Raw genomic sequence first — 144,179 nt, 5'->3', positions numbered from 1 at the left:
CTTGTAAGTGATCTGTTTCTTGTCTCTAATAGCTTTTAATATTCTGCTCTTATATTGGATTTCTGGAATTTTGATTATTATATGACTGGGTGTAGTTCTGTTTGGGTTGTAGGTGGCTAGAGTCCTGTATGCCTCATACATCTGAGTATCTTTACCTTTTCCCATATTAGGGAAATTCTCCTTGATTATTTCTGTGAATAGCCTTTGCAGTTCATTTGTTTATATTCCTGCTTCTTCTTTTACATTCTTAATTCTTAAGTTATAGATCCTCTTATCATCTTCTAGCCTTTGTATTGTTACTGCTTGTTTCCTTGTTATTTTTGAGAAGTTTTTCTTTTCATGCTCCCACATTACAAATCTGTCCTCCAGTTCAGATAATCTATCCTTAGTTTCTTTCAAGCTGTTATGCCAGCTTTCAATACAGTTTTTAGTTTCCTGGTAATCTCTTTGAACCTCTTCATGTATTCTACGTTTTCTCTAATTTCTCCATCAAACAATTCTCCCCTTTTTTTCTGTTTTTCCATTCCACCATCTGTTTTTTCTTGGGCAGTGCTTAGCATTTCTTTAACTATTCTACTTATATCTTGCTTTACTTGGTTAAATACTTCACTTTTGAACTCATATATGAGATCCCAGAGATAGCGCTTTATGTCTATTGGTGCCATGCCTGATATTGCATGCTTTCTGTCCTCATTCGTCTTTGAATTTACCTTTCCTGGATCAGTGTTCTCAGGATTGGGGACTGAGACCGCTTTCTTGTTGCTCCCTCTTCCCATACTTTTTGTTCCTTCCATATAAGTGTATATACTGGGTCTTAGTCCACAGTATCACCCAAGTCAAGCACTCCCCACCAATCCTGCTTGAGAGAGGAATATGTGACTGAAGTCACTGCAGTGTGCTGTCCAGCTAGTCTGCCCGTCCCAGAATGTCCTCTGTTGGAGCCTCCTAGTCTATGGAAGGGTCCCCGTTCCTCTCACTCACCACCAGCTCTGCTCTCAATTCGGTTCACCGATTCCCACTCTCAGAGCTTTTACATCTCTATCCCTGCTGTGCTGATTCAGATGCAGCAGCAGTGGCAGGAAATTCAAGCCGTGGTTTCCAGAGGCTTGGGTTCCAGCTTCGGCACTGAGACTTTAGCTGTTCCAATCGTAGTGCCTGGATTGCATATCCGATTGTTTTATCTCAGCTTAGTTCGTTCCTGGGTCAGCAGGGTATATCTCCCCCTGCTTAGGACGTCCCACACCACACTATTCCTAAAATCTAAGCTGGCTATCTCAGAGAGCCTCTGTAGCTGCTGTTATCTATCCACCATGTTCTCCTGGAAGTCCCACACATTATATTTCTTAATCACACCTAGCATTTCAGAGTTAGGATTCAAATTCAAGAATCCTCCCTTTCCATAAGGAAATACCTCATACGGCCTTTTCTACTTTATCTCTTTTTCTTCTTTAGTGAAGAAAATTCACACCATCCATCAACTGATCTTGCTTTATGGCAATTTTTTTTGTAAGGTTGTTTGGGATAAAGTCCCCAGAGGGGATAGAGGCAGGCCATGGAAGAATAATCATAGAGAAAAATAAGTGAATGATGTATAAGTATTTTGCTTCATTCAGGTCCTAAGGATTAACTTTTGACTAGTTAGGAGAGATGAAAGGAGAATATATAATATCTCAAGTCAACAAATAACTATTAATATCATGATGAACAAAAATGTCACCTGATTTTTCATACCCTGTCCTCAAAAAGGCCTATTGAATTTGATTTTCCACTCTACCATGGAGAAAAACAAAGTTGTTGAGCCACTGTGAGGAAAGGAACTTGTACAGGAATTCCTTTCCCAGATCTGTTGCCACTACAGAATCCAGGATTCTTTACTACTCAAAATCAAACTCAGACCTTGTGCTTGCCAGGCAGGCGCTTTTGCCACTGAGTTATATTCCTGGCATTGGTTCTTTACTTTTGTTGTATCAGCTTATATCCGAATGTAGGGTATGTTGTAATGATGAATTATAAGATTGTTAATGGATGTGTTGGGAACATCTAGCAATGTCTGGTTGGTTGTGCTTTCTCATGAGCAGGGCCTTACTGTAGGAAGTTGTAGTATTTCTACAAAGAAAAGGATGGCATTATTTCTTCATTCTTTCTGAAAGAAGTGTGGGGAAGGCTTGTTTCTTGCAGACAGCCATTGAGGACATGGAGATGCAGCCAGATCCTCCACCACTGCGTATCTGCTGCCACCATTGGAATACTTGCTTCCTGTGGACAGCCACCAAGGGGAGGGAGATGCAGCCAGATATGCCCCATGTACCCACAGGCCACCATTGGAGACTCTTGCTTCCTTTGGGCAGCCATCATCTACTAGAAGAATGAGACAAATACACCCCTATATGCCTGTGTCATCAGGGGAGTCCTGGTGTAGACATGCAGACTGAGAGAAGCAGCAGCTCTGCCACCATGCACTCCTGGCCGCTGGGGAAGCCTCAGTATAGCTGCATGGGTCTGGAGAAGCTCCTCCCATGCCTTGCTACCTCTCTGGGAACTTGAATTCTGAGAAACCCAGGTGTCTGTCCAACTTACCTACAAAACACAAGAGCAGCCAATGTGGAAATGCCTGGGACCCCACACCGGCTTGTTGGGAAGAACACAGGAGAAAGTCAAGACAAAGGAGCAAAAAGCAATCTCAGACTTCCAGTCCACACAGAACAAGTCTGGGAAACATAGTCATGGAAGAAAATGAAGGTCATACACCTGAATTTTCCAAAAGGAGAGCAATTGAAATGAACAAACAGCTTCATGAGACTATAAAAGTAATCAGATCAGAAATAACGTCTCAGGTAAAAGAAGAAATCACAAACATATTGAAAAAATTGCTGACCATATCGAAAGAAGACATAGATTTTAAAAAGAAAAAGAACATAAGAAAATGATGGAAACCTTGAATGAATAATATAGGGAGGGATGACAATGCATGAAACAGATTCAAAGCAATATCCAGGAAATTAAACAGTCAATTGAAAGCTGGCAAAACCACTCAAAAGAGACTGAAAATAGACTTTCAGACCTTGAAGACAGGATTGAAGTGAGCACTTGTGAAAGGAAACATCTCTTAAAAATAACAAGGAACCAGGAAATAACAATTCAATGGCTGCAAGATGATGAAAAGAAAAATACTTTAAGAGTGATAGGTATCAGTGAAGAAATGGGAGTCAACACAAATGAAATAAAAAGACTATTTACAGAATTAATAGCAGAAAATTTCCCAAATATGGGAAAAGGATCTGGCATACACATACACAAAGCCTATAGAGTTCCAACTAACCATAACCTAAGTAAATCTATACCCAGACATATAATAGTCAAGATCTCAAAAATTCAGCACAGAAACAAAATATTAAAAGCTGTTAAGGAAAAGAAACAGATCACCTATAAAGGAAAACCAATCAGAATCACAGCAGACTTCTCAACACAAACCATCAAGTTAAGAAGAGGTTGGAGTGAAGTGTTTGAAATTCTGAAATAAAACAGCTTCCAACCCAGATTGATGTACCCTGCAAAACTATATTTCAAAATTGATGGAAAAATAAGATACTTCCATGATAAAGAACAACTGAAGGAATTCATTACTACCAAACCAACTCTATAGAGAGTGCTGAAGGATATTCTAGAGAGAGATAAAGATGACCATGATTTCAGGAACAGCAGCAAAAGAGGATCACCAAATAGGACAGGCAACTGAATGAAGGGGAAGAGTGGGGGGCCAACAGCAGGAGGATAGCAGGGCAGAGATAAAACAATGCATGCCAGTTGTAACCATAAATGTAGATGGTCTCAATTCACTAATTTAAAAAAAAAACAGGGAAAGTGGATCAAGAAACAAGATCCATCTATACACTATATACAAGAAACACATTTAACTCAAAAGGAAGTTCATAGACTGAAAATCAAAGGAGAGAAAACAATTGTTCCACATGACAGGAAACCAGAAAAAAGCAAGGGTAACTTGCCCATCAAGCACAGAATGGATAAGAAATATATAGTGTTTTCATGCAATGGAAAGCTACACAGCTATAAAGTGGATAATCTTGAAGCTCCTGGAAAAAAATGAATGCAACTGGAGATCATGCTTACGGATAAAATTGGACTTATACAGGTAAACACCAAGTTATCTCCCTAGCATAAAGATCTGAAGGAGTTAGTAGGATTCAAAAAGCACAATAGAGGGGTTGAGGATTTAGCTCAGTGGCATAAGTGCCTGCCTGGCAAGCACAAGATCATGAGTTTGATCCCTACCAAAACACACACACACACACACACACACACACTAGATATCATGAAAGTGATAGGGGAAAAAAACCATCTAAAAAGGGAATGTGGTAACCACTGTTAATTTCCTACTATATTGTTTTAAATTCCTCTATAATTTTCATAATTTTGTTAGGTTTGGTTTTATTCTGTCTTGTTTTGTTAAATTTTACTGTGTCTGATGGTATGGGCAGCTATTTTGAAGAAAACAAAAGACATTATGGTAGCCATTGTTGATTTCCTCTCATCTTGTTTTGAAGTTCTGTAATGCTTTCATTCCTTTGTTTTGATTGGTAGCAGTTTGTTTTATACTGTTTGACTTTATTATGTGTGAAGGTATGAATAGCTATTTTGAAGGAAACAAGAGACATTATAGTAGTCATTGTTGATTTCCTGTTATCTTGTTTTGAAGTCCTGTAATTCTTTCATTCCTTTGTTTTGATTAGTTTTGTACTGTTTTGTTTTCTTTTGTTTGATTTTATTGTGCATGATTGCATGGACAGCTATTTTGAAGAAAATGAGAGACATGATGGTAGTCATTGTTGATTTCCTGTTGTTTTGTTTTGAAGTCCTATATTACTTGCAATGTTCTATTCTGATTTGCTTTATTCTATTTTGTTTTGTTTTATTCTCTTTAAAATAAAAAAAATTTTAAAAATGAAAGAGGTATGGGGAAAGTTAGGGTCATTATAATGAAGGAGACTAGGACAAGTATAGTAAAAAATTAAGCCACCAGCAAAATCTTATTGATACTTGGTATACAGATAAAATTTAAAAGCCAAAATTATATACTCTATTTTGCTTTATTTGTAATTCTAAAATATTTTAAAGATTATTATATAGAAGATTTGACTACATATACAGTTTTTGTAACTATGCCATGATAAATAAAGAACAATTCCATTACCTTTCAAAAATGTCATCATGTTACATTTTTATAATTGCCAAATGCAAGTTCCTAAACTACTTGTCATTCCTTCCTTGCTATAGTTTTGCCTTTGAGAATGTCACATAAACGTGACCCTCAAACATAGTCTTTGGAGGCTGGCTACTTTTGGAGGGGGCTGGTTTGAGACAGGATCTTGCTATGCAGTCCAGCTAGGTTGGCCTTGAACTTATAGCAACCCTATGCCTCAGCCTCCTGAGTGCTGGGATTATAGGCATATACTACTATGGCAGGGCTGAGGCTAGCTACTTTTAATTAGCATAGTGCTTTTGTGATTTATCTAAATTGTTTTGGATACCACTACTTCTTCCGTTCCTTTTTTTTTTTTCTTTCTCTTTGTGCTAGGGATCTAACCCAAGCATCACCCATACTAAGCACATACTTTGTCACAGCACTTCACCATCATCCCAACACTTCCTTTCCTTTCCTTGCCACTTGTATATGCTATGGATATAGTATAATTCTTAATTTATAAAAAAACTAATTAATTTTTTAGAATAGAGGTATAATCAACATAAGCTATGATTTAAATATGGCATTTCTCCTCTGAAATTCATGTTGAAATCTAATCCCATTAGCAAACATTAAGAGATAAGGCCTTTAAGAGAGGATTAGAGCTCTTGTAGGTAGACAGATATTAATGCAATTAATGGATTAAGGGATTAATGGAAGAGCGGGTTTCTGGTTGGATCACTCATATACTCCCTATATCTGGCCACATGATGGGCTGCACTTCCTTGGAATTTACAGCCCCTCTACTTTGGACCAGAACTGTGTTTCAAAATAAATTCATTTTCTTTATAATATACTCAGTCTTTAGTACTGTGTTAAATCAGAAGAGAGACCAAAAAGGAAAAACAAAAACCATAGGGTTAGCCACTTTACCTACATGTTATTAAAAGAAGAAATGGGATATGAAATAATCATTCGATAAAAAGATAATCTTTAAACTGGAAGCAGATTTTTGAACATGCCATGTTTGTCTGATTTTCTTCAGCTTCCTGTCTCATTGTTCTTCTGCCTCTGGCAGGGGGTGGGTAATATTTCTATATTTGAAGAACTGTTCAGTACAAGTTCTTTCTCCATCTGCTTGCCCTCATGTTATTAACAAATGTTCATTTCTTACTGATTTTCGTGTTGGCTCTCCAACATTCTCAACTGCCCTGCTTCTGTAGTTTTTGTGATGGGTAGCACTGGTATTTGCACAAAACAAAAACAACGCAAAATGGTATGGCAAGGTGAGTCAGTCTCCTTCACTCAAACCTGGTCTCTCAGCAACTCAGTTCCCTCTCTGAAGCCAATTATTTTCTCAGCATTCTTAGGCATCAATACAGAGCCTTTCTACATACTGCAAATACATTACACACATCAGTGTATAAAATATATTTAAATAAACATATATAGAGATACAAAATATATGTGTATATCAATATACAAAATATGAATAGGTGCACGTAAATGCATATACATATACACGGTGTGATAAAATACTGTGAAAGCATAATTTTTAAAATATTTATTACAGTAAAAGACATATTGACGTGATTCTCCCTCAAAATATTCCTTCTCACATCAACCACTCTTGCACCATCGTTCTCACCACTTCTGAAGTGGTTCTCAAAGCCCTCTTTTGTGTTTTACCTTGTAGTTGGGGTTACCTTGATATCTTGAATTGACTGAAAATATTTACTTTTCATGGTCCTTTTGACTTTGGGGAAAAGGTAGAAATCACACAGCACCAGATCAAGTAAATAAGGTGGAGAAGGACACAGAGTAATATTTTCACAAATCTGTCTGTCCTTAGATGGCACCTGGCAGCAGCATTCACTGTTATTCTGATCATACTTAAGAACAATCATGACAGAGATTTTCCAGATCAGCTTCAGAAGGTGGCAAGAACATGGGACAGTTATGTTCAAAGTGAGGGGGAGTATGTTGAGGGGGATTAATGGCAATGTTTGTTGCTGTAATAATTTTAAACATTTTTTATATATTTTGATCATAGCTCATATGTTTCCCCTACACACACATCAGGATATATTCTACCAATGTTCTGCTCCTCTCTTTTCTCTTTTAATTTTCCTTCACTTGGAATTGTTTCTATAAAAGTATATTTTTAGTACTCTATTGTGTCCATTTTACTCTCTTGTATGTGTGTAATATAATTTACTTCAGAAAAATTCCACTCCTTTGATCATGTATATTGTTTCCAAACTGCCCTTCTGAAGTGAATACAGTAGTTTCTAGAGAATAATTACTTAGAAGTGAAAATTGTGATAAATTTTTAATTTAATTTCTGCTTTTGATATATATGATTGAATTATCCTCCAGGGATGTCAATTTAGACTATCAACAATGAATCACAGTATTTCTATATTTTTAGCATATATTTAGTAACTAACTTATTTAACATAATTTCAGGCTTCATAATGAATATTCAATGATCAGTATAAGGAAATTAGCATAGTAACTTTTCAATCTTTATTTTCATAACAAGAACATTTTTTTAGGAGTCTGGGCCAGCTGCACACGGTAGCATGAATCTGTAAATCCAGGACCCTAGAATGCTGATAGGAGGATTGAGAGTCCAAGCTCAAAGTGGCAACTTAATGAAACCTTACTTCAAAATGAAAAATAAAGAGGACTGGGATATAGCTCATATGAAAGCCCTGGGTTTAATTTCCAATACTGAAAAAAAAAAGGCTAAATAGTTCTTAAGAGTATCCCTCAACTTGGGCCTATATTTCCTTTAAAACAACTGACCACAAAAACAAAACAAAAACGTAGAAAAATTACATAAAAAGAAGCAAGGTAAGTTTAAATGTGTAGTCAGTAAAAATATTCATATTTTTTTGAACCCCTGCTACATGCCAGTATTGAGTTAAACACTTTGCCCAACAATAATAGCTAATATTTACTTGGATAGAAAATTTGTGTCAGGCAAAGTGCTAAATGCCTTATATGTATTATTTTATTTAATCTTCATAGTAATCCTTCAAAATTCTCTACATTATTAATCAGTAAATTGGGGCACACTCATTTCTCCATATCTGTGGGTTCTGAATCCTTGGATTCAACCAACTGTGGTTGAAAAACAAAAATATGTAGACTGGGGATGGAGATTTGGCTCAGTGGCACGAGTGCCTGTCTGGCATTACAAGGTTGTGAGTTCAATCCCCAGTACAAAAAAAAGTGGAGTCTATACTGAACATATATACAGATTTCTTTGTTTTGTCTTCATTCCCTAACAATACAGTCTAACAACAACTTTTATAGCGTTTACATTGTAATAAGTATTATAAGCAATCTAGAGATTATTTAAAATATATGAAGCAATGTACTTTAGGTAACAATGTGTCATTTACATGAGTTTTGAGCACCTGCTGGGATCCTGGAACCAATGTCCAGCAGATACCAAGGGTCGAGTGCATAGAGAAGGTGAATTGTGTAGCTCAAACCAAAGAACTGATCTTCTCCCTCTTCCCTTCCCTACTCTGCTTTTCAAGTTATACAAATTATACATGCTTATCATAACAAATTAAATTCAGAGGAGAATAGTGTAAAAGGGGAGTTCTCTAATCTCTCTCCAGTGTCCTATACCAGACATAATCTCTACTAACAACTACGTGTGTTTATTTCCAGACTGTTTTCTCTTGGGATCAAAATTTGAACCCAATTTTTTCTGAATCTAAAGCCCTTTTCTGTAATTAATGCTCAATGTTGTTTTCCATATGCAAACAGCAAAGTTACTTAACTATATAGATTCCATAAAGTAAAATGGCTCCTAAGACTCTTACCAACCAGTATTAACTGAAAAGCGGAAAAAAAAAAGAGAAAGTACCATCTCTCCATTACAGATTATTTCCTTTATAGTATAAAGAACCTAAAATTAATTAATTAATTAAAAGCAGATGCTGGACACTAATACTTGCAAGAACTCTTTGTGAACCTCCCATTTAGTCAATTATTAGCAACAGAAGTTGAAATAAGATTGCCGTAGTCAAAGAGGAGGAACAAAGATGCTGAAACCAAAAGCAGTCTTATTGCACACCAGCTGATCTAGTTCAAGGTTTGCTACCCTCGGTTGGAGTCAAGAGCTCCAGTAAAATTCTTATGGTTCAGGATCTCTTGGATCGAGCTTGTAAATCTACTGCGTAAGATCTTCTTTTAGGAAGTTAAAGTTAAAGTCTACCTGCTCAGTAGACTATAAGTGCCAGGAAATACAAGGTGGGAACCAAGCCTGCAAACACTTCAGTTCCTAATCGATATTCTAGTATACAAACTAATATCTTTTCCCCAATTTTCATTATTATAAATAGTTTAGTGTAAAATATGCTCTAATTAAATCAATTTAGCAAATATTTATATCATTCTTCATTATGAAGAATACACAGAGGCATAGAGTAACAATAACAACAAAAATAATCAGCATGCATTGGGCATCTGCCAGGTACACCATCAAGTGTCTTCCATGCATTGTCTCATTTATTATTTATCGGACTTCTTTATGTGAGCTATACACAGGGACATCTTATCCACAAGGCTCCTAGCAATGATACATTTGGCTATATCTTTAGAGACTCATTAAAATGTTTTAGTCTCCCTTAGGATGAAAAGAGAGCTAAAAGGAATATAATTCTCTCTGAAATATATTACACTTTATGCCAACAGTCACAAAATGTGGTTTATAATTTTTTTATGGAGAAAGCAGCTCATGAAGACAAAGTTGCCTTGGGTCTTGTGAAGCCATAATGTGGCCTTCATGGTTATCATTCTTATTTAACAGGTTAAGGGATTGAGATTCAAAGAAGTTAAAAATTAAAAGTTGAACATAGGTCTTTGGAACTTTACTGTTAACCTTTGACCACCAGTTTGTCATACATTAAAAAATTAAGAAAAAAATTTTTAGTAATATAATTAAATGCCTACATGGAAGGGCAGATTGTTTATGAGAGGCCTGAACGTTTCCAATTTGGAGACCTCCTTTAAGAAAAAGTACAGCTGGGCCTGGTGGTGTACACTAGAACTCGAGAGGCAGAGGCAGGAGGATCACTGCTCGACCAGACTGGCCGACATAGTGAGTTCAAGGCCAGCCTGAAATGCATACTAAGACTCTTGTCTCAACAAACAACAAAGACAAAGAAAAGAAGTACAAATTTGTAAATAAAACATAGGTAAAGCATTTGGGAGCAGACTGTCAAAGAGGGGACACTTGGAGATAACCTCATTAATTTCAAAATAAATGCGTCTCACTTCAACACGCTTGAACCCAGAGGAAACCGGGGGTGGGGGACATCAGTGTAAGTGGGGCACAGTAGCCACAAACTGAAGGGAAGAGGAGATTTGGAAGTATGATTCTGAATTGAGCACCCTGACTGCAAAGCCACAGAAATTTTATACACTGAGGTCTTAGGTCATTACATTCAAAACAAAGCACCAGGGTAAAGATCTGGTGGTCACGATCAAGATTCAAGAAGGGCAAGATGAGGCAAGAAGATTTAATTAAAGGACTAATCTGGGTGTTTTACCGAGTACTTGGTTCTTTATAGTTGATTGGGAGGAAGGAGGAGTTAAACCAGGGGTAAGGGAAAAAGCATCAAAGTAGAAGGAATGAAGTAGATAAGAAGAACAGAGAGGAACAACAGTCAATAATAACTTAATTTTTGCTACAAATTTAAAGGTTAAGGTTGGGTATAACGCAGTTAAACCTAACAAAATAACCACAGCAGGGCGGCCCCCTGAACAGACTAGAGTAGAGTCTTCGGCATTAACTTTGGCTATGTTTTCCACATACCAATGCCCCTTCTGATACGAATGTTATTTCTTAAGAACACTGCAGTCAGGCCTCTCTGTTCCTGCTGACTAGGAAACATTTTGTGACTTACGTGGGTTGTGTTAAACACCATCCTGGGTAAGTTATAATTTAATTCTCAGAATTCTAATCCCCCTGCTGCTTCTCCAGGTGAGTGGCTCAGAGGACTAGTACATGATAAATAGAAGGGAAAGAACAAATGGAGGGGGGAGTGCAGCACAGAGCTTTAAAAATAGGGAGAGGCATAGAATTAGAGGGAGTTTTACTTACACTAATTAAAAAAGATTTATTGTACTGCATACCAATTATGTGTCAAGCTCTGCTTCAAACAAAAAAAAAAAAAAAAAAAAAAGGAAAAGGAAGATGAATCACTGTCCTGAGGAAATCTGAACTTTCAAGGATGGATATTTCAGAAAGTGATGGCTTCAAGCATAACATTAGGAACAACAGATACTAGAAAATGGGAAGGGGATGATGAATTCAGTTTTAACCAAGTTAAATCTTGTGTTCTGAAAATGTAAGTGAGGATGCCCAGTCCACAGTTGTAAACTTGAGAATTGTGGTCCAGAGAGAAGTCAGGACAAGAGAGATATATTCTAAAGTATACCTACCAGCCTACAGTTACCGGGTTTGGAAGATGAAAATACTGTTTTCACTGAGCATGATGGCACATGCCTGTGATCCCAGGACTGTGAGGCTGAGGCAGGAGGATCACCATCAGTTCAAGGCCAGCCTAGACTACATAGTGAATCAAGGTCAACCTGGACAACATAGTGAGAGCTTATCTCAAAATATATATATATATATATATATATATATATATATATATATATATATTGTTTTCAAGGGTTATAAGGTACTCCAAGCGAATACGCATAAGAAGCTACAGATGCATAAATATACCAAAGAAAAGTACAGAATTTGTGAAAAAAGGAAAAAATTTAAACCTATGAACATAGCATAAACAAGTTAGTCTAACTAGGAGGAGGGTCAGAATTTAGGATTTTAAATTTCTCTCTAAAGAATACTGACCTCCAAAAACATTGATATGTAGTTTGTATTTCTGCTTATCTCTAAATATTGATTGCTGAAATGTTAGACATAATTTCTATACTTTGTCTTCAAGGGGCTAGAGATCTGACCCAGGGCTGGGCACATGCGCTAGGTAAGTGCTGTGCCACTGAACCACACTCTAAATGTATGAGGTTATATCAGATGTGATGTATTTGTGTAAGTTCAACTGGAGGGGAATTTAATACAGAGAATTCATTCTGTGGGTAATGGAGAAACTAAGAAGCCTTCTGGGGACACAGGAAATCCAGAGATCAGCAAAGGCAGGAAGTAATTAGCACTTCTTGGGCTGGTGAGACAATGGTCTCGCCTGAGATTGGAGCTTCTAGCTGAGGTACCGCCACTGTGTGGAATGAGTTAGAGCTGATGTGAGGACTGTTAACGGAAGCTGAGAGCCTAGAGCTTTAATTCACAGGAGGCAGGAAACATTCTGACTTTCTTCCGGAACTTTGTCCAGCGAGCCTGGGATTCAGTTTCCCTTTATCTAGGAGCAGGGAGGAAGTGAAAAACAGAGCAGAGAGGTTTACTATCTTTCTGTTACTGAATTGTAATTTTATTATATTCTGATCAGGGGATGTGGTCAGTATGATAATGACTATTTGGTGTTTGCTGAGGTTCACTTTATGGCACAGAACATAGTCAAATTTTTTTTTTATAGGTACCGGGGATCGAACTCACGACCATGTGCTTGCAAGGCAGGCGCTTATGCCGCTGAGCTGAATCCCCAGCCCAAACATAGTCAATTTTTATAAACATCCCAAAAACTGTATGTTCTCTATTTTCCACCTTACGTCCACCACATTCTGTTAGTTGTGTTTTCCACACAATAGAGATAAATCCTTTTCAACCATATAATTATTTTGTCTGCGTGATGTTAGTTTTTGAAATTGACTATTAAAAACTCTCCTGATGCTATAGATTTTCCAAATTCAGATGTTAGCTACTTGGAAAATATTCTAAAACTGGGCATTCACAGGCTGAAATAGTGGTTCCAGTGAAAAGTGGTGGTACTCTGGTCTGAGATGGTAAAAAAGTGTGGTGACAAAGAGAAAGAGAGAAATACATGTAAATCTGTAGGTTTCTGGGTTGGGCACCCAGAAACTACAATACACTAGTTAGTGTATTGTACTAACACTAACTAGAATTTGTTCTTGATAAAATTGCATAAATCCTTTGAACTTTTCTTATTTATAAACATGGGTATAAGACAATAATATTAAGCAAAATAAATCAGACATATGAGCTTAAATATTGCATGGTTTCTCTTATATGAGAAATCAAAGATGTAAACAGAAAGCAAAATAAAGGGTAGATAATAGGAAGTAGTAAGATTTTTTTAAATGGGAAAGAAATCAAGAGATAAAGTGTGAAGAAGGAAGAGAAAGGGGATGAAAAGAGAAATGAGATGTTTTATGTACACATATCAACTCCTGATGAGGAATATAGTCATGTACTACAAACATGAACTAATAAAAATAAATAAAAAGTGAAAAAGAATAGATTGCACTTCATAGGGTTATTGCAATGATGAAAAGGACTTAATATGTGTAAAGAAATCGGCACAATGTCTAAATTATCTTTAATATATGCTTTCATGATTGCCAATTAGGATATGGGTAAAGGAGAGAAGGTCTGGGTAGGAAGTGAAAAATCTAGCTCTCTATTGCAACTGTATTATATGTCAACTGTGTTATAAATTATCTTTCAGTAAAGGGGGTGGACTTGTTTATTTATTTATTTTAGCTTTTAAAAACAAATTGTGCAGAGGACCAAACCAAGGGCCTCCTGCTTGCTAGATAAGTGTTCTACCACTGAGCTAAATCGCTAGCCCCAGACTGACTAACTTTAACAAAGCTACCAAGAGATGAGAAGATGAAGGCTGATAAGACTACTTTCAGCAACTTTCTAAAGATGATAGAATCAAGAGAAGATTTTCTTTTCTTTTTTTATCAAGATAATTTTATTGTGCACATATAAGGCATAATGTCACAGGGTACATACAGCTAGTAGAAAGGTTAGTATTAATGAAACAAGCAAACATATATATCATTCTTCACAGTGACCCTTTTTGTGTGTCTTTGTGGTAAAATCAGCTAAATCTACTCATTTAGCCTGGATTCCATATACAGTGCAATTTTATTCCTCATGTCTTACTTTGGAGCAGTAGCATCATTCATACGTACCTGTTACTTGTATCCTCTGACCCACCTCTCCCCATCTTTGTTTTATTAGGGCAGGGAGACTAGACCATGGCTTCAGGCAGAGGATAAGATGCTGCGGAAGGAGATGGAAGAGCTGACTCCATGTACTTTCCTGTGTGGTTTTGCTTTGCAGTGTTGCAGTATGTTGATGTTTGGGTCAGTTCTAGTCACAGAAGCCAGCCATCGCCAAAAGGCTACAGGAGAGTGGAATTCTGGAAAACATGGCTGCAATTCCAAAGCAACATTACTTATGGGACAACGGTATTTTCCTGGGGTTTAATGTATCACATGATTAGTAAACCTTTTACTCTCCAGACAGGTTGTTTAGAAGCCTGTATTAAATTTTTGGTGCAACAGGGGAAAGTGATTAACTTGACAAAGATTTACAAGTACATCTGTTTCCATATGTGGAATTCCACATGGGTTCCTGTGTGCAATGACAAGTGAAATTGGAATTCCATTCTACTCATTTCCTGCGCTGATTTTAGTGTGAGATTATAACTACAACCTTCCCACAAGTTTACACAAGTTTAGGAATTCTCGTATTAAGGTTATCATGCAATCTGTATTTTATCAAGGGCATAGAAGTGCTTGGAAAGAATATTTATACCCATGTTAATCTTGATTTATAATTATGTATCCCTTTTCACTGGATTATCCTTAATCCCTTTCTCTCTTCTTTTTTGTGATTTTAAATTGGAAGGCATTATTTTAAGCTTGTTGGAACTGAAACAATCTGTCATTGATCAGTTTATATCTATTTCATATAAATTTAGATTCAGCTATGAAGCTATTAACACATCTCACATAAACAGAAAATAAAAATCAAGCTCTTTGTAAACAGGAGATTTAACACGAATTTTTATGTTCATGTCATCTGGAAACATCACAAACACTATGACTAAAATAATATTTTAAAGGCCTCTCAGCAGCATAAGCACCTGCCTGGCAAGCTTGAGCATGAGTTTGATCCCTGGTACAATAATAATAATAATAATTTAAGGCTTACATTTAATAAATAGAGTTATTTAGAAGAAGTACTTGTAGTGGTTAGAAAATTGATGATCACATAGTGATAGACTAAGTGGCACTGATAAAACTGATTCTAATCAGGCAGTAAAGTAAAATTAATCTAATTTACAGGATATTCAAAGACTTGAAAATTGATGGTAGCAGGTCTTTGCAGAAGTGGGAAAAGGAATATGAACTAAATCAGGAGGATTGTTAGGAGTCTGCTTTAGGAGAAATTGAATCTCTAGCCTCCTCTCCACATCTTCATGATATCTCGGAGACTGACCTTTCTCAGTTAACAACAGGAGAGCTTATTTTCATGCTGGGGCAAAGTAGATGGCTCCACATGGAAAAATGACAGTGCAATTGGAGAGTGAGTGAACTGTACAAAAAATAGCAAAGTAAATGAATTTACACATATTAGTTTTTGAGGTCATGCCACTTTCATCTGTCCTTGCTCTGGGCCCAGGGCACTGAAATTAGATCCTCACCCTCTCTGCAAGACACTGGAAGTCTCTTCTTTGGGAAATATGGCTCATCTGTGATTAAAACCTGATGTTGGAAGGATACCAGTGACTATAGTTGCTACCTAAAATGTCCTCCCAAAACTCAATTTATTGAAGCTTTGATAGCCAGAAGATGGGTTTTTGAAGAGAATAGGTATGGCAGTGCATGCCTGTAATCTCAGCACTTGGGAGGCTGAGGCAGGAGAATCGCTTGCAAGTTTGAGACCGGCCTGGGCTACTAAGTGAGCTCAAGCCTAGCCTGAACTTCAGAATGAGAGCCTGTTTCAAAAAGACAAGAGAGAGAGAGAGAGAGAGAGAGAGAAAGAGAGAGAGAGAGAGAGAGAGAGAGAGAGAGAGAGAGAGAGATTGGCTCATGAAGCGTCTAACTTCATCAGTGAATTCCTGAACTGCAGAGTGAGAGCCTGTTTCAAAAAGACAAAAGAGAGAGGAGAGAGGAGAGAGAGACAGACAGACAGACAGAGAGAGAGAGAGAGAGAGAGAGAGAGAGAGAGATTGGATCATGAAGTGTCTAACTTCATCAGTGAATTCATCCACTGATGAGATCATAATTTGATGGCTTCGCTGGAAGTTAATGGAAACAGGAGGCAAGGCTTAGTTAAAGGATGTTGATCATGAGGATGTGACTATATCTAGTCCCTGCTCCTTTCTTTTTTCTTATTTATTTATTTGGTACCAGGGACCAAACTCATGACCTTGTGCTTGCTAGGCAGGCACTTGTGCCACTGAGCTAGACCCCTAGCCCTTCCTTTCCTTTTTCTTTCTCTTTGCCTCTTTGTCTATTTCCTGACTGCCATGAGACAAACAGCTTTTCTCCACCATGACCTTCCATCACGATGCTGTACTTTATTTCAGGCCCAAGGTGATATAACCAGTCAACCATATACTGAAACCTTTGAAACTGTGAGTCAAAATAAACCTTTCCTCTCTTAAATGGTTTATGTCAGGTATTTCATCACAAATACAAAAAACTAATACACTGCCATTAGAAATGTTCTCATTAAACAGCTCATCCTTATGCTTCCACAGTAAACAAAGCTCATAGTGGACCACCCCTGCTCACATATCTGCACAGCATCCAGCCTGTGTTTTAGTAAACAATCTTCAATAGAGTGATAACTCAGCTGTCAAAGGACTCTCAGCTAGAACTTTCCAAAATTCTACAGCAAAGTTCAAAAAAAAAAAAAATCTGCTTGGTGTTCATAACTTTGCTTGATAATTGAACCAAAATTCTAACTTGAAAAACCCTGTCCCAGATGTCCAGCTGACAGTGACACATGTTGTGTCTCACTGCAATCACAAAGGGGTGACGCTTTAGTCTAAACTTTGCTCTCGCTCAGACAACCTATAGTGCTTGTGCTAGTATGTTAAAACATTTGTCATTCCATTTTGTGTGTGCTTTTTTTGGTACTTTATTTGCACGAAATGACTATCTGTTATCTTTTCAAAGTCTTGCCCTGGGAAATAAAAGGTAAAGTAAAAGAAAAAAAGCAAAATAAAAATAAATAAATAAAAGCAATGTTACAGAAATTAAAATAAATGTCAAAAAGCTCACAAAGGGCTGGGGATTTAGCTCAGCGGCCTAAGCACCTGCCTGGCAAGCTCAAGGTCATGAGTTTGATCTCAGATCAGGGAGTGTAGGGACTGGGAGCCCTATAGGTAGACAAAAGATAGGGTGAAGGCCTTGGAGAGTTGGGCAGTTGGAGGTGGTTTTCCCAGAGTTGGCCTTTACAGATTAGGCCCAAGCAATTAGAAAGACAAAGAAACTAAACTCACAAAGGTCCCAGGTAGTGTGACTAACTAAGAATTAATTAATTTGCAATCCTTAAACCTACTTATCCACAAACTCTTCAAACCGTAATATTTGTTTTTCAAGGAAAATGATTTTATTGTTACATTTTAGGTATACATATTGAATTCATTTATTATAGAGAATTTGAACCTGTACATGATATAATGATTCTTCTTTTTTCATTCCCCTCCCTCTTCAGCCTCTCTTTCCCTCATTTATGAAAGCTTTATATCCATTTCTTCCTTATTTTCTCATTTGTTTTTTACTTTTCCCTTCCTTCCTGTCCCACTCTCTCCTCCCTTGTTTCCCTTCCCATATGAACAATTTCTTTCTATTTCACAATATCTGTTATACGTTTTACACTTATTTACACTTTTAGTTTCTCACACTAGAGAAACTATGCAGTATTTATACATGTCCAATTTATTTCACTTAAGGTTATGGTCTCAAGGTGCATCCATTTACCTAGAAATGTCTTGAGTTTATGTTTCTTTATGGAAGAGTAGTGCTCCATTGTATATAAAAATCACATCTTCTTTATCCATTCACCAGTTGATGGGCAATTTGTTTCAAAGATTTGGCTATTACAAACTGTACCTCTATAAGCATGGGTGCGTACTATATCACTACGGTATGAGCTTTTAATTCTTTTGGGAAGATACCAAGAAGAGAAATAGCTGAGTCAAATGGACCTCTAGTCTTCTGAGGAATCTCCATACTGATTTCCACAGTGCTTGCAACAGTCTACACTTCTACCAACAGTGAAAGGTTCCTTTCCCCCCTCACCCCACCAGCATTTACTGGTTGATTTTTTGATAATAGTCATTTTTTCTAGGGTGAGATAGAATTCTCAGGTAAAGAAATAGAAATGGCGTATAAACATATAAAAAATGTTCAGCATCATTGCTCATTCCCCATCCATAACCTTATTCTCCAACAACAGACAAGGAAAGGTCATATGATGGGAAGGAATCCAAGGGAGGTTCAAAGACAGTCAGGGAGAAATCAAATTCCAGGAGCTTGCAGGACACAAGGATCTCACTAAAAAACAAGAGTCCACTAGTTACTTATTTATGAATACTCTCTACTTGTCCAGAGTAGCTGTCCACCATGTCTTCTCTCTCTCTTTCCCCTTTCCCCATCTTCAAATAAGCCATCTTCTTTTATTAAAAAAAAAAAAAAAAGAACTAAGTGGGGTTACTACAGTTCCTGCTACCTAATTATACATTTCCTGAATAACTAGATGAGACGAGAGACGCAAAAGTCTCCCAGTATACGAAGGTAGAAATGTTAATTATCCTGATTTGATCAGTACACATTGTATGTATGTACTGAAATGTCAAACTTCACCAAATAAATTTGTACAGCTATTATGTATTAAATGTTTTTTAAAGTTTGATGAGATAAAACAAAACACATGTAATTGCTGATCGATTGTGAGACATACGAGGTCTCAAGCAATTTACTTCTCATTCACCCTTTCTAGGGAAGTCACTAGAGGGATGTAAGCAAGAAAAAGATGTGGCTTACTAGAAATAGGAGAATCAATATAGTAAAAAAAACAAAAAAAAAAAAAACAAAAAAAAAAACAAATCACAGGAGAATCCTAGGATGATGCTGAATAGACATTCTATGATGGTAGCAGAGTATAAAACAGCCCATATCGGAGCTTATGTCTGTTACATAGTGCCCTATAACAAACTAACCCAAAATGCAGTGGTTTAAAACAACTATCTGGCTGCACTTGGGAGACTGAAGCAGAAGGATCACCGCAAGCTCAAGGTCAGCCACGGCTGTGTGGTGAGTTGAAGGCTAACTTGGACTACATAGTGAGAAGAAAGAAAGAAAGAAAGAAAGAAAGAAAGAAAGAAAGAAAGAAAGAAAGAAAGAAAGAAAGAAGAAAGAAAGAAAATCTTTTATAGGTGGTTAGACATTGCCCTCATGAATGGGACTGACGCCTTATAAAAAACAGCTTGTGAACCTATTTGCTCCTTTCACCACACAAGGACACACTGAAGTCACCCTCTGTTCCACGATGAGGAACAGCCCTACCAGACACCAAAACTGCTGCTCCGTTAATATTGAACTCCCCAGCTTCCAAAACTGGAAGCAGTGACTTTTTGTTGTTTATAAACCACTTTAGCATTAAGGTAAATATTGTGTATTTTTTCTCTAGGAGGAAGTTGGAAAAAAAAGACTTGAACATAGAGGATGGATCACCCTAGTAGGGTAAGAGAAAAGAGGGAGGGAAAAGAGAGGGGAAGGCAAGAGGGGAGTAAGGAGGGCACCCGTGATCAAAGCATGATACAGGCATGGATGAGAATGTCACAGTGAAAACATTAATTTGCACAGTTAGTGATGTAATAATTATAAGTTTAAGGAGATAACTAGCGTGGTGGTGCACATGTGTAATCCAGGTATTCCAGGAGGTGGGGTCAGGAGGATGGCAAGTTTAAGCCACAATTTGACAATGTGGTGATTTAGCAAGACCTGTCTTACAATAAAAAATAAAAAGGGCCAGGATATATCTTGGTGCAAGGCCCTGGGTCTTATCTCACAAAAATAAATAACTATAAACTACTTGGTCAGTAGCATTTTGTTATAAAAGCTCCATGATAATAGCTATGATAATCTTATAATAGCTATGATAATTAAATTTACCAAAATTACAATACATAAGTCAGAAAAGAGATGGCATGCAAAAAGTTGGTAAAAATGGTAGGGCAGGAAGCATTAAGAGCTGAGTCTTGCTGTTCTAGAGTACAAAAAATCAAAGATTATATCTAAAACTAGAAAACCAAGAAATAACAATACAAAAATTTTATCTAGGAAAATGGTGACAAATGCCAGTTAGGTAAAGGACGTGGACTGGAGCCCACTGGGAGAAAGAAAACTATGATCATTACGGCTGGGCTGAGGGTGGAGATCAGAACCTAACTGCTGATTTTCACCTTGAGTTTTAGAAAACCATTCACTTTTAAAACTATGTGTTAAACTTATTTTTAAAAAGGAGAAAAAGCAATAAAAGAGACAGATTAATGTCACTGATCTAGATTGACAGGCTCTGTCTAATATTTAGTGAAAAAAAGCAACGTAAAAATTATTTAAGTAAATGGAGGGAGACTGGCAATCATAAATACATGCTTGTATATGTACAGGGTAAGCTCTCAACAAGCTCTGTTGAGTCTATCTCCAAATAAACCCTGACTATAGTTGCCTTTTACTCATCCACTCCTCTCAAACCAGGATTTCCATCCCCTCTGAGGACAGCAGGGAAATAGCCTTACTGCTTCCCAGGTCTCTCTGCCTCTACCCATGAAATCCAATAAGACAAATAAATTACATTGTCCCTTCCAATCAAAACCCTTAGATTTTGTGTTTTCAACCCATCTATAAAAGCAGATTCTTCAGAAGGACCATCACAACCTCTAGCAATCTGGTTCTTTCCTCTCCCTGATCTTGTTGGAGCACATTCTTCCTCCAGGGATTTTACGACTCAAGGCCCCTCTGCCTACAGGGCTTCCCTGAGGCATCAGTGGGTGCATGCCACCACTTGCTCTTTAGGTATATAATTGATATGTAGATGAATACTGGTTCTCTCCCTCCACACAACCTGGAGTTCCACAGGGCAGCCATATTTGTCCACTTCATTGTTTGTATTTCAGCCCCAAGTCCCTGAAACACAGCCTGACACATGGTAGCTATAATTAATAAAAGTCTTTTGGATAAATAAATTAACAATGAAAAATATATGCTATTTTGGAACTGATATCTCTTCAAGGGGAGAAATGGTCAATGGCAGAGACATGCTCTTCTATTTTTTACAGAAAAGAAAAATCCTACTTTTGGAGGCTGCTCTGGGGAAAGGAACCAGGAAGTTCAATGACTGGGGGAGAGAGCAAGAGACTTTCACTTCTCTATGTCCCCAGCCTCTGACTCCCGGGCCAAGTTGTGGTCTCCACACTTGCTGTACACCCATGGGGACCACAGCATTCAAGTAAAGAATAAGGACATCCATTTGTATTTACTTTTCTCCTACAAGAAAGAAGGTATTATATTAATTCATAGAATTTGAATACATATATGTAATGTATAAATTATGTTCTGAATTGAACATTTAGAATGCATTCAATTATAAGGGTATATAACCTAAGAAATTTGATCTGTAAGTCTAGTCATAAACTGATAGTCTGTAGATCTTATAAATGGTGGCCATGTTTAATTTGTCACAATTTTAAAATTATTTGAATCAATATCAAAATATAGAGACTATAGACAAAATTCCAGAGTTCTGGCTTCTTTAGATGTAGAGGAGTTTGCACTGCTAGCCTTACGACTTGCTGGAGCATACAAGTGTTTAAAAGAAAGGCTGAGCATGTGCGTGTGTGTGTGTGTGTGTGTGTGTGTGTGTGTGTGTGGTTTTCTGCACATCAATATCTTCTTAGCAGCATCCTGTGGGTTCTCACATCTGACTCATCTCTAGCATTTATCTGCCTGGTCTTGTGGGCCTTTTACCTTATGATCTTCAGTTTATCTCATTTTTCTGACCCTGTTTTTCAACCTTAGCCAAAGCATACTGACCTGATAACAAAGGAAGGCTTGAAATTTGCTAATAATCTACTATTTTTTTAAAAAAGGATTGAGCTGGGCATGGTGGCAGCCCTTGGGAGGACTGTTGCAAGTTCAAGACCCGCCTGGGCTACAAAGTGAGCCCAAGCCCAGCCTGAATTGCATAGCAAGACCCTGTCTCAAAAAATAAATTAAGTAAATAAATATTTTTTTTAAAAAAAGACTGAATTCAGATCTATGATTTTACAGGTATTCATATTTTAACACACTTATCCTCTTCTAATTCTACTGAACAAAAGTAATACAGAATGGGGTATTTGTTGACAATCCAGAAATTGAGTTTAACCTGGAGGCAGGCACTATGAATCAGTATCTTTGAGTGTGTCCTGGCTGAGAACAAATGATCTTTAATCTACAGTTTTGCACCCTATATTCTAACCCTCTGTGGTTTACACAGTTAAATATACAGAGTTGGTGGAAGCTACATACTTATACACATGCACACATACCCATACACACACAGATGTATATATCTTATATATCTACCACAGGTATATGGACACATAGTGAAAGCAAGAAAGAGGTCTTATTTTTTATTCTGGACTATTCTTAACATCATTTTCTTGCTTAATCCTTATAATAGGCATGTGGGTAATTTTTCTTTTTTTGTCTTAACTTTCTAGATGAGCAGGTGAGGCTTAGAAAAGTGAAATGTCATATAACTACTCAACGACATATTTAGGATGCAAATTCAGGACTAATTCCAAAGCCAATGGTAACCATGCCTTCAAAACAAACAAGGAAATAAGTAAAATATTTTGATAAAGATACTGAAATTATCTCCAATAAGATATTCAAAAGTAAAGATTGCATTGTCATCAAAATAAACTATAAAGTCAGTGTAATCTGTAACAGCAAGATGACTTGAGTCAGGTTAATAGAAGAAAAAAAACAAAAAGCATTCTAAAATAGCATTCAGTAAAGGCATTATTGTCAAAAGAATATAAAACCTTAACATTTTAAAACTCAAATAGCAAACAATTAGAAATTATTGTTACAAAAATGGGAAGTTGCTTCTTGGCCACAACTTCTACTTATTGTAGGCAATAAGTGGAGGACAAATTATTTTTTAAAAAATATAAGGTCAGACTCCAGCTTTATTCATTCAAAGGAGCATTTTCAATGTGACCAAGAGACACTGTTGAGAGACAGTCATCTACAGGGTAAAGACAGAGACTTCACTCTCACAGAGCTCATCTAGAGAAGCCGAGGACTATGTTTGCCACAAGACAGCATTAGGTTAAGTGAGCCCCAATCCTGGAAAGTCCCGCCAGCCAAGCAAGAACTTCTGACTGATGATGGTCAAAAGCAGCTTTGAGGCAGCAGAATCAAGAGGTCACTCTGAGACCAGGCTGCATACTACAGCACACTCTGTGTGTACACCACTGAGCAAAATAGATGTGGTACCAAAGCCTTTCACCATGAGATAAGATAAAAGACTTAAATAAATTAATCAGAGTTCTTCTGAACAAATTAAAATAAGGGGTTAGGATAATAGAGGGTGAGGCCACTGCTAACTGATTATGTAATTTCTCCAGCAGAAATGAGAAATGGGTTATGCAATTCAGGACTACTTGCTCAGTGGAAAAAAATAATATATTAATTAGCTAGAAAGTTGAGTGTTTGTTATAAACACATGTATGTGTTGGGGGAAGGCAGAATTTTAAGTATATAGGCAAAGATAAACCCCTAAGTTAATGCAAGAGAATTTGTGGGGTGACATAAGGGAAACTTTTTGGCTTACTCTTGAAGTTTTATTTTTCCTAATTGAACAATAAAAACATGAATATATTTTCCTTGCAAAACTGCACAAATTATATTTAAAATAAAGTCTTCTTTGGCCACCTCTCAACTGTTTCCTACTTAAATTCTCCCTCTCCCGGGTTACCATTTTCTGGAATTTGAAGCATAAGTACATATAGTATTTCAGCATGATGCAAACAGAAAAAGAAAAAGCTTGCAAGAACAATAGCACTAATTACTTTTTATTAAACAGATGCTATGCCCAATGGTTTCCATAAAAGGTATTGACTGATTTCCAAAGATATTATAAACTCCTACGTGCCAAGGACTGGAAATACAACAATGGCTTCAAGTTCATTACCATCTCCAAGCTTGGCATCATTTTCCTGTTATGCACTGATAAAGAAAATGAGACCTAGGAAAAATTGCACAAGGCACCTAAGGTTACTCTGAGTAAGTAGTAGTGCTGGGATTCTAATCCTGACCTACGTGTCTTTAAAGCCTAACTGTCCTTCTAACCTAAAGATTGTCAAACTATTTGAGCTTAAAGTAGAACTCTTTACCTTTTAAAAGTGAAAATGAAGTTAAAGTCATATTGAAGGCTAATGCAAAACACAAAAATGGAAGTGCTGTGATTCATTCAGTAGTTATCAGCAAAGATGAATTTGTTTTTATAGAGGACTTGATGGAATTTCTTATGTGGAAATACTCAAAGGCCTATATGGCCTACTGTTAAGCAGCTTTAGAGACAAACACCAAACAGTACATTGGTAAAAACCATCGAGTAGAGATCATCAGGGCACTGGTTTTACAATCAGACCCGTTTATGCCAGCTCTAACACTTAGAGCTTTTCTGATCATGCCTCTGTTTTTTGCATCTGTAGGATGGCAGGATTCTCAGAAGGCCTTAGGATTTCTGCTCCCTATGCATGTTCATGTAACTGTCGCACCTCACCTTGTGCAAAAGTGGAGCGGCACCAGTGACTGTAAGAGAGCATCATTCTTGTAATTAGGTTATTGAACAGTTGAGTGGAAGTTAACCAAAAGAGATAATCATAGGTTCAATTTTCAGGCAAGAAGCTGAAGGTATTTCTTGAAAGTGGACCTCGTTGAGAATAAGCAAGAAAGCAGGGACCTTGGCCACTGTCATAGTCCAAGTGGGCTGCTCTAACAAATTATTTTAGGTTGGGTAACACATAAACAACAGACATTATCGCTTATAGTTCTGGCAGGGTGGGGAAAATAGGATCAAGAGCCAGCTGATTAAGTATCTGATGAGGGCCTGTTCCTCATACATGCTGTCTTTTATGTGTTTTTCCCGAACCACAGACTCTGACAGGCAAGCATCCAGGACAAGAGACTTCTGCACAAACTCATTGATGGGGCAGAGTTTCTCTCTCAGATTGTCGCAAGGTATTTTTTCCTGCTCCACCAACGAAAGCCTAAATGCAACCTGGGAGTGAGCAGAGCCGCTTACTCACTTTGGCAGTCAGATGGCCACCTTTATGTGCTTTCTGACCGCAGTCTTATTTAAAAACTTCTTCCAGGACTGACCCCATCTAAGCTTTCTCAGTAATCCTGGTAATCTGAGTAGACCTTTTAGGGTCCATCTCAAACATGTTCCACCTGTGCCTTAGTTTACCTCACTGGGCTCTTGTTACCTTGCTAAATAGGGACATTTCTTTAAAAGAAAACATTTGTAGCAATTGTCTGAAAAAAAATTGAATGGTGGCAAGTTTTCAGATGGAGAATCTGAAGTTTTCTAGGAGAATCTAAAGTGGAAGAAAACTGAATAAACTGTCACACTTATACATTGAGAATGCCCAATGCACAAAATGCTCCTACCAAGTATTATGGAAATTCAGGAGGCATAGTTCATTTTCACCTTACTTGGGACATAAAATAGAACATAAGAGATCAACAAAACAAATCATTCCTAATAATGTAATATAGCAAAATTACAGATCTTCCAATGTATTCGAGTACATGGCTGATTATCAATGAGAGAAATAATAACTTCACTTGTGAAGCTTTTTTTAAAATGTAGGCAGATTATGAACTGAACTGTATGTCCCAAAATACACATACTGAAGTTCTGATAGTGAAGGCCTAGATGTGATTGAATTTAGATTTATAGTCCTTAAGCAGTAACTAAAGTTAAAAGGAGGTCAATAGTATGAACCCTAATTGAATGTAACTAGTGTTCTCATATGCAGCACAAATTGGGGACCCTTATGGATGATCATGTAAGGATATAGGAAGAAGGTGTTCATTTAAAAGCTAGAAGCCTCAGGGGGGGGGGGAAACCCTGTTGGTTGACCCATTGATTGTAGACTTCCAGCCTCCAGAATTATGAAAAATAAATTTCTGTAGTTTAAGCCATCCAGACCATAGTACTGTACTTTCTTATAGCTGCCTAGCAAACTCATTAGTGTAGTATCTGATACCATTTGCCCTTTTAATGCAGGGGAATTAATTCTATGTGAGAAAGAGAAGAATATAAAGCGAGTAATCAAAGAGATTGGAAAAAGATAAGAAGATGAATTTTCAAATTGATGGAGATGAAAAATAAATTAATAAGAGAGAACAAGGTGATTACCAAGGTGAAACTTTTTTTTTGATCTTTTTGAGACAAGGTCTTGCTATGCAGTTCAGGCTGGACTTGTGCTCACTTTGTAGCCCAAGCTGGTGTCAAACTCACTACAATCCTCCTGCCTCAGCCTCCCAAGTGCCAGGATTACAGGTGTGCGCCACCACACCTGGCTAAAATGGAACTTTTTTGAAGATAAAAAAAGATTACTTCCACCAAAAGAGATAGCTTCGTCTTGAGGCAGTGGAGGACAAAAACTTCATGAAACCATTAACACTGAGGTAAGGAAGAAGTGGGAGGAGAGACCTCCTGGCAAATGAATGAGGAGGAATTGCCATAGAGGTACCTACGTAAGGAAAGCGGAACAGAGCAAGGGGAAACAACATGGATCTTCAGGTTAAAGGAGAAAAACATCGTGAAGCTGGGAGTTTCAAGAAATTCAAAAGCAGCCGAAAGGAGCAAAAGCAAACTTACCCACATGAGCCAAAGGTTGTGTAAAGCAGAGACAGATCACTCAAGGTTAGAGTCATGGTTTATCAGGATCACAAAGAAAAGAAATACGGTGCAATTTTGAAATAAGAAAAAAGTTACAGGTGAAGAAAGACCGTATTTGGGCATTCACTGTAATTTTAATCCTTTCCTGGATCCTCTGACCCACTACATTTCCCCTTTTTATGTTAATTCATGTCAGCCTTCTTCCCTGTAAAACCAAACAAACAAATAAAATAACTCTGATGAATGGAGAGAGGAAAACAGAGACATTCCTTACTGGCTCTGTTGAATAAAATGGATACAGTTTGTCTAAGGTATGGTTGTAGACAAGCCAATCACTGCAGAGTCCCTTTCAGGACTCTGTGATGCCCATGGCCCTTTTAAGACAGCTGTGCTTTACACCCTCTGTGGCCTCTTCCACCCTTTGCTGTTCTCTCAATACTCAGTTCTTCCACCTCCAATGACCTCAACACCTCTACGTGACCCGGATGTGACTAATTTTTAGGTGTATTTATGGACTCTCAGATAGTTTAGCACAGAACCTCTGTTCACGTAGGGATATTATAGAAACAGACATTATCTCCTAGAAACTTGATGTGGAACTAATTGTGAATTATTTGAAGTTTGGCATTATCAGAAAGGAAAAGTAGGTAATTGTGAACAAGCAGAAAATGCTGGAAAGATAAAATCTAAGGTATTCATACAAGAGGGTGGAAGCACAAACAGAGGAACTCTAAGTCACCCACTTATGAAATTCCTGCACTTACCAAGCAGCAAGAATGTGACTCAGACCACCACTAAAATTTCTGGAATCACTTCTACCTCTTCGGCTAGATGAAACACTAGCCATCTGCTGCTTCGACAAGGCTTTCCCTGTTTCCCAGTCATGGCCATTCACAGTACGATGTTTCTGAATGACAATCTTACCCACAGAATCATGGTCATCAAAGGGTACAAAAGCAAAGCCCCTCTTCTTTCCACTGCCTCAGTCAGTCATGATTTCAATCACTTCAGTTTTTCCACACTGGTCGTGGAGGTGGTTTTGGTGGTAATGACAGTCTTGGTCACTGAGGAAACTTTAGTGGTCGAGGTGGCTTTGGTGGCGGCCATGGCGGAGGTGGATATGGTGGCTATGGAGATGACTGCAATGGAGTTGGTAGTGATTGAAGCAATTATGGAGGTGGTGGAAGCTACAATCAATTTGGCAGTTACAACAACCAATCTTTCAATTTTGGACCCATGAAGGGAGGAAACTTTAGAAGCAGAAGCTCTGAGCTCTGAGCTCTATGGTGGTGGAGGTCAATATACTTTACCGTGCCACAAAATCAAAGTGGCTGTGGTGGTTCCAGCAGTAGCAGTAGCTATGGCAGTAGGTTTTAAATATTTTCAGGAAACAAAGCTTAGCAAGAGAGGAGAGCCAGAGAAGTGACAGGAAAGCTGCAGGTTACAATAGATTTGTGAACTCTGCCAACTACAGTGATGGCAGGGCCTATCTGCCACAAAGAAGACATGTTTTAGACAATACTCATGTGTATGGGCAAAAAATTGAGGACTGTACTTGTGACTAATTGTATAACAGGTTATTTTAGTTTCTGCTCTACGGAAAGTGTGAAGCATTCCAATAAATGGTTTTAGTATAGACTTTTTTTTGTACCCATGCTGTTGATTGCTAACTGTAATAATGTGATCATGAGGCTGAATAAATGACTTTAAAAAAAAAAAGAATGTGACTCAGACTAGTGACTCTTCTCCAGATGCTACTTGTTCCTAAGTGGCGTCCACTGTCCAAGAGGCTGACTAAACAGCTTTTCCAGATTTCTCAAGGCATTCCTAACATCTTTATTTCAATATCCCTATTCCTATCACCTGAATGAACTACAGGTGATTTAATGAATATGTCAATAACATTAACTAGCAGTTATTTTACACATACTATTGCCAAGAACAGGGCTATTAATATTACATGTTTTAACTCATTTAATTTTTTTCAGCATTCCCATGAAGTAGGTTTTTCAAACCTTTTTGTTTCCTCAGTCTCATGTGTTGAATGTTTAGCCCTGATTGCAATGATGGGACAGGGCATGGCCTAACAGAAGGTGACTATGTATGAATAGATAAATATTGCTATCAAAGGGCTCATTTTGGAAGGGGAGACCATGCCCTTGTAGACACTAAACTTGCCTGTACCTTGATATTGGCCTCCTGGCATCCAGAACTTTGAGGAACATTTCTGTTTGTAAATTATCCAACTTAGAGTATTCTAAAAATTCATGAGATAGACCAAGACACAGGTACTATTAGTCTCATCAGCTTGTGGATAAAGAAACCTAACTTAAAAGAAGTTATATTGCTTGCCCAAGATCATACCTTCTTTTGTTGAGGTAGAGCTGAAGCAGATCTGTACAACATGATAGCCCAAATGTGAAATTATATCTAATTCCTATCAAATTACTGCTTCTTTGGGATTATTTTGAAAGTAGATAGGGGAATCCAGCCACTCAAAATCGTAAAATCAGTACAAGTGGTCAGAATGAATAGGGGGAAAGAGTCATTGTGAATATTATGTGTTATAAAATAATATCATCATGCTTCTTACTGAGACTTCATAAAAGAGAAGTTCTTGATAGTTCCCCCCCAAACAGAAATGGTAAATGGACATTAATCACCATTTTGCAAGAACAATACACACCAGATACACTGCTTTACTTTAATAAAGGACAGTATATTTATATATTTAAGGAAAATACATTTTTTTCTAGTTTAATGATGACCTTGATTTCTCTGAACAAAAATTCCTTATAAAATCTCTAATTCCTTTGTAATGAATATTCTTAAAAAGGGGTTTTTGGAAGTCAAATTTAGACAAAATAAAGAGATTACTTTGCATAAAAGAAAGAAGTGAAACTAGTTTTTTTAAAAGTGTGTACAAGAAGCTGCAAAATATGAAGTTCAAGATTCAAATTGTACTTATGCTAAAGAGATTGCTAAAATTTACTCCTCAAAAATTAGGAAATACAGTAAAGGCATATACGTGATATATTTATCTACCTGAAAATGAGTAATAATGTTGAAAATGCCTTAGTTCCATGTGGGCATATACCTTTGTATTTTCTTCATGGCAGGATCCTTAAAAGCTACAATAAGTAAATAGGTGCTCAATAAAAACTTGTTACATAAAATGAATAAATAACTAAACTTTTTTCCTTTTTATCGGTACCGGGGATCAAACTCACGACTGCCTGCTTTCAAGGCAGGTGCTTATGCCCCTGAGCTAAATCCCCATTCCCATAAATAACTAAACTTAAGATACTGAGATTGTTCTCTGAAAACTAGATCTAAATGACTTCAAGTACTGGAGCAAGTTGCTTAGTATTTGGAGGTATAAATTTTATTAATGAGTGGTATTTTTCAATTATTTATTTAAAAGTCCTTACAAGAAGACAAGGCTTTTATGTCCTATCAGACATAAAAACTAATAGCATGGTACTGGATTAGGAGTAGGCCGTAAATTCAAAGAACAGACTAGAAAATGTGTAAGTGTATGTATGTGTGCGTGCACTTGTGTAAGTGTATATATTTAATATTCCACAAAAGTAGAATATTAAGTAATTATATGAAATAAATGTTTATGACAACTAATTGATTATAAAAATAATGTTTCTTCTATCTCATACCATAAAACAAGCTAAATTCTAGACCAGTCAAAGACTTAAACTTTTTTAAAAATGAAAATGCAAATCCCAGGGCTTGGGGTTGGGCTCAGTAGTAGAGTATGTGCTCAGCATGGGCAAGACCTTGGGTTAAACAAACAAAGGAAAATTATAAAACTACTGGGAACAAAAGCTGTAGAAATATTAGAAATGTTATCATAATGTTGGCATGGTGAAACCTTTTCTAAGAGTAGCACAAAACCTAAATAAGAAAACATTAAAACATGGACAATTTTGTACCCTAACATGCATGAGAAAATAACAAAGTGTTATGAAATTAACTGGGAAAATTAGACACATGAATATGGAATTGCACATTGAAGTTACTGATTTTACTTTAAAGTATTACTTAAATTATGAAATCTCACATTATCAAAAACTTTAGAAAAAGATAAAAATCTCCCATAAGTATAACACAATGATTATTATTTCAATTTTTTTCCTTCTAATATTTTAGAAATTTTATTAAAATATTTCATGGAATGCAAAATTAATTTCTTTAAAGAACACAATTTAGTAAGCTTTAGTATATTTACAAGATGTACAACCAAGGATGAGGATTTGGTTCCTGCCTTGTAAGCGTGTGGTCGTGAGCTCAATCCCCGGTACCAAAAAAGAAAGATGTTCAAGATGTACAACCATCTCCACTCACTAATTTTACACATACATATAATTTTATACATGCATATATATTTTTTGGTACTGGGATCGATCTCACGACCATGCGCTTGCAAGGCAGGCGCTTATGCCACTGAGCTAAATCCCCTGCTTCACTTGCTGATTCTAAATCATTTTCATCATCCCCTCTTACCCCAAATGGTAACCCATTAGCAGTTTCTTTCCATTCCTCCTAATTCTTCTTTGTGTCTCCATTCACCATTTTTGTCATAGGTATACTTTAAACCTAGTTGATTATAGAAGTCTTCTTTGTTAAATTTGTTTGGGGGGGATCTGTTTTTATGTTGTTGGACTTTTCTTTTCCTGAAACAGGGTCTCGCTATGCAGTTCAGGTTGGCCTGGAACTCACTATGAAGCCTAGGTTGCCATTGAATTCATGGCAATCGTCCTGCCTCCCCAGTTCTGGGGTTAGAGGCATGCAACATCACACCTGGCAGTTTAATAAATAACCTCTCAGAAACAAATTTTCCATAAATGAATAAATCATTTTCTAATTCAAATATAGAGAAATCATTTCAAAAATGTTTACAAAGAACAAAAATAACACAAACAAATGAAAGTAAATCAACCAGGCATGTTTATACACTCCTGTAATTCCAGCACTGGGGAGACTCTACATGGGAGGATCTCTGCAAGTTAGAGACCAGGCTTGGTTACAAAGTGAGCCCAAGGATAGACAGCCTGAACTGCATAATGAGACCTTGTCTCAAAAAGACAGTCAATCAATCAATCAATCAATCAATCAATAAAGCAAATAAAGGATAATTTCAGATATAAATTAAAAGATGAAGATGTAAATAATTTGTTAGCCAGCATGCAACGTAAGTCAAGAAATGGACTGTTGAGAAGACTTGTTCTTGGGTTTGATAGTTTTAATATTGCATGTATTGTATCCAGAAGTAATTTTTCTCCAGAGCTAGATATACTCAGTGCAGGGCTTCACATATAGCAAGTGTTCTACCACTGAGCTTTAGCCTTTCAGGAGAAAAAAGTCAATGATGTTGAAGGTATTGTGAGAATTATGAGTGTTTGGCTGCTACATTTTGCCTCCATCTGATCCCTTTGCCTTCTTGCCATAAACCCTAGACCAAATCTAACTCTTTTAACAGCTATGTTTTTTTTAATTGTTCTGCATGTTACTTCCCTATCTCTAAATAGTACAGTCATATTGCCACTTCTTCATTTATCAAAGAGACTTTATCTCAGCTGAAGACTTCCTTCCTATTCTGATAGATGACAGCTTAGATCACGTACACAGGCCTCTCACCCAGCGTGGATGTATCATTGTTTTTAGTTCCTCTATTATAATTTTAGGTAACTCACTTACTTTAGCTCTTTTTTTTTTTAGTTGGTATTGGGATTAAACACAGGACACATGCAACAGAAATGCTTTATCACTGAATTATTTCCCAGTTCTTTTAATTTTAGTTTCACAGGATCTCACTAATCCCCTAGCTCACACCAGATGTGCTTCATTTTACTGAGTGGCTGAGATTACAGGCATGTACTTACGCAACCATATTTAATTTTGAAGGGCAGTGTCCTTGTCCAAAGAACATGAGCAGTACTGTTCTCATTCTAATTCTGTTATACACGTGACTGTGCTTTCTGTTTTGGTAATGACAATCTGCTTCGCTCAGAACCCCCACTTGGTAGAGGTTCTCTCTCTATTTCCATACTTCTCTCACTGCTGTTTTCTGTATGATCTCAATAGGGTGCATAAAAAAGTTAAATCAGCACAATGGAATAAGAAGTCTCAATAGCATTTTAAAAAATTGTGAAATAGTCCACGCACACAGGCAAGAATCAAAATTAATAAAGGAACACAAATCCAGTCATCACTTGGCTGTATCAAATCCTAACATATTTGTTCCCTCGCTTAAGGGAAAAAAAAAAAAAAAAACCTTCTCAGTCCAGTGCAGTGACAGCCTGTGTGTTACACTGTTTCTCTTTTATTTGAAGGTTTACCCTGATATCAAAGCCTTTCTCATTACCTCATCATTTATTATTCTACCACAAGATTTTATATTTTGACATACAATTTTGCCTACAAAAGGATATTTTTATAAGTACAATGGAAACTAAATGTTCCCAGAGCATGAGTCACAAGGCACAAAGTATACCATAAAAGGGTGAAGAGAATAGCTTCCAAGTATAAGAGGGATTACGGGTGTACCAAAGAAAAGAATTAGGAAGACTGCTTTTAATAATTCTGCATCAAGACAGATCTTGGATTGGACTATGCATGCAGAGAAATAAAGGGCTGATGGTGAGGAGGACGTCCTCTAGCAGCCTCTTCACTCCACTCATGGGGTGGCTAGAAGGGGACCCGGGAAACGTGGCACAAGGTTCCCTAAACCTACAGTGCTTAACAGTACAAAGCACACTGCAAAGAAATAAGATACAAAGAAATGACAAGGATTTGCATACTGACCCCACTTTCAGTCTATGCAAAATTTTATGCTGGAACAAATAACAGAAACAAGTTTTAAACATTTAAACCCTTGAGCACATACTACAGAAGCAGGGGCAAGAGGACAAAAAAGAATCTGATAAAGGTACAGCCATTAGAGGCAAAAGAATACATTCATATCAACAGCATGAGGATATGAATCAAGAAAGCATTCATTTTCTTTGTTAGTAAATAGATTTTATTTTATTTTTCTTTAGTTTTTGTTAGCAGTGCTGAGGACAGCACCCAGACTCTTGTGTATGCTAGCCAAGTGTTCTACCACTAAGCTATGTCACCAATCTGACTATATATTTACAAGAGAATTTCTATAAAATCACCCACAATTCCTAGTTATTACTCAATTACTGTACAATAACTTTTTGTTTCTTCATAATCCTTTCTAATTTAATTTACTTGTCTATAGATACATACAAATGTATAGTATATATAAAATGTTATCATTTTAATTATAACGATCACAATTTGGTACACTACATTTAAAATTTAATGTTTCCAATAATACAATTTCATTCATTAGACTTACTATTATAAATTATGTAATGAATATTACTGTATTGGGTACTAACACAAGTCGGGGAATGATCCTCAGGAAAATTAGAGTGTGACCATTTTTTTTAAAGTAAATATGGGGGTTTGGAAATTATCTTGATTGTTTGGTCTTTTTTTTTGCTTCTATGAAATCACATAGGTAGCCTTTAAAGACAAGAAAGGAACAAGCCCAAAGTTAGTCACATAAATGGTGGTAAAGTAAAAGTGGATGCATATGATCTATAAAGAAAGACTTACTCTTTAATGTATTGCTGTTTCTAACATAATTGCAATAATATCCTATGTTTATATGATGCTGTGCAGTTTGGAAAGTGCTTTTGTGGCTTTTGTAATAGAAAGGATGTGAGATGAGTTTCCGCCAGGACTGGTCCACCACCCAAGAGTAGGTATAGCATGATGAATAGGTAACTTTCTCTTGTTTATATCCAGCAATTTGGGAGGATGCTTACTAGAGTGGTACAGAAAATAGGTTTTTGGTTCAGTCAAGGAATCTTTCTCAGGTACTATGTCAAGCTTGCTTCCTATGAAAGAGGTGAGTACAGTAAGTTCCTTTTTCTTGGATCACTGTGACTCTGATCCACTGAAGAAAGGACAACACTTAGGCTGAAACAGAGAGCTCCAGCAAATATGGTATAGTTTTAAGAGGCAATTCTCCTTTGGGCTAACAAAAGAGCAACACTGAGCAGAGAGCATATGTTCAGGGTAGAAATCACATCACCTTACAAAGTGCAAACCTATTTGCAAATCACTGAATCACTTGGAGCTTTGGAAGTAGGCTACATATAAGACCACCACAAAGGGCCTCTCCAGCACTCTCTCTCCTAGGGATCCTGGTACACATTACTGGGTCTCAGGCTGGATGATGCTGGCCAATTTGTAAGTCAAGCATGATGAAAAAACACAAAGTGGAAAATAAAAATGAGAGTCTTATAAAAGCAGGTAGTACTGAATTTAATAAAAAGATAAAAAGTCATATATATATATAGATAGATAGATATACGCATATATGAAATGAAGATAAGCAGAACCTGGTTTACTCATATATATGACTATGTATGTCACTTAACCATGGTGATACATTGTCATTAGGCAATTTTGTCACTGGGCAAGCATCATAATAGTATGTCCATATGCCACTGACATACAGTTCAACATTGACTGAAATGTTGTTATATAATACCTAATTGTATAATGCTTACTGATTCAAGTTTCAGCTTATGCTAAAGAAATCATCATTTATGATATAATATATAAGAAAAACTTTAAGTATTTAAGCACTTGAACTCATGCTAGGGAATCAGGAGCAAGAGTCACAAAAGAAAACACGGGATTTCTTATATATGTTTGTATATATTTATACATGTATACATGCATACACATGTACAAGTTTTCACACACATATATATATACATGTGCATATCTGTATATACATACTTTTGCCATATACATAGGGCAAACTGAAAATGTCAATAAACTCTATAATTTTTTCATCTTCACATAATTGCTGGTGAGAATCAATATGAAGATGATGATTAGTACCGGTATTTCCCATGAGAAGGCTTCTCTTACTCCTTAGCTACAGTTGACCACCTCCATTTTATGATTGCAAGTACTTTTCATCTGTGTGGTTATTTTTTTAGCATCAACCACTAACACAGTGTCTGTCTCGTTCATCTTTTCCCACTGGGCTTATTGTAGTCTGTTATTCATTTTTCTCCAGCATGCAATGCAGCATTTGGCCAAGCTGTATACTCAGTGCAGCTGTGTAGAAACTGGACTACACCAACCACAAGGAGATCAGTACCTTCTTTCTTCTCAAGCAGTTCTAGCTGCTTTGTTCTCTCCCTTATGCAAAGCATTAATGGCTATCATGACACATGCACAGGGCTCTCTTTTATTATCTCCCACAGGGGAATAATTTTCACGGGTTTTCTGTTGAAGCTAAGATACCAATTCTTCCCATGTTCTGTTAAAAAAAAAAGGTAAACACTATTAAGAGATCTAAGATTGAGATAATATAGAAACCATTGTTCATTTTCTGTTAGCTGGTTCTAAATATCCTGTAATACTTTCATTCTCTTGAATGGTTTTTACACTGTCTGGATATGTTTGATGCTACAGTATATGAAGTTATACTCAAATATTTCAAGGAAAGAAACACTATGGTAACTAGTGTTATGTCGGGTTATCTTGTAGTGAAGCACTATGTTGTTTAAATTGTTCTGTTCTGACCTGTGTTGTTATGTTGCTATGTCCTCTTTTATCTTAATCTCCTTCTTTTTTTATTTAAAAAAAAGAGATCTAAGATTGAGACTGAGTATAAAACCTTTTACTGCCAAGTGGGGAACCTAGATCAGAGAAAGGCATATTCTATAAGACTTTCTGGGTGGGATTTAAGAGAAAAAGGGTCTATGGCCATAGCACCCTGAACGCAACTGATCTTGTCTGATCTCAGAAGCTAAGTAGGGTTGGGCCTGGTTAGTACTTGGATGGGAGAAAGGGGGTATGAGTCCCAGTAACAGAGAGAGGAGAAGAGAGAGGAGAGGGGAAAAGGGAGAGGGAAGAGAGGAGAGAAATCAAGCCTAACTTGGACTCAGTAGGCCACAGTGATGCTCTCAGTACTAAGCAGCTGACAAGGCAGCTGGTTATGACATAGAGGGCCAGATATTTATCCTGACTCAGACTGTTTCTAAATCTTAGGGTGTCACTCTGCTAAGTAATTCTGGCAGAGTTAAGAGAACTGACAAGCTGTAAAATACTCTGGCTAGGACGAAAGGAGAAGAAAAAGTGAAGAGAAAACAGTTAAAGGTTGAAAGTATTGAAGTTTTAAAAACTTAAACTAAACAAGTTAACTAACCAACTTTTTATTTGGTTTTGATAGTAGGAAAAAAAGATACATCATTGCATGTGGTGGTGCATGCCTGTGATGCCAGCACTCAAGAGTCAGATACAGGATTGCCACAAGTTCAAGGCCAGCCTGGACTACATAGTGAGACCCTATATCGAAAAAGCAAAACAAAACAAAAATGTACATTAAAACATATGATCTAGAAATTCCTTTTATGCTGGAATTCACTAAAATTCAAATGAGGCAATACATCTGAAAGTATTTTAAAAGTATAGAGCAGTATACAGATAGGAAGGATTATTTGTATAAGAAAGCTTTTACCAAAAAAACCTGAAACAGAACTTTTGCCTCCTCTTTAAGAACTGGGATAGTTTTGAGAGCTGTTTCTTGTTGAAAACCATATCATGTTTATTTCCTCACTTTGGCAGGATCAGGTAGATAACAGAATTAGCCTTCAGGAAAACAAATTCTCTGGGATAATATGAGATTGCAGAACCCTTCCCTGAACTGTGTCCATGAAGGTTGGATTGCACTTTTTATAGTATTTTGAGAATGTAATATTAATTAAACATTAATAGCACACCTAGAGATTGTGGTAGTAAAAATTTTTGGCCTAGAAGTTGATTTTCTCTCTCACAAGTATTCAGTCTGCTTCTATCTCAGTTCTTTCTGTCCTTACAAGACCCTGTCTGCATTTTCTCATTCTTTCTGTCCCACTTATCTCTCTCATAGCATTACCAGGAGACATGCCATTTTACTGTTTCTTTCTCCTAAAATGGTCCATTTGATTATCTTAAAGTATCTGAGTATACATTGTGTCTTCTTCCTTACTTCTTTTCGCCCTGTTCCCTTATTCCTACCCTTTCCACCTTAGAACTTCCAGTTCTAACTATAATTTCAAATATAGAATATTTTGCTGGTCCTCCAACGTGAGAGCTTAAAATGCCCCTAATTACACTGTCTCCCCCACTGCTTTCTCTCTGCTGTTTAAAAGCAGCATGACAGCCGAGTTTGCTTGACTCTCTTTTGATCTGCCATGCCATTTTTTCTCTCTTTCTTCTTTTTCTTTCTTTTTTTTTTAATAAGGTATTTCTATGTTATTCAGGCTGGTCTTGAACTCATGGCTCGAGTGATCATTTTGTCTCAGCTTCCCAAGAAGCTGGGACTTAGGAATATATCACAACGCCCATTTGTCATGCTACTTTAAAGAATCTTTGGCTTAGAAGACTCTTGGTTAAGTAATGGCCCAGCACCACGTCTGTCTAAAAGAATTGCATCACAGGCCAAGCAAAAAGGCTTTGTCACAATGGGCTTTAGTATCCCAACAGGACAGGCTGCTATTTAATGTTTGGTAGAAAACTAAATTCCAGTTTTATATGTCTAAACATTTCCTTCTATTTTGTAAGATTTTAGGTTCTGACTTTAATTTGGGCTTGTTCACAAGTGCACATTAACATAACTCTATAGATTATCCTGTTTCCCTTGGTCCAGAATAGGGTTATTGAAGTAAAATCAGTTGGTGCTTGTCTTAGTTACTTGTATTCATTGCTGTGACAAAATACCTGACAGCCAAATTTAAAGAAAGAAACGTTTATGTCACTCATAGTAGCAGTTTCAGTCTGTAACCACTGGCTCCAAGGCAGAATGGCCTGGCAAAGGGGCATCCCAGAGAGGTAGTTTGTGGCAGGCAAAAGGTAGCAAAGCATGCAAGTGAAGCCCCAGTGATGAGCCTCTTTCTGCCCCTTCTATCTTACCCAGACCACCCACACGTAGAGCGGGTAGCACTCACACCCTTAACCCTAATGCCTTTAATCCTAGCATTGTACCGTGAATCAGTCCCAGTGTCACACACCCCAGATCCTGCCACCTCTGAAAAGCTCCATCTATGACTTCATGGGGCTTTGGGTGATATCTGGACATAAGCCATAAAAGTGCTTTAAGCAATGCTCCTGAGCAATTTCTTGGGTACCCTCAAATTTGACACATAGCTAAGAAGATGTGTTGAAAAAGAAGATAGGTAGATGTGGCAGGACAGTCATTTGAACATTACCCACTTTTTTGCTCTCCTCCCATTTGGTCTTACCTGTTACTCTGATTCCTCCTCTCATTCTCAGTATTTAGGTGACTTGTTATCTTGTCTTTATTGCCTCAAGAAAGAAACAAAGGAAAGCAGACTTAATAATTCCTGGTTTTTTTCTTGCACATCATAATAGACTTTGAAACCATAAGTAGAAAAGCAGTGAAAAGAAGAGATACAAAATTAAGCTTTTGCAATTTCCAAGTCAATACCTTAAAGGGACTCAAAGCTTGGCATGTACACAGCATGTAAAAGCCAGACTTTTCTCCTTCCCCAGAATAGATGATGCTCTGGAGTCTGTATCCAGGATAGCTTTGACAGCCTCATGAAGACCGTCTGCAAGGTAGATTTCTGGGTTAAGAGTACTAGGGACATGGGTATCAAGGCTGAGGAAATAGCAATTACAGGGGTTAGACTAAGTTCTCACTGATTTCCAGCATGGAGTACACACACACACACACAGAGAGAGAGAGAGAGAGAGAGAGAGAGAGAGAGAGAGAGAGAGAGAGAGAGACACAGAGAGAGAGAGAGAGAGAGAGAGAGAGAGAGAGAGAGAGAGAAACAGAGAGAGACAGAGACAGAGAGAGACAGACAGAGACAGAGACAAAAACAGAGACAGAACATCCAGGAAGCTGGGACTGATACATCTCTTAAACACTAATTTCAGAAATGGATGAGAAGTGGTAAGGGAGAAAAATCTCAATAAAGTTTCTATCCTCTCTCGGCAATCAGGTAACAGGAAAAAACAGTTATGCATTTACTTTTATGACCAGAAACCTAAATCCACTACTCAGTGGGATCAGGACCTTTAGATTTAGGTTGAGTCTCTTTATTCAGATGTGTGTTCTAGTGGCTAATCTCAGCTTTTGTGAACCTTGGTTCCTCATTGTTAAAACAGGGATATTAATATTTGGTTGACTATAATAAATATAAATTTTGTAGAAGTAAAAATGGTTGAATATTGGAAATTTCCTTATTTCAATAGGAATAAGAAAAAGACTAATATACTAGCTGGTGTCCTGATAGTAAGTGCTTCATAAATACATAACTTACAAAGAAATCTATAAAAATATTTTTACGTAAAAACAAGTTATCTATTTCATTGCTAGTCACAACTACATGATCTACCTTGACACACAAAGAAATGTGCTACACTAATTCCCTAGGCAATTTCCAAGCCAATGCAGATGAAAATATAGCACAACTGTCACATTCCAACCACTGTCAACTTGACACCCAAACATATTTGCTTAAGTCATACTTAGTCTCCAAATAAAAAGAGGCCATAAATCTGCCTAACATGATGTAAATATCAAAAATACAATTAAAAAAGCACCAAAGTCCTCCCCAAACTCTCAACAATTGCATCATTGTTGCAAAGTACAAGTCTGATGTATCCTCTGAAATTCAAGGATAACTATTAGCTATCAACCCCTGAGAAATTAAAAAATAAAATTACTTAATCCCTACATACAATGGCATAGGGTCAACATTCCTTTAACAAAAAGGGAAGTTAAGAGGGATAGAAAACAGGACCAAAAGAAGATAGAAACCCAACAGAGCAAATATTTGATCCCATAGTTCCATATATAGCATTCTAGAAAAATAGTTATGAGATGTGAATTCCAGAATGCTTAGCCAAGACAGTCTCACCTCTAAGGCCTCAATCAGTTTGCAGCCCACATGGCCTCTCTAATGGGTTGATTCCTCTCACTGCTTACAGTTTTTCCTGACAGCAGTATCTTGTTCTTGACATCTCCATATGGAGTCTCCACTGCACCTTTGGCTTCATTCCCATAGATTCACCTACCTGCCTCTTAGGATACATTGCCTGGCATGCCACAGACTACCACAATCCAATGCTTAGGTTCCACATGTCATTAAAATCAGAATCATGCGAGTACCATGAACATCTGCCACCAGCACAAGCAGTAGACAGGTTCTCTTTGGCCATGGCTGCAGTGGCCTTTGCCTGGATGGTGGAACAGGATGAAACGAATTTGGGAGAACCAATTCCCTGCTCTTCTTGAGCAAGGTAAACAGAACCTCACTTCTCAAATGAAAAGTTTATACTTTTGTATCCTTGAATCTGTGACAGATAAACTTACTGATTCCTGAGATGCTTTCAAGGAATATTTTTTTTCTTGTCCTTGTTCAAAGTACTTGGTGTCTTTTTAATATCACTAATCTCTCTCAGTAATCATGACTCCTTTGGCTCAACTTCACACAGTTCTTTTTGGGCCAACATTTAAATTTTCTAAATACCTCTTGTTATGGTTGATATTGTGTCAACTTGAGAAGCTTAGAACTAAGTGACTTAATATGGAGCTAGGATCCTTACTTTGTAAATATTCTCGGCCTGTGCAAGAGTAAGGCATAGAGATTTTGCCAGTGCTACATCTGCCCTAGTGGGTGGGGGTGGGGGTGGGTGGAGGAGTGGCCTGAATACAATATAAGGAAGGAAAAGAAATTTGCTCTCCCATCTTGTTCTGGCTTGTTTTGCTGGCTGCTGCCTTGAAGTGTTGCCTGGGTGCCATGCCACCCTGCCTTGGAGCCAACTTAGTATGGGCTGAAACTTTCACAAACTGTGAGATAAATAAACCTTCTTTAATTTTGGGTGTCAGATCTTTTTATCCCAGCAATGAGAGAAAAGTAACTAAGACTTCAAATATAATTCTTTCTGGACCAACATTTAAGTTTTCCAAATGCCTTGGTTCTGCATTCCACTCCTGATTCTTATTGTACATTTGGCTCAAAATAGCTAGTATACTCATGCCACATCTTTAATGTTGGATTGCCCTGAAATTTCACCACCCTTAAACCCAGCCTCCCTTAAAGTCTCAGGACATGGGCAAAGTGAAGGAAGAAATTTTGCTGTGGTGTAAATGCATGACTTCTAGTTCAATTTCCAGTAAGAATCCTCATTAAGAACTCAAACTCCACAATCCTCTCCTTTACTGTCTACCTTCCTATCAGTATGCTGGTCTTCTGAGCCCTGACCAGAGTCACCCCTCAGGCTCTGCCTATAGCATTCTAGAGCTTCCTTCAACTTGTGCCTCCAACTCTTTCCAAATTCCTCCTTCAAACCAGTTTCAAAGGCTTCTGAACCACATCATCAAGGTATAGTCATAGCAACGAATAACCAGCTGAGACATTCAGAAATCCAGTTCCTTTGTATAAGTTCATGCATAGAATCAGTAGTAGGCTTGGACATGAATATGTTTATCTAATATTATTTTAAGTCTCATATTACAAATATGAACATTAAATGTAAACAATGCATTTTACCAGGTAAACAAAGCTCTTCCCTTGTTTTCTTGGCTTATGGGCAATAGAAGTCAGTTCGAAGTACCATCAATCCTCATTATTCATGTTCCATGCTTGTGAATATTTCTACTCATTAAAATTTGTATGGTCAGGCATGGTGGCATATGCCTATAAACCCTAGCACTCAGGAGGCTGAGGCAGGAGGACTGCCTAAGCTACAAGGTGAGTTCAAGGCCAGCCTGAATTGCATAGTGAAACCCTGTCTCAAAACTACAAAAAAAATTATTTGTAATCACAAAATCAATAGCTGCAGCACTTTTGTAATCATCTGCAGACATGTGTAGAATGGCAAAAATTTGAATTTTTGATGCACACATATTCCCATCTGAGTTCAAACCAGGCCATCTTCTGCCTTCATATTTAAACCTTCGTACTACACAAAATTGTCCTTTTTAATACTTATACTGTGCCATATGTTCTGCATTTTTATTCTATTTGGTGGTGAATCTGCTGTTTAAAATGGCCTCCAAGCATAGTTCTAAAGGCCATCTAAGGAGGCTAAGCATCAGCAAGCTGTGGTGTGTTTTATGGAAAAATGTGTGTTAGAAAAGCTACACTCAGTATGAGTTATAGTGCTGTCAGTGTGAAGTTCAGTGTTAATTAATTAACAATGTATATGACATAAAATGACTATAAACAGAGATCCACATAAAACAGGTATGTGAATGGTTGACAAAAATGTCAGCAGAGGCCATAGGAACCTAATCCTGTTTCTTCAGCAGCAAATGCTTCAAGATGTAATTCAGTGGTCACAGGGACTTCACAGAATTTAACTGCCATGAATGAAAATCAACTCCATTTTAAATTGTATTATATAAACTCATCTTTCCCATCATGCTTTTTAGTGTTTAGATCCACTTGATTAAAATTTTCCTTAAATAAGAAAGAGTTATACTATCAGATCCCACATTCTTGAGATAAGAAATTGAAAACAGTGTAGGTGATCAGATAATGAGGACCAAGGCCAACTGATCTTCTCTGTGAACACAAAGGAGAAAAACAGCAGGCCGTGTTCCTTTGGCACATGCAGGCATGCTGGCATGTTGCAAGCTCCAGGGAAAAGTAAACATAACTGAGATCCAGGTTTACCTGGGATATCCTGTAGGTAATAGGAGGCAGATGAATCTTCTGTTACCCTGATTGCTTGCTCCTGTCTAAGTCAATAAAAATGAGGTGGGACAAATGCTCAGGCTCTTTGTCCACTAAAGGCAAGAGCCTCCTGTTCTCCTCTCTCAACATTATCTGTCTTGTCTTAATCTCCATCTGCTTCCTCTGGTTAGGCATTCTTGGTAGGCTGGTTTCCTACAATGCAGTGTTTTAGTAAGTTCATTTTTGGAGGGGTTGACCCTGTGAGGAAGTTATTCTTGATATGAGAGGTTAAATGTTTTGCTAATGCCATAGACTTTGAGGAATTTAGGAAATAATATTGATGATATTTCAATAGGGCCCATGTTTGCATTTCCTTCAGTAATGTTTGTGTCTTTTGTTAGTGTTAAATAATAAATTTACAGTAATCTTCACTAGAAGATTACTTATGAGAGTGCCATCATGATGGTGTCTAGCCACACATGAGGCTGAGGCAGGAGGATCACTTGAGCTCACAAATTCAAGGCCATTAATGAGCTCCCATTTCCAAAAAACAAAACAGGGAAGGAAACAGGAAAAGGTAAAGAAGGGTAATAAGAATGATGAATATGATCAAATATTTTACCTGCATGTATACACGAATAAAGTAAAAGGAGAGGGCCGTGGGTGTAGCTCCATGGTACATCATGTGCTCAGCATGGGTGAAGGTTCTGGGTTCAATCTCAAGCATTATAAAAAAGACAAGGAAAAGTATGAGCGATTATCATTGTATCATTAACCTGGAACTCCACTTTATTTTGCAAATAGAAGACAACACAGTTTATGTTAATTTTTATGAAAATCAGAGGTTGTTTGCTAAGTTTTTTACTTATAACACCCAAATTTGCTGCCATTTATTTTTTATAATAAGGAGTAAATATAACTTCTTATGATTTGTAAAATGCAGTTTTTTTTGTAGGAGGGGAAACATAATAAAGTTTATTACTTTCTTATCATTGTTTTACAAACTTTGGGATCACTGCTCATAAAATAAAAAATAGCTAAGACAGCTTTTATACTTCAGTGTGAATGAGTTGACCAGATATTTTCTTTGCCAAAAATTGTGCCAAAGAACAACAGTGGTGCAAAATGGTGTGATGAGGATGAAGAGTTCAGAAACAGGTAGCAAATTAATTTATAATAAATGGTCATAAATGGTTATGGGCTGAAGTATATCTTCTCCTTCAAAAAAAGATACATTGAGACCCTGACTTCTAGTACCTCAGAATGTACTGTTATTTGGAGATAGGATATTTACAGAGGTAATCAAATTAAAATGAGATCATTACAGTGGACCCTAATCTGACTAATATCTTTATAAAAAGGGACTTTTTAAAATGGGCTTGTTGTTTACAGATGGGGTCTTGTTATGCTGCCCAGGCTGGTATTAAACTCTTGGGTTCAAGTAATCCTCCTGTCTCAGCCTCCTGAGATTCTGGGACTACTGGTGTTACACAGTACAGGGTTATACCAGGCCTGGTTTCACAAAGAGGGAATCTGGAAACAGATATGGACACACACAGACACACAGACATAGACACAGACACACACAGAATGCCTGGAGAAGATGAAGGTAGAGATGAGGGTGAAATAGCAGCAGTTTTGGAACATCAAAGATTGCTAGTGAGCCTCCAAAAGTGGAGAGAGGAGTACGAAACAGGTTCCCCTTCACAGTCCTCAGAAAGAACAAATGTCACTTAAACCTTGATTTCAGGCTTTTAGGCTCCCAAACTGTGAAACAATTGCGAACTGTTTAAGTCATCCAGTTTACTGTACTTATTACAGTAGCTGAAGCAAATTAACACATGATCAATGGTTAAAGAGTAAAATTGAAAGAATAAAGCTAATCATCCTTGTGGCTATTCCATTTCAACAAAATCAGAACAGGATTTGCTGAGACATGATAAACTAAATCCTGCCAATGGTCTTGAAACCACATCCTCAGTTTTCACATAGGACAAACATCTCATTATTTGAACTCTGTCCTGGATTCTTGCATGTAGTGACTTATTGCATGATTTATTACATGTTTTTATCATGAAAAGATCAAATTAATGCAACAAAAGAGCATGTGTTTCTTGGGGGAGGGCAGCAGGGATCTTTAGAGGCCTAGCAATGTTGAATGCATTTTCTTACCTACTCTGATGATGATTACATCTTTCTTTGCTTTGTGCAGGAAAATCCAGTTGGAACTATTTTGGAATCTGCGTGGGCATCATTTTCATACATTCTATTCAATTCCCCATGGTGTCCCTATTGACATGAGGTTGCTAAAGAATGAAAATAAGAACTAAACAGAAGTGGCTTTAAAGAAGCTATAAATGACACTATCCTCTTTGAATTATTTTCAATGAAATTTTTGTCAAATATTTTATACCTGCAATGAACATTTTGAGATATGAGGCTTGAAAACCTCTACAAAGTCTTCAGTAATTATGACAATTATTTTGCTCTTTACCTAATAACTTGCCATGCATTGCTGTGAGATGAACTTCTAGGAAATATCAGAACTTTCTTTGGGGGTTCAGTTGAAAGCATTTAACATCAAGAACAATTTACAAAGGTATGTGAAGGACTGAAAAATCAAAAGGAAGGAAGGATACTTCAGTAGTAGGAAGTTTCTACCATATATATATATATATATATATATATATATATATAGGCTGAAGGCAACAACAGTGGAGAGCTGGTTTAACAGAGCTCTAGAGCTTCAATTGCAGAGAAGTTATTGTGGAAAAGTTGCTTGAATCAAAGCAGGGTGCAGTTTGAGAAAATATGGTTTCTTCTCTTATTTTTTTTTTTTTTAATTTTTTGAGAAATGGCCTCACCATAGTCCAGGCTAGCCTTGATCTCCCCAGACAGCGATCTTCTTACCTCAGCGACTGGAGTGCTAGGATTACAGGGGTGGCCACCATACCCAGCTCTTCTCTTATTCTTCGAATGCTTTTACTTCAATTTTTTAATCTTTCCTAATTCCCTTTGGGTATAGATAAATGAGCCTAGGAAATAGAGTTGCCAGGAATCATCAGTACTGTACAGACCAGAATGGGAAGGGCAAAACTTGAATGGATCTGGGGGAAAACAGCCAAATGACCAGCTCGTCAAGCTAGCATAGGATGCTATGTGGGGCTTGGGTCAAACCAAATCAGAGAAGCCAAAACTAGGTGTTGGGCAAGTCCTGTGAACAAAAATAGCCCTAGGGTCAATATATAAGACTAACATACAGACATCATATGACAGGTAGGGAATCATAAACAATCTCCTGGAGGTTAGAGGAAACAAGGTACAGATTTTCAGGCTAATTAGGCCACATTGAGAAGATAGAACAAGTACATACAGAAGTAACAAAGTTACTAGGCTTAGGTGTAAGTCAGCACCCACACGTAGAAACTCATTCCAGATAACTTCCTCAAAATGTAGATACACAGATCTAATAGAGATCAAAAAAGGGTTTTTTTCCCCTTATTTTTTACCAAAGATTTTGATGATCCAAAGGTAACTTCCACGCCTTCTTGGAAATTGTATTTTGAAATAACTGATATTGACTTGCTGACTTATCAATACTCTTTGTCAAAAGAATAAAAAATAATTTAGAAGTGATTATAGTACGCTATTTTAAAATAATGTCTCTGGATCCATATAAGCTTACTTGAATAACTGAGTCGAAATTAAAATTAACTCAATTGGAAGTTTAAAAATAATTTCTGTAATAAACAAGCACTTTTTTGATGAAATCTAAATTAAAATGTGTAGGAGATGCCTATATCACTAATCCTGCATTAGTGATTGCATTAGGCAACCTGTAATAGTTTGGAAGAAAGGAATGCATTTTGCTTACTCTTTAATTCACAAAATGTGTTTTAGAAAATAATAATGGAATTGTGTAGATTACAGAAATGCAAATTTATAACTACCACAAAATTCAGACCGTAGGTCTATTCAGAGATAGAGGCCATTGTAACTGTAATTATCTAGGTAATTAATATAATTCACTTACCTAGAAATTGTTAGCAAGCATCAAATACACCTAGGAAAAACATGCAGATGAACTAGTTTCTGGCTTCAAGGCATTGAAAAACCAGAAGAAAAAAAAACCTACCTACAGGGCTCTGAAAGATAATTACTGGCAGGAGGCCACAAGTAGCACAGGAAGCGCCCCAGGCAAGGTGTGGCCAGTGCATTTTTGGATTCCCAGGTCTGAGTTTCTCCATCTTGCTTAGGCCGGTCCCAAGCCTCTGCTTCTTGCCTGTGGTAAACTGCGGCTGGAATTCTCACCTGGAGCTAACAGCGCTGTTGCACACCCAGCAGTATTTCCTGCTTACCGCGCACTCGCAGGTCTTAAAGGGCAGACTTCACAAATAGATTCCACCCTGCTTTACTTCCCACATCAAAGTGATGATCCAGTCCTGTAAACTATTTCTGGGAAACCTTTCTGAATGCTTACCTCTCCGCTCCCAGGCCTCTCTACTGCGCAGGTGCTTGACATTTCTGATGCTTTATCACAATGGGCTCCTCTTGCTCTCTTCATCTCTGTTTCTGACCTGCGCTATTGCAACTTCACACTGGCAAAGGGGCTCTCTTTCCAAAACATGTTAAACTCTGTCCCAGTATCCTATGATGGGTTCTCTTCACTTCCTTACAGTGATTCTCAAACTTGGATTTGCTCCAATAGAGAAATTTCCTTAAACACAGATTCCTCTTTAAGCCAATTTTCAAAAATACTCAATGTGCATTTTTAACAAGTTCTCCAGGTAACTCTACTGGCAGCTTAGTAGTTCTAATTAGGGGACTACAGTTTTAGAACTATCAAGTGAAGTTTAAATTTAGCAGTCTTTCATGTGATTCTTCTCTCTTACATACCCCTCTTTCCATGTTAGAAAGCATTTCCTAAGGCTTCTTGAAGCCTTTCTTCATCGCTCAGCTAAGCACTGTCCCCGGGTTCTAAAAAGCCTCATTTCCTTCTCACTGTTTTCATTGGTCTGCTTTCCTTACTGCACTTTGACTTCTTACAGGGGTGGGGTTTCAAATTAGTCATCTCTTTAATCTTAGTACCCACCCTTGTTCCTGATCCCTAATTGGCACATAACATAAATAAATGAATGAGTAAATGGATAAATGAGTAATCAGTGTCAGTTAAAGTATGAAAAATTGGCTGTGTATAAGGCCATTTTTCTCTATGAACTGAATAATTATATCTCGTTTAATAAAACCCTATTAAGCCTAGCTAGCACAAGCTCATCAGTGTTTGAGATAATATGAAACCAAAACACACAAATGCTGCTGCAAAAAATGTAATTATTACTTTTCCTAGTGTAGGATTCATGAACTCATTAGACATTTAGATTAATTAAATGTTGGCAGATGTTCAGAGTTTTCATTTTTTTTGTGTGCTCCTTATGGGCCAAAAATATAAAAACATATACATAGTATATCATTTTCCTCCAAAGTCAACCATTTCTTAGTGCATTTTTTTTTTTTTTTTGGCTCTGTCTTCTTTCGCAGTATCATCTTCCTTAGTGTTGGTAATTTGTTATTTTTTTCTAATGAAAATACTACAAGCTCTCAATCTCTAATCAAATCGTATTAGTTTACCACACTATGTAAATGCAAGTGGTATTTTAAATCATGTAACTTTATTTTTCCTTGTCTTACATTCATTATTCCTTTTTGGGTATAACACATTTTTCATTCTGAGATCCCACCTTTCCTTCTTTCCATGTGGTTCTCTTTTGTGAGGCTGGTGGTAGGGATGGGCATATACCAGCCTTATCCAGTTATCTATCTGATCCAAGACAGCTGGATTTTGGGTAAGAATACTGAGAACAGTGTATTCACATCCTACGTTTATAGACTGATAAAACTCAGGTCATTATTGCTACCACTGCCTGTTCAAAGCTGCTAGACATGAAGCCAACACTGGCAAGCAAAGGGGAGAGAGACATACAGAGACAGAGACAGAGACAGAGAGATAGAGAGACAGGGAGAGATAGAGAGAAAGAGAGAGAAACAGACACAAACAGAGACAGAGAAAGAAAAACAGAGAATTTGATATTGTTGAGCCTTTATATTCTGCTATTGCTGTGCGTAGATCCAATGTATTCCATGAACTTTATACATAGCTCAGAGGAAAAACAATCCTTTTTATTCTCTACCTTGCTTAAATTTGGTTTCTTCATTTACTATCAAAATTATCTTGACTACTAGGTGATTATGCCAGATTTTGCAGCATTACTGAATTTATTATTTTCTAGAAGTAGCATATAGATTGTAAAGTAACTTTTATCTTCTATAAAGCACTAGAGGTATATTTAAGTATAAGTACTTCACTAGTTTATTGTGTGATCTTAAATCATTTTTCTGTAATTGTTTCCTTGTTTACTAAAGAGTTATAATGTCCTTCTTGAAAAATTATTATTCTTGAACTATTCTAAAATATCTGATAGAGTGCCAGACCAATTGACTATTTAAAGATAATATTCCCTAGACACATATGTTGTTCTAGTACAGGATGTACATTAGGGGTGGGATGGGAGAAGAAAAGAGACAATTTGACAGACTTCAGTTTGGATCGACTCAAAACAGCCAAATAATTTTATCATATTATCATTAGCTCCTGCTGTAATTGGAAGACTATTTCGGAAATGTTAGAACAGCCCCAGTTGTCAAATTTACCAAAAGATGAAAAGAGATTGTCAGGAAAAAAAATGTATTCAAGGGGCTGGGGATTTAGCTCAGCGGCATAAGCACCTGCCTTGCAAAGCAGGCGGTTGTGAGTTCCATCCCCCGTACCGATAAAAATGAAAAAGACAAAAAAAAAAAAAAGTACTCACAAACCAGTTTCTTTTCATCAGATGGGAACCAATTGTAGTTTTAGATTGAGTTGAAGAAGGCTGAACATTTTGCAAATGTCTGTTTTGGAGAGAATGGCAACATCTGAGAAAAAAGTAGGGGAAAAAAGCAATGATACTTAACAGTCCGAGCTGCTCTAAAACTAGGACTAGTTTAATAAGAACAACAGGGTGTGTCACATTGAGTGAAATGCACACATTGGGGCCACACTGTAATCTCAAAGAACTAAGTGTACACTTCTTTTTATCTTTTATTTAAAAAAAAATCCAAGGTTCCATTTCCTGGAACATTTTTTTCTCCAGACCAACAAGGTCACCATGTCTATGTATGTCTTTCAGTTTATCTACTTATAAAGCAAGTTACTGCAACTTAATTTTTTGTTTTTTGCTTGCCAATTTGTGTTTGTTAGTTTTAGATATAAATACTTGTATTGATGGCCTACTTCTAAAACAACTCAAAGCTCCTCAAATTGAATTTTACCCAAGGCATCCTGTGTTTATACTCTGACATTTGCAGAGGATTTTTGATCTATGGAATTTCTCACCAATTTTTCCTACTACCACATAAATTTTTAAATTATAAAATTGACATAATTTAATTTAATCAGAAAATATTTACAATAAAAAGTTATTAATTTTTCCCTCTGTACTTTTCACTTTTTCTACTCCTTGGCATGCAATCTTCCATGTGTACGGTCATCTCTAGGTGTATGATACATATAAACACACACACACACACGTATAAAGCATATCTTTTTTCCTTTCTCCTCCCCTTATCCCCTGCCCCTTTTAGTTTCTCTTTCCAAAATTTGATCACACTGAAAATCAATGTCACAAACTAGTTGTCTACAGTTTAAATATATCTGGGAAAATGTTTTGTTCACAGAACACTGGGGAATTTGACACACAAAAGATGGAAGAATTTAACCTACATGTCTATCAAGTAATAATGCTACATGGGTTTTCCAGTTCAATGAGGTTAAGGGCATAATCCTGAAAGACATGAACCTGGTGCTATAATGAATAAATGTTAAAATCTTGAAAGGTCACAATCCTTAAAATCTAAATCCTTGAAAGATCAAAATCTAGGGGGGAAAAAACTTCAGAAAACGAAGAAATATTTAAAAGACATGAATTTATATTTTAGGCAGTGTTTATTTCATGTTTAAATAAAAACATGACAGAACAATCCACAGAACACATTATACAATAAACTATGTAACGTAAACATACATTTTTTGTAGGTATACTGACAATACGCAGGTATAATGGTTATAAACAGGTGAACGATAATCTTAAAAAAATGGGTCAAAGACCAAATTGTATCAATGTATGTCACTATGATTGGCAGATCTGTGCACACAGCTTTATAACTGTGGTCATTTGCCATATCATGACAATTTGAGTTGTTGGACAAGATTGACCAAAAATTGTGATGGGTCATTACTGCATAGGTCCAGGTCTTAGTAGCTTGGCTTAGGCCAAGTTCAAATGGGTCAGGCCTGGGGCAATTTGAAATCAGCTGGAGGCTGAAAGCCTGCAGGCTAGGAGAGCATTACTATAAGTCTCAGAGTTCACAGCCTGGAGTTCTGATCTGCAAAGCAGCCCAGGAAACCATCCCAGTTCTCAGAGAAAGAGCAGCTCACCTTCTGTGTTTGTTCTCTTCAGTCTGGCTGATTGGACAAAGCCCATTCATGGGCCAGAGAACAGAGCTTTCCAACTAGGTCCACTTAGACTCACAAACTAATCTAGTCCGGAAACTTCTTCAACAGATACAGTAAAGTAGTGCTTTATCATTTTTCCAGATAATCCCTTTTTCCTTCTGCTTAATGCAATCAATATTCCTATATGCAACTGAAAATGTACTATTTCCTTTCCTACAATTTGCCTTTCTACCTTATTTTTTCTCGCTGTTCTGGAAATTAAACCCAGAGCCTTTTTCACATTGACCTATACCCCCAGTTCCCTATTTTAGCTTTTGGTTTTTAAGACAGGGTCTTTCAAAGTCACTAACTTGCTCAGGCTGGACTTGAATTTGTGATCCTCTTGCCTTACTTTCCCAGAGTTCTGAGATTTCAGGTATGTATTATCACATCTGTATCTGGCTTACCCTACTTTTATTACCACACTCCCCCACTTGCTGGGAATTTTCAGAATTCTGGCTTTCAGGATTTAACCACTTGGAATTTTATTAATCTTATTAGTTTGTAGTTGGGGGATTGAAATTTTAGCATTTTAGACGTTAGGTATTTTGGTCCCTTGGGACTTCAACATTTAGGATTACAGTGTTTGGAATTGTGTTTTGAGGATGATGGACATTGGCAATTCAACATGTCTCCTCCATTCCCTACTCATACTTTTGTTGATCTACTTTTGAATATGATTGACCCATTAACTAGAAATATTTGCATTTATATCCAGCTAATATTACTTATCTTTTTTTAGATGTAACATTGTGCCATGATGGTGTAGTTAGGGGTTGTGTGGAGAACAAATAGAATCAGGATATGGAGTTTATAATATTATTTATAATGGTCACCGGAAGTTAACACAGGAAAAGGTAGGAAATCTATCCACAACACCAAAAACATAGAATATTTAATCAAGGCCTAAATACCACAGCAATGTCTCACATGAGTCCAGATGAAAACCCAGAGCTCATGACAATGCCTCCTACGAGTCCAACTGGAGGTCCAGAGCCCACAGGAAGGACTCATGCAAGTCTCTTTTATGGATTTGTGCCGCGAAGGCCCAAAGGTCAGTGGTGGAAGCCAGAAAGTCCATGCCAGTGGGGTGAAAAAGCGGTGCTGGTGGAATGAGGGTTCTACACAGGAGCCAAGAAGTCACACTCACAACAAAGACCAGGGCTATTCTGAAAAGCACCACAGCCATCCTCAGTGACACGGAGGCCCTGAGCTCTTCTGACAACAAGCACAGTCAGGTACATGCCAGGAAGCCAGCATGACGAGTTCATCCTGGAGACCAAGTGGCACACATCTTCCCCTCCAGAGCCAGGAAGCAATGCTGATGTAAGGACCAAAGCTTCTCCAGGTGAACCAGTGGCTCAAACAGCAACTCGTAGGAGAACCCATAATGCCTCAATCCAATAACGAACACATCAACAACTTCCTTCTTCTTCTCCACCTCTCTATTGATCTTGGCAACTTTCCTCAGGTGGAGCATCTATGCTCAGTACCATGTTGATGTAATCCAGCTGGCATTAAGTTGACCACCAGTTCTTAATCCATAACACGTGGTATTACTGTTTATAAGTAGATTCAGTTGCACATTACCAAACATGGCAGGTAACAGTGGCTAAGCTCTAAGATTATTTTTGTCTGATATAACCAAAGTCTGAATCCTGGTACTCCAGGATCATGAGAAGGGACCTGGGCTCCTTCTATTTACCTTCCTCAGGACATACCTTTTAGCTTCAAAATCAGTTAGTCATCCATAATATTTTAAGATTTCTAGGTAACTTATCTATTGTTTCAAACAGAAAGAAAGGGAAGGGTTAAAAGCACCATGGCTCTTCTCCTAGGTGAGTCAGGCTTCTTTATAGATATTTTCCATAACAATTTCTTTCCAACTACTTCTACTCAAATCTTATTGACAATAATTTAATCACATAGCCACACTCAGTTGTACAGGAAATTTGAGAAATGTAACTTTCAGCTGGGCACATTGGCAGTTGAATAAAATCCAGGTACTGGGAGGAGGTATACATTTCACCTTTGGTGGCTCCATATCCTTCTAGGTTAATATAGGTATATGGAAGAGATTTCTAGTTCTTGAGAATTAAATTATAACAGGGTGAGGATGAGGCAGGCCACTTGGGTGATTAAGAAATGGTTCTCTGAGGAGATAATAGATTCAAGAATAACTAAGTATAGATGAGGTTCAGAAAGAATATGCAGGTAGGACTGGCCTGGTATTTGTGAACAGCAGTAAGCAGGTGATGTGTAGCTAATATATCAAGGGAAGAGACAAGATGGAGTGGGAGGCTGGCACCAAAACACATAAGGTGTTGAATGCCACAGGTATGGATTTTACTGTATGTTAAAGATTTGTATTTTATTTAGATTTTGCTGGGGCCTGGGATTTAAATCAATGGCTCAAGCACTTGCCTGGTAAGTGTGAGGTTGTGAGTTTGATCCCTGGAACCAACAAAACAAAACAAAATAGATTTTGCTTTCATATGTAACATGAGACATATGTGTGTATGTGTGTGTGTATGGAGGGGGTCTGATATTATCCTCCAAACTGAACCATTATGACTTTTCAAATTGAGCCAAATTTTAAAAACTTACCCATTCTTGTAGGCAATGAAAGGCATAGGGATTTATCCACAGAACCTCAATTCATGTTGATCTCTATACAGATATATCCCTCTATAACATATATTCAGCTGAAATTAAACATAATGAATACTCTTTATCCTTTGTCTTAGTCTATTCACATTATTTTAACAAAGCAACATGGACTCAACAACAACAGAATTATATTTCTGAAAGTTCTGGTGGCTGGAAAGCCTAATTTCAAGTTGCATGTAGATTCTGCTTGGTGAGGGCCTGCTTCCTGTTTCATACCTGGCCGTCTTCTCCAAAGGGCAAGGGAGTCCTCTAAGGTCTCTTTTATGATGGCTGTAATTCCATTCATGAAGGCAGAACTAGAGTCTTCCCTTTCCCTAATCCTATCACTTTGGAAATTAGGATTCCAACATATGAATTTTTGGGTGGAACAAACATTCGCTCTGTAGCACACAAGGATGTGACCACTGAACTTCACTTTAAGATATGGTCACCTTCTATGATACACAGAAGTCAGTTTTATATTATAATCACACATTTTTTATTTTTAAAAAATGGCTCCAGTTGATCAGTCTTTCATTTACCCTGCTTGGTTCTGAAGAAATGAATTTGGCCAATTCCAAAAATCATATCTACTGCCAAGATTTGCCACCAGTGAAAACATTTAAAGGAATTCAAGAAAGGCAGGTCTGGAGGAGAGCATCTAACAATATCTTACACAATCGAAGCATTAAAAGAGTAAGCCCACACACAGCCTCAAGACATCATCTATAAAGAGGAAGTCAAGTTTTTGGATGTTCAAATCTATTATGTTTAAGTAATGAGTAAAAAATAATTAAAGTATATTCATCCTGACTTGTCCATAATAAGATCATTCTGTAATTTACAGTATACTTTAAAAAATTAAGCTTTACAATACAGCAAGTGTTCCTATTAATTTTATAGGAGTTCATAGTCAAGCTCCCTGATCCCCAAATCTGCACAATTTCTATACACTACACTGCCTAAGATCACAAAACTTGGGAAGGCAGAAGTCAAGATTCTGAGCTCTTTTCTCTGACCACTAGGGTTCAAACAACCCTTCCCCTCTTTTTTTGTTTTTACTTTTGAGACTGGGTTTCATCAAGTTGCTAAGATGTCTAGCCTGTGGGTTTGAACTTGTGATCCTGCTGCCTTAGCCTCCCAGTGTTGGGGTTAATGGCCTGCACCATTAAGGTTCAGCCCCCTGCATAAACACCTACACCAGTTACTTAATCAATGCTCAATGGAGATTTGATTAATCGGTTAATTTGCAAATAGTCATCTCTATAGTAGGGACCTAACTTGATTTATTAAAAATAATATTTCTCATTTTAAAATAGTGGACACTGAGAACCAAAGACATTTGCTAAGTTAACTAAAGCACAGGAATAACCCACAAAATCTTATGGTAACCAGTATATTTATCAAAACAATGTTGTGGTATACAACATCCAGAAAAGGTGTCAGAATTGGGGTTTGGTCTGGACTCTCTTTCTCAGTTTAGGATATTGGGAACATTTTAAAAGTCTCTGGGCTTCTGTATTATTTAGTTTTTCAATTTGACTCAAGTCATGGGATTTGCTATGGATAACTGAAGCCCAAGGAGATCTATTAGAAGGATGCTACAAGACTCATAGATGCTTGCAAGGCTGGGAATCAGACTTGGAGACTGACAAGAACCCAACACTCAGATAACTGGAGGTAAAGAATATTCGGGTGGTATTAGGGGAAAATGAATGCAGAGCAGTCAGATAAACCCCATCTATTCACCACTGGGGTTTTTTTTCCCCCCCTACTTTTCCTAGCAAGATAACCTCTTAAGTAACCTTTTAACTCTGACATTCTCTGCTACTGTGTTTGGAGAAAAGAGAGCAGGAAGGGTGCATATGCAAACAGGGTGGTTAGAAATACTTTGGCTGGATGTGTATCTGAAAGCTCTGTGCCGCTTAGGAAGGTTGTGACACCACAGTAACACAGAAGCTGACCATTTTGGTATGTAGCAAACAGGAAGTAGAGGGGATCTTAAGCAAGCAAAGTGTTCGGGTAGACAGATTCTGAGGAACAAGTACAAACAGCATTTCCAACAAGCACGGGAAACTTCCACGAAGTTACCACATTCACAAACACAGGACCAACTTGTCTATGTGAAAGAGACTAACAGAAGGTTTTCTCATGCTTTTGGAATGGGATAGTACATAGCTTCCTATTTGAAGGCAGCAGACAGCTAAACATCTAAAATAGTAGCCTATAGGCCTGATAAGGCCTATAGAAAAGAATTATTTGATTAGTTTTGTGCAGCCATAACAGGATACCAGAGACTGAATAATTCATAAAGAACAGGGTTATTTATCTCAATATTGAAGGCTGGGAAGTCTAAAGTTCAGGGACTGACATTCTTACTGCACCATAACATGGTGGAAGGTACTCCACTGGTGTTAGAAAGGGAAGTGAATCAAATATCCTCTTACAAGGAATCCACTGCCATGATAATAGTGTTAATCCGTTAATGACAGCTGAGCCCTCATGGCCTAATCACATCTTTAAAGATCCTATTTTTCAACACTGCTGTATTAGGGATTACATTTCCAAGAACTCCAAGAGACACAATCAAATCATTCAGTTACCAAAGATAAAAATACAGATTTCAGATTTTTGCAGGGAAAGGAAAAAAAAACCCAACAAAACAAAAAACAAAAGGCTCTGACAACATCAGGCCTGCTTTCCTACACAGCAAGTTGCCTACTGCCTTCTATAAGGTGATTTTTCGGCATTGCCATACCTTCCTCACGCCCACTTCATCACACTACCACTCTGGACCTGGAGCCACTCAACTTCCTAATTCTAAAACTAACTGCTTCTGACAGCTACCCAAGACCAGTGTGTGCGTAGCCATTTTGAGGGTTATTGGCTTTCCACCCTGGGTGATTTAAGATCCTAACTCCAGCAAATAACCTAGCATCTTCCAAAATGTAAAGGAAAACCCAACAGTGATTTTTCTCAAAGAACTACTTGTTTGCCTTTTAAAGACAATTTCTGAGAAAAACTTTCCCTTAAGAGTCCATAGTGTGATGAGCTATGGAGATGCTGGACACATGATGACAACAACTCTTCAGTGAGTCTCTTCAGTCTATAACTGATCTTAAATGGCATGCTGGTCTGCATGTCATTCTACTGCCAAACTCCTGCACAAAAGGTATGATGCTCTGAGATTCTGCTGGATCCGTTCTCAAACAAAGAAGCAATGGCATTTTTCTTTGGATGGCACCCCAAATTGCTTTTACAGCAGTTTACAAAATCCTGCACTGTTTAATTCTTTCTTACCTCTTGGCCACGCATTGCATCTCCCCAGGCTCTCCTACCTTTAACCACCTGAAACTTCTTCCAGTTTGTAGAAGTCATGCTTGCTTCAGATCTTTGATGCCAGCAGTTTTCTCCTAAGCGCACTCTTCCTCAATTCTTCTATCCCCTATCATTTTTAGGCCTTAGTTTTGAAACGCCCTTGGTCAGAGAAGTTTCCCTTATCCACCACCTCCTAAGAAGTCGCCTACTTCTTACCCCCATTTCTAATAGTCTTCTACATTCTTTTTTCTATTGTTCTTAACACAAATAGTCTGTTTCTCTATTAATCTATAAACTGTGAGAGCAGAGTCCTCACCTATTTCACACCTCCCTGAATAGTCCTAGTCCATACAGTCAAGTGAGCAATAGCTCTCTGGCAAATGAATGAATGAAAAAATCCGTATTTCAGCCCTCCCAGATCCGCTTAACATATTATGTGATCCTCTGTACTGAATACAACATTCTAATAAAATATATATTTATTAGTCTCATATCAACAAGCCGAGGAAAGATTACCAGAAGAGAAGTCTGGTGGAGGAGAGGCAACATATGAACCTGCAAGTTTCCAAATTAGGAAATTAGGAGCTTGCTAAAACGCAAATTCTCAGGCCCCACTACAGCCTGATGGAACAAAAACTCTGAAGATGTGCTTCAGCAACGTGTTTTAACAGAGCTTCCAGGTGATTCTGATCCATTGCTTTAAGCTTTCCAGGATGTAACTTTTAAGTTTCATATTTGCCAGGAACTATCCCGATCGTTCTACTCCAGAGAAACCTGTCACCATCCAGAAACCTAAATCAAGGCCTGCTCCGGCAGGTCCCGCAGAGGCTCCTCCGGGAGGCCCTGGGCAGCTCCTCCACAGCCTTTGTTCATCGCTGCCTTGCGGCTCCTCCCCACCCGAGAGGAGAGGAGCCACTCTGGCCACATGGGCGGCCGCACGCGGCCTGGCAGCGTTTCCAACGACACGGTTTCCTCAGAATTCGACCCTTCCTCTCTCTGGCACACAAGGATTGGAATCTAAGAGCAGAACGCAGAAGCCCCTTCTGGCCTCTTAAACACAACTGGAAGCAGTGGCTTACTCCTCCGCAGCTTCCTAGCTGGAAAACCCGAAATGGACTCGTCCAACGTCAGACGCGAGCCGCGCCTCTCTGCGCATGCTCCCTTCTCTGCCCCTCCCCCTCGGAGCCGGAAGGGGAGCGCTAGCGGCCTGGGCCTGGCCGGGCCGGGCGTAGGCGCTGGCGGCCATCTTGGCTTCCCGGGGAAAGGCGGCGAGAGGGGAAGAAGTTGTAGGGTGGGGGCGGGAGTGAGGAGGAGGGAAGAGAGAGGGGGAGGAGGCCGCGGCGGGGCAGGGCGGGGACTGCCTGCCTTCCTGGGTTGCGGAAGTGGTAGCCGCTGACCTAGCCTGCTGCTCTCTGGCTACTGCTTCGGCTCCCCAGCTCCCTCCGGGACAGAGAGGACAGCCCAGCTGTGGATGGTCAGATAGCTCCCCAGTCCTGCCGCCAATTCTTGGCCCCAAGCAGCACGGAGCAGACGGCGGCGGCAGCGGCAGCAGCAGGCGAGGAGGAAGATGGCGGGACGGCTGCCGGCCTGTGTGGTGGACTGTGGCACGGGGTAAGGGGCTGACGGGCTGGGCTGGGGAAACTGAGGCGGAGGAAGGAAAATGGCGCGGGAGGGAGGAGGCCGGGAGATGAATGGTGCGGCCGCCCGGCTTGCGAGGGTGGGGCCGGGAGCCAGCGCCTCCTTCGTCCCCCGGCGCCGTCCAGCTGGGGCCAGCGCTGCGGCGCCCGTGAGAACCGGCGGGCGCGGCTGCCGGGCGCGGCTGCCGGGCGCGACCCTCCCGGCCCTTGCAGCCCTTGCAGCCCTGGCGGGGAGACGGCGCCTGCGGGTCCCCGGCGGCCTCCGAGCCCGGCCCACCTGGTTTTGCTTTCCTCCCGGCCCCTCCCTGCCGGCGACTTGGGCAGCCGGGGACCTAGCGTGCGCGGAGACTGGCCTGGCTGGGGAGCGAGAAAAGAGAAGCGCGCCGTGTAGGTTTTGCAAGATCGCGGTGACAACACTGCCTGGGGGTGGGTGGGGAGAGGGAAGAGCCGACCCCGAAAACGGGAAGCTGGCGCGGGGCTTTCCTAGACCACGCACCTCCTCCAGTACGACTCCACTCCCAGTCATTGCCGTCTCCCTGTGCGTTTGTACCGCTGAACCCAGTCTCATTTTAATTCGAGAAAGAAGGATGTCATGTGTTACTTCTCTTGCCTCAAAAAAGTCCCCCAGTGAGCAAGCGCGCTGCAACTTCCTTAGTTTTGTCAAAGCCGCTTCCTGCTTTCCCGTCTCTCATATCCTTATAAGGTAGTTTCTCGTTTCCACCGTGAACACATCTTATTAGAAGTTTCAAAATTAAGCAGGTTGCAAAGAGACTAAATTACCGGCCCCTAGGTATCAGTTTGTTTGAACTTAAAATGCTCTTCTGTTCCACTGGGTGGAAAGTGAAGCACCCCGGAAAACTAAGTTGTGCACCTTCATTCTATGAACCGTATCTTGAAGGCGGAAGGTATAAAGGAATTTGCTTAATGTGCAAGTGGTTGTTCTTAATAAATACATAGTGCAACTACATAAAGAAATAAAATGAAGAGCAGCTTTAAAGTGATCTTTCTGTATTTGAGAGTTACAGCGCACTATACCTAGTACACAATCCTTTGAACGTTGAATGACAGTTTAATGTTGAAATATTGGAAGTTGCTTGCTTGCTTTTCCTTTTTTCCTTCCATCTTTTTTCTTTTTTTTTTCCTTTCTGTTCTTTTTTCTGCCTGTGCTGATCTTTTGTCCCCAAACACAAATTTTTCAAGGGAGTGAGACAATTGCTAGTTTTTCCCCTTTGTAATTGCTCACAATATTGTCTTTAGGTAAAAGATGACTCCCCTCTCACTATGTAAAATTCTCAACTTTTCATTCTCATAACTTTGTGCTACTGTGACAGTTTCTAAAATACTGATCAGGCATCAGGAAACAACTGACTTAGAATTTTCCCTTGGAGAAAACTAGCCTAGTTTAGTCTTGGACCTTTGTATTTTATTAAAGTTAGTTTTTAAAAGCTAGACTTACTTCTATGAACCACTATTTTTTTCTCCCTTCTTAGTCTAATTGGTAAGTAGGTTTGAGGATCAATTTTGAACCTAATTTTGGCCTGAGTTAGTAGGAATTTTCATGTTGTGGGAAAGTGACAAATGCTGCTATGTTAATTGTACTTTAGAAATCACTCGATTGTCAGTAACAGTACAGTTATCACCTAACATGTTAAGTAGGATGCTACTTTATCACCATTTTTCCTTTTTTGCAAAACAATTTTGATTATTTTTGAATTAGTGTGTTAGCTTAATTGTCCTTAGGTGACCTTTTTTCTGAAAGGGAAACCTTGAATTTGAAACATATGCTGAGTGACTCCAAAGAGTGTAGAGCAGTTGAATCCATACCTAGGATTTTAATATCTCAATTACTATATTATTATATTACTCTTTTTTTTTTTTTTGGTACCGGGATCAAACTGACGACCTTGCGCTTGCCAGGCAGTTGCTTACACTGCTGAGCTGAATCCCTGGCCCTACTTTATTATATTACTGCCTCAGTCTCATTTCACAAGGAGAGTTTGTTAACTTGACATGCATTATCATATGACTGGAACTGATTAAGTGCCCCCCTTTGCCTTACCGTTTTTACTGTGTGTCACAGTCCTTTTGGATTTTCATTTATTTTGATTGTCAGAGACATGATAACTATCCCAGGTGCCTATTAAATGCTGCTTTTAGAAAAATATTCAGTTTTATTAGCGTATAAAGGATAAAGATTGGACCAGAGATGAATAAGCATTCTAAGAATGACCTTAATAAAAGGGAGTTTTACATTCCAAAATACTGTGGTCCCCAAATGCTAACTGTGCACCAGTAATTTATACATTATAGTTTAGAGAAAGCATTCATCCCTTGGGTCTCTAATTATAATTACCCAATTAGTGTTAATTCAACATAAAAGAATCATCTAAATTCAGGTCACTTTAAACGAGAGTACTCATTTTGAACAGCATTTAAAAAGAAATACTGCATGTTGATACCAGCTCTACTTTTTTGGATCTGTATTAGAAAAGTATTGTAGAGTAAAATTTGGGCACATTGATTCCTATTGACAGAGCTGATTACTTAAAAACTGAACTGCAGGGGCTGGGTGTGAGATTCAGTGGTAGAACGCAGCACCAGTTTAGCATACTGTATTCAGTCCCCAACACCAAACAAAAATTACATTGACTTGAAAAGCAATTTTTAAAGCATTAAAAAATTGCAATACTTGCAAGGTAAGATTATCCTAAATGCGATTTTTGTTTTGTTCTATTTGTTTTTACCCATTTCTAAAATAATGATTACAAAAAAGGGAACCCTGTTTATACTTTCATTGTGTCAGAACTGAGTTACAGAGGTTTTCATTGTGGATTTCCTTTTTTTAAAAATGCCTTTTCATTTTCTCTGATGAAACATTGCACCAGCAACCAATTTTCATTGATTATAATAGCAGAGGGTAATACAGCCTTGTGATAGAAATCTTGCATAGATTCTGATCTAGAATGAATTAAGTAATTTCCCTAATTAGCAGTCTTAAAATATAAGCATAAATATTTTGGAGGGGGGGATGGTCAGTAAATTGGAAGCATATTTAATTCATTCTGTGGGCATATTCCAGAAATTCCTTGATCTTGTTTGAGGGGTGGGGAATTGAGGTAGATGCAAAAATGCATACTTAAGGATATTTGTATTTCTTACATGAATTCTGTATATAATAATGTTTAATGATGCTGTTTCTTTAGCCATCTCCAAAAGCAGAAATATTCACAGTATCTTGTTAACAAAAAAACTTCATTCCATTCTTATACCTTGGTGATGACTTACGTTTTGCATGTTGTTTGATATGTAACAGACATACTCCTGTTGAGAAAGATTTTCTTACTTAACTAAAATCTTTTCTCCTCAGTGAGTCTTTTTTGACTTTTCATTTTGTGCTTAAGTATCGTCTTTGAATTGTGTATATATATTGTGTCTAATGAATTTTCTAACTTTATTGTTAAATACAATTCAGAATTTTAATTTTAATCTCAGAAGAAAAATATCCACAAACCAAGAATCTGGTAGCCAAACTCTTTACTTACATTATTTAACCTTATTTATTTTTGTTTCAATTTGCAAATGAAAAACTAGGATTGAAGAATTTAAAGAATTTAAAGATAATATTATCTAGTCAGTAGGAGGTTAAGAGCTGCTATTTGGACCTACATTCTGTGTTTAGGGCCCTGTGTTCTATTTATGTTACAAGGATTCTTGAGCCCTTTTTCAGAACTACCATTACACATTGGATTTTGTTATTTGGTAGGGGGTGGTGGTGGTTAGTGAAATTAACCCTGGTTCTTTTTAAAGTAATCTTACATGTCTGGCAAGTTCGAGGTTGTGAGTTCAATTCCCAGTATCCCCCTCTTCTATCAATAAAGTAATCTTGTAAAAATAATCTTAGCCTAAAGAATTTGATTCATTTAGAGAAATCTTTGTTTTGTTTGTTGTTTTCCCCTGAATAAACTATTTCCTTGTTGGTTTGCTTAAATTTATTCTCTAGAAAACTTTTATTCTCTGTTTTTCCTCCCTCGGGAAATAATAGCTAGTATTTATTGGGGGGATTTATGATGTTCTAAAGGGATAAAACCTTCATTGTTAGTAATTTGAGGAGGATTTGAACAGATAGAAAAACAAATACTATCAAATCTAGGCTTACTATATGCTTAGCACATCACGCTTAGAGTTATAATGAAAGTGTCTGGTAAAGTCTAAATTCATTAAAAATTAGAGGATGATAGAAAGTGGTCAGATATTAGTGTACATATTTTTCAGACAGGAATATCTATTCTCTAGATTATTTTGCTCTGGAGACCACTCAGGTTTTAGTGAATGTCAGATTTGAATTTTTCTTTTAAAGATTTGGATAGATGCACAGAAAGAGCACATTTTACAAAAGGAAAAAAAAAAAAAAACATGTTCAGGGCTGGGTATATAGCTCAGTGGCACAGTACCTGCTGGCAAGCGCAAGGTTGTGAGTGTGATTCCTGTACTTACCCCACAAAAAACATATTAGAGTTAGCCGAAATGGAAGAGTACCTGTTTTTATACTAAATTCTCTTAGCATATGTTGTGCTACTCCCTTTAATGAATTGAAGATTGTGTAAAAACATAGTATAACTCTAGATAATGTGAAAGGGCAAGATTTATTTGCCACCTCCTGTGTGCCAGGTACTAGCAGCAGGGCTTTGAAAAATCATTTTACTTGATAGGGAATAAAAGTCTTCACATGGAAGAATGAAATGATGAAATTAGGGCTTTAAAAATATTTGCAGAATGGGATGAAGTAGAACTAATTATGGAAGAGATTTGAGATGAAATTACACCATTTGATGTATAATGCATAATAGAAACTCAAATCTTTATTGAATGAATGCATAAATAACAGGATTAGGAATGTGTTTTTAAAAATACAGAACAATGCAAAAGAGACAGCCCATACCCACTGACTCAATATGAAGGATTGGGCCTAAGTATAGCAGTCCATTTAAATGGGCTTCTTAGATTATTCTGAGTGCAGCCTACTCAGCACCAGCTTTACATAAAATGTACAGTAGAATATTGGTGGAGATGTAGCAGAAGGCATCAATTTGGAAAGATTTTGTTGCTTTTTGTTTGTTTATGTCCTTTGGCAATAATACTCTTTTGTGTATTTATGGTTAGCAAGGACTATGTGATCAGCTGTTTTTGAGTTCATGCTCTACCACTTACTATAACTGTATGATTTTTTGAAGATGGAGCAAGTTCATATTTTTCCTATCTATAGTTTGGAGAGCATACTATGTACCTTGTGAAATGCATATATATTCTATATTCTGCATTGAAAAGCCCAGTGCAGTACCTGGCATATAGAACACAATACATTGTAATTATAATCATCAGTTAGGTCCTAATTTTTGTGGACTTTCTTAAAGAACACATTGTCCCTTAGATTTACTTTGTTCTGCAAGGCTTGGCCTACCTATCTTTTAGAGTCAGAATATTTTTGTTGATACTACAGATTGGGAGAGAGATATAGCTAGGTTTCAGGAGTTGACGCTTGTAGATTTTATATAGGCATCCATTAAGATACAATATTGTGAGCTAGAGTAGTTGTTACAAATAAGAAGAGCATTAATTTGAGAAAATGAGTAAAGTTGAAATTCCTTGAATTTGTAATGGTGTTCTATAATTGGAAGTGTCCTTGAGGAAGTTAAAAAATACAAGAATTCCTGGAATGAAAATGGAGATTTGGGAATCATGATTATGATGTATCAGTTGCAGCTGATAAAATGAGAATTCAAAGAGAAAAGGACAGTGTATGAATATTAGCGTTCCCTCTTTTACAAATTCAGTGTAAGTGATCCAGTTTCTTGAGCATCACAGTAACATTGATTGTATGTGACTCTTAAGTTATCAGTTACCCAATCTCCTGTTTAATCACACTTTTTTTTTTTTTTTTTTTGTTTTTTTCCTTTTTATCGGTACCAGGGATCGAACTCACGACTGCCTGCTTGCAAGGCAGGCACTTATGCCGCTGAGCTAAATCCCCAGCCCCTAATCACACTTTTTTTAAGGAGCAAAATCCTTTATCAGGAGAAGAATTTAATTCAAGTTAGGGTTAAATTTCCTTCATCTGTCATTTTACATCTCCTCTAAGAGGTAGAAACAGCTAAATTCTTGGCCTATGGGCAGAAATATGGAATGATTAAAAATGTAACTTCAATCAGTATGTTTCCTGCAACAAATTTTTACTAGTTAATAAAGGCATTTGAATGTTCCCCTGTAATTCCTTTTCTAAAAATGACCCTATGGATCTACAGTAGCTGCAAGTGTGAAGGAAAAGCTAAGCAGTTAAATAATACTACGAATATGTGTGGGATAACTTACCAAGCATTTATAATATTCATGAATTATTAAATAATGCATGGTAAGGTCATGTTACTGGATTAATGTTTGAAATTTGGTTCTTTAAAGTGAAATAGTAATTAACTTTACTGTATACTGTTTTATAACCTTATGTGAGCTTTTACATCATAAAATATAAGAGGTACATGATTGTCTAATAGTAGAACAAAAGACAGATATCTTTATTTTTCTAAAGGACCATTTTGAGAAATTTTAATAACTTTGCTTCAAATAATTCTTAAATCTTTTCTGTTGATTTAAATTCAAGTCACTGTTACTTACTCTTTGCAACCAGGAAAGGAATAGTCTTGAATTTGTGTAGTTTACCCTTCTCACTGGTAACACATACCTGAGAATACTCATTTGTTTTGATGCTGAACATTCCATCTTTAAACATTGTCTCTTTGCTTTAAAGTATCTTGCTTTTTGTGAGACTGCTATAGTCTTGAGAAAGACTGATTTTACCTTGTCTTCGATATTGAGTGTGCATAAGGGGTTTGTTTGGGAAGTGTGAGTCCTAAAGGGCGATTTGGGTACAGAAGATCTTACAGGCCTATTTCAAACTGTCAAGGTGTGAACTTTGCTTTTAATGTTGCTCTATAGTAGACCACAAAGTATTGGCTTACCTTTCTTTTAAAAGTTATTTTAATGAAGTCTAATGTGCTTTTTTTGTAAGCATTTTTAAAATTTGGGTACCCTACTTAATATTTGTGAAATTTACTTTAATGAATTAAGAGAATAACCTAATGATTCACATAATATTGTAGAGCTTAATAAAGACTTTGAGAAATAATTTAATTCACATTTTATTTATAGATACAGTAAAACAGATTCACAGTGTTCTTAGTTGTTGATAAAATTGTTGAATTATATTTTTAATGAGTTACAGTTTTTCTTAATACATGGAATAACATGCATATTTCTTATAGTTCAGGTAACGATTAAGACACAGTATAACCCATGCGTCAGAATTTCTTAGTGATTTGTCAGAGGTACTGTATGTTGTATGACACAAATGAAAAGCTAATTTTATGTTTTTCAACATAGCATTTTAAATGAATCCATTCTGTACTTGGTTTTAAAGAAAAAATTGTCCTCTGCGTATGTCAGGACAAATTATGTTCATAAAATGAATTTTTTATTGTTTCAGAGATTTGTATTTTTAGATTTCAGTTATAATGTAACAGATACTATTATAGACCCTCGTTTTAAAGATGAGGAATTTGAGATATTAAGTAGCTGATCTAGAGTCCTTAGGTGGTCTTCCAAAGTCCACTGTTTGACTACTACTAGCTGAGATGTACAATTTTGAACAAAACTGGTTAAATTGCTAAACCAGTGACAGTGTTCATCTTAAACATCTGTACTTTAAGAATAAAACTTCCGAATATAGGACTACTGAATTTTAATACAAATAGGAAATATATCAGGTAGTCTTAGTGACCAGCTCAGTAGTTTGATTTAACCTGTAACAAATGCAAGTGAGATAATACAGAGTTATTTATTGGCCATTCCAATATCATAAGGGTATATATTGTATTTCACATGGCAAAACTGATAATGACTGTTTAATTCAAGACAACTCAATTAAGGAAATGGTACTTAAATTGGGTAACATTACAATTATGGTAAATGTTTAAAATGTATTATAGTAAAAGACACATTGCCGTCATTCCTATCAAAGTACTCCTCCTTTGAACACATTTGTTGCATCATTCTTGCCATTTTCTGAAGCAGTTATGGAAGCCCTCTTTCATGTCTTTATGAGAAATGATTAAAAAAAAAAAATGAATGGGTTGAGTGTTACCTAGTAGAAAACCAGGCTTGTAAAAACATTACCCTATGTCCTTATCCATTTTATGTACTAGCTCTGGCACCATGAAATTTCTGACTCTTCTGCAAGGTCAAAATGACCATGACAGAGAAATGTTTGCAATCGATTCCTTCAAGGCAGCCCTGACAGTGTGCAACCAAGGACACTCAGGAGAGAGGACCGATAGAACTGCATCAGAAACTGGCAAGAAGAATGGCATAAGTGTGTTTGAAACGAGGTTATTTTGAGGGTGTTAATCACAATGTGTCTTTTTACTGAAATAAACTTTACTGATTTAAATATTCGCCTTATTTTTGATCATATTTTGTGTAACTTCCAATAGAAGCAAGTCTTCTTGTTTGTGTTTTTTTGAGGCAGAGTCTCACTATGTATGCAAGCTGGCCTTGAACTTGCTTATGTAGCTCAGGCTACATAAACTCATGGTGATTCTCCTGCCCCTGCCTCCCAAGCACTGGTATTTCACGTGTGTGCCACCACACCTGACCGAATGTCTTTTTGAATTTGCAGTTTGAAAATGAGCAATCTGTTGACCCATGTGTTAGACAAGTAATTTTTTTTCTCATTTTTAATTATGCAAAACACAAAGATGAAAGTACAAAAGTACAACTTGAGAAAGTAGATTGTTTTGAAAAGGGGAATTTTAAAAAATTAGACTCAGTTTGACATCTGACTTTGAAATGGTTACATAGTCTAACAGAAACATGAGTTACTAGAAAGTAGAATTTTTTTTCCAAAATAGGATAAATAGAATTAAAAACACGATCTCTGGAGTATATCATTTATTTGGGTGTGTTTTATTTAAAAATATACAGCATTTTAGTAAAATATTGTATCCTGTTGAAAAGTCATTTAAAAATTTGCTTTAATTAGGCATGGGGGTCATTCCTGTAATCACAGCACTTTGGAGGCTGAGGCAGGAAGATCACTGAGTTTGAGGCCAGCCTGGGCTACGTAGTGAGTTCAAGACCACCCTATGCTATACAATCAAACTCCATCTGAAAAAAAATTTTTGTTTGCCTTATAATAAAGGTAGAAATAACAGCAAGGGAAAGGATTTTGTGGCTTCTTTTTCTTGGTTAATTTGTTACTCATAAAACATGAAGAATTATATTCTAAAATGCCTTTTGTGGGAAGTTTACATTGCTGTAAAGATTGTACAAATTGAGCTTTCAGTTTATTAAAAAGTATTTTTTGAGACAGTTTCTCTTTGTAGTTTAAAATGAGCCATCTGCTGTACTCACTGTGTTGCCCAGGTTGGCCTTGAACTCATGATGGTGCTCCTTCCCTCATTTGCAGTGCTTGGATTACTGGTATGTGCCACCATGCCAAGCTGAGCTTTTAATTTTAAAAGATGATTCTCTTCCTGCCTAGTATTGTTGTTACCATAAGGGTAAAAGTAGTCCCTGCTCACCTTTGACAGTATGTGTGAGTGCCCTGCCTATCTTGTTTGTTTGGCTTATTGTAAGGAAAACTGATTTTAGGAAAAGCAAGACTTTGATTTTTTCTAAAATAAAACAAGCTTTTTAAATTGATAGAACTGTGAGAGAAAATGAATTTATGGGTGTGCAGGAAATTTGGATGCAGATCATGCTGATAAAATTATTCTAGAAGCAAATGAATTACTGAAAGTGTTTATTGTAGATCGTGGAATGAAAAAGGAAAGCTTGGAGAACCAGGTTTAGAAAAGGTGCAGAGAACAAGGGAGGTTAGGTGGCAGGAGGCTGTGGTTCTGCAGGATAGGACGTTGCAGCCAGACACTAACACTGTGAATTCCAAGCTGTTGTTTTGTCACTGTTAAGTATTTGAAGTTCTGCTGGATAAAGTAGCATACCTATAATTCCACTATTAGGTAACTAAGGTAGGTAGACTGCCAACCTTGAGCAGTTTAGCAACTCAGTGAGACCTCTGTCAAAAAAAATACCCTGGGAATGTACCTCACCAAAAGCACTAGAGTTAATCCCCAGGCTATGTAAGTAAAAATTACTGACAAGAATTCTGATTTATGCTCAGATTTGCTGGACACAAATCATGTTTGTACAAGAGCTGATATAGTGTGATGGCTTAATATTGGTTTCTTCTTATTTAGGATTGTGTATCTTAAAATAAGGTAGTTATGGGGCTGGGGATTTAGCTTAGTGGCATAAGTACCTGCCTTGCAAGCAGGCAGTCGTGAGTTCGATCCCTGGTACCGATAAAAAGGAAAAAACAATCTATGAAAATAAGGTAGTTATATTTTATGTGAAATAATTTGTAATATACTTTATTTGTATAGTACAGTAAAGGTGGTACCAATTCATTCATGTAGGGGTGGGATTCATTTAGTTTTAATTTAGTGGTTGTCAATACAATACCAAGAAATTTTAGAAGATGAGTTGTACTAAATCACTAATATCTTTTAAAAAATATACTGCATTTGAATGTTTTAAGTCATGGATGGCTAACCTTTTAGAGATGAGTGTCCAGACTGCAGTTTTACCTATTATTTATTGCGAAGTGTCAGCATTGCAAATAGACTGTACAGCAGGATGCCAATTTTGTGTTGAGCATTGTGGTGGATCTATTGTATCCATGTTTATTCTTTAGGCTATTTCTATTGCTGAATTACTAACTTTAATTGTATGAGTTTATTTTATCAGTCACTGAGTGCTTAACAGGCAAAAGTATCAAAAAATAAAATTGAACTTTTAATGTTTACTGTTTATAAAAGAGCATCAAAATTTTCAACATCGACATTTTGATGTGCAGAGTTTTAAAAAGGTAACAAATTCCTGTAATGAAAATATCAATAGAATGCAACAACAAAAATAATCCTTACTTCAAGTATGACACCTAAGGTAGTCTTGACATATGATACCAGCACATTCCACACACATGTATCGCTTACACTGACAGCACATGTATTTTGCTTTCCTGGACTTTTTGTAGGACATACTTAACATCTTGTTGGTTTTGCTGTTTTGTCAGGAGGTTTTTATTACACAGTGTGTTATTATACAGTGGGAACATAAAATATCAGTAAAAGAAAGCATTAAATTATGTATCGCACATTTAGAATGTCAGCATTTTCTTTCTTTCTTTTTTTTTTTTTTTTTATTTTATTGGTACCAGGGATCAAACTCACGACTGCCTGCTTGCAAGGCAGGCACTTTATGCAGCTGAGCTAAATCCACAGCCCAAATGTCAGCATTTTCACATTAAGAAGTATACTTGGCTTGCAAAACCTGAAGGGTATCATCAGAAATAAATTCCTATGTGAATTATAGTGAAAATACAATAGAACTCTACAAGAAAAATAGTTTTGTTTCAATTGTTACAGCCAAGGCAGTCCTTCCTGCATGCAACTGTGTGTTCCCATACATACATCTCATATTGACAGCACATGTGATTAACTTTCGTTTTCTGTGTGGCAGGCTGTTCTTGTCAGCTCTTGTCTTCTCTTCGTCTTTTGTCAGGACCTTCTTAAGTGCAATATGCACCTGGCAGGAAAATAAAGATATCAATAAATAAATATCAAATATATAATAAGTGCTTAGAATAGACATTAACCTTTTCACATCAGCTGTTACTTGCTTACAAAACCTGAAAGATAGCATCAGAAATAAAAGTCTATGTAAATTACAATGTAAATACAAACAAAAGTGTATCACAGAAATTCCTGATAGGTGAACAGACAGTTGCAACATCATAAAGGCCTACTACCACAACAGGAAAACTAAAAAGATGTCACCTGTGCCCTATGAAAATGGACAGGAAAGCAAAATGTATGTACTATCACTGTGATACTTGTGCATGGAACATGCAGATGTCATGAACTTACACCTGCCTGTTGACCAGTCAGCTCATTGGTGTGCTTCACAATTTTTTTAACTATTTATGCCAGTAAAACCACCAGTAGCCAAACTTTGTATTTCAAGTAACATCATAGTTGCATAACTCATCAATATCTATTCCACTTTTGTTTTTGTTGTGAAAAGTTAACATCTTTGGTATCTTTTTTGTTTGGTAACATCTTTCATTTTGTTAGTTTTTTCCATCATGGCATAGTGTTGACATTAGAAGTAACAGTTTGTGTTTCTTTGCCTTAGATGAAGCCAGTGTTACATGTTTCCAAAAACCAAAGATTGTAGTATACGTCCTCTGTTCTGAAATTTCAACGTTTGTTTGGGAATTTTTGCTTTGTTCTTGTGTAAAGTTCTGCTCAATTTATGCTCTGTTAGCAAATGTAACATCAACTGGTAAACCAATTGTCAAATGTCATACCCAGATTAGTTTGGGAAATAAGTCTGTTCACAGCATCATTTGGTTTACTACTACGTGAATAAAGACCTGGTGGCTCAGTTCCAGAATAAGTATAATATGCCTTTGCACTACCAGGGCATACATTTTTATACTATTTTTTGAAAGCTTTTTTGGCATATACTGCCTAAAGCTACAACAGCCAGGAAATGCTGTAAGATGTTTGTCAGTAGTCATGTATTCAGATGGTACCTGAATTCCTTGACAGCCACAAAACTCAAATAGCTAGCAGATAGCAGCCAGATAATCAGTTCTTTTTCTTTCTTGGGTGACTTTGTCATCATACCTCAGGCAGTTTTTGTTTTGTTTTGTTTTTTTTTTGAGATAGAGTCCTGTTTTATAGTTCAGGCTGGCTGTGAACTCACTATGGAACCTAGGTTGGTCTTGGTTGTGCCTCAGCCTCATGAGTGCTGTGATTACAGATGTGCACCACCACTCTTGGCTAACCTCAAGAAATTTTGAAGGAAACCATATCTCAGTGTCATTATACTGCAAACCTCAAGTCTCCACCAGTCTTTTACATTCCTGTGATGGCCATGAGAAATCCTTGCCAAGTCCAGCAGACATATGAATGCTTTCAGTTCAGCTAGTGAGGTGTCATAATAAACACATTTTTGAATATAGCTATAGGTGCATGCAGAATGTTTTACTTGTATCTCATCATTTGTGTATTTCACAACATTCTTGTACCATTTTGTCTCTTATAAATGATTGCCAACATTGGATAGCAGTGCCGGTGTTCAGTCCATTAGGTTTCACTCCTGCCAAGATTCCCATATTTTTCTGAAGTGATCTTGGATCACTTCATTTGACTGCCTCACCTTTTTTTTTGGGCGGGGGGGTCCATCTGAATAAAGGAGAGCTTTATTCCATATGTCTGTATTGGTTGATTCTTGCTCAATTTCACTGTCACAGGAATTTTGGCTCACATGGCCATGGTCAGTCATCATAAACTGCATCTGAGTCACCTGATGATTCATTTTCAACCTCCTCCAAAACTTGCAAATCTGGTTTTTCATGTGCCTTTGTACTGAACTGTGTTCCTGGGTTCTCCAGGCTCAGGTACTATGAGCCGCACCTACAATCTAGTGTGGTACATGACGTATTTACGTTACAGAAGAATGGTATCCTCTGTGATGCCTAGGAAAACACAAAATCTATTACATGGAGCATTATGTGGGTAAAAATACCAGTTTCACACTTGCACACAGTGCACACACTTGCCCTTTGTTTACCAAGTGGGTAAACCCTAAGATTGAATTCTGTATTTCCCCCAACCCTTTGGCTTAGCTACTGAGCTGCACAGCTGGCTACTGTTATGCTAAAGTACAAATTTACAGTAGAGAAGGACCAGGTGAGATTTTGTAACCCAGTATAATGTTCTAAGGGAACATATTTTGTGCCATTTCTGTCGTGGGCTACAGGGTGATAACATATTCAACGTAATGTGATGTTCTTTGGCATGTTTTTTTTAATTGTAGTTTTTTTATTCCAGCTCAGTTTTAAGGTGTATGAGTATGTTTTAAAAGAATTTATTTCCATTAGTGGTTAAGTATTGATGACCAATTGATATTTTCAAATAACTTATTTATTATGAGATATTTTTAGAGCAAAATGAACTATTACATTATGTAAAGATATTTACTTAATAGTTCATATTGCTCTAAAAAATCTCACTTAAGTGAGATTATTATCTCTTAAGTGAGATTATTGCAATCTCTTAAGTGAGATTTTTTTAGAGCAATATGAAGTTCATTCATACTGCTCTAATAGTTCATATTGCTCTAAAAATACCTCACTTAAGTGAGATTCTTTTAGAGCAATATGAACTATTATATTAAGTAAAATTAATCTATCTTTAGTAAGTAAACATTTATAGAATTAAAAATAATATGCAATGTAAGGGTTGTTAATAATGCTTTTTACACTAGACCTGATTTTTCTAAATATTCTTCTAAATAAGTGGATTTCTGTCTTTTAGAAATGTACATTGAATGATGTAACAGATGCATACATTTACTAGCATTGTTGCTTACTAACACTTCATCATCTTTATTTCATCTCACTTTTAAAAGCCAGAGAGCATTATTGATTACTATCTCCAAATACACTTCCCCTGCCCTTGAGGCAATAACTTCTGTTATTCATTATATATTTCTTGGATAAAACTCATTTATTTTTTGTTACTCATTTCTAATAGTTTAAGCTTCCCTATTCAGCTAACCTGATTATTTTCTACTGCTGTTCCTTTAGTCACTGAAAATAACTTCAGAAAGAGGTTTTGAGTTCTACAATCTCATCTCTTAAGCAGTTGCCTAATCTGTTCCACCCTTGATCAAAATCATCATTGTAGATTTTTCTCATGGCTGTCATAGTACAGATTTTCTGTGTTATTTAACTTGATTCCCTAAATCAAACATTTTTTTAGTTGCTCAAGGTATTATATTGTCCTTAAAAATTTAATGAAATCAGGATAGCTTTTTTTTTCATTTTAGTGTCTTGTTTTAAACCATTTAGAAAGTGACACTTTGTTTAGTAAGTACATTTAAATGTTTAGTGAGTGCCTTTACACTGTTATGTGTCATCACCGTCCATCTCCAGAACTTTTTCATCTTACCAAACTGAAATGTTAAATGATACTTCCTCCTCTTTTCTCTCTACCACAGGTCCTTGACAGTCACCATTCTACCATCTGCCTGTATAAATTTGAGTTTTCATATAAGTGGAGTCCTAAGTACTTGTCCCTTTGTAACTGGCTTTTTTATTTAGCATATTATCTTCAAAGTTCATCCAAGTAGAACGTGTCAGAATTTCTTTCTTTTTTTGAGATGAATAATAGTCTATTGGATGTATATCTTATTTTTATTTATTCATTCATTTGTCATTGGACCCTGGGATTGTTTCTGTCTTTTGGCTCTTGTGAATAATGTTGGACATGGGTGTACAAAAATTTTTAAGTTTTCTACATTCAGTTCTTTAGGGCATATACTCAGAAGTCTAGTAATTCTGTGTTTTGAGGAGTGACCACACTTTTCCACAGTAAAAGCTGCACCATTTTATATGTTCACATTCTTTTTACAATGTATAAAAATCCTAGTTTTTTATGTTCTCACCAATATTTGTTTTTTTCTCTTGGGGTTTGTAATAATTATCCTAATGGATGTAAAATATCTCATTGTGATTTTGATTTACATTTTCTTGATTATTAATAATGTGAACCCTTTTCATTTGCTATTGGTCATTGTATATTTTTTTTAAAAATGGGCATTTTGTTGAATTGTGGAGGTTCTTTATATATTCTGGGTATTGATCCCTTTCCATATACGAGATTTGTAAGGGATTTTTTTTTTTTCCTATTCTGTGGACCATCATTGCACTGTGTTGTTAATATCATTAATTTTGATGAAGCCTGGTTTATCTTTTTTTCTTTTGGTAATTATACTTCTGGTTTTATATGTAGGAGAATATAGCCAAATCCATATCAAGATGCTTTTCACTCTTTCCTTCTAGGACTTCTAAATAGCTCCACTATTTAGGTCTTTCATCTATTTTGAATTACTGTATGTGGTGCAAAGATACTTAATTCTTTTGCGTGTGAATATCTAGTTTCCCCAACACGTGTTTTGAAAAGACTGTTCTGTTCTTATTTGAATGAGTAAGGCATACGTGTTGAGGATAGTTGATAACAAATGTGAGGGTTTATTTCTAGGCTTGCTTCTCTGTTCATTAATCTCTTACCATTCCGGTTATTGGTACTTTGTAGTTAAAAGCTTTGAAATTAGGAAGTGTGAGGTGACCAATTTCATTGTTTTTCAACTTTGTTTTTACTATTTGAGATTCCTTGAGATTGCATATGAATTTTAAGATGGATTTTTACATTTCTGCTAAAACATAATTGGAGTTTTGATGGGAATTATGTGAATCTGTAGATTGATTTGAGTAGATTTTGAAAGTGAAGTTTTGTCCCAAATCTGAATTCTACACAAAATGGAAATCTGTGTAAATTCAGAGGGAAGTTTAAGAGAAATTCAATCCACCTTATTCCACTTTAAAAACTTAATAGGAAGAAGTGAGATCATAGTGCTTATTGTCTTCCAAGGACTAAACATTAAATGATCTTTTTTGTATGCATTGCAAAGAGATGAGTTTTTTTGTTTGCTTTTATTTTTCCATGGATAATGGGGAAGGAAGCTTGACGATTTAGTCACTAGCACAGTGTCACATTTTTGAACAGTGTATGTTTTCCCCTTATTTTTAATGATTTAATCTATTTTGCACGGTCAGTTCTAAAACTTAGTTTTGGGACTAAAACATATTCCAGAGATAGTTCCTTTTATATTAGAAAAACACATCTGCAGAAATTTAATTGGAGTCTAATAATGTCATAGCAGTTCATCTGCCTACTGCGTGACAGCAGACTTGAATATAGAATAACAAGATTGTCACTTTTTAAAAAGCCTGCTTCCCAGTACCACCAAAATAAAAAAAAAAGGCTGCTCATAGTGAATACTTTTCTCACATAGCCAAAAGAATCCACGTAACTACCTCCCAATATTCTGCTTATCAAAGTTTTTGTTAATCATCATTGATGTTACTGTTTTGTTATTCTAAAGATACAGGCTGAATCCACTGTAGCAAAGCATTAAAAATTGTACTTTTGAATAGTAATATATTCAAAGTATATGACGTAAGTTTTTTTTTTTTTTGAGACAAATGAAATCACTGATCTTTTATCTAAAGGTATCTTGTACATGGATACCAAATACATTTTGTGTGTTTTTACATTCCCCTCTACTTTTGTCCAAATAATCACCCACATGATACATTATTCTGTAAATACCTTTTGGAGATTGTTCCCTCTCAGTACATAAAGGCTTCTTCAATCTTTTTTTCTTGTTTGTTTTTTTGAGACAGTGTCTCACAATGTAGTTCAGCTGGTCTTGAGCTCACAATGATTCTCCTTCCTCAGTGTCCTGAGTGCTGGGATTACAGGTGTGCACCATCACAGTTGGCTGTGGTTTCCTCTATCTTTATACCTGCATTATAGTCCACGTTAAAAATTTTGCAGAGTCAACTAATTTCCTTACCCTTCAATGAATATTTCCAGTCTCTTACCTATATAAGCAAGATTGTAGCAAATGATTTTGTCACTGTAGGATCTATTTCTTGAAGTGGGGTTTCTGTTTAGAAGCTGTGGAAATTTGGGCTAAGGATAACTCATTGGTAGAGCACTTGCCTAGTATACACAAGGTCCTAGGTCTGATTTCCAGCAACACACGCTCACACAGAAATACACGCACACACAACCCAAAAAACAACAAAAACTATGAAGACTTACGAATTTTGTTTTAACTTTGATTTAATGTGTTGCTAAATGTTAAATGTGTTGAAACTGGAATTTTGTGTATAAATTTATAATGAAATCTCACTTTATAATGAATAAAAATCTACAGAATTACAATCAGTGAGCTATTAGTGAAATTTTATGACGTTTTTACTTTTTTGCAGATATACAAAACTAGGATATGCTGGAAATACAGAACCACAGTTTATCATCCCTTCCTGTAAGTATTTCTTTTAATCTACAAGTGAAAGAGAACCTTCCTAATAATCATAGTAAATGAAGAAATCAATTCGGGCCTTCTATAAGATTCAGTCCTTTAAAACACAACTTACCAAATTGTAAATATGATCTTATTTTTATACCTCTGACTATTCATTTCAGCTATCAGTTCATTTCTCCCTGTACCAAATCTACCAAATATCTCTTTGAAGAAAAAAAAAGAATAAACTGATATAGACAAGATACCACTTGATAATTATACAGTTCCCTGCATTGAGTATATGACTGTCACTAGTGTGTAGATATAACTAATTAGTAATACATTCTACATCTACAAAGACTGTCCTTTGTAGTGGGATTATGATTTCTGTTTGTAGTACCTTTGCATGTTGACATTTCCAGTCTCTTACTATGATGAGCAAGATTGTAGCAAATGATTTTGTCACTGTAGGATCTATTTCTTGAAGTGGGGTTTCTGTTCAGAAGCTGTGGACATTTGAGTACCCAGTGAGTACCCATATTTCAAAATGAAGAAGGGAGGTATTACCCTCTGGGTTTTTTTTTTTTTTGCTTAAACTTTTTTTTTTAGTACCAGGGATTGAATTCATAACCTTGCCAGGTAGGTAGTATGGCACTGAGCTATATAGTTGTTTTCTGATATAACTATTTTGGTTGTGTGCATGTTTTTAGAGTTCTTTTTTGTTTCCTTTTTTTTTGGTAGCTTTTAAAAAAATACTGTCACATTTGATTTCTTAGTATTCTTGTTTATTAGCATAAGTGATGTTGTAGCCTTAATGAATGAATATACTGCTGATTTTCAAAGAATTCATTGTTTGAATTTTTTTTTTTACATTGTACAGTAACACCTCGTATCTGCTTGTCCTATGGTCATATTAAGACTATTATGGGGCCAACAATAACTCAGCAGGACAGCGGCTACCTGTCAAGTGCAAGGTGCTGAGTTCAAGTCTTGGTATCTAAAAAAACAGAAAAAGACTGTATTGGCTGGGTGTGGTGGCACATTCCTTGAGAGGCTGAGGTAGGAGAATTGCAAATTTGTGCTCAGCCTGGCAACTCAGTGTCAGACTATCGCAAAATAAAATGGGCTAGAGATGTAGTTCATTGTAAAGACCATGGTCAATCTTCAGCGTCACTACTCCTTCCCAACCAAAAAGCAACCGAAAGAACTTTTGCACATTAAATGATAAACTTTCTAAACCATTACTTGGTAGTGCAATTTCTTAGAGAGTTTGATTTTGAGTATGTCATTGATTTTTCATGGTAGTATTTAATATGACTCTTTGAAATTTTTGGTATTCATTTATGAAAATAAGAAAATGGAAAAATGAATATACAATGTAGTATAAACAGTTTATGTCTCAAAATCAGTGGAGTTGAGCCTAAAGGTAGGAATTACTAGTTTTGCCACAAACATAGGTCTATAGTCTCAGTTGGACATGAACTATTTTGTCAGTTGTGTATTGAGGATATTAATTATGTGAAGTATGAAAAATACATTGTTAGAATTGTACCAAATGACTACATATATTTAGTGCTTTTGATATGTATGTATATCATATATATGTATTTAATTCACTTTCTTTAAACTGATTTTGACATTTGTTATGGTTGATACATTGTGTCAACTTGAGAAGTTTTTCTAAGAGGCTCAGCAGTGAGCCAGAGTCCTTATTCTGTAAACATCTTCAGCCTGTGCAAGATGAGGGCACAGAGGTGATGTGAGTACTACACCCCTGAGGGATGTAGACTATATCCAGTATTATGGAGGAGAATAGGCTTGGTCTGCCGCCTTTTGCTCTTACTGCTTTGCTGTCTTCTGCTGCCTTGAAGTGTTGCCCTTGTGCCATGCCACCCCTGCCTTGGAACTGATTACAGACTCCCCAAACTGTGAGCTAAATAAGCCTTTCCTTCTTTACTTTTGGGTATTTTGTCACAGCAAGGAGAGAAAAGTAACCAATACAACATTTACACTTACCACTTTCCTGGTATGGTTTTCTAGGAATTATGTAACAGTTTAAATATGATACTTTTGGAACTATCTGGAGTAAATTTTAAGTGACAAATGAAATAATTCACTGATTTGATTCTAGTGCTCATTGTTTAGGGTCACTGTTACTACTACCTTTCTCATTGTTTTATTCATATGTACTTGTTCGAAGAACAGGTTAGCTTTTCCTTATGTTTGTCTCCATTTTTATGCATCAGTACCGTACAGTGATTGTCTATTTTGAGAATTTGGAGACAGTTGTTAGCTCTACTGCTCTGCTAATTAATGAAGATGTTCTTCTATGCGCTGATACTGTACTTGATCTTATATTACAGTTAAATGTATTTCACATTTCTGGGTGCAAACTAAATTAGACAAGAGCCAAGTTAAATTTCCTCATAAGGTCAACACTGAATTAATTTCATTCCTGACCAGTTCACTTTGCAGCCAGAATCGTGGAAGAACTTAAGTTTGTAAACTGAGATACCATTGCATTTATGTTGAGATTAATGTTAGACCATTGTATTTGCTCTGTTTCCAAAGATTGCCATAATAAAGTTCCAAAAAACTAGATAGTTTAAAACAACAGAAACCAAAGTACAAAATCATATTATCAGCAGGGCCATGTTCTTATTGTTGGCTCTAGGAGAGAAACTTTCCTCTTTTAACTTTGAGCAATCCTTGGAATTCCTTGGCTAGTATAATATTCTAGTCACATGGCTACTTTCCATTATTTGCTCTGCATCCAGATTTATGTTTGTCTTTCTTAGTCACTTTCTTGTTGCTGGTACACAATACCTGACACTTGCAACTTAATGAAGAGGCTCACAGTTTTTGAGGTTTCTGTCCATGGATGACAAGCTCCAAGGCAGAAACAGCATGGTGGAAGAGCATGGCAAAGGAAAGCTGCTCATGTTGTAGTGGTCAGGTAGCAGAGAAGAAAGCAGCTAGGAGGGAGATACACTTGTCCAAGTCATGACTCAAGTGACTCATCTCAAACTAGGCCTTAACTAATAGCAAGTCAGCTTATAAATTCATTATTGAACTGACCCCTGATGAACATAGTGCCCTCATGATCCACTCATTTGCCATATACTTGAAGCTTTTGGGAGATACCCTGATCTAAACCATAATACTCTGTGTACAAACTTCCTCTTTAAATGTAGTAGAGCTCATACTAATAACCTTATATTAGCTTTAATCCTGTTTCCTAAAAAGATCACATTCTCAGATACTAGGAGTCAGGACTTCAGGATATCTTTGATGAGAATTTAGTCTGTATCAGTGATAACTATATAGTCTCTTAATTTGTCATCTTTTATAAATATTACGTTATGATTGCTTATTTTAGATTATTGAAATGTTACTGCCATCTTTGGAAAAACTAGTTTTAGTCTAGTTTAACGGCTAAGTCTTCCATCTTTTGATCTTAGTATTTTATTATCGTTGAATGTATTCTGTATTTCATCTCTCTCCCAAAACATTCATTCTTAATTTTTATTATGTGTCTTATGAATAGTTGTAGCATCTTAAAAATTTATGTGCCTACTGCAGGAAACTTTTGGACTTTAGAGTTTTCTCAGTTTTAGAGCTGCAAATACACTGTTCATAATCAGGTACTTTGCCACTCTTTCCTATGAATGTTTGATGTGGGAATTCTGTAGATAGTGCCTTAGTTATTATTGTTGCTGAGACAAAATACCCAGCACCCAAAGTTAAAGAAAAAAAGATTTATTTTCAGTTTACAGTTTGTAGAGATTTGTCTGTAGTTGCTATCTCCAAAGCCAGAGGGGTATTGGAGGAGAGAACAGTCTGGTGTGTGGCAAGTAGAGGGCAGAGGGCAGTGAGCAGCCAGAAGCAAGCCTCCCTTTATATTTTATTCCATGTGGGCTATAAGCCTTTTGAATGGTGTCACCCATATCTAGGGCGGGGTTTTCCTGTGACCCAACCCAGAACCATGATAAATCAGTTAGAGGAGTAATCAAGTACCATACACTCTTAAAATCACAGAATCACACCCTTAATCCACATTCACACATTCTAAATCCAGCCACTCTGAAAAGCCCCTTCTATGACTATATGCAGTTTTGTTGGGGGCGGGGGAGGACATGTAGATACAAGTCAAAACATATGGTTTAAAGTTGCTTTTTATATTTTTATTTTCCAGTGAGCCATCTGGATGTCTGTGTATGTTACAAGCATATTGCCAGAGAAAAACTCTAGACATTTGGAAGTAGACAGTGAATTACAAATTGTTTTTCTTCAGTTATTTTTTGCTTACTTTCTTAAGTATATAGTTGTTAAATGAAAATAGCAATAGAAGTTGGAGCTGGTAGTGTAGGCCTATAATCTCAGCACTTAGTTGAGGCAGGAGGATGGTAGGGAGTTAGAGATCAACCTGAGCATCACATAATGAGCTCAAAGCCACCCTGAGCTGCATAGGCCCTGTCTCAAACAAACACACAACAGTAGAATGCCAGATCAGTTTGAATGGGTTCATATAATTGTTTGAATGAAAAGCTGTTTAAATTGAGGCATGGAGATAGTTGTAGCTTAATTGAAATGTGTGCAACAGGTCATCGGGTGTTGTTTACTGGATTCCTAAATATATAAAAGGTTTGCTGTATTACCTAACCCAGTTGAGATTTCCTTTTATACATGCGATTGAAGTTTAAAAGAACCCTATTACATATATTTAAACTTTCTGATCATAATCATAATAGTGAGTAGGGTAAAGAGTGTTAAAAATTGTCCTTGCAACTTTCCTTCTTTTTTTATTTTTTATTTTTTTGAGACAGGATTGTGCTGTGCAGTCTAGGCAACCCTTGAAGTCATTTTGTAGCCCAGGTTATCCTCAAACTCATAGTTTTCCTCCTGCCTCAGCCTCCTGAGTGCTGGGGTTTCACGTGTGTGCCTCCATACCTGGCAGTTTTCCTCTTCTTATTTTTCATTATTTATTTCTGATTGTCAAGTACATGTGAATTTGTTGGGAATTTGATTATTCAGAATCAAAATAGATATTACATAGTTCTTTGCTGTTTTGTTCATTTTTTGGGGGGGGGGGCGGTGTATGTGTTACTGAGAATCGAACACAGGGCCTTTTTCTGTATCCCCAGACCTTTTTTATTTTTATGTTGAGTCAGGGTTTCACTGAATTGCATAGGCTGGTTTTGAGCTCCCGATTCTCCTGCCTTTGCTTTCCAGAGCAGTGGGACTCTAGGTGTGTGCCACCATGCCAGGCGGACTTACATAGTTTTAAAAAATGCAGCTAAAGCCTTCCTGTAGTATTCTTTTTTTGGCTTTTGCATTTGAGACCTTTTCTCTGAATAGAACCTGAAACTTCACAAGTAAATTTTGTTGCAGGTTTCTTACAACCTTTGTGTTTTAGTTTAACCGTTTAAATATGGTAGGTCATATTTTGTGTGTTAATATTTTGTAATGGAAGAAGTGCAAGTTAAAATTCATGTCATTTGAAGCAAATGAAAATTTTGACATGTCTAACTTATTTTAAAGGTATTGCTATTAAGGAGTCAGCAAAAGTAGGTGACCAAGCTCAGAGGAGGGTGATGAAAGGTGTTGATGATCTAGATTTCTTCATTGGTGATGAAGCAATAGAAAAACCTACATATGCAACAAAGGTATGTTCCTATATTTGTGTAAATAACATTTTTTTTTCAAAGCATTAGTTTGTTCAGTGTTTAATGCCTCTGGATTTTTATCATCTTCTTAAGCATAGAGATTTAAGTCTACTTTCGCCCAGCCCCATCCAAAAATTGAAGAAGTTTTAATTTAAAGTGAGAACAGTGTTTACTTTTCCATAGCCTCTGAGTGTCAGGAGCCTCAGTGGCTTAACTGTCCACATTGTTGCATCTGGAGTGCTTTCCCCCTTCATATTTTTTGAGACAGGGACTCAGTAGTGTTCAGGCTATAGCTCAAAGAATAAAATACAGTCAGCCAAGTGAAATGTGAAGGCAAAATTTGTTTTAGGGCAGCAGAGACCATGAGCACGAGGGATTTATGAGAGAGACCTGGAACAACACAAACAATGTACCTGAAGCATAGGGAAAGGTGAAATGAGGTCATACCATTCATTGGTTTAACCTTTCTGAGTTCCAGTTGATTCATCTCTATGATGAAGATACCTTTTGTATCCCAGGATTGTTGTGAAGTTTAATGAGATAATGTGTATTGTTATAGTGCTAAAAATACTGAAGAGAAATTATTTGGAAGTAGGAAGCTTGATACTGGGGAGATGAAATAATTGACTACTGTGTTAATTACCTAAAATCAAAAAAAAAGGGAAAAGATGTAATCGAATAGTGATGGCAGTGAAAATGAGAGAAATGGAAATCACACATTTGTGTATTTGTGAGGCGTGATTGAAAAATATGGTATATGTTTAAATAAAAATTTTATTACAGTGGAAGACTTTGCCATTAATCCCCCTCAGAATATTCATCCTCACTTCACAACATCCTGTCATTTTTACACTTTCTGAAGAAGTTCTCTTTTTATTCATGGTATGCTGGAAGCACCAGTGGAAAGGCAGGCTCACCTAAACATTAGAGTATGGTCCTGCTCACCTTATTCACAGGATCTAACACCATTGCAACTATTGGCTTTTCCTATGTCAAAATGACCAGGAAAGTTTTGAATGGATTTAGAATACTAAGGCAGCCACAACAATGCAACCGAAGATACTCATGAAGAGGACTTCCACAACTACTTCAGAAAGTGGCAAGAACGACAAAGCATTTGAAGCGAGGGGGAGCATTTTGGACTACTATGGGGGAGATTCATGGCAAAGGGTCTTTTACTGTACTAGGAAAAAAACTTCTAATATTTTCTGTATTTTTCCATCACATGAGGTACGTTGAAATTTTATTATAGTAAACTTAATATTTTATAGTGAAGAAAGAATATAGTGGATTCTTATGTGCCTGTCACAAAGCTTTTTTTTTTTTGGCCAAGAGTTGAACTCAAGATCTCGTACTGTCATAAAGCTTTTGCAGTTGTCAACATATGAACAATCTTGTTTTATCTTCCATGCCCTCATTATTTTATATATCTTAGAAATACTTGTTTTAATATTATCTAATTCTAGTCAGTGCTTGATTTTACCTGATTATTTTCTCTATTGTTTAATTTGTTTTTAATGTCATCATCATCATTATTTTCTTTGTTGCTCTGACAGAGAATCTAAAGGAAGAGAGTTTTAGTTTGGCTCATAGTGTATAAAGGTTTCTTCAGTCCATTGACTGCTGGCTCCAAGAGAGTATAGCTTGGGAGGACATGAGAGAGACAGCTCAGTAGAGCTGCTCATAGGCTGGCATCTAGAAAGGAGAAAGAACATGAGCATCAAAGGAGGAGCAGTGGGGAGATAAGCTCTTCCAGCTCATACTCCCAGTGACCTGCCTCCTCTTACCAGCTGCCATCTCTCCTACCAGTGAACCAGCTGTAATGCCCTCATAATCCAGTCACTTTTCAGAAGCTATGCTTGTGAGTCATAAGGCTTTTGGAGGACAGCAAGATAGAAACCATGACATTAATACTGTTATTTGGATAGAACCCAGGGTTTTTCCTTCACTGAATAACATCCTTAATATTGGTTAATCTATGTAAATGAAGATTAAAACAAAATCTTTTCATTCAATTTAGTTGATAAGTCTCTTAAGTCTCTTTACCCATAGATCCTTCCCCTTCTATTTATATGCATTTTTCTTTTTCTTTTGGAAAAAAAGTACTCTTGTACAATTTCCTATTTCTCAGATTCTATCAATTGCATCTTTATTGTGTTATTTAACGTGATCCATCATATACTTTTTTTGTTGTAAAGTGGTAGTTAAATCTAAGTCTGATAAGATCCATCTAGAGTATTTTCTTTCTTGACAAAAATTTTAAAAAGGAATACTTAAGGAGTAATAGCAATTAGTGAGCTACTGATGGTCACTAGAGCTCCTAATTAATCTCTATACTATATTGTCTGAGATTGAGAAACATAAGAAAAGAAACATATCAGTTACCTTGATAAGGGATGCAGATACCTGTATGGGGTGGATATTGCTGGGAAAGAGGTTTTAAATGAGCCTGAGCAATGTACTCAGGAAGTTTGAAGAGAGCTAGGGGCAGGACTGAAAATAGAGATAAACTATGCAGAATGCTACTGAGGTATCAGGTAAGCATAGAATTCAGTGTTATTAACTATAAGAGAATCATTTAGCAAAAATACTTTTAAATGAGTGGTGAGGCTAGATAAAGCTAGGCATATGAAATACAGGACCCCCCCCCCCAGTACAAAAAGAATATTAGTAATGTTTGGCTATGGTTAATGGGTAAAAATAGATTAAAAAGTTGTAAGATTAATATAAAAGAGATGCTAATGTGAAAAGGCCATTAGAAAAAAAAGATTAACAGGAGAGATAGGTGTCCAGGTCTCTGAGAAAGCTGGAGGGATAAGATTTAGGACACAAATGAGGAGTATCTCTTATAACAGGAGTGAAAGTGATCAGAAGGATAAACAGAGAATCACTTCTACAGATTTGTTGAATGGAGGCTTGGATTCTTAGCTGCTGCTGTCTTCTCTCTGTGTGAACTATGTTTGACTTTGTATGACACTCCGGAAGGATTCCTGTGAGGAGGTGAAATCTGGGTGGCAGGGAGAATATTGGAAATCTTCATCATAGAGAATAAAAGTTACAGTAAAGAGATACCATTCTGATTTTCTTTCTTTCTTTTTTTTATTTTAAAGAGGGTAAAATTAAACAACAAAACAGAACATAAGAAAACAATGTAAGAGATTTCAAAGCAAGACAGAGATCTTCACTATCTATCATATTGTCTTTCGTTTTCTTCCAAATAGTTGTCCATACCATTCTGATTTCTAAACAAGAAAAGTTCCCTTTGACAATAACAGGAATTCTTATTTTTAAAGCATTTTATTGTTTTTGTCACTTAAAACTGTTTTTTTGCCGTAGCTTTCTGACCCTGTGCTTGTACCTTCAGTGCTTCACAAGAGCCGGGCAAGGTGGCATGCACCTATAATCTAAGCACTTTGGTGGAGCCTGAGCCAGGAAGATAACAAGTTTGAGGCCAGCCTGGGTAATTTAGTGAGTTCTGTCTAGGAATAAAAATAAGAAAAGGGAGGTGATACAGCCCAGGGTAAAGGCCTAGGTGCAGTTTCTGTACTGCCTAAGCAAACAGACAACACCATGGGCTCTGCTGGTAAGTTTTTTGGTTTTAGACCTTGTGAGAACTTTAGGTCTTACAGTGTAAGCCCTCTGAGTTTAACTTGGTGCATGTCAAATAAGGGTTTTTGTGTTCTCCCAAAGTTCGTGGTAACAGTTGTTTTACCAAGAGTTCAGGAAAGTATGTTTTAGAGGTGTACTGTAGGAAGCTTGTGATACATGTCAAATGCTGGACTATTTTGAGTGCTTGTAGACCAAGTCCTCAGGAGCCAAAGCCTTAGTTTTATCAGGTTAATTTTGTACAGTTTTCTTAGTACAGTCAGCATTATGATTCTAGGCAAGTTTAAGATAGTCATGATGAGTTGTATTGTGGTAGTAGGATGACAGAAAGAAATATGGTTAGTCAAAGTTGATGGATCTGAAGTCCAAATTGTGTGTATTGATGGCAGGGATCAATTAGGATTGTTGGTGGACCAAAAATCTTATCATATGAAGAGGTGCATTGTATACTAGAATAATGATTGTTGATTAGGAGGGGGCACCCAGCATTTCAGTGATTTTAAAATGGTAGTAGTATTCACCAGAAGTGAAAAAAGAGATCATTGAAGGAGCTGAGAAGTTAAAGTTTTTCTCTACCAATTCTGTTGTTTTGTTTTAAACACATTGTCAAGTCTTCTAAGTGCTACAGACAAACTAAAATAACAAAATTTCGTCTATTATTATTAGCACCTGCTGTAGAAAGCATTCTAGCACTGAGCTATATCCCTGACTCTGGCTTTTTTTCTTGAAGACTTCTGTAGATAATGTCATACTCGTTTGAATTCCTTGATCACCTTTTCAGTTACTTCTCTACCATTTTCTTTGTGTCTTTTGAGTGTAATGGATTAAAACGGAATTTGTAACAAAGTCTTTTTTGTTGTTTACTCTCTGAGACAAGACAGAACAAAAATTTTGTGTGTTTTTTTTTTTGAGAGAGTGTCTTGCTAGGTAGTGAAGTCTGGCCTTGAACTTACTATGTAGTCCAGGCTACATTTGAGGGTATCCTCTGTCTCAGCTATCCAAGGGCTGGGATTATTATCATAGGCGTGCACCACCAAATGTTTTGTAAGTTTGTGTTGGATTGATGGGTCCTATCTATCTTGGCTTCAAAAATAAAACCTATTGATATCTCAGTTTTTCTCATTCTTATTGATTGAACAGTTGACGCTGGCCCAATATCATTTATACTACAATTGGGACTCTTATTCTCTTTCTTGATTCTCTTTTAAGTTCCATTTCAGCTTTGTAGTCCATCTGTAAGTTTTCCCCCAAATTCAAGCTTTTCTTGTCACTCCACTGCTTAAAAATTTTCTGACACCCTATTTTTCACAGAATAAAACTGAATGCAAGGTAAACATGATAATTTTGAGGATTAGACTCTTTGATCTAAAACTGCTATCTTCCTCCACTTCTATCCCCTAAGCCTTTTATCACATAAGTATTTCATTCTCATTGGTATACTATACAGTGTTGGTTTATATGTACATGTTCCTCCCCACTGCATCCCATCCCTGCCAATAAATGATAAAATTTAAGAAGTGAGAAAGTTTCTTCATTAGAATTCATTTTACATATAACTTCCACAGTGAATCCACTTTGGTCATGTTGTTATAGAAACTATTTCTTTAGAAACCTGAGCTAGAGTATTTGTTTTGTATATATTTTTTTCATTAGGCCAAGTTGGGTGTCCATGTCCTTAGCGGTGGTATCAGTAGTTCACAGTTGGCATATAATAATAGCCAATGAAAGATGAATAAATAAAATACGTAATTTGTAAACTTTCATTAATATGTATTATGAAATTAAATGGTACAGTAAAATAAATTGGCACAGTCCTGTAATCCTGGCACTTGGGAGGCTGAGGCAGGAGGATCATTGCAAAGTTTAAGACCAGCCTGGGCTACAAAGTGAGTTCAGTGCCATCCTGAAGTATACAGTGAGACCCTGTTTCAAAAAGACCAAAAAAAGTTAAATAAATAGATTTTTCCTCTTTCCTACAACAAACTGGGGAGTAGAAGTTACAAGTGTAATTCCTTAAAAAGTAAAAATAGATGTTGTTAGGGACTAGTACTACAGGATATTTTACTTATTCACACAAATTCATTCAGTCTTAAGTATTGAATATGTATGCTATTGCAGTCACTCAGTGCCTTCAGGGTCTCACTAACATTTTTCTTAGTGCCAGCCAGCTAGATTTAAAATAGAAAAGTATGTTCTATTTGCTAAGTAGGTAAGTTCAAGCAACCTGGTAGTCATTTGAAGGAAGAAATACACTTTAATTGAAAATATCTATTTCATTGTTAAAACAGTTGCTGAAACCTGGAATCTGATTAAACATCCTCACTCTTGTTTCTTGTTTTATGTAGGTTGTATTTTCTGTTATGTTTTATGTAGATTGTATTTTCTGTTTTTATCATAGCATCAGCTCACAGCTTAGCTTTTCAAAGAAATGTTGCCATTAAAAGGAATATCATGTCTCATTTTGAAATTAAACTGGAAGCTAGTATCTCATGCATTATCTAACATGGAGTATATATGGGAAATTTAAAATAACTTGTGGTATTCTTATGAATTTGCTATAATACACTGAAGGACAGAGTTTTGGAAACACGATGCTATAAAAATCTCCTCAACCTTTCTTACAAATTGTATATGCTTGACTTTTCTGGTTATTCTAGCTACATGTTTACCAGATGTGTTTTACTTGTATTTAGTATTAGTGGTTTTGGTTTGTTTTGTGACAGGCTACCACTTGGTCGTTCAGGCTCAGGTGATTCTTTTCTCTCAGCCTTTCAAGTAACTTAGATAACAGACATGTGCCACTACACTCGGCTACCAAATCTATTTTTTATTATTATTACTTTTTTTTTCTTCTTCAGTTTTTTGAGACAGTGTCTCACCATGTAGCCCAGGCTGGCCTTGCACTCATGGCAATTCTACTTTAGCCTTCTGAGTGCTGGGATTATAGGCGTGCACCGCCATGCCATGGCCACTGACTAAATGTATTTTATGTTAGTCATATAACAAAAACTTGGTAGTGAGGTAATAAAGTAAAAGTCAAGGGATTATGGTAAATTTAAAATTTTCAAAAATCAAGCCACAAGCTGTCTAGATTTAATAATTTTAAATATTTCAACATTTACTTTTTATATTCATGTTGAACAATTTATTGAATATGCATTGTAGAAATAATTTCATTTATATCTTTAATACATAAGCATGCATTTCCTAAAGGGGATCTCAATATGATTATCACACTTAAGGAAATACATCTCTGTCTTATATAATCTGATTCCTCCACTTTTGAGTAGCTTTAATTTTTGATGTTAATAAGATATAATTTATGGGATTTTTGTTTTTATAGTGGCCAATCCGCCACGGTATAGTTGAAGATTGGGATTTAATGGAAAGATTTATGGAACAAGTGATCTTTAAATATTTAAGAGCAGAACCTGAAGACCATTATTTTCTTTTGGTAAGTAGAAATTGCCAGTTTTGGGGGACATTTAAAGGAAACTTAATGAGAACATTTTTATTATACTTGAAACGCTACGGCATACTTATTGTTTATTAAATTGTTGTATATTTTAAAGACTTTGTTATAAAGCTGAGTCCTCTTCATAGCCATCTAGTTACAGGATTCAGTACAGTAGTAGTATATCTAAACACCGAAGTATAAGATAAGCACTTATGAAGTGCTTTTGATAATTTGTAATCTTCATGATAGAAATGGTAAATAATGTTCCTGTGTTTTTCCCTTTTTGTATAATCATTTCATTGTTCTTAGTAACAAAAGTTACATATAATTTAATTTTAAATTTTTTTCTTTGTATCAAAGTATTATGTAGGTAAATAATTGATGCCTTTATAAAACTTAAAAACCAGAAAAAGTTTTTTCTTTCTTAAATCTTCCAAATTCTGATTTATATTCCTCAGAATCAAACACTTGTAACTTGTAGAGTTTTCCCTGATAATTGCTTCCAAGATGCAATCAACGTATTTCTTCTATTTTTTTGATTGCTTTTTAAAATATTGTTATCTGTTAATTTCTTAGAAGAACAAAGGAACATACCTTCTTTCCCCTGTAATTAGCTTTATTATCAACAGAAACCATTGATTTTTTCCCCCCTTCTCTTCTTTATAATTATATCACTGTGTTTGGTTACACCAGTATTCATTGTTTTATTATGATGATTTATGAATATTGTTTATGGATGGGCCATAAAGTTGAAAGAACTCTATTGTGGGCACTTACATATCTACAATTTAGACTTAGCATTTTACTATAATTGTCTATGACATCCATCTGTTTATTCATTGTCAATCCTTTTCCATTTTTGCATCACTTCAAAGTAGGCTGCAGATGTAGTTATTTCATGCTTAAATACTTTAGTATGAATAGTCAACCAGAGTTCATTATTTGTTTATGGCTATTCTTCTATATAAAATTTATATACAGTGAAATAACATCCAAACTCTTGTGTGGATTTTGAGCAGGATTTGGCAAACTCTTTAAAGGACCAAACAGCAAAAATTTTTGTTTTTGCGGTCCATAAATTCTTTGAAGAAATTTAATGAGAATTTAGTGATCTCTATAGCAACTACTTTAATTCTACTGTTGTATTATGAAAGCAGCCATATACTTAAAGCAGTAGGCAATACTTAAATGAGGAGAATGGTTATGTTCCAGTCAACTTGTATTCATAAAAGGCATTTGGCTTCTGAGATTCCCCACCTTTGGTTTGACAGTTGCATACATCTTTGAGACCTAAACCCTTGTTGAGATAAGTAACATTACTGTCAATTTGGAAACTTTTCTCATGCCCTTAGTTAATTTTGCCCCTCACCCCCTGTAGGCAACCACTATTCTGTTTTGTTTTTCCAGATGAGATTAATTTTGCTTGTATTTGAGTTTCATGTAAGTGGAATCACACAAGATAGAAACTCTGGTAAAATTTTGTTCGCTCAGTGTAATTGTGAAATTCATCAATGATTCTAGTTCTTGACTGTGATAGTTTGGATATTGTGAAAATTCTTGTAAGAGTCTTTGTGGGCAGATCCATTAATTTCTGTTGTGTTATATACATATGGAGTTGCTGTGTCGTAGGGCCAGGTATATGATTGTTTTTTTATAAGACAGCTTTTGGACTTTTCCTAAGATGCTGTACATTTTTACACATCCATTAGCAAATATGTAGTGATGCTTGCTCTTGTGTTTTATCCAGTATTTGGTATATGAGGTTTTAATTTTAGATATACTGATGTGTTATATATAAGACAGCGTTATCATTTCAGTTCATGTTTTTCTGATTCTCAGTGATATTGAGCACTTTTCATGTGCGTATTGTTTGCATATTTCCCCTTTTGTGCTCCTCTGATTATATTTTACATAGACCCTCTCTTTTTATTAGAGCTTGTAATTTTGATTGCTTTGAGTTTTTGTGGTTTATATAATTTTTATGTGCCTGTCTCTGAATTACCTTCAAGCTTTTGAATGTAAGCAAATATAAATGGAACAAAGACTTTTCCTGGTGAAGGCTTTACATATGGAACAAGTATATTCATCTTTTTTTTAACTTTTTAGTGCCTTTTGAAATAAAAAAGATATAATTTGCTATGAAGTTTTATCTTTTTGTGGTTTGTACTGTTTGACTTTTTTTTTTTTTTTTTTTTGGTCTTTTTCGTTTTTATCGGTACCGGGGATCGAACTCACAATTGCCTGCTTGCAAGGCAGGCGCTTATGCCACTGAGCTAAATCCCCAGCCCCTGTACTGTTTGACTTTAAAGAATCATTCTTTATCTCAGAATTTTTCTGATCTATTGTTTGTTTATAGGGATTGAACTGAAGTGTAGATCTCTAGCCCTTTTAAAATTTTATTTAAAAGTTTTGCCTTTTACATTAAAGGACTGGGTTATCAAATTGGCCTCTTTAGACTCTGGTACTAAGATTTAGAATCAGGTACATTATTCAGTGTCAAGCTTTAATAATTTAAACAATTTAAGTGATGATGAGACATAAGTGAAATGTGAAGTTCAGGATTATTAGTTCTATTGCCCAGGTCCTTGCCTCATTGACACGTGTTTTGATCCAGACTTAGCTGTAATGAAGTTTCTAAAAGGTGTGATATATGCAATCAAAATAATTTAAATAAAAGAGAACTGTGTAAATAACATCTTTCATCAAAATAATGATACTGTCTTTTAAAAATTATTCAATTTAATAGACTGAACCTCCCCTGAATACTCCAGAAAACAGGGAATATACTGCTGAAATAATGTTTGAGTCCTTCAATGTTCCAGGCTTGTACATTGCTGTACAGGTAAGCAAGTGATATATATATGTAAGCTTTGTTTGTACATTTCAATTAGATTTATTTATTTGTTGTCTTTTTTTGAGATAGGGTCTTACTATGCAATTCAGGTTGGCCTTGGGCTCACTTTGTAGCCCAGGCTAGTCTCAAACTTGCAAAGATCCTCCTGCCTCAGCCTCCCAAGTGCTGGGATTGCAGGCTTGCGCCACCACATCCGGCTTTCAGTTTGATTTAATTGATTATTAAAGCATACTTTTTTTTAACAAAAGATTATTAACTTCAAAGTACATTGTAAAAGCAATTTTACAGGAAATGGAGATATTAGAAAAAAAGATTCGTAAAATTAAAACTCTTTCAATATTTCAAGAGACTTTATAGACAGAAACAAAGAACTAGTATTGGTTGAATGCTTATTCCATGCACAGAACTTTATAATTCTTATATCTTTGTTATATTTGTTGTGTACTTTTATCATAATCTGTTTTGATTGGCTTAACTTTAGGTAAATTAGACCACATGCCCATTGTGTTCCTCTGTATCTTGTATATCATAAAGTCTTGTTTTATTTCATTGCACTTAACTTGTACATGTGTCTTTATGAAATAACCTCACTTCTGCTCATAAGGATCTGGGGTTTCCTTTGGTTTTTAACTCTTAAAGCAAAAACAGTGTCTGACATACATGCTTTATATGAATTTTTGATTCCTGTTAATTTTAGTTACTTGCATTTGTTTTTTTTTTATGTGGAAAACCAAAGTTTGAAGGCAGGGTTATTCAAAGTTAAATGGTGTGATATGAGCACAGAGGTCTTTCTGACTTTGTTATTCTTAGGGACAGACTGTTTTTATAACTTCAGGGTAGATAACACTAACAGTAATCATTGAAGTGGGTATTTTAACTTGGATAACAAAGAATTCCTTAATGTTTAATGCATTCCATAAATTTAAAATTGCCTTTTAAGCTCTCTTTTGCTATATTTATAAAAAGTGGTATATACCCTACCAGGAACTTTATAGAAAGGAATTCGCTCTTGAATTGAAGTGCTTTTTTTTTTTTTTTTTAGTTCTTACAGTCTGAATAAAATGAGGGGTTGAGGGAATTCATCTATTTTGCTTGGATACCTTTGCTTTTCATTTTCACAGTAAACATAGTAAATAGTATTATCTGGTATAAACACTCTAAGTTTGGTTTTGCTGTGTTCATAGTTGGTATCTGATTTTCTTAGTGTTTCTGAATGATTTTAGTTTATTTACTTAAGTCTCTGATCTCTTTTTTGATACATAGGAGTAAAATTAGTTTCAACTTAGTTGAAATTTCTTACTTAATTTATATATTTAGTTCCTGATCTGTTTTGTTGATACTTAGTTGTCAACTAAATTTCAATTTAGTTGAAATTTCTGTAACATAATGTGCTAATATATGCCTATAATAGTATGAAATTTTCACTATTTACAAAAGACTTGTTAAAGTAATAGGTAGTTCTTAGTTGAAAATGATGGGCATTTTAGAATTTATTTAAAAAGAAGTTTTCACATTGAACTTCATGTAATACTTTTTCTTTCTATGAATGTTAGTATGAAATTTTCATTGTACTACCTTCAAAAAAATATTCAGTGTTTTTAGCCTACAGTAATTTTGTGGACGCAGTATTAAAATGGAAGAGTGGTTTAGGTCATCTTTCTGTGTCGCTTTCAGCTATTGCATTTGCAGGTAAAATAAAAAGACAGAAGTAGCTCTATGTTTTGTATTAGTCCTATACTTGTTTGAGCCTTGATTATAAGAAATTAGTTTTAAAAAACGAAGTGTGTTTAATTTCTTAATTTTTAAGCTTTGATTTAGAGAAAGAATTGTATTGGCTCTACCAAGATTTTTCATATAAAAACCGGTACTTTATCAGGTTTGATTCCTAATTGTCATATTCATACTTGAAGGTTTGCAGTAATTTTTTTTAAAGTACTTGTTACATAGTTTGAAGTGCATGTTGCATTTTAAAAAGTTACAGCTGATGTTTTAAGAGTAATGCGTGTTTACAGCCATCTATATATTGACAAATTCTAATAGTTGTTTGTATCCTTTCTATCTTCCTGCTTTGCAACAGGTCAACCTAACTGAACATGTTTGAAGTTCTGTTAATTTAGCACTATAGTATTCTGTAGTACTACAGTGTCATTCTCAAGTTTTTGACTTTAGGAGTGTGTTAGCTTTTCATTGCTTTAGCAACTACCCTTTGGGAAATCAGCTTGAAAGAAAGGTTTATTTTGGCTTACAATTTCAATATGTGGTTACTAGGGCCAGTTGGTTTGGGGCTCTAATGAGGTTTGGAGTGGGTAGTGAAGCAAACCGCCTGCTCACAATTTTTGCCTGCCACAAAGTGGAGTTAGTGAGAAAAGAGGAAGGGGCTGCAGATGAAGTATATGCTTCAGAGGCACACTGTGTGAGTGCTTGTTTTTTTCAACTAGGCCCAACCTCAGTTTTCCACCACTTCTCAGTAGCATAGAAGCTTTGAATCCCATTAGTGGATCAGCTCATTGTTCAGAGCTTTGAAAGATTGGATTCTGCATCTCTGAACAATGCTGTGTTGAGAACCAACCCTTCAACACATCAGCTTTAGAGCCAACCCATAACAGGAGAAAAATGACTGTCAATAAAGCCAGTAAGTTTATAAATATGCAACTAAAAGCAAAAATAAGCCTGTAAATTCCTCTTAATACAGTGTAGAAAGTAAGTACTTACTGCATGATACAAAATTAATTTTGTATCTTTCCATATGTTCTGTGTTTACACAGTTGAATAAAGTACTCCATTGAACAGTTTTTTGTTCCTAGTAACTCTTTGTATTTATTTTTTGCCTGTCTTCCTTTTGTTCAAGGCTGTTCTTGCCTTAGCTGCATCTTGGACCTCAAGACAAGTAGGAGAACGGACATTGACTGGTACGGTAATAGACAGTGGAGATGGTGTCACTCATGTCATTCCTGTGGTAAGAATATTTAAATTTTATTGAACAGAACATGAAATAATGTATCTGATAAAGTAAATTGTATGAATTAATACCGCTTTTTAAGAAACTTTGTTTTATCTTGAATGTTACTGTTATTTGGCTAATATTTTGTTCAAATTAATAAATTTTTTATACAAATTCTAAAATGTTTGTGTTACTTCAGTATTTTTCTGTAATTAGAAAAATAATGAATTGTATGTGGAATGGAAATATATTACTATGACTCATAGAGACCTTTGCACTGAGCTATACCTTAAGTCTTTTTCTTATTTTTTTATATTTGAGAGATGGTACTGCTAAGTCACTATCTTAGTTACTTTTGTTGTTGGAACAAAATATCCAACATCTGCAAGTCAGAGGAGGAGAGGTTTATTTTGGCTCACAGTTGGTAGAGGTTTCAGTCTGTAGTCCTCTGGCTGGAAGACAGGGTGGCATGGCACAGGGACTTGGCAGAGGGGAAACAGTCCACAAGGCAGGAAGCAGCAGAAGCAAGCCTATCTTTCCCTTTTATCCCAAACTGACTACATGCTTTTTGGGTGGTGCCACCCATACATAAGGTGTGGCTTCCATTTTCAGTAAATCCATTTATCTACAGCTAGATTCTGATTAGTGGACTAATTTAATACCACACCTTCTTAATCTCAATATCACACATCCATGATCCAGCCACTTCCCCAAAGTCCTGCTTTTGTGCACATGAGGCTTGGAGGGTACCCTAGATACAAGCCATAACAGCCACTAAATTGCGGGCTGTCCTTCAACCTCAGCTTCCCAGAGTGCTGGGATTATAGATGTGTGCCACCATACTGGGGGGCTTTCTTTCCTTAGCTGTGGAAATCTGTTTTTAAACCTCATATATGTGGGCACACATGCATGTGGATGTGCACACAGGCACTAGCTGACTGCCTGTCTTACTCATAATTAACAGATTGCAGACTGTTGCATAGATTAACTATATGACAATTAAAATGCATGGTTTAATGTGTTTTGAGTATTATATCTTAATAAAAAGCTTGAGTTGATGGTGCTTTATGATTTGTAGTTAGTAAGGCATGTTAAGAAGAATGCAACAAACTGAACTAGTTTTGGAGACAGCAAAAATCACTAAAATTCATTTTAAAACATTTTTGTATTACGTTGAATAATATTAATGAAAAATTTTTTGAACTTTCTCGTTTACTTCTAATACATCAGGTAATCTTTTGAAGCAGACATTCTCAGGATGATAATCTTTGGATTTTTCCTTAGCAATATTTGTAGTAATTAGTCTTTTTTCCTATTAGTGCTGGGGATGGAACTCATAGCCTTAAGCATTCACTTTACCACTGAATTATAGCCCCAGTCCCTAATAACTGCTGTTTCAAATAGCAGACTTATTGAAATGTAAGCCACATACCATATAGTTAACCCATTTATTACACACAATAAACTGGTTTTTAGTACATATATTTTCAGACTGCCTCCATCAAAGCAATTAATTTCAGAACATTTTTATTACCATTAAAAAAAAAAAACCTTCCATTAGTCATGGCTCCCATTTCCTCCTAATGTCCTCTGCTCCTGGCAACCACTAATCTGTCTCTAGATTTGCCTGCCAGGCCACTTCATAGAAATGGAATTATATATTAATGTGGTCTTTTATGACTTTTTTTTCTTAGCCCACTGTTTTTAAGATTTTTTCCTGTTCTAGCATGTATAGGACCCACTTTTATTGTCAAGTAACGTTTCACTATATGAATATATGACATTTTATTTATTCTTTGAGATAGATTTTATTATCTTGGTTATTAAGATGCTCACTGTTTGGCATGCCTGTAATTGTATGCTATATATTCACATTGTTGTGTCTTAGGTTTTTGGAGTCCTTTAAATAATTTAGTGGTTTTTTTCCCTGGAATACAGTCAGGTTACTAGGAATCAGATCTTGTCAGGAGATGCACTTAAATTTAATTAAACAAGTTTGCACGGGTTTTGTTTAGGGCTTATTTGTCCCCATTATTGTGGAAATACCTTTTCAATACTACTTAAGTTCTCTTCTGCTTCTTCCTTTCTAGAGACACTTTTTCTGGCTTTGATGGTTTCCTCATATAAATGTGTTCGTAATCAGTCAGCTTAGGTGATCGTATCTTCAAAGATGCAGAGCTGTATTCAGCTCTCTCCTTGAACTCCAAACTCAGTTTATGAGACCATTAAACTCTGTGTTCTCTTTTCATTATTATTGTTTGGTAGTTCTCTCAAGCAGTGAGATAAAGTATTCATAGCATTCACCTTGTTTGTTTGTCTTTACAGGAAACTGCATATCCCTAGCCCTTTTTTAATGTTTTTTTTTTTTTTTTTTTTTTGTAAAACAAATAGAGTTTGCTATTCTCCTACCTCAGCCTCTCAAGAGTGCTGTGATCATAGGCATGCTCCGTGCTGCTCAAGTCATTTCCTTTTTTTAAGAAAGGATCACTACCTTTTGTTCAGTGTCTGAAAAGATTTATTTCACTCAAATTTGTTCAGTTTTCTCATTAGATTGAGAGGATAAATCTAATCCCTAATATTCTGTTGTGGGCAGATGAAGATGTCCCTAATATTCTTTTTTACTGAAATTTAATTTTATGTTATTTGTTGTTCTTTTGACTGAGGACAGTAAATTTATGCATCTGTTCCATTAGGATTTAATTAATTTAGCATTGTGATCATGTGTGAAATGCCTCAGGCTTGTGAATTGTATATTTGATTAGGAAAACAGAAACTATCTTTATGAGTTAATCATTGTTTTTGCAGAGCAACCTAAATTTTTTTACTGAAATTGTAAGATTTAAAAATAATACTCTATTTGATATAAAGTCTAACTATTTGATGTTTATCTTCTGAAATTTACTCTTTATATTGATTGGTTTTAGTCATGGTTATCAACTGCTGTCACTGGATGATTGCATCTAAGTTGACAGCATTCTTGCATAATTTCTAAACAGTATTATAAATTCTGTGATAAACAAACACAGTGTGAGAAAGTACAGTTGAGGAACGGAGATGAAGAAATTCTGTGATAAAGTTTTTTTTCGAAAATGAATGTATGGTAACTTGAGAAACTAGGCTTTTAGATTATAATTTCAAAGCACTGAAAATAAATTTTGACATTTTTTCCTTCTAGGCTGAAGGATACGTGATTGGCAGCTGTATTAAACATATTCCAATTGCAGGACGAGATATAACATATTTTATTCAGCAACTGTTGAGAGACCGAGAAGTAGGAATCCCTCCAGAGCAGTCCTTGGAAACTGCTAAGGCAGTAAAGGTAAACACTAAAAGTAGAAGTGTAGTTTTATTAAAAATTAAAATCACAGATAAAACATTAATTTGAAAAAAATTTGTAATTGAATTGTACTTTAAAAGTTTCTCAGCCAATTACAATTATCCTTAATTATATATTTTTTGTATTTCTTGAAAATGGAGAGTTTTGCATATTCTTTGCATATTTCACATTTGAGAAGAGTAACACAAGGATGCTTTTTAAAATTTTTTGTTTGTTTTTTTGAGACAGAGTCTCTCTGTGTAGCCCAGGCTGACTTTGAACACACAATAATTCTCCTGCCTTAGCCTCATGAGTGCTGGGATTACAGGTGTGTACCACCACACCGAGCAGTAACACAATTTTTTTCCCCCTTTCTGAGACAGGGTTTCAGTATGCAATTTAGACTGGCCTTTTGAACTCACTTTGTAGCCTAGGCTAGCCTCAAACTCAGAGTGATCATGCTATCTCAGCCTCTTGAGTGCTGGGAATATGGCCCTACATTACCATATTCAGCAACAAATAGTTTTTAACATAGCATTTTTGTGATTATTCCTGTTATTAAAAATAAATGATTATTTTACTTTAGAATCTTTGCATTTTAGTTTATTCACTGAATACTTCAGTTTAGTAGTTTTATGTTATTAAGATATCTTTGATGTCATTGATTCATTGAGCTACAGTGTAGAGACAATGTGTGGTTCAGGTGAATTGGACATAGAAGAAAAATGGTATTTGTTTTTGTGCCATATAACTGATATCAGTGTTTCATGCATTGTATGATACTTAGCACTGCTTTCCAAATTTGTCATTGGAAAGTAACTGAGGAATTTCAGTGAGTCTTTTACATGTTTTGAATATATAAAAGCAAAACTGCCCTTGTAAAAATAATCCCATTTATTTGTCTTTGTGTATTTATAGGGTTTTCCTTTTTAAAGTTTAGAATTGGATATTAAATAGTCACTTCCTACATAATAGAGAAGTTAAATAAATGTCTTCTGAAAACTACCCCAAGTTGGTAAACTGAAAATTAAATATGTAAAAAATTAATAGGAATGCTATGTTGTAACTCTTTTGAGAAAATTACATTAGCTTAGTGATGCACACCTGTCATCACAGCAGGTGGGAGGCTGCATCTTACATAAAGGAACAAAGGAAGGAAGAAAGGGAGCAAATAAGCAAAACAACCAACCACTGGGGATTTAAATCTACCACAGGGAATGCTAATGCTCAATCTGAATGCCTTCTGAGAAGTGTTATTTTCATGATAATCTCATTTCCAAGGTTTGGAGAAAGAAAACTTCATGTAAGATAAATTATCCTCCTTTTTCTATTTTTCAATATAAACACATACAAATACAGACACAGATACAGATGTAGTGATACCTTGGTTCATGAACTTAATTTTTCCATTGATGATGTTCACAAGTCCAGTTGGACAAGACCCAGTCAAATTTCCCCTTCATGTCAGTATTGAACTTGACCATTGAGTTTCATTTGGTTCTTGTCTAATTCATTTTGTGACTGGAATAGGGGAAAGAAGTGTTTGTGAACTAAGGTACCACTGTACACTGTAGATATAGATATAGATGTATTAAAGGGTATCTAATTAGTGGAATTAGTTCACATGATTGTGATTGCTAAGAAGTCCCACAGCAGCTCATCTGCAAAGAGACCCTTTAACCTTGGTAGTACAGCTCAGACCAAGTCTAAAGCTTCAAAACCAAGGAAGCTGATGATACAATATTTAGTTTCAATCAAAAGACTTGAAAATCTAGGGAACCACTGGTAAAAGTCCTGGAGTTCAAAAGCTGGATGTTCAAGAGAAGATGATTATTTCCACCGCATAAGAGAGAAGGCTAACTGCCTTTCTCTGCCTTTAGTAGTACAGCATATGGGCTAGCAGCTGAGTGGATGACATCTCCACATTCAGGGTGTATCTTCTCCACGCAGTCTACTTGATTAACCTGCCAGTCTTCTCTAGAAATGCATTAACAGGTGGATAAGAAAAAATAATGGTTTACCAGTTCTCTGGATACTCCTAAGTCGAGTCCCTTTGACACCTAAGATTAACCTTCACAATACACTTTTCTTAAAAATAAGTATGAGGCTTGGTAGTCAGAAGTCCATAGTTTGCAAATGAGATGTTATATTCTTGAATTATATTTTGATGGGAACTTTGGACATCTAACCAAATATGTAACAATTCAGTCTTTCCAAATAGTTCATATTTGCAGTCTTTTTTTTTTTTTGTAACTCCTTTATTTAGACCAGAATCAGTTTTATCCTAGGTGGTTGTTAAGGGTCTACAATTAGTTGGTGTGACATTATCTATCATTCATTATCCTTTACAGTCGTATGTGTTCATGGTTTTTCCTTTCTAGAACACAAGATTCATTATTGAAAAAGCTAAAAATGTTGAGTGACTTGAGTTGAATGCATTGAATATTTTCAGAAAATAGCAGTAGTAGAGATTGATTCTTTAGTTTTTCAGATCTGTTCATAGATGAAACAAGAAATTGTGCTGGTTGGGCTGTTTACTTGTATTACACATATAATATCCTAATGTAAAAATATCTTCAATTTTAATTTTCTAATTTTATTTTGTAATTTTTCATTTAATTCCTGTTTATTGATAATATACTGTCATCTTTTTCTGCTTTCCTTAAGGAAGAAAAAAATTACTTTGTTTCTATGTTTGCTTTTTAAAGGAGCGCTATAGTTATGTATGCCCAGATTTAGTAAAAGAATTTAACAAATATGACACAGATGGATCAAAGTGGATTAAACAGTATACTGGAATAAATGCCATCTCAAAGAAAGAATTTTCCATTGATGTTGGTTACGAGAGATTCTTGGGACCTGAAATCTTTTTTCATCCAGAGGTAATTTTTTTTTTTTTGAAACTGCTTTGCAACATTCATTAAAAACTCAACTAGAAGATATTCAAAGACAATCTCAGGAATTTTTATATACCAGAATGCTATAGAGAATCACTTTTTTTTTTTAATTGAAAACTTGGCTTTTGCTAAAAGACTAAACTTGGAAAAAATGAAACTTTCATCTCTGTTTGTAGCCTATGGGGAGAAGATCATGGAAAAGCATGGAAAGAGAGGAACCCACAAAATTGGCAATCATTTTAAAATTTGAGAAGTGCTTTAGAAAGCACCCTACCCCCAGTGAAATGACAATTATCCAGAGAATCTTCAGTGGACTACATTAAAATGTTAGTAACAAAATAGTCTATCTTGGTGAAATCTAACCAGCATAAAGGCTGTTAAGTTAATGAAATATGTGCTTTTGTTAATAAAAATTCTTCTAGCTTCATAAACTGAACTTTATTAATAGAGTTGTAATCATTACATGCCTACTGTGCTTATTCAAGAATAGTTATTTTTAATGTTTCTTATTCATTTAACAAATATTAAGTGTGCATGATTTTCAAGGTCTCAGTGTAAGCATTGGGTATTCAGAGATGAAAGATTATATAACCTTACTGAGCTCAAATGCAAAAGACAAATGAGTTATTTAAATTGGTGTGGTCTGGAGTACCATACTGGGGAACTTCTCAGAGGAAATATCAGTTGAATTTAGTAAAACGGAACAGTTGAATGGATATTTGTCAGGCTTTTGTGTTACGGGAGTTTACTTTTGGTAGAGGAGATAGCTGAGCAGAAGCCCTAGGACATGAGAGAGCTAGATAATAACAGGAAGGAACTGATAGTAGGTGGATCTAGTTATATATTTGTGTACTGCATCATCAGGGACAAATATACTGTGCAAAGAAGTTTGCTGGATTCTGTATTTAGTACAGAAACCCTCAGCATGAAAGTGACACAGATTTATGGTTGGTGTTAGGTTACTGTGGCAGCTGTGAATAGATTAAGTGGCTTAGAGTTGTGAGCTTTGTTGGAACAGATCAGTTGTAGTTGTGTAGAGATGTGAGAAAAACTAAGAGTATGAAGAACTTGTGATGATTCTGATATTTGTAACTTGAACAACAAGATATGTCATCCAGTGCAATTAGGAATACTGAAGAGGAGGAATAGGTGCGGTGGAAGCAGATGAGTTTATTGTATGTATCCTTAAAAAAGGTCAAAAACAAACATTAGGATTTTAAGGCTTCTGAACTAGAGCGAGTGTCCTAGATTGAGGGTAAGTGCAGAGTCATCAACATATGTGGTGCCAAGGAAGAGACTGGCTAGGAAAAGTCAGTGCGTGGTAAGAAAGACATGAAGTGAGTCCTAAGGAACACAACACTTTGTGGATAATCAGTAAAAGAGCAATCTGCAAAGTATCCTTATGATTACAAAGAATTATAGTTCTAAAAATGAGAAAAGTGAATGTTTTAGAGAAGGAGATGGAATAGTGTCATTTACTACGGCAAGCTAACACTCCTAGACCTCTGTGGAGTACTTTCACGTTTTTTAGCATCCAGGTTTTGGGTGATCCTAGAGGAGCAATTTCAGTGAAATGGTATGATAGAAGCAGCATGTAGCATCTGTAAAGGGAAAGATTTGAAAAACAGGAGTGTGGGCATTCTGGAAGGTAACTGTAATTTTTAAAAAAGATACTGTCTACTGGGGGAGTAGTTAAGTGTTCATTAGCAAGACTGAAGATAGTTTTAATTTTTACTGCAGTGACAGAAAAGAATTAATATGGATACACAAAAATGTGGAGCTGGGATGGGCACAAGAGTAGATAGATAGGTAGATGAGGGAGTTTATGCCCATAGTTCATAGTGTTTGGTTTTTGTTTTTTGAGAGAGGGTCTCACTATATACCCCAGGATGGCCTTGATCTTGTAGTGTGGTCCTCCTGCTTTCTGAGGGTTGGGATTGCACCTGTGTGGCAGTAGTTTTATTTTTTTATGAAGAGGAATCAAGATGATGTGTTAAGAAAAGGAATTAAGTATAAAATTAAGGACTTACTGAGAATAACTTTTATAATTACTCTTGAGGGAAATTGAGAGTGTTACTATGGGGTACGTATCAGTAGAGTATCTGTTCTTTACAAACCACACAGTAAGATTAGGTACCCAGAACTTGTAGTCTCATAGGCAGTGTGGGAAAGGAACAAAAGGTTTTGACAAGGCAAAGGTTAAAGTGTTATATGCCCTAGAACAAAGAGTCACTCTAGCAGGCAAAGTTATGTAGAAGTACTGAAGGAGGGGGACAGGGATCCTGATGATTGGCATATACTGTAATTATAAATTGGTAACAAAAGAGTGAGCACCAGAAGGCTAAAATTTTAGATTAGTGATTTAAAGTTTTAGATGCTCATATTTCATGTTAGTTGCTAATTTTTATGTATTGTTTCCAGATTAAGCAACTTTTATTGTTCGACACATTTTTAAAAATTTTGTGTTAAACCGAAAAAAATTTCAAAACAAAGTAATAGAGTAGTAACAATGGTTTTAATATATTGTGTATTGTTATATATAAATTAATTAGAGTACAAGGGATAAGCATTTAATTGTTTGACATAAACCTTTCATGAAAGATTTTGAAAGCATTTTAAATCTTTTGCTCCCATAGCTTTGTTTCCCAAATAAGTAATTTCTTCTATGAGAAATATATTTTGTTTTCTCATAGGTGTGTGTATATGTTTTTGTTTTTTGAGACAAGGTCTCACTCTGTATTTGAAATTTGTAAAGTTCCTTCTGTCCCAGCCTCCTGTGTGTTAATGTTATAGGCTTGTGCCACCATGTCTAGGATTGCTTTCTTTTTTCCTAACTTGCTTGTAAAAATCAGTTATGTGTGTGTATATTGTTCTATTGTTTAAAAGTCATAGTTCTTCAAATTCTAAAAGTAGGAATGACCCACATGTTTGCTTTTCTATTCTAGAAATAATCACTTCAAATTCTTTCATGGTCAAGATTCTTTGATGACTACCTCTGTACTATGAATTGCAACTTCAGATGCTTTCTTTGGTTTTGGGGCATTTTGTATTGACTTCTAGCTGTAAAAGAGGCTGCCTTTTCTCCTATCCCCAGCACACATAGTACGTTTCCACACAGTACATTTCCATTTCCTTTTCAGTAGTTACCTCATAACTTGAATCAGTTAAAAATTCATCTTAAACTTTTATGATGAAGTTTTGGTAAGAACTGTATGACTCAGCTATGAGTTGTGTAGTTAACTAGGGAATCTTTTTTTTCCTGTATGCTGTGGAATCTTTCTGTTTTCAATCGTCATTCATAAGTTACCTATTTAGTTTTAAAATAATTAACCTTTATTTACCTTCAAAGTCCAGTTATATATAAATCTCAGATATACTGTGTTTTCATTGGTTTAAGTGTCTGGAGAATGTGACAATCCCATCCTCAATCTGCTTCCTTTTGTGCTTGCCACTATTTTTTGGTCACTGTTGTAGGGATTCCCTTGTTGCATTTTTTTTTTTTCCTATATCCTGTGCTTTTTGCGTTCTTACTGTGTACTTTTTGTGTGTATAATCTGTCAGTAAAGTTTCTAATAAAGATGCGTGGAAGATGAAAATTTTAAGATAGCATATGTGTCTGGAATACACTCATTTTGTTTTTACACTTGTTTGATAGCTTGGTTATAGAAGTTTGTATTAGAACCCATTTTCTGTAAGCATTTCGCAGCCATTGCTTAATTCCTTTTTATTGTAACTTGAAATTAAAATAATTGATTTCTATGAATAGAGCCTTTTATTTCTACAGATGCTTGTAAGTGTTCTGCTGTCTACTAGCATTCTAGTATTGTGGTCTTCATTTTTTCTTTCTATTCTGATCTGTAGATGATTTTTCAACTTTGTCTACTGAACCTTCCATTTAATTTGTTTTCCTCTCATTTATGGCAGTATTTTTAATTTCAAGAACTTTCCCAACCTCTGCTTTGAATATTTTTCATGGTACTTTGTAGTATTTCATGGTTGCATATCTTGTGGCTCTCTTGGGCTCTTACAGTATATTTATTGCTGTTTACAGTACTTGGGATTGAATCCAGGGGCTTCCACATAAATAACTCTCCACTGAGTTCCTTCCTCAGCCCTTTTAATTTTATTTTTGTTTATTGAGACAGGATCTTGCTGATTTGTCCAGGCTAGTTTCAGACTTGGCAGGCTTCCTTGCCTTAACCTTCCAAGTACTGATTTTTACAGGTGTGTTCTGCAGTTGCAGATCAGTCATGGTTCCTGTGTTAACTATTTTACTGATACTGAGACCCTACACCCATAACTTAGAGAAGGAAAGGTTTATTTGTCTAGCAGTTTGCGGTGGGTTCAGTTCATGATTGGCTCCAAGGCAGAAATAACATAGAAGGACGTGGTGGAAGCAGGCTTCTCAACTCTTGGCTACTGGGAGGCAGAACAAGAGATGAGAAACCCTGGACAAGAAACACCCTTCCTGATCATATTCCTTGTGACCCATGTCCAACCAAGTGCTACCTCCTAATAGTACATTTAGCTTTTGAACTTAGCAATATATGAGTCCCTTGATGAGGATAGCACACCTATAATCCAGTCACACTTCACATCTAAACCATAGCAGTTTTTTTTTTTTAAAGTTTTCTTTTTTGTATAGTCTTTTTCAAGTTGCTTTTCTTTTTTCTCTTTGAATGGTTATATTTTTCATGATAGGTACTTTTACATGATATGTAAGAAAAGGGCACTACAGGCCTAATTTGAGAGCTTTGAGGATTGTGTTGACTCTAGCCTTTTCTTTAGGGTAATTCCCTTGTTAAGTCTGTTCAGATTCTTAGAGAAGTCTCTTAGGTAAGGGTGACGATTGGCAGTCAGATTTGGGGAAGAGGTCTAGCCTGTGTATATTAACAGTTAGGCTTCACTAACTGTTTCAGGTAAATATTGCATTCCACTAGTGCATTTCCAATCTTTTGCTATATATGTGGAAACTGTTTTACTGCCTGTGAAGATTTGATTAACCAGTTTGCTTCAAACAAGGAGCATTTAATGTTCTTGCTCAGAGAGGCTCGGGTACCTGGTTCCTCAGAGATACTTTCAACAGACCTTTGCTTCACTGCCTTCTACTTTTCATTTTCTAAGCTACTAGGCATAGTTGTTTGGGAGAGGAATTTGGTAAAACAGCATAGTTCCTTACTTGTTTTATATGACTGATTTGTTTTGGAGGGTCTGCAAGATTCTGTTCATCTGCTTTCTATCTTCCAGCTACTTTTTTTTCCTTTTGTTTTCTCTGTAATTTAAAAGTTTTTGCGTACTTTTTTTTCCTCTTAACTAGTGTTTTTAGAAAAGTTTAGTATGTGTGCTGCTAAAGTGAGCACTTAGAGGAGTTTTAACAAGTAAATTAGGTATGTGTGTTTAGTTTACTGTTTGCTCCGAACAGGCCTGTGGGTTATTTTGTGTGTGTGTGTGTGTGTGTGTGTGTGTGTGTGTGTGTGTGTTGTGTTGTGTTATATTGTATTAACTGGGAGACTTTGCAAGGGGAAAGATTTTTTTTTCCCCCCTATAATTCTAGGTAGTTCTGCATTCTAGTCCTGAGTCATTTGAAGGGAGGGGTCTGTGTGTGTGCACATGTGTGTGTTCCTGCATGTGTAAATGTGCATGTGTTTTAATTTGGGCTGTGTGAAAGTATGATCATAGGAATTGTCCAGAGCTTGGACACGATATAAATGCAATATAATACAATAAGAAAGTTTATTTTTGAACTGCTAAGTTCATCACAAATAATAGAAAAAGCTATTTTTAGGATGAGTGGGTTTGCTGCTTTGGGATTTTTGGTACTGGGAATTGAACTTTGGACCTTGCACTTGCCAAGCAGGAGCTTGTGGCACTGAGCTATATTCCTGGATCCTTGATGATTTTCAAAGAAATAAAATTTTGAAGCCATCCTAAAATTTCTAAAATACATTTGTGGGTATAGGAAAGATTTGGACTACTGTTCATTTGGGTATGTTCACTATAATTTTTTCTGGAGAGAAAAGATATTCATTAACAGCCTCTTCTAATATTCTCAACAGTAGTGACCTAAGACCTGATCAAAAGTTGGAAATAGGGCCAATCCCTTTGGTGAAAATAGAAGCAAAAGGTGAGCAGTATTACTAGGGGCCCTAAATTGAGCTATTAAAGTCTTGAATAATGTATTATGAGTTGGTTTACTATTTTTTTTCCCATTTCATTTACATATGAAATATTATAGCTTGCTGCTTTATTACATATTAGCTGTTGATTTTCCCCTGGGATTCTACAGCACAGTAGTTCCTGAACTTTTCAAAGATGTGCTCATGTCATGCCTCTGTTCCTATATCAGAATTTATGTGGGTAAATTCAGGATATGTGAATATGTATTCTGTGACATTTTCTCTCATACATTCGTAATTTTTTTTTTAAACCTACCATCAAAAGGACTCAGACACTGCAAAAAAATGTGTGCCCTATTCCTGCCTTTACTTTTTTGTGTATGGCAGATAACCTATCTTAAAGGAAGAGAAAGGATTGTAGAAAGGTTAATTGTATGTGTGTGTGTGTGTGTGAGAGAGAGAGAGAGACAGACAGACAGACAGACAGAGACTGTTTCAGGTAAAAATAACACTTTTTTAAAGAAAGGAATACTACAGAAAATAGTTCCTTTCAAACTGATAATGTTCTCTGTACAGAGGTTGAGAAATTTATATATTTTTAAGTTAATCCGAATGTTAGGTTCTCAGGTTGCAGTATTAATATATAACCATTTATGCAGAGTGTTTTTGAGAACATAAAACTATACATATTTAGAATCTAAAATCAGGAAAATTTGTCTAGGTTAGAAATGTAAAATTATCAGAATTCCAGTTTTGGTTCTCATTCCACATAATCAATAACTAAGCCATTCTCTCGCATCCGTGTCGAGCTTATTTTTACATGGCATTAGAGCCCCAGCCAAGTTGAGCTATAGTCTCTTGTTTTCTCTCATGATAGAGTGTGGGCTATTCTTCAGTAGATAAAAGTGTACCCTTACCTGTGTGCTCATCTCAGAGGCTTCAGTATGAGCGCCATTTCTATATGTACTGTGTATCTCTTCTAGAGTTCCTTTTATACACTGTTCAGCACACTTCAGATAGATTGTGGTTGCCACTTTCTTTTTTGTTAATAAAGGTCACTAGAATCTTTGTTAGAGATGTTTTCCTGTATTTTAGAGATTTCATGTCGTTATGCTTATCCTTAGTAACATTAAAAGTTTTCATCATATTCTCCCCTCTTAAAAACTGATATATGTGTATTAATACAGCTTTTGAATTGGTCTGATATGGGAATGCTCTCTCTCATTCGGGAAACCTGATTCTAAAAATCAAAGATTGAGATATACAGACTTTATTTTACTAAAGTTCCTCAATTCTTTTTGAATTAGGAGCTAGATTTTGACAGCTTTTTTAAGCTAGGGAAAATACCACTAGAATATTCAAGTATAAAGACCTACTTTAATATCAAAATTCCAGAAATATTTATGACCAACCAGTTTTAGTAAATTACCACTTGTATCTATTTTTGGCAAGTTTAGTAAAATGAGGTCTTTATTTTAGAATGTAAGTTTAATTCTAAAATCTAGCATTTGAAAACTTTTGATGTTTTGGAGAAGCATAGGTACTGTAGGTAAAAATAAATGATCAGGAACAAGTAAAACCGTTCCTAATTTTTTCTTTCTGTACAAAGCCTCCTTTTTCCAAATAGGATTTATGTTTTTTTAAGATGGGATCCTTTGTTTCCTAGACTAGTCTTCAACTTGTAATCTTGTTGCTTTGACCGCTAAAGTAGCTGTAATTACAAGTATATGCCACTACATTCAGCTTTTTGTATGTATCAATGTTGTCCTTTTAAGTTTTTTTTTTGATACTATTTTAAGGTCTGTTTCCATTCCATAATAATTTTATTGTCAAATAGCTTTCCATCTCAGATATACTTACATACCTAACTAAGCTGTGAAATTCAAAAAATCTTCTACATAATATACTTATACTTACCATCCATATATTGAGTTATATTTTTAGTATCAGCTATTTGAAAACAGATTTATTTTTATTGTGGCATATCAATGTGAATATAGAGTTGATTCTTTTTTTTCAGAGTAGATGTTTCAAAAAATTACTGAAACAGTATAAATTTGTGAATACTGAACAGTTGCTTGTAGGTGAAATACAGGGTTAGGTTCTATAAATCTGTTTAAGCACCTTATTTTTTAATTTTTTATTTTTATCAGTACCGGGGATTGAAATCATGACCATGTGCTTGCAAGGCAGGCGCTTACGCCGCTGAGCTAAATCCCTAGCCCCCTAAGCACCTTATTTAATATATATTGTTCATTCATTGGCATCAGTTTCAACAGCCAACAGCAATGTAACTCATGTCTGAAAAAAGCTGTCTGACATTTTCTATGTAAGATTAATATCAGCTTTCTTGTACTTGGGAAAAATTACTGCTCCTAAGAACTGTGGTTAAGATCCATTTTTGACAGCAAATTCACCAGAAAGGAAAAATGTCATAATGAAATGGACTGTGAAAGGAACACTTGTTTATAGTATGAGAGCTGAAGCAGGAAGGCAAAGTGTCACTTTATTCACCTCAGCTGGAAATGTGCACATCGGTCGACTCTGACTTTCTATTCTAAACATGCATCTGCACAAGTGATTGCAAAGCAATTTAATGTATTAATTTGGAGGTTACAAATAAATTTTAGCACTTTGATAAATTGCAAAATACAGAGTCTGTAACTAATGAGGATAGACTGTAGTATTTATATGTTTTATCCCTCATTGATGACAATTTACCAATTGTTTTTATTTTCATAAGCAAGTCCATAGTGATTTTTTTTTTCATTTCAGTAACTTATGAAGGCAGACATTGGGGGTGGGACGAGGTCAGGTAGAGTTTGCTCAGCACTCAAGCCACCACAGAGACAAAGTCTTGACACCTGGCAGCCTGTGAATCTGCTCTGCTTTGGGCTGAAGAACTGGCTCACTTAGGTGACTGCAGGGACTTAGGCAGAGCTGCTGTGGGCCCAAAGCCTGGGAGGGGGTCAGGGATGCCTTCCTTGCACGCTGCAGTGATTTGTTTTTATGTAATAGGGTGGACAGAGTTTGTTCTAAAGTGTACTTACAAGTATGTGCATTTAAGAACTTTTTAGATATTGCCAAATTGCTTTCTAAAGTGGTTCCATTGATTATGCATTCAGAATTCCTGTTTATACACAGATTTTACCATCTCATAGTGTTTATGATTTTACATGTTTACTGTTTCTGTGCTTACAAAACAACATATAGCATTAGTATTTTTTTTTTTTATCGATACCAGGGATTGAACTCACGACTGCCTGCTTGCAAGGCAGGCACTTATGCCGCTCAGCTTAAGTCCCCAAGCCCCAGCATTAGTATTTTAAGTTTCTGTTTTCAGTTTTAATCTCTGTTTTCAGTATCTTTAATTTGTTATCTGTTGGATGTCAAAATTTATACATTTTAAAAGTCTTTTTGTTTTGAGCTGGAAACTTTCTTTTTATTGTGGTGTTTAAGTCAGTTGTAATCTGATCATGCTCATATACCCAAATTTGCTTATTTTTCAGTTCGCTAATCCAGACTTTACACAACCTATTTCAGAAGTTGTAGATGAAGTAATTCAGAATTGTCCTATTGATGTCAGACGTCCTCTCTACAAGGTCAGTATTTGTGGCAAAATTGTTATTCTAAGTCAATTTTTAAAAATTCTTTATCTGTTCATTGTTGAATATTAAATACATTGTATAAAAAACATAGTTGAATTTTTGTACTGTTTATTTTTCTTTTTAAATAAAAGTCTTACTTGTTTTTCTTCACTAATACAGAATATTGTCCTCTCTGGTGGTTCAACCATGTTCAGGGACTTTGGACGCCGCTTGCAAAGGGATCTGAAAAGAACCGTAGATGCCAGACTGAAATTAAGTGAGGAATTGAGTGGCGGTAGATTGAAGGTTGGTTTTTTCAGTTATTGCTGGAAGATTGTGGGGATTGTCAGTGTTAGCTAACTTTTGCTCTTAGGAAAACAGCGGAACTTATCAGATATTCCAGTGGAAAGTGGTTAGTGCCACAGATTCATGTCCATGATGTTCTGGGTTGTTTGCTTATTAGGAGATCTCTGCCCTCATTTCAGAAATATTCTTAGATATAGCTGAGACAAAGCATTTTTTAAAAACCTCTCTCAGAAATAACTTATTTAGGAGATTTCCTTGTACTTCAGCAATAAAATTCATTATGGGTCCACAGCATTTAAATACTACTGTATAATAGGAAACAAAACAGTATATAGATGGTGATAATTTGAACGGTCAAGTTTGCTTTTACAGACTGTTGCTATATAAAAGGCATGGGTGCAAACAAGTTGGCAGTTCCCCAAAATACCTTGTATCTTACATATCTTGGACCTATGTAATAGACTTCAAACTTGATTTTAAATTCACAAATGTATGGTAAGGTTTGTTTTGGTATATGTGTCATCCTTGTTAAATATGATATAAAAAAATTGACTCAGGAAGTTAGTTGCTAAATAAAACTCTTACTCTACTAGTAAGATTACCAAGAATGAGGACTCTCTGAAAATGTCTCAATCACTAAAATTTACTTAGATGTAAAATTTAACACCTTAACATTTGCTGTTTGTTGAAAAAGTACGTGAAAGCTAATCATTTTCAACAGCTAAAATTAGGATTATCTTAAACCTGTTGCTTGGGGTATAGTTAAAAGCATACATTTTGGACTTCGTCATCATAATGACCTGACTTCATAGTTCAGGCAGTGCGTTCATGTAATAGATTTCTAAGATGTTTATTTGTTTTTGCACCCCCTCCCAACCAGCCACCCACTTACCCACCCACTGTGCCTTTCCATCTAGCTCCTATTTATAAAAAAGTTGATAAATTTTATAAACAGTGTTTTAGATTCTCTGTACTAGAAGTTACAATTATTATATGAACAGTTGGAGTGTAGCAAGTTTTGAGACAAATTTCTCCAGTTATTTTATTAATGTTCTTTTGTAGCAAGACAGAAAATTTTTTTTTCTACTCTAGGACCCATTCAACAGTCACATTGCACTCAGTTATTATGCATCTCACATGTTCAATATCTGTTGTCTTTTATAACCTTAATATTTTTGAAGAATATAAGTTATTTTGTAAACTTCCTCATTTTAGATTTGTCTGATGTTATGTTTATTGTGATGTATTTTTGGCAATAATGCTGTCAGGGAGATACTGTATCATTTTTAGTGGCAGTGTGTCAGTAGACTCATGATACTGTCTTTTGAGTGTTTGGTGAATGTTGCATCTGCGTGCTTTCTCCACTCTGTAGCTATTAATAAGGATCTTATGGGTAGATACTTTCCGGGAACTACTCTGTTGCTCATCAGACTTTCCACCACTGATTTTAATGTCTTACGTAGTTCTTTCCTAAAATAGTCATTATGGAGGTAGTTGCCACATGTATTTGCAAATTCCATTATTTTTTGTCTTTTATTTTCATTGTACTGTAAGAAGGTTTTTCCCTTTCTGTATCATAATACCGTTATGAAATTGTAGTATCATTAGCTATGATTCTGAATTTTTCTGTTTTGGCCTCTAGTAACAATTCGAATGGCTTTTAGTTTCTGATACAGGCATTGGTATCCCCTTCCCCCAAATTCCTTCCTTTTTGACACAGCAGTATATTTCAGGCTCATCTAGTTCTTTATCTTTTCTGGTCCTGGAATCAAGTATCATCATGGTGCTCTGTATTTGTAAGATCAATCTTTTACAATGACAATAAGAAGCCTAGCTTCTAGTATACATATAATTTTTAAAATTTTTTCTTGAAGCAGGACCTTGTTATGCAATTTGGGCTGGCCTTGCATTCATTATCTTCCTGCCTCATCTCTTGAGTTGCTTGGATTACAGGCATGCGCCACTGTGCCTGACCCATGTATATTTTCAGAATTGTTAATTCATACCTCTATGAAACATGGACCTACTAAGTAGAGTTTAATCTTTGCTTAGTTTTTATCCTCAGCCTAAGGGTAGAGTCAGAATACAGTGTTCATAAGTTAATCCTACTCTTACTTTAATATGGTTATCTTTAAAAAAAATAATTTGTTTCCTCTGGCTTTGTTTTACCCCAGAAATCCTTTATCCTTATAAAGTTGCACTTAATTTTATTTTTCAAATTTATTTTTTAATTGACAAATGATGGTACATAGTCACCGGGTAAAGTGTGATGGTTTGGTATTTGAATGATGTATAACAGTAATTAGCACTCCTTTCTTTTAGTCTTTATAAAATGCATAGTTTCTTGTTGGAAACAACTATTAAAAATGTATACTGTTATTTCCTTCATCCATTTTGTTCTATTGCATACCTGTTAGTTTCTCAATATGCATGGTTAAAATTAAATGATACACAAATTGTTACTTGTTTTTATTGTTGAAATGATTTTACTTGTGTCATTTTTCAGCCAAAACCAATTGATGTACAAGTTATCACACATCATATGCAGCGATACGCAGTTTGGTTTGGAGGATCAATGCTGGCTTCCACAGTGAGTGCGATGAAATTTTAATTGTAAATTCTTATTTTTATTATTAGATAGAAGAATCCAGTTGTACTTAAAGAGCAGAACAAATTCCTTTAAATTTTATTGAAGTACAGCATAGGAAACTATGAATTAATAACATAGGTACATAGTATTTTTGAAAAGTGAACGTCATTTTAGTGTAGTATTTTTTTTATTTAAAACTTATTAGACATTTTATAGTGAGCATTTTATACTGTATTATAAAATGTATCTTTAGGGAAAATGGTTTTAAACCTATGTATACAGTTACCAGAAGATCACTGTTTTTCCTTTGCAAATATTGTAAATATTAAAGAACAAGTTATATTTTATTACCCAAGAAGTATGAAATGTTTCTAGAAGAATGTTTTAAGAATACTGTTGTAGAATGTTTTAAGAATACTGTCCCCAAATTAAAACATCCTTTAAAAGATACTCTAATATCATTAGCCTAATAAATAATAATACTTTGTCTGGGTAATGCATATATTATTAAAATGAAACTTTTATATGAATTGTTGAATAACTGTACAACTTCGGATTTAAAACTATAAATGGGAGATAAGATTTACCCTGTTAGTTTAGTGTTCTTCGGCTGTGCCGTATAGCTACTTGAGTTTGTAGTTTTGCCCTTTGAGAATACTGTGACAGAGCAGGGAGTAGTTTATCTTTACCTCCAGTGACAAAGGCAGGATGATTTACTGATACTTATACTGCAGCAGGCAGTAGCTCATCTGTATCTTAGAGCAATACTTCTTTATTTTACTGGTTTATGCAGTGTGGGAAAGCCTAGGCACAACAGAGTAGGCATTTGAGAGTCAACTTTTTATTCCTCAAAATTCCAAAACCTTCAGAGGGACAGGTATTGGGAAAATGGTACATGAATTAAATGTCCTTTTTCAATTTTGATACATATTTATTAGCCATTAAATCATCGTTTCTAGGATTGCTAGGCCTTAAGTATTACAGATAGACTAATAAACATTGTTAAGTACCTGTTTTAAAGTGCTATATTGAAAGATGGTAGCTTTTTGATCTTTAGAAAAATGTGTTTTTATTTTCAGCCTGAGTTCTACCAAGTATGCCACACCAAAAAGGATTATGAAGAAATTGGACCTAGCATTTGTCGTCACAATCCAGTGTTTGGAGTCATGTCGTAAAATGGGGTTTTGGGGGTTAGGGAGGTGGAGAAGAAATAATCCTTCTAATAATCCTGTTCTGTCTGGATGGCTGGTTTTGAGGTTTTAAACCTGAGTTGAAATGGCAAGACCAAACATGATTATACAGAAATATTTTAATAAGCATATCAACATGGAGATGTAAAAGAGAGCCAAAATGATTTTTTCTTTAGATTGAATATTTGAATCTTATGTGTAACAAAAAGAAATGGGTTTAAGTTCTTTCTGTGCCCTGATATTTTGTATATTATTGAATTATCCAAGATTTGATGGAATTTATCAGTATGTAGATAGCTCTATAATGCTTGAATTGTACACTTCTGTGTGCAGTGCAAGAGCTTGTTTATATTTCATACTTTTTATACTTTAAGGAAAAAGGGTCAAAGAAAAACTAGTATTTGAGGAAACAAAAGTGACCAAGTAAAGGATAAATTTAAACAACAGCCTCATGAGACTTGGCTTCCACACTTATGGGATTCCAGTTATTCTGATATGAATTGCTTCCATTTCCTTCCTCCTTATCCCCCACCAATGGTTTTCTTTGCAAGTGCTTTTGGAACTAAGAAGCTAGTATCTTGGATTAACTGATGGCTGCTAGTGCTCGCATCTGTTTCTTGCTTTAAATGGAAAGTAAAGATAAGACTGTTGGACCAGTATTGCAGTTCTGTAGTGTCATTTCTTATTTAAAAAAAAGATTTGATTATCAAAATTGGTATATATAAAGCCTACACCATTCTAATAAAGGCACAAATTTCTTTTTAATACTTGTTTCAGGCTCTTTAATCTCTTTACAAGTTAATAAATCTATTTTCTTCAGATCTCTGCAGTAGTTCTTTAAAAATCACAACAGTTGGTTAGCAAGCTGACTTTTTAAATGTGTTCTGTACAAATAATTGTGAACTTTTAACATGTTGAGTGCTTTCATTTTGATAACTGGATCTCCATTTGATATTTTCATTTGTATATCTCATTTGCCGTCTGAAAAAATTTTTTTAGTGCCAGTCCCTGAAGTATCATGGAAAGTTAAGTTTTTTGAATTTTAAAATATCTGAATCATGAAGAAAAAGTGATGAAAATAAATTAAAATTGAATTATCTTTTCTAATGCTCTTTTTTTTTTAAGCAGTGCAGTTTTACTTGGTGTTTTGTGTATTTGATGAGATATCTGTTTCTCTTGAAGTAGTGGAACTTTCTGCAGTCTGTCGTGTATCTGCAGTCTGTCATGTGCATGGTAGAAAACTATTTGTGAACATAAAATTTCTGCTGGTTATTTATGGAAAGATAAAACGAGAGCTATTTCGTTCTTTTGTAGAATTTAAGCAGCAAAGTAGTGAAGAATGCCATTATTCATAACACACAGTAGACTACTTATGTCTAGAAGTTCAGGAACGTTTAAGTGATTTTCTTTGTTGTTAATACAGAGATAGATTTGAGGAATAAACAGTTTTTATTTAGAGTAAATCTAGACATTTAATTTCATTAATATTTGTGTGAATCTTAATTCTTTGGGTATGGGGATAAAGGACAAAATGTATGTCGTAGAGTAGCAGTAGCATCATCACCAGTATCAAATTGTTCTTTTTTACTTGAAAAAAAGTGTTTTATGAGCATTATAACAAACTACTTTTGGGATGTACCTTAGTGGTAGAGCACTTTCCCAGCATGCATGAGTGATGCCCTGGGTTGACTCTTGTATACCACAAAAAGATGAATTGCCAGAGTGGTAAAAAGAGGTTTTCTTCTTTTAAAATTTAGCATGTCTCTTGTTGCATCATTATATTATTAGAAATATATTTTCTGTCCTTAAAACTTTCTAAACATGTAGAAACATAATTTTCTTATTTTATACAAGTAGATTAGAGTATGTATTGCTCTGTAATGTGTTTTTTTCAAAGATCTTTTGATGCAAAACAACACCAATAGGGTAAGATTTCATCTTCTGGCCCAGTATTGTTCACGTTGTCATAAAAAAAATTTTCTTTTTCCACTCAGGATGATTTGGTAATAAATGAATAAACTTCAGAACTATGCTTTTCATACAGATGTCCTAACTTTTGATATGAAAACATGAAGGTGTATACCTGTACCAGCACTTGGGAGACTGAGGCAGGAGGATCACTTCAAATTTGAGGCCATCCTGGGCTATGTAATGTGTTAAAGACAGCCCGACCTGCAGAGGGAAACCCTGTACATAAATAGAAATTAAACAAAACAAAAATGAAAACATGGTAAAAAATTTTTTTCCTTTAGGCTTACTTGGAGAAACACAAAACCCTGGCCCTTTCTCTGTAGTTTTTGATACTCCTTTTAGTCTGCTTACAACAGAAGAGAGTGGTGTGATACTTATGGAAGCAGTACTTTTGTTGTTTTATATCTATCCTGTTATCGTTACTGTGTGTCATTTCAATTTAATTGTAGCTTCATTTGTAAATTTCTAGAAATTTATCCAGGATAACTAAAACCTGTCGCGCTGATTCATTGTCAAGCAGAATGAACATGGGAAATTAGTTACATAGATTCTTCAACATTTTTTTTTAAACACAAAATATATTTGTATAATCTTGGGTAAATTCTTTGAACTGTCTGGGCTTTAATTTATAAAGAAAAAGTGTCATGGTGGATTGTTTTGCAATTAAGATTATAACCTCTCTTTTCCCCTAATTCATTTGTTGTAATAAACATGCTACTGTATTCTCCTTTGGAATCAGCAAGGTTTTCATCTATTAGAACGTAAAGTAGATGACTAATTCTCTACTTTTTTAAAAACAAGTACGTTTTCACACAACATTTAAACACTAATACTCAGTCAAGTACCTCAGGTAGTCATCTTCTGAATTATCCTCCTTTCTGATGGAGAAAGTGGTTGTTTGTTTCAGTTTCTTCATACAGTCTTTTTGTTTGTTTCAGAGCTACTTAAGTGGATGAAAATAACTGCTCTTGCAGATACTTCCACCACTAGCTTCACAAATAATATGAAATATAGAAGAAATAGACCCTGGTGCTTTTTAATGTTTGTGTAGTTTCTGTGGAAAAGTCTAGAGAATGTACCTATATATGTAGAAAATTTCATGTGGATAATGCTGAGGCTCTTTTCAGAGTGTTTGTAAAGTTACTGAGGAAATTATATTTAAAAGCTTATTTTTACTATTGTAAAGAATGTTCCTATTCCCACCGGGGTAATCTAGTAATAAAGTCTAGTGTTTTTCTGCTTTTCTTACCAAGTTCAATTTTAACTCCTACATCCTTACTCTAGTCTTTCGTTGTTCATGATCACCTGAATACTTACCTTAGGTCAGTGAACACTAAACATTAACTAGAATACACAGAATCTGAAACAGTTTCCCACTCAGAGTGAAACATTCTACTCGATTAGAATCCTTGTCTTCCATTGTATTTCAGTATGGTAACACTTTGTATGTACAGTTGGCTAAGGACAGAATTGTTATGTGTGACTTTCACAGAAAACCCTCTAATATTTTGTATTAGATCTCCTTGAGGTATGGGAAGATTCTTTTTAAAATTATTATTATTGTTATTTGTTGTAGTACGTAATGGTTACACTTATTAAGGAGAATTTGTGCATATACATAACACATTTGATTTCACTCCCTGTTCCTTCCAACTCTATTTTTTTCCTTTCAATTTGAAAAAGATCTCTCCTACTTCCTGTTATCTGTCTTTCAGTTTTCTCTTTACTTGTATTTTGTGTTTCTCATGTATGAAAGTGCAATACTTAAAACAACTGTGTCTGACTTACTTCGCTTAGCATGGTCTCAGCATTCTTAAACTTCAGTGAAAATTTCTGCACCTCTGCTGGTAACTCACTACTGTCTAAAGAAAGGTTCATTCTTCTGTAAATGTGCCTTTTTAGGATATTTATTATAAATCTCCATGGTCTTGATAGAATCTTAACAAAAATAAGTTAAAATATGTGGTTGTCTTAGATAAACTGATATATTTAAGACGGGAGCTGAAATTAAAATCTGTTTGAGTTAAGGATTGTATTCTAGTAGTCACAGGAGCAATAAAAAAGGAATAAGGATAGAAATTAAAAACTGCAGGAAAAGTATTATTTCGATTTAGCAAGTAGTAGTGTTTTCATTTTGGGTGACTTATATGTTAAGATGCTAAATCAAATAAAGTTTCACTTTTATTCAAACAACAGAACTCACTTATACTGTCTATGTTGCATCAAGTTTTGGGTTGGACAAATGAGGAAACCTGAGACTTTTTAGAATACCGTGTACATTCATGAGATGACTGACACACTTTTTGGGATACTTTCTCCTGGAATATGATGATTACTAAAGACCTTGAAAAATAAATACTTTGGTAGATGGAGAGTTGGTAGGAGATATGTTTGATGTGGAACAATAAATCTCTCCAATCTGAGACATTATCAACTGCCTACTCGGGTAAAACCATTGTTTTAAACATTCTGCTTTGAGGATAGAGGTATAGTAGAAAAGGTATTCTGTGAGCAATATTTTGTAGGTAACTTGAAAGTATCTCAACAAACTATAGAGTTTCGGGTCATAAAAATGATAGTGGTGGTTTGCAGTGAGAAACTCATTGAGTAATGGTGAAAGGAAATGGGGCTGTGGTTTAAGTTTACTGATTGGTAGGCTACTGAAATTCTTCTTTAATGATAAATGTTAAACCTAATCAATCCAGCACACAAAGGTCTCGTAGTTCAGACTGGCTTTGAATCCACTACGGAGGCCAGGTTGGTCCTGCCTCAGCCACCCAAGTGTGGAGATTACAGTTATGTACCACCACACCTGGCTTTTACTGTAGAATCTTACACATTTGGGTATTTACAGTGCCTTATATTTTGTCTGGCATATATAGCAAATCTGGAGTATATTTATTCAGTAGGTTTTGACAAGCTGTTCAGTCATTTTGAAATCACCATAGTGTAAATGATTGTGTGCTGGACTGGGGATATGGCTCAGCATCACGGTTTCTGCCTGGAAGCTCAAGGTCCTGAGTTTGAGTCTTGGGTCGGGGCATAAAATACCCTAAATGATTATGTGCTGTAAGTCAGTGATAATTGAAATGTTTTGTAATATTCAGCATGAACAGAGGAAATACTAATTTCTAGCTCTGGCTTTTATTGATCAACTTTGATTGTTGCTGATTTATTTTAAACCAATTTAGAGATGGTGACTTAATTAGAAATCTCCATTTGCAATAAGATGGAACACGGGTAGATTCTTATTTGGAATTTCATTTAATGGTAAATTGAAGCCAAATATTTATTTTTTTTAATGGACCACCTATGTTCTTCTCCAAAAGCTGTGTGAGAAGGTCACTAGTGAGAGTGTTGGACAGTGAGAAAACTTGAGGCTCTCCACAATGCTGTATACATTCATGAGAATGACATGCTTGTTGGCATGCTTTCTCCTGGAATGTGATGGTTTACTAAGGACCTTGAAAAATATTTTAGTAGGTGGAAATTAGGTAGAAAAAACATTTTAGGTGTGGAAAAATAAACCTGATTAATAATTGGGAGAGTGTTGTTGGGAGCATTTGAAGCTGGAAATTGACCATATGTGTGAGTCTGGGACATGGCTGTCCTAAGAACAAAGAGCGTGGGTGGGGGGGCCAAGCCACCTGAGGTGTCTTCATCTCAGAAAAGCAGCAAGCCTAGACAATCTATGCAATGAGTTTCTAGGCAGCAGGGTTGAAATTGACATCATTTTTCTGAGTATATAAAGAAGCCTGCTACAGTGGTTGAACAGTTCATTTCCTCCCATCAGAGACTAAGGGCTCCACCTAATCCCAGCTTTATCTCTCTTTTTTCCCATCCTTTTGACTCACCCCAGGAACCTCTAGAGCTTGTCCCTCACCCCAGGAATGTCTAGATCTGCAGCCAGTAACTACAGGAGAGAGATGAGCATGTTGTGGTTGTGAAAGATTTGGGAGAAGTATGTAAAATAAGGTTGGAGGATCTCTGTCACCCTCAAATGTAGGCTGAAAAACTTAAAAATGGAGGCAGTTGAAGTTGAAACCTTCAACGCAGTTGACACCTTCGAAACAGTGGAATTTTCAGAGTTCTATGTAACCCAACAGTTGATGGAACACAGGTGATTTATGTGACTTGGTGAGTGTCAACGCCAAATAGGACTTGTTGGCGTTGATTCTTTTTATGGTTTACAAGTGCTGAATAACAGCTTATGAGTAGTTTTTAAAAATTGATTTGACAACAGTTCTTAGCCTCCCTCCCTGTTTTGGAAGAAATGGTAACATTGTGCTACATGATGCTGGAGGGAGATGTCTTGTCATCAAGTTGCTATATAGTTAGTGCTAAGCTAATAGCAAGATCTAAAAAAATCATCTAATCTGTTTGAGATTGGATTAAATTTTATAAAGCAATGATCTCTGAAGGCATTCGTTGAACAGAATAGCCCAGGAGGACTTTAAACTATGTTATTTGCATCAAAGAGCCTGTTTGAGCTGTTTGACATTTGGCCAGATATCTCCAAATTAGTGTGAATTAGTATACCTCATTTCAGATCTCAGTAATACAGCTTAACATTCCAGTGAATTCAATTTTTTGTAAAAGTACTCATTTAGATTTAAGGACTGGGAAGGCATTATTAGGTTATAAATAAAAATGAAGATTGTGATAGATAATCAGGTAATGCCCAGTATTTGGCAGATTGTCACTTTTTAAAAATAAAGTTATTTGGATCAAAAAGATTTGTGGGAGTAGTTATTTCTAATCCTCTCACTTTGGATCCTGTTGTAAACTACAAAATAGACAAGATTTGTCTTTTTAAAATAGGCCGTGTATTTGGTACTTGATATCTGTCTTCACATCCGTTTTAAGAGATAAATTGAAAACATGAGTCACCCTTTTAAATCATATATGCTTGTTATCTCACGATTAAGCATCTGCTAATGATTTTGTATTTAGATTACACTTTAGTTTTATGATTAGATTAACCTGCCACTGGCATATCAGAAGACATAGGATTGGGTAGTTTAAACAGTAACCATCTTCCTACTTATTTCTCTTACAAACAAAGTTGAACTATGACATTGTTCCTCAGAGCACTGGAAGTGTGAATAAAACAGTTTTAAGTATTTTTTCCCTTCTTTATGGAAAAGGAAATGATTTCTCAGATTCCAAGTTGAGTTTTTGTTGTTGAATCAGTAGGATTCTAGTACTCTTGAAACTGAAGTAGCTACTTGTCGTTGACTTCATGAAGACAGATGATTTTCAAAGATAATTTGGCAAGAGGTAGAGAGTAGTCATTGTGACTTTTGTGCTTAGACCTTAGGTCTGTTGACTAAGTACCTTTCTCTCATTGTCATTAAATGAGTGCTTCTATTAGATTTTCTACATTGAAAACAAACCAGATCTGGATTATTGAAGTAAGGCATTTCCTTTTCCCACTGAAAGGATGCCATTTTCAATAATGTACTTGACTGGAAAAGAAAAGGCTGGGACAGTAATTCAAAGTGGTGTTAATTTATCAGCAGAATCAACTTGTAACATTTCGTTTGCTGGTAATGCTCTTAAAGGTCCTGCTGGGACTATGTGAACAAGTCGATGCGGTTTTGGGGACTTTGAAAGGGTATTTAGGCCACAGTAAAATGTTAAAATTTGAAAATGAGAACTAAAATAGTTTGCATTCTTGTATTAAAGGAAAACTAAGAAAAGGATTGGTTATTATTATTATTTTCAAGTTCTGTCTTCATTGTATTTGCTATTTTTTGCTTTTTAAAATATTGGTTGATTATACACTGTTGGGATCACACCCAGGTCCTAAGTGCCTCTGATCTACACCTGCCAATACTTAACTTTTCAGGATAGATTTTGTACATTTTATTTTTAATGATACAGGTAATTGAAAAGATACAAAGTTAGTTGCCAGTAGCATAAATGTAAAACAGGTTTTGTTTTTTTTTTCCTTAAATTACACTGGGATAATAAATTGCCCTTAACTCATCATGCAGATTTGAGGCACCCATAAATTAGGCCACATATTCTGTTAATGATGATATACATACTGTAAATGAAGGTTTCTTCCCCCGAAAAGAAAGTACAGAAACTACTATAATTTCCATATTTGTATTGTGGTTTAGAAATACTTGAGTAACTAGTAGTATACAAGTCCGGTGTTTTACATGTGTCAGGCTGAGTTCTAGGTGGTGGCACAGATTGGCTTAGCCGATAGCTGTAATTATTTTGACGCAGAACTGAGCACTCAAACCCTGAGATACTTTGTGAACTTCCATATGGAAAAAGGACTATGATTTTGTTTTTATTGTCATATATATGGATATATATTTCTGTATTGTTATTTAAATTGGGTAGTCACTTCCTGTAGAAAACTTTAATAATTGTCTTCATTTTATTCAAAATTGTAAACTAATTTGGAATTCATGGTGGTCTGAGACTCAGGGATTGTATACCCTTTGTTTGACTCCACTGCTGGATCATTTCTCTTTTCCAAGCAGCTGTCCTGCTTGGAGTCAGCATAAACTCAGAAATGTGCAACAGTAGAAGAAAGTGGTTAAAGTTCCTTAAGTTGGTGGATGTGAACCATTTTACTTTTAAAAAGCAAAGAAATGAACTGAAGTCACATTATCAGAACAGGTGTTTTCTTTCCTTTGTGGGCTATTTTCTTCCTGATTGTCCATACAATTCCTGTGAAATGGACTTATATAGCATAAACTTAAAGTTAACACTTAAAAAATAAACACATATAAAGTTATTATGAGTTTGGGGAACAGCACTTTAGATAGAGATAAAGGCTGTCTGAGGTTAAATGCAAATTCTTAAATAGATCTTAAATAGTTCTTAAATTCTTAAATACTTGGAAATACTTGGAAAACAAGAATATGTGTGTCTTGTTCTGCACTGCAAAAGTACTTAAGGTAGCCTTGAGATACTTGAGAATGAAAGAACTTTTCCTCTGAATCTCAGATTAGCCTAATTTGCTCTAACATTTGAAACTCTTGGCTCTAAGAGGAGGCTTAGATTACGAGGGCTTAATATATATAATATATACATGTGATGTTACTCTAGTTGTTGAGAGTTCAGTACATTAGTCTGCACTGACATTTGTCATCACTGCTGCTCTTGTGCATGTTGTGTGTCATCCCTGAAATAAGAGCAGTTCCACCAGATGTGCTGGCAATAGGACATGGTGAAACATGAAAGAATGCTTTTTCAGAATGTTTCCATCTAGTAATCTAAATGTTCACTGGTAAACTCTTAATTATAGTTTGGTACAAAGAACTATAATTAAGTCCTATGGGAAGTTTTATCTCATGTTTATCAAATCCCGTGTATCCAGAACTATTAGTTTAGTTTCATGTCTTCCAGTCTTGTGAATGGCTGTCTTCTGTACTGCAGCTCCCATGGTTTCTGTTTGCTAGACTGATGTACAAACAATTCCTTGCACTGTGTTACTATTTTAATATGAGATGAAATGGAAAGTATTTTTGCAATACAAAAGTCCTTAGAAGTCTGTGAGGCTAAGAACAGTTTCCCACTCCAAATAGTTCCATTATGTTCTCTATAATGGGTGTGATTGTTTAATGATAGCATATTTGAACTGAAATGATTGAACATATATTATTTCAGCAATAAAAACTGAATAGGCTATGCCTTTTATGCCTAGGGTAGGATACAACAGAAAAAATTGTCATCCATAAAAAGAAATATTTGAAAGATGCAGGGTTGAAAGAATATTGTTCATGAAAACAGGATTTACATAGTACAATGTTGTGTGAGCTTTAGTTATTTCCCTTAAAAAATTGCCTTGTTGAGTAGATGCCTACTGAAATCTTGTTAAAATGAAGTTTCTTCCAGCTGAGGAAAAATAGCCTGCCTTTAGTTTTGTGTATAGAGAACTCTTTGTTGTAGCAGACCTCTCTAGCTTGCAACTTGACTTGGCCTTTCTCCTAGTTTTTCTTTATCCTGATGTGCTCATTTTGATGACTTAAATTATTGCTTCTTTCTTGGTAATTAGATTGAAGAAGTTTTGGGCATCTGCCAGCAGTAGGAGGCACTGTGCTAGATACTCGTGGGGAGGTTAAGTCTTTGGCATGGAAATAGCCCTGAATATTTCTAACCAAAATATAAGACAGTGTGTGTTTTGTGTAGTAGTAGAGGTGGGAAAATGCCAATCTGAGAAAGTATAAATCTTTTTTTTTTTTTTTTTGTCTTTTTCATTTTTATCAGTACCGGGGATTGAACTCATGACCACCTGCTTACAAGGCAGGTGCTTATGCCGCTGAGCTAAATCCCCAACCCCAAGAAAGTATAAATCGATCTTCTCTTTCATTGGACACAAAGCCAGCTGCAAAGTTAACAAGAAACAATATTTCTCCCAGGGACATGTTGCAGCTATAACTCATCATAATTCCTTTCAGGTGACCAGTGATGCCTTATTCACTTAGTAACTATGTTCTCAAAAATCATGGACTGTCAGAAAATTTACTCTTATTATATTAGTAATAATGAAATACTCCACTTTACGTAGTTCACTTTGACACCATAAAGTGACCTTGATTTGTAAAGGAAATGCAAGGCTTCTGTCAGAAAGATTCTTAGACACCATGTTCCACATGTAAATGCTGTAGTTTCCATGGGTTCAGGACCTTATATCAATTTGAAGACCACACCTGATGTTCTTCAGCCTCTTTGTTGTGAACCTACCAGATTATTAATTCACTGAAATTTTACTGTTCTCTCAAATCTTACACTTTCTGATTTTTATTCATGTGTGGTTTCCTTTATGAAATGGGTCAGGAAACGATTTTGTCGGACTACTACGTTTGCTTCAGGAGGCCTTAGGCTGATAGGACTAGGAGAGAAATCCATGTTGTGTGGAGTGTACAGGAGGCCAGAGAAACTAATTCTGAGTATTAAATACTTATAGATGTTAATGTTTTATTTTTCACCATCAAATTTTTATCTGATATTGCAGATATGAGGTCAAATAAAATTTTCCACTTTGGTAGTTCTTAGCATTAATTGTATATATGTATATATTTGCATAATATATATGCATAACATGTACCCCTGTACTGTATCCTATTTTTGCAACCCCTCTCCCTGCTTTTGTATGTAGTCACTTTTCTTCCAAAGTAGTATCTGTTCCTGAAACGTAAAGTCCCTGCTTACAATTTCATGTTACTTTTTCATTGTCTGGCCAGCATCGGCTGATACAACAAACTTTTAGTAGATACTTTCTACATAGAATCTTAAAGGCTTCTTAGTTATTTCCTTTTGAGTTTCCCCAAGTTTGAAACCTAACAGATTGTGATATCCTCTTTGTCACAATTCCACCTCTGCCTAATAAAGCACAAATTACTGTTGGGCAGTGAGGTGCTGTATAATTGCAGCTTTTTACAGATCTGTTTGTCTGCCATCACCTAAATGTCAAAGGAGAGACGTGTTTGTCATAATGTGTGGTAAGTGCAAATAGGCCCCTCATCAAGTAGTTCATTAGTGATGAAATGGATGCACAGGAATTAGAAGAGGTGATAAACTGTCCGATTACACATTTGGGAAATGAGAATGTCTTTTTGCAGTTGAAAATGTACAGAAGTAAATACACAATTCCTCACCCCAACTTAGTTCATTTTTTCAAAACTTTGTATGTTTATATTTGCTTATGTTCTTTGACCAAGTCATGATGAAATAAACTGTGATTGACAGTAACTCAGGAAAACTTGAGAAGAAATCAGTAGATATGAATGTGGCAGCAAAGAAAAAACAACCTGATCACTAAATGTATCTTCAAGTGACCCATGCTCTTTTATGTTGAGGACTGGTGGAGAAGTAGAAATTTCTGCCTCATGATTACTGCAGGTGGATCTTTGTTATTCTGCTTCCAATGACACCTTTCTTTACTTGAAACTTAGTGTGCAGTTCCTTTCACACAGTAGCTCAGTTCATGTTTACTTGATGTACAGTTCTGAAGCTTTGTCATCTGGAATTTGGTCCTAAAAATGTCACTGTATTATGTGTTGAGCTAGTGACATAGGATTTACGTATGTTCCTGTCGCCACATCTTCCAGATTCTGACTGGTTTGATGAAGCTCTAATGCCTCACTGATGTACACAACTGAACTAGTTTTAAGTCCTCCCAATCTCTGCCAGTGGACTAGTGAAGGAACTAGGAGGGAGTGAACACCAGTCTTCTCTACTAAATCTTTTGCAATTCAGTGTTGTTTTGTAGTCAGACTACTAAAATTATAATCTCAAATCATTTCAGAGCTTCTGCCTCTTACTACAAAGCTTTGCTTAGACAAAGCTGCTTCATCAACATGAGACTATAAGGGGCAGGATTTTATTTCTTTCTCCTCTTCTGTACTCCTTTCAGGATAAAAGGCCTGGGAGTTGCTATCTTCTCTTTAATGAGTTGTTTTTACCAGCATTACTCCTAATCCTATAGATTGATTATAGCCAGATGGAGCGACAGTTAGCTCTGTTGACATTGGAGCCAGTCCACGGTCCTCTGCTAGTGAGCCACTCAGGAACAGTTGTCTAGACACCAGGTCTACCCTTCTCTGAGTCTTGCACTGCTCGTTTTTGCTGTCAGCCTCACAACATGCAAATCCCATCTTCTTTTATGGGTCCAACTCTGAGGCTGGCCAGACATTAACTAGAGAGTAAGATGCAGACATCTCCAAACAGCAAGAAATAAATCTTTTGGGAGTCCACCAACCCAAATGAGAGCTTGGGACAAATAGAATACTTCCTTGGGTTCCTGGGAAGCAGAGAAAGGGAGAGGAGACAGAGAGGGGGAGGAGAACATTTTTGAGAATAATTGTAAGGGGATACTATGGGTTAGATCTAAAATGTCCCCCCAAAATCTCATGTGTTTGGAAGGTGTTGGATCATGAGCATGCAATACTCATAATGGATTATCTATTGATGTGTTCATAGATTAATGTGTGTTTAGGAATTGGGGTGGTTGTAGATAGGTCAGTGGGCGCATGACTTGGAAGAGTATATTCTTATTTGTAGCTCCTTCTTTTTCTGTCTTTTAGCTGCCATGAAATGAACAGCTGTCCTCTGCCAGGCTCTTCCATTATACATTTTCTGCTTGGAGCTAGCCAACTTTGGACTGAATGCACTAGAAACCACAAGCTGTATGTGTCAGATGTTTTGTTCCAGTGATAGGAAAGTGACTAGTACATACAGTTGCTAATATGTGCCTGACCACATAGCTTAGATTAAAAGCCTTTGGTACTTGTCTGTAGAAAAATTGTAAGAAAAATTTGGAAAATTTTGGTGAAGTGGGCAAGAGGAGCCTTACATTGCTGCAGGCAGCATGGTGGGGTGATTCTGGTTGGAGCTCAGAAGAGTAGAATGCTGATAGGAATTTAGAAGTAATGACTGGGCTCATGAGGCTTCAAATGGGAGGAAGAACTATTGAAAATGACTAGATACCATGTGTGTTTCACTTGGCAAAGAGCTTCTCTGCATGTCCTAAAACTACATAAGGCAGGATTTAAAGATGGTGAACTAATCAATCTGGCAGAGAAAATTTCAATATATCCAATGTTTAGGTTATGCCATGGCTCCCATTGGTTGCTGTCTGCCAGATCTACAATGATAATCAGGACAAAAGTCAGTGCTACATAATTTGAAAAATTTGCAGTTTCATCGAAATGAGGTGCCTGCAAAAAATGCCTAAAAGGCATCTCAGTACCCAGCAAGACTCCACCCATCATAGGATCAAGCACGTAAAACTGTAAAACTTTCATTTGAGAAGGAGAGTCTTTGAGGCAATTACTCAAAATGGGCCTTTTAGGGAATTGGCTCTGCAAGATTTATTTCACTGTGCTCAGCCACCCCTGCTCTCAAAGGTTCCTGCAGCCATACATAGTCCAAGGCAGCCAAGCTGCTATCGACTTGGAGAACTGGCATCATCCTTGTGGTGCTGATTTTTCAGTAAAGCACAATACAAGGGTTATGAGTGTCTTAGTCACTGTTCTTACCAATTGGACAAAATACCCCATATCTACAACTTGAGGGGAGATTTATTTTGTTTCACAATTCAGGAGTCTATGTTCAGCAAGCTTAAACACAGAAACTGCATGGCAGAGGGCCTGAGTGGAGGAAATCTCCTTTAAGTAATGTTAGCCAGAAAGGAGAGAGAAGGGAGGAACCAGAGAGGGTGATAAATCTCATAACCCCGTGTCTTGTTTCTTTCAACCAGGTTGCACCTCCCAACAGTGCACTCAAGTGCTGAACTCACCAGTGGATTAATCTACTGTTGATTACAGCACCTCCAAGATTTAGCTACCATCCAAAAGCAGTATGTGAGAATTTGGGGGGACATTTCAGATATAAAGTAACATCATATGGAGTCATGGAGGCCTCCATCCAGATTTCAAAAAAAGACCCAAGAAGCCAGGCTGAAATATGTAACAGGATCATAGTCCTTAATAAGTACCTCTGAGAGGGTGATGCACAAAACAATGAGGATGAAACTGAAGTTAGAGTGGAGACCTCAAGAAGTTAGACATGCCAGGAACGTGGATTGTCTGCTAAGAACAGCAGCATGCCATGGTAAAGTCAGGGGAGGGAGGGGGTGCTATTTGGGTTGCCTTGTGCAATGCTGTAGGGTTGGAACTACTTAAGTCTTTGAAACTCCTAACTCGACACAGTTACAGGATTTAGTATTTACCCTGATGAATTTCAGTCTTGCTTTGGTCCAATTCCTTTCTACCGGTATTCCTGCCTTTTAGAAAGAGAACCTTTATTCTGTGCTATTGTAATTGGAACTTTCTTTTTTATTTTTATAGGAATTCACAGAGAGTTAATACATTTTGCATAATTTGATGGGCATGAATCTTTTGGGAGTTGAGAAACATGTTATGGTTTAGGTCTAAATTGTTCTCCCTCAGTCTCCTGTGTTTGAAAGGTGATTAGATCATGGGAGGATATACTTATCCATTAATTAATACACTGAAAAATTCATAGCTGAATATGGTCACAGAGCACATCACTGGAGGTGTGACCTGTTAGAGTATATTCTTGTCCCTAGCTTCTCCTCTATGCCTTCTCTTTGCCATGGCATGAGCAGTCTTTCTTCACTATAGCCTATCATTGTGCTGTTTCAGCCTGCAGCCAGCCAACTATGAAGTGAATTCTCTGAATTAGGGAGCCAAAATAAACCTCCCCTCCTTTGAGTTGCAGATGTCAGGTATTTTGTTTCAGTGATAGCAGAGTTGACTAATAAAAGCACCATGTGCCAAACAATGTTATAAGTACTTTACATTTAACCCTAGTGATCAGCTCACAAATGGTAAATTACTATCACCATTCATGAAGAGGAAAGTTGAAGCTCATATTTTATTGGTTAGATCCTTTTGGATGCAAGTAACAGAAAAATCAAACTCAAGTTGATAAGTGAGGATGTCATCTCACATCAAAGCAACCTGCAGGTAGGTAGTTGCAGGATTAATTTAGTGACCTACCAGCATCACAAGGGGCTCTGTTTCCTGCATCTTCCTGAGGTTCCCTCTTCTTTGGTTTTCAGACAGTGGAGGCATCATTTCCTGGGTGGTGTTTGTAAGAGGAAATTTTCCTACAAGCCTAAGGAGTTCACGCATTTCAATGGTCAGAAATGCCCATATGTCCTTCCATGTGTTTCTAGAGCTACCTTAGTGAGAATGCAAGTGAAATAGTGTGGCCTACTGGAACAAAACTGATGGTGTTTGGAAGAGGTCAGAGACCTATGTGTCAAAGTTGGCTATATAACCAAAAATGTCTGCTACATACAGAGCAGACAATAGATTGATATCCAGTCTGTCTCAGACCAAAGCCTGGCCTCACCTAACTTCTTCGCACTCATAAGAGTTGTCTATTATGGGGGATATGTCTATTATGGGGGATATGGCTATTATGAGGGATATGGTTGGAACAAAACCCAGGTGTTTTGTTTTGTTTTGTTTTAAGAAATTTTCACTTATATTTTGTTTAGATAAGTATTAAACTTTGTTCACTTTCCCTGACATTAATCTAGTAACTTGTGGAACAAGTGTGGCCTTGAATAGTGGTACTTCTGAGCTACAGGGCAACAAACACTCAAAACTTAATTTCTTTTACCATGTTTACTTATCTTATTTATATACTTATTTATATTGTGTCCCTTTTCCCCCTCTGCTGAGGAGTGTTGACTAATGAGGAGGAGGCCCTGCAATTTTAATCTAAGGGATATAGTTTTCCTTAGGGAATATGGCATTGTTGAAAGTGTTAGCCAGGACTACGATATAGGTCAGTAGTGGAGCTGAGCTCAAACAAACAAGCAAGCAAACAAACCAAACTATAATTAGGAAGATTGATATGTCAGAAATGGGTGAGAATTGGCAGAGAAAAATTAGAGTTGTTTATATTGGCAAGGGGCATGACTTTTTGTCAGTGAAGTCTAATGTACAAGAAATGCTCATTTATTTTTCCTTAGGTTGTGTTTTAAGTTCCAGTTCACTGGACTTCTAGCAAATTTATTCTCAATCATTATTTGATAGTCCTGCCTTCCTAAGGTTGTTCTCACAACAAGAAAGATTTAGAGCCACCACACAACTCACTCCTCCCTTTTCTTCAAAATGGTGCCTCTCCCTCAGGGTGCTGCTTTGGTTCAGCTCAGGGGCTTGTTTCTTTCACTTTTTCTCCATTTCTGAGCTCTTTTTAAACTTTGAATTCTGTGGTATTATAGATCTTTATGTATAGGACTTGATATGTTTTGATAAATGGAGTAGTTTTAAATGCACACTTAAGTCAAGATATAGAACATCCCCACTGCTCCAGAAAGTTCACCTGTACCCACTTGCAGTTAATTCTCTTCCCCAAAGAATTAAGTACTATCCTAATGCATTGTTTTTCTCTTCAGAGTTTCGTATAGGTGAGATCACTCGGTATATGCTATTTCATGTCTTCCCGTTATTCAACATTTTTACATTTGTGTATATTGTTATATAAATCAATAGTTCATTCCATTTAATTATTTTTATGTTACTGAATAGTATTCTACTTCTTTCACTTTTAAGTTTCTTTCTCCTCCTCCTCTTTTCCCCAAAGATGGTCTTTCTCTTCTTTGGTTCCCTGCAGAGGCAGTAAGAGTGCTTTTTGCAAAAGTCAAAGGGGATCATTTTTAAAGGTGTATGATGCACAGGGTACTCATCTCCCTTCATGAAATAGAGTGGGAAAAAGCAACATGAAAACACTCAGCATATATATCAGCAAGTTAGCCTGCTACCTGTTCATTCAGAGAAGACCCCATGAGCCTGAATTACAGTGGAGCTTGTCACAGGGAAGTTTTGAGAAAGCTAATGCTGAGGTGGCATGGATCAAATTCAGTATGTAATTGAACCTGGCAAAAGCAAGAGGAGGGAAACGCTGTGTTGCTTGGGTGGTGATTGGGGTGCGATGGAGATGAATGTTGGTGTCAATGGCTGGAAGGGGAGGAGCAACAGGTTTAGGAGGGAAAATAACCAGCCAGCTATTTGAGGGATGTGTGGAGGATAATAATGGTAGTAACCACTCGATTTTTAGAAGTGGAAGTGAAGATTAAAGGTTGTATTAGTTCCTTTTTCTTGTTGCTGAGAGAAAATACCAACACCCAAAGTTAAAGGAGGGAAGGTTTATTTAGTTTGCACTTTGTAGAGGTTTTGGTTCATAGTTGGCTGGCTCTGTAGTGGAGTAGTATAGTGGACAGGCATCACAGAGTCCATGGCAGGCAGAATGCAGAAAGGCAAGTGAGAAGCGACAAGCAGCGGCCCTTTTTCTGTCCCCTGTGTCCTACCTAGGATACGTACTGTTAAGGCGGGTAGCACTCACATGAGGAGGGGAGCAGCCTTAATCATAGCATCACACCCAGCATCACATCCTCGATCCCAGCAGCCCACACCCTAGATCAAGCTCTGTCCAAGAAGCCCCACCCTCGGCCTCATGGTGTTCTGGGGGACATGTAGACAGAAGCCATAGCAAGGGCTATACCCAGAGATGAATGCTGAAATCTTGGGGTAGGAAAGAAAGGCACAAACCAAATAAGCCAGCAACAGAGCTTTGACGAATGCCCTGCAGGAGCCCAGAGTGAACGGACGTCACTAGGATGAGACTGTGAGGGAGTAGGCTGGGTTGGGGATGAGGAAAGTGAGAGAGGTGAAAGGCTGCAGAGAGCTGATGAGGATGAAGGCGGAGGGAAAAGTCAGCATGCCTGACCCAGATCAGGGTGGCCTTGAGGAGAGACCCTCAGAACGGAAACGGGATGTGAAGCAGATCACAAGAAACTGTGGAGTGGGAGAGGGGGATGAGACAGGCCTGATCAGCAGAGGAAGGCTTTTTTCAGGAAATGTGTATGTGAGGAAGGACAGAGAAAGCTCTGGTGTGAGGGTGGAAGGCATCCCTGGAGGTTGGGTTGCCCGGGTTTGTTGACCTGAGAAGCCCTGAGCACACCTGTGGGTTGAGGTTAAGGGGTAGGGGTGGTTTTTGATGCAGGTTCCTAGAAGAGACAAAAGAAGACGGAATGGAACTCAAGAGAGTGGCAGGTTAGCTCTGGAAAAAGGCGAAGGAAAATTCCCTTGTGGGGATCAAATCCAGCTCCTCATGCATACTAGGCAGACACTTTACCACTAAGCTATGCCTCCCGCTGTATTTATTTATTTTAAATATTTATTTATTATTTTCATTAGAATATATGAGTTTTATTTTTTGTTTTTGTCTTTTTGAGACAGGTTTTCACTGTGCAGTTCAGGCTGACTTTGAACTCGCGTTGTAGCCCAAGCTGGCCTCAAACTCACAGCAATCTTCTTGCCTCAGCCTTCCCAGTTCTGGGTTACAGGTGTGTGCCACCACATCTGACTTATGTGAGGTTTTAAAAATATCTCTTTAGGGACCAAGAAGTTGAATACTATATATATATATATATATATATATATATATATATATATATATATATATATATTCTTTCCTAGCTTCTCCAGGCCACATAATCAGGATAATCTTTCCCACCCCAAGGGTCTGTAACCCCTCTATTGTATTTGTGGAAAATGGCATTAAGTCCTAGGCCAAGAGCCAAACTATGATGTGTTCATAAGACACAGTGGGCATATGTCCTTTGATCAGATTAACCAAGTACTCAGCAGGGCATTAACAATGGAGATTATCACTGGGTGGGTTGTTTGGCAAGGCAAAACTGGGAAATGCCAGGCTTTGAATTCAGCAGCACTTGTTTGCATTTATTTTCCGAATTATATCGCTAGCATAAAAGGGGCTCCCAGCAGATCAAACTGGCTTCACAATTACCATGATGCTTGCGAGCACATGGTTTGCTCAGTCTGGCAAGGTTCTGTGCTCCTTGAGTGCACACCAGTTGGGAGGTAGCAATACTGTGATTTTTTTTTTCAACTTGACCTCTAGAATCCCAATTGTGTCCTGGAAGATTGAAGTTGCTTTCAGAAATCTGATTACCTCTTAAAGTCATGCAATGGTTCTTGGAAATCCTGGCAAGTGTTCTCACTGTCCCCTGCATGACAGTCCCCAATACACACTGAATGAAGCACACGAATATGTTTGTTGACCTCCTAGGCAAAAAGCAATGGTCCTAGTGCTCCACTATTTCTTATTGTGGTGACTTCTTTCAATACTGCTGCTTGGTGCTTAGCATCTCCCTTTCGTACCCCTGTGGATCTGAGGAATTTTCATTGATCCTTCCCTTCATAGTCTTTTAGAAGTGTGATAGTACCAGCATACAAAATATCTAGAAGACTGTCTTCTTTCTGCAAGATCACTGCACTCAAGGATGCTGATTTTCTACATGTATCTAAATCTATTCCTCAGCTTCTTTCACTGCAAACTGGGCAGGGGTAATTGAGAAACTGGAGGAAGCAGCAGTTGGTCTGCTTCCAGCTTTCGCCTCCACCTCTCCCTCCCACTGTCCTGGTCTTTTATGGTATCGAAACAGCCTTGGCCTGAAGTTGGACAGGCACGGCGCTGAAGCCCTGGGGGATGAGATGTGCTCTGGGTCTCCGGGAACTCATACTCTATGACAGATGGTGGCAAATTAGACTGGAAATTGAAAAAGCCAGAGTATTTCCAGGGCTGTTCAACGAGTCATTGCAGAGGATAGAGTCTGGGAAGATGGATAGCTGGAAAGTGACGGCCCAAAGCATTCTGTACACATCAGTTTGGTCAGTGAACACCATTTACTAAACACCCATGTAGAAGGAGCTATTCTGAATTTTGCATGAGGTACATGCAAAATTAAAGGGACATTTTGTCTTATACTCCAGTATAACTGACAACACATTGAGGGGAGCAGGAACAAGTTTAAGGCAGAGCAGGAGGAGAAACAAGGGCTTAAGACAGTGGACCGTAGTGTAGAAATGTGCATTAACTAGAGAGCTTTGAATGATGTGCTGAGGAAGGGAAAAGGATAATCCAGGGCTGGTAGGGACACAGGATGCTTTGGGAGATCCCCTTCATTTAAAGGCAAGGAAACTGGGACCCTTGCTTGGCAAGGGGAAGTGGTTTTTCCAAGATCAGGGTCACTCAGATATATGGTAGTCAGTGAGTACCAGCACGAATAATGTTACCAATAATAAAGATGATCAAGAATTTGTGTAATGTTAGCCACTCTTCTAAGGGCTATAGAGTGTTAACTAATAGCTGACTTAAGTCTCACAGCAGGTCATCATTTTAACTTCCAGTTGGCAGATGGAAAAACTGAGGCAGAAGGTAAGTACCTGACCCCAAGGCACAGCCAGTGAGTGCTGGAGCTGAGTGGTCTACAAGCAGTTACATAATTGATTGGCCTTAAAAATGTTTGATTTCTATAGAGCCTCCTTCCCTTTCAAAACTTCTTTTGTCTTCCTCGTGTCTTAACAACTCATTTCTCAGTTCCCAGGAATGGACTAGTCAAGAAGTGGCCTGCCTAGCAAAAAACGAGGTATGCTTTTGGGAATAAAATGCAGACGCTGAGCCCAGGAGTGGAGGGCTGGAGAGAAGACTCTCCGCCCACCGTGGAACCCCTTCTTCATTGGTTCCCCATAGCTTCCCTTCTCATGCTGCTTCCTATAAAGGCCCCTGCTCACCCAACAAGGGAGGAGGAGATTTCAGCCAGTAAGAGGCCCTCCATCGCCTTCAGGGCTAGCTTTCGATAAACCTTTTCCTTTTCCATCACAACTATTGTGCCGAGTGTCTGGCAACATTTTGGATTGAACTTTTGTGCCTTTCAGTCCTGAGCCGCACTGCTCTGGGTCTCTGACTCCTTGCCTAGTGCTGTTTTTCCTTTGCATCTAAGAGCCTGGGAAGACACGCTGTTCTGGACCAGGGAATGACAGGGAATTTAAAGGGGCTTGGTAGTCATCAGCAGTCAAGGTGGATTAGAGAACTGGAGAAGAGAGAGCAGGCAGAAGTTCATCTAAATCATGTGATAGTGAGCATCTGGACTGCCATAAGAGTAGAGAAGATTGCACTGGGCCAAAGTGGTCAGCGAGCAATCACTGTATTTACTGTATGTGAGAATTAGTTTGAATGTCACAGCCAGCACATGTGCGAATATGCCCAGGGAGGGTGACACCAAGCATGAAGACAGCCTTTACACAAGAAGTGACTACATTTCTCCAGAGACAGTTCTGAGAGAGAACTGTCCGTGATTCAGAGGAGCAAGGATTATGCCTAAGGAGGAGGGGAACAGGCAGTGGAGAGCCGCTTGAGTTGTAAACTGGACTTCCTGTTGGTTATGAAAAATGTCAGTGCCAGGTGCAGGGGCACAGAACTGTGATCCTGGCTACTCACAAACCTGGGGCATAATGATGGCAAGAGAGACCTGGTCTCAGAGAAGAAAAGAGGCTGAGAAATTAGCTTAGTGGTAGAATTGCTTGCCTGACATATGTGAGGCCCTGGGTTCAATCCCCAGCACCTCAGAAAGCAAAAATGAACTAAAACAAAAAGCTCAGAAAAATAAATCACTACATCAAGGTGCCTATTTTTAAAGATTTTTATTTTTGATTGACACGTTTTTATAGGGTAGAGTATGTTAATCCAATGCATGTGTATGATGTCTAAAGATTAAATGAGGGCATTTAACATATTCCTCTCCCTGAACATGGATCATATTTGCTTTGGAACCTGCACATTCCTCTCTGGTAGTTCTCTATAAAATATATGTTGAAGCTATGGAAGAGGCACATATTTAAGGAAATAAGCCCATGTTGAATACCAAGCTCTCATGTAGTTTTAGGGTGGTATTTCCATCAGCATTCACAGAAATGAGCTTCCTTAACTCAGTGCATGAGTAGTTTCCCAAGCATCCACCAGATGGTACTGTCCTACCAGGAATTAGGTGTGAGGCTGTAGACACCTAAATTGTTTCCTGGCCTCAGTTCATGCTAAGAATTAGATGCCTGCTCTAGTTACAGTCAAAGCACAGAAAACTGGTCAGAACTACTGCTAGAGGAAACCCAACACTGCTTTGATTCCATACAGTATGAAAGAGAAAATGCAAAGAGTGGGACACAGTCACAGAAAAGGCCAGCATGAGGGGGGACCTTGAAGTTAACTCCTGAGAGAGATTCGGTGAAATGTCCTCGATAACCTCCATGTCTTATACCTCCCGGAGCCAAATGCCTTCTGTCTGCACAGTGCCGCCAAGACGCGCTGTGGTTGTAATCAGTCGCCCTGTGAAACACAGCTCTTGTCCAAGCCGCTTCTTTTGTCCAGCTCTTTGCATTCTTCTCAGCTGGTTAAACTCCTTGGACTGAGAAGGTCTCTGATGCTGATGTTAGGGTGGGCACCTTATCTTGTCCTGCTTAGACTGGTGCCCTCCCGCTTTTAGTACTGAAAGCAAAGGAAACATTGTGCATCTTGGTTTCCTGAAATGCATGCACCAAAACAATGCTAGATCCTCCCTGTGAGCTGAGAGTGGAGCCACTGCTTTCAGACTATCGACCCTTGTCTTCCCTGAGTCTTCTCCACGGCTCACGTGCCTCAGTTCCCCAGTGATGCATGTATCAGGCTAAGCCTGGTAAGTCTGGGAGAAAATGTGGTAAATAAGTCCAATTCTCAGGTTGGGGAGAGGGAAGAGAATAATGATAAAAGATGGGTGCTGATGAGTCAGCGGGGAGGCTTGTGACTTTCTCTACACCCACGCTTCCTTGAGAGGAGAGGACTTGTGGACCTGGGACCTTTTCACTAGGCAGAACACAGGAAGAGGGCAAAGACCTCAGAGGGAAGGGAAGTTGGACAGAGAGACCCAGGTGGCTTCCAGAGGCACAGAAGAGCAGGGGATATCTGGGCTTAATGTCAGCCCTGAGACTGTACTGGATTGTGCTGTGTCCCTTCCAAATTCATGGCCACCTGGCAACTCAGAATGTGACCTGATTTGAAAATAGGAGTCTTTGTAGACATAAGTTAAGATGAGGTGTCCTGGCTTAGGGTGGGCCTAATCTAGTAGCTGGTGTCCTCTTAAGGAGACGAAAATCTGGATACAAAACCCCACACCGTGGAGAAGGCCAAGTGAAGATGGAGGAGAGGCCACCATGATGTTGACACAAGCTGAGGAACACCAAGAATTGCTGGCACCTATGGGAAGCTGGAAGAGCCAGCGTCTTCTAGCTGTAGAGCCCCAGCATCTTTGGAAGGAGCGTGCTGAGGCTCTGACTCTAGACTTCTCGCCCCTAGAACCGGGAGAGTACAGTCCTCTTACTTCAAGCGCTTGGTTCTTGGTGAAGGGAGCCAGAGCATGATCAGGATGACGCAGGAGCTGGGGCTCCAGGCACACCTGAGAAACAGGGGAGGAGACAGCGGCGTCTCTGCTGATGCCACCCCAGGGCTGAGGTGCTACCCCAGTGGGGTCTCCTGCAGCCCGAGTCCTGAACTATGTGAGAATTCCTCTTCCCCTTTGGGCAGAATGGGGCTGATAACAGAAGTTGAGCAAGAAAAAAAAAGTAAAAATTATGTTCTTCGTGCACTCTTGAGTATGTGGACTAAAGCTGAACAGGAGACTCAGGCTCACTGTTATTCCCTGAGGAGGCAGGGCTTTCACCGGCCTGGGTGGTCAGGGAGGGCAGATTCAGGAAGCCAACCGAGGCCACCCAGTGGCCAGCCCTGGCAGTGGCAACAGGCCAGCTTTCTCCTGCTGGCCCATCCCCGCCCACCTCGCCTTGTGGCCTGTACTAGTTTTCTGGTTCAGGTCGGATATTTCAGCCTTGCGTATTCCACTTTGACCCTAAGACCAGGCTGCATCTTTCCTAAATAGGTTCTTCCTTTCCTGTTTCCCTGTGAGAAATCCGGGCGTTATTCCAGGCCCAGCTCAGGAGCGGACCCTCGGCCCCCACAGCAGGTGTCTCCTTTTCAACCCTGGCGGTTCGGGAGCACTGGTCAGAGGCCTCGGGGGCTGCTGTCCAGTCCTCCTTGTGCTCCCCCTCGGCAGGAATGGTGCAACCCTGTAAATTTGCTCGGGGCTCTGATGGCCGAACTCAGGTGGGCATCATGTGTGAGGTGCTGAGTGCAGAGTTTCCCAAGCACATATTTCAGCTAGACGGGGGAGGCCACGCCGGGGAAAAGCAGAAGACACAGGGCCCATCTGTTTGCCAGTGGATGTGGATCAGTGGGTGGCAGACAGAAAACCTGGGGACCAGAGTAGAGGTCATCTCCCTTTGCGGCCTCTGGCACCTCCTGATTCTGATATCCTAGGCGAGGGGGTTTCTGAATTTTTTCACAAGGCTAATAAATAATTTTCTGGAAACATTCTGGAACACCAGAAGGTTGTCCTTGTTTATTTGATTGCATAAGAACATGAACAATGGGGCTGGGGGTTTAGCTCAGCGGCATAAGCGCCTGCCTTGAAAGCAGGCAATTGTGAGTTTGATCCCCGGTACCGATAAAAAGGAGAAAGACAAAAAAAAAAAAAAAAAAAAAAAAAAAAAAAAAAACCCCAAAAAACAGTAAACAAAACAAAAGCCCTATCACATATAATCACATTCATTCCTAAAGGGTGCCAGAAATTGAGAAAGACAGTCTCCAACTAATATGCTAAAGGACATTCTTTTAAGTTACAGGAATATGGTTTAGTTGGGAGTAATGACTACTTCTCCATGTCTCCCTTTGCTGTGACCCCGTGAAATGCTGGCCGAGGTGTTTCGGGGAACCACTTTCCACCGGTGAAGCCCAGATCTGCTCTTCACTCGAGAGCTGCCCCCTAGCGGCGGCAAGAAGTTACTGCCGCCAATAGCAGGATCCTGGTCCTGTCAAGCTTTCTGCGCTGAGTGCACACTCACAGGTGATAAGTGTGGGATCCCTCCCCCGGGGTGGGGACATGTGAGGATAAAGCTGGCTGGGCCCTTGGTAGCGGGGAGCTTTACTGTAACATGGATGTTTCAAACAACAGTTAATAGTTAAAAAAAGTTTGGGTTTCTGCTTTTTTTTTTGCGATGAGATCTCCGATGTAGTGCAGGTTGGCCGTGAACTCATGGGAATCCTCCTGCCTCAGCCTCCTGAATGCTGGAATTGCAGGCTTGCACAACCAAGCCCAGTGGGTTTGTGTGTTGAAATGTCTGTTTCTTCTATTCCCACTTCAGTGCTTTCTCTGCTCTTTGTCACCACGGTGTGACAGAGGCGTTGACCTTGGCATTGTCTTGCATTCGAGCCTCAGCCCCAGAGAAGTCCTGTCAAGGTGAGTCACACTGGCTACTTGGTGCTCTCTCTCCAGCCCTGCGGGGCCACTTGAATGTATGATCTCTGAACAGTGGTCCAGTGACTCAAGTGACCATGTATTTCTCCCAGGCCGTGGCTACTCTCAGCCCCTGCAGACAGCCCATATCTCACTTTCCCCATGGAGTACTGGTGAGAGGATCTGTCATGGCGGGGGGTAGGAGGCAGGGTAAAGTTGCTCACCCTATAGCCAGGAAGTAAAGGTGAAGGCGACTGGAAGAGACTGTTCCCACAGGTGTCACCAAGGTCCTGAGCTCAGTGACATGAAAACCTCCGACTCAGCTCCATCCACAAAGGACTTCATCACTTCCCAGTGATCTCACTCTGGGGAGCAAGCCTGTAACCTCCAGACCTTTAGGGGGTGCTCGACATAACACGCAGGAGGGTGGCCAGAGGGGAGAGCACAGTGGGTTCTATAGATGGTCACCAAACACAGTGGCACCCTCCTCTGCAGGGTCTTTCCCTGTGGTTGGAGGATTCTACGTCTGTGCCATGATGCTCAGCACCTGACTTCCTTTACCCAGTGGTACAGGAGAGTAAGTGGTAGGTGCCACCTCTGAGCAGGAGGATTAAGAATCACCATTTTCCCTCTTCTGTGGCACTTGACAGTGTTTCCATTGGAACCTGAACGGATGAAGAGGATGTAAAACAGAGCTACAAGTGACCCACAGTGAGTGCAGCCCATAAAACGTCGGGCACAAATCATTGTGGAGAAGGTCTGGGCAGGGCACTCTGGCAAGGTTAGGGTCTCTTGTGCACAGTAGCTACTACCGGTAAAAGGCCACAGTTTATTCAGTTGTCCAGAGTCACTGTCCCTTCTGAGAAGACTGATCCTCCTTCACATTTCAGCAAGCTTCATCAGGAAATGGCAACTGACAGAGAGCACTGTGGGGGCGTCCACCTCCAGGTGATCTCCTATCCACATACACACTGCGGTGAGCCAGCACCTGAAGACTGGCTTTCGAGGTTTCAGTCCAAGGAAAGCTGGCTGGACACAGCCAGTGGTGTGCAGGGGTGGCAGCGGCCCTCTCATGGTGTTTTTTTGCCCTGGTGATCTCTCACCTTTGCTTTCCTCACTATATAATGAAGACATTGGCAGTGCACTGGGAGGGTGAGAAGGTGGAAAAGTGATACCCTCAACGTTTTTTCCTACTACAAAACAGAACTTACACTCAGGTACTGAGGTGGGTTTAAGATGGCCACAAATTCTTTGCTTCACATTGCACTGAGTGCTAAAGTTGGACTCCTCTCCTTTTGAATTTGAGATAGCATTTATGTTTGTTTTTTAATTAAAATTTTTTATCTTAAAAAGAATAAAACCAAACAAAATTAAATAGAATAAAACCAATGAGAACAAAACAATGAATGTAGGACTTCAAAATAAGATCATAGGAAATCAACAATGGTTATAACAATACCTCTTACTAACTTCAAAATAGTTGCCTATAGCATCGGGCACAAAAAATCAAACAAAACAGAATAAAACCAAAGCAAATAAAACAATGAAAATGATACAGGAATTCAAAACAAGGTATTAGGAAATTGCAGTGGCTACCATAAAGCATCTATGACTTGCTTATCCAGTGGAAGGTGTTAGAAGCGTCATTACGCGACTTCTTAGGCTAAATCAGAAAAGCCATACAGCTCCTGCCTTGGTCTCTGGGACACTCTCGGAGCCCCACCTTCCTACAGAAGCACCCCTAATGCCCATGAGATGGCCAGGTTGGGACCGCCTTGGTGAGGTGTTTCAGGAGGCGGTCCCAGCTGAGCCCAGCCCCTCAGCTAATTCTGTGTCCAAAATTACGATGGCCCTCCAGTCCTTCCCACTCAGCGTCTAAAAAAC

The 144,179-nt window shown here is 37.0% G+C and overlaps 1 protein-coding gene and 1 long non-coding RNA gene across 6 annotated transcripts; one reads left to right on the top strand and one right to left on the bottom strand.

Annotated features, from left to right (window-relative positions):
* Positions 1-35,450: 35,450 nt before the first annotated feature.
* On the bottom strand, positions 35,451-60,702 carry LOC106025460 (uncharacterized). Of its 4 annotated transcripts, none has more exons than XR_010050769.1 (5): positions 60,552-60,702; positions 50,731-50,833; positions 44,487-44,582; positions 39,455-39,518; positions 35,451-36,489 (listed from the first exon to the last, which is right to left on the bottom strand). It is a non-coding gene; the product is annotated as an uncharacterized LOC106025460 (long non-coding RNA). The 4 variants fall into 4 exon arrangements; XR_010050771.1 differs by having other exon boundaries at positions 50,731-50,809; XR_002788842.2 differs by lacking the exons at positions 50,731-50,833; positions 60,552-60,702 and adding an exon at positions 46,037-47,987.
* Positions 59,796-117,403, top strand: Actr3 (actin related protein 3). 2 transcript variants are annotated; one of them, XM_063258968.1, is made up of 12 exons: positions 59,798-60,029; positions 78,078-78,133; positions 83,654-83,778; positions 90,728-90,838; positions 93,588-93,683; positions 96,544-96,651; positions 99,812-99,955; positions 102,661-102,834; positions 112,475-112,567; positions 112,733-112,858; positions 115,365-115,448; positions 116,528-117,403. In XM_063258968.1, exons 1-12 carry the CDS (start codon positions 59,986-59,988, stop codon positions 116,621-116,623), a joined length of 1,257 nt encoding a protein of 418 aa, XP_063115038.1. In that variant the 5' UTR covers positions 59,798-59,985; the 3' UTR covers positions 116,624-117,403. The 2 variants fall into 2 exon arrangements, with proteins under 2 accessions (XP_063115039.1, XP_063115038.1); XM_063258969.1 differs by lacking the exon at positions 83,654-83,778 and having other exon boundaries at positions 59,796-60,029.
* The last annotated feature ends 26,776 nt before the right edge of the window (positions 117,404-144,179 follow it).

Source organism: Cavia porcellus, unplaced genomic scaffold, assembly GCF_034190915.1.
Source record: "Cavia porcellus strain 051 isolate PalLab524CR breed Dunkin Hartley unplaced genomic scaffold, mCavPor4.1 scaffold_12, whole genome shotgun sequence".
NCBI classification, from domain to species: domain Eukaryota; kingdom Metazoa; phylum Chordata; class Mammalia; order Rodentia; family Caviidae; genus Cavia; species Cavia porcellus.
This window is presented reverse-complemented; position numbering and strand designations above follow the sequence as displayed.

Excerpts from the sequence above, each read along its gene's own strand:
- Actr3 (XM_063258968.1), top strand. The coding sequence starts at position 59,986 with ATGGCGGGACGGCTGCCGGCCTGTGTGGTGGACTGTGGCACGGG. Across the intron at positions 96,652-99,811 it reads TCACTCATGTCATTCCTGTG|GCTGAAGGATACGTGATTGG; the intron begins GTAAGAATATTT and ends TTTTCCTTCTAG. Across the intron at positions 99,956-102,660 it reads AAACTGCTAAGGCAGTAAAG|GAGCGCTATAGTTATGTATG; the intron begins GTAAACACTAAA and ends TGCTTTTTAAAG.